Source organism: Hoplias malabaricus, chromosome 2, assembly GCF_029633855.1.
Source record: "Hoplias malabaricus isolate fHopMal1 chromosome 2, fHopMal1.hap1, whole genome shotgun sequence".
Classification (NCBI taxonomy): Eukaryota; Metazoa; Chordata; class Actinopteri; order Characiformes; family Erythrinidae; genus Hoplias; species Hoplias malabaricus.
The window spans coordinates 81,910,550-82,054,728 of NC_089801.1; the positions used below are offsets into that span (position 1 = coordinate 81,910,550).

Consider the following 144,179-nt stretch of genomic DNA (forward strand, 5'->3'; position numbering starts at 1 on the left):
AGCGTTCCTCCAGGACCAAGGTGCTACATAAAACAATACACAACCTTAAAGTGCAACTAGTGCAAAGCTAGTGCAAGCATAAAACAAAGCACACACATTAAAGTGCAAAAGATATGGCTAAGAAAATACAAAACAATGTCCATAGAGTACAATACAATACAATGCAATACAAGACAATACAAAACCGTAGTCCCGGGGGGGGAGGCTGTGAGGGAAAGAGACACTGCAATTTAAAGTGTATTTGTGCTGTGAACGGTAACTGGATGTAACCATGATGTAAACAGGATATGTGTAAACAGTACACTCATTTACAGTCCAACAGACCAGTGTTTGCGTGAAGAAGTGTGTGTATGCGTGTGTGTGTGTGTGTGTGTGCACGCGCTTCTTCAGTGCAGTCTCAGTCTCTAGGTGTTCAGGAGATAGCATGTGGGAAGAAGCTGTTACGGAGTCTGTATGTGAGAGCTCTGAAGTCTACAACCATCTCTTTGGTTTTGAAAGAATTCTTAGGCACCGGGATGATGGTGGTGTTCTTGAAGCATGTTGGAACAACGGTGCTGCTCAGAGAGATGTTGAAGATATCAGTGAAGACATCAGCAAGCTGGTCTGCACATTCTCTGAGCACTCTGCCAGGAATATTGTCTGGTCCAGCAGCTTTCCGCGGGTCGACTCTGCATAGAGTTTTCCTCACGTCGGCTGCAGTAAAAGACAGCACCTGGTCGCTGGGAGAAGGGGTGGACTTTCTTGCCGATACGTTGTTCTGTGCCTCAAACCGTGCATAGAAATGGTTCAGCACGTCTGGTAGGGAAGCATCTCCGTCACAAGCAAGTGGTGTAGTCTTGCAGCTGGTGATGCACTGGATGCCCTGCCACATGCTCCGAGTGTCTCTAGTGTCCATCCGGGTGTGTGTTTTGGAAATCGCTTATGGCTTCGTATAATTCCCACAGCGCTTGATCTGTGTTTGCATCGGGAGGAATATAGACTGCGATTATGTAAACAGTGATGAATTCTCGAGGTAAATAAAAAGGTCTACATCTCACAGCCACAAACTCCACTAACGATGAACAATAAGCAGAGACCAGCACAGAGTTCTTACACCATTCAGTGTTGATATAGAAACATAACCCATAGCGCTGGGTCTCTGTCGGCTAGCCCATCTAGCTGAATGGCGGCGTCGGGAATACTGTCGATGAGCCATGTCTCCGTAAAAACAAAAACACAGCAGTCTCTGTATTCTCGCCGTGTAGTTCGCTGAAGTTTGATATAGTCCAGTTTATTATCCAGCGAGCAGACATTGGAGAGAAAGAGAGAAGGGACAGCCTGCCGGCTCGGGTTAGCTCTTAGCCTAGCATGGATCCCCCCTCACTTGCCGTCCACTTGCCGTGCTTCTGTCTCCTCTAACACCGCTTGCGTTGTCTCCTTGCCCGGCCGCCAGCCTCAGGAAACGTCGATGCTTCAGGGCCTGGCCTCCGAAGCAAGCGGAGGTTTCGCAGCGTCTCCTGGAGGTCATCGCTGATACTGTATATTTCATGTTTGCGATATTGAAGCAGTGTCTGGCAGTGATATATACGTACTGCAGGTGTTCCTGCATCCATATATTATAAATAAATGAAAAAAAATGTTTTTTAAACAAACAAAAGCAGCTTGGTTCTGGAGCGGCCGCTGCACGTGTGTTGACATGCGACGCGTGCACCGCCAGCTCCCATCTTTGCATGTAACTGAGATAATATAATGTACCTTATTTTCAAATTCATTCATTATCTGTAACTGCTTATCTAATTCAGGGTCGCGGTGGGTCCAGAGCCTACCTGGAATCATTGGGTGCAAGGTGGGAATACACCCTGGAGGTGGCGCCAGTCCTTCACAGGGCAACACAGACACACACACACACAGTCACACCTATGGACACTTTTGAGTCGCCAATCCACCTACCAACGTGTGTTTTTGGACTGTGGGAGGAAACCGGAGCACCCGGAGGAAACCCACTCGGACACGTAGAGAACACACCAACTCCTCACAGACAGTCACCCAGAGCGGGAATCGAACTCACAACCTCAAGGTCCCTGGAGCTGTGTGACTGCGACACTACCTGCTGCGCCACAGCGTAACCTTACAACTTATACTATGTCCAAAGCTTTGTAGACACCCCTTTCAATAACTGGGTTTAGCTGCATTATTGTTGCACAGTTCAGTTGTTCCCATTCACTCTGTATAGGCCAAACCTCCTCAGAAAAGCAAGAAATGTAGCGGGATGTTCTGGAGCAGCTGCACATGAGCCTGTGCTCACCACACTTAAAGCCAAGCATCAGCAAGTGGAGTACAAAGGCTCGATGCACTGGGGTGTACAGCAGTGAATCTGGATTATGGGAATTTCAAAGTAGTGAATGTTACTCCTATGTTGCCTTCAAATATTAGACAAATGTATTAAACACAGTCCGCATCTTTAGGATGTTTCAGACTCAGCCTTAGACTCTGTAGAGAAGAGCTTTCTTTGTCACGGTGCCAGCAGCACTGAGGAAAACAATGCAAAAACAGTGTGGGGCTGTTAACAACTCTAGACACTTCACAGTTAAACTAGGACTTTACAACCATTGACTGTTGCACAAAATGATAGACGGGTGCTTCCTGTTTGATTGACTGATAATATAATGTTTGAAAGTTGGTGTCTGATAAACCATTGGCTGACGCTAGAAGTGATTGTCAGTGTCTCCACCTCCTCATCACTCACACTTATTGTCTGGGCTGTAGTTACATTAATGTAGGGAACATAACGGATACAGGAAGAGTGAGTCAGGGGCAGCGGGTAAGAACAGAAAGTAAAAATATCTTTGACCGCAGGAGCATTTACGGAAGGAGAGAGAGAAGTTGTTTAACGCGGTAAGATAAACTGTATTTATTAACTGTGTACACAGTTCATGTCGTGTATTAAAAGCTGAAACTCTCAAACCTGTGTGTGTTATCAGTGTTAAAATAGTCGTGTTCGGTACTTAGCTCCTCTCTCGCAGTGACGGAGACGTCCTGCCGTATCGCACACCACTGTCAGAAAATGTTCCCAGTATTTAAACTACAGACAGACAAATACGACACTTTAAATCCGTGTCCGAAAATGACCCCAGCATTAAAAAATAATCTGTTAGACATTTTGAAAGGATAAATCCCTCTATCAGGCAGGAAAACCTATAGAACACTGGAAAAGTAAAACTGGATTGGGTTTATATTTTATACTTTATCAATGGCTCAATCAACATAATGTACTGGAAAACAACAGAGGAACTCTGTACTGCTGAAATAATGAACCTGGGACTCAAACCAGAAGTAATAGAAGTTTACTGTTTCTAGATCATTGTTTTAGTACATTAACCCACAGTAAGCCTTTTAGACTCTCCCACATTAAATCTTTCAAAAAGTTGAATATCTTTAGGCCAGGGAAGTTGTTGTCAGAATCATCGCCGGTATTAAGCGCAGATTGATGCTGTTGGAGTGGACTACAGAATGGTGCTAAGAGTGAGCTCAGGATGAAGGAGTAAAACCAATTCTGTACCCCACTCCGTGTTTGTGTACGTTTGGCTTGGATCTACGTCAGCTGCGCGGGAATCATAAACGCTGTACTCATGGCCACTGCTTTTTCTCTAAATTTTTGAGTATTTCTAAGTGCTTTTTATCTGTGTGCTTTTGAGTCATGTTTGTGACATTGAGATTACTCTTGCACTTTTTTGTTCTTTGGCTGATCATCTTCTGTATCACCTTCTATAATATTGTTTAAAGAAAAAAATAAATATTATTCATTTTTTAAAATTATATGGATTTAGAGTGTGAAATGAAAAATCAAATAAGCACCCATGTTCATTTTTTAATATGTTTTTAAAATGAAAAACGAATAGCCAGATTACATAGAGCGTGGCTCTTTTTTGTTTTGATTTTCTATTTGTCAGTGAAAACACCTACAACCTGAAAATGGAATGTTAAATGAACAGATAGTGTGTTTAATGGAGTTAATGGCTCCAATGTAGGGTGCAGTGAAGTATGTAAAGTGAAGTTGAGGTGAGGGGATTTCGGGTGGCAGGCACATGTAAGACCGGTGGAGATAGGTGTCAGGGGATGTATAGCCAAGTCTGCCATATCCCTTGTGCAGTTTAACATCAGGGGCTGGGGACTACGGGCAGCTGTAAAGGAGTTATCAGTGGTTGTGGATAAGGAGAGCACAGCCTTGTTTGGGATATACACTGTAGGTTTTTATCTGGACAGTGACAATACTCTGCACCATCACTAACTAACACTCAGGTAATACACTCTCTGTGATGAGCAGGACATGAGAAACAGGCGTGTTTAGCATTCAGGTGAATGAGTGCTGATGTGTTCTCTGATTGTTTGAACTAGTTGTGTGATTTTGCAGAGGATTTTGGGAATTGGAGTTGCCAAGTGAAGCACACAGGTAGATAGAGATGGCTGATTCCCTTCAGAGGAATGTGTGACATATGTATTACAATTATGTTTTATTTAGTGGCAAACAGATTTGATGTATAAATGATAGTTTTCCCCAGTACCTTGATAAATCGCCATAGAAAAACTTTAAAATAAATTGATATTCTTGACCAGCCACACGTTTCTTAGTTTCTTATGAACTTATGAAAGACTTTTATTAAGTTCCCTGTATTAATTAAGTTCCCTGTATTGTCTTTTTTATCTCTAGTGTTGCAAAATGACAAACATCTCAGTAGTGCTCCTGAATACTCTTCAGGATCTGCCTGAACGAAGACCTGGAATTATTTCAGTTTCATTTGACCAACGGTGTGGATAATTTCCCCCGTATCCCACGGGCTGAGCTGGAGAAGGCAGACAGACCCAAGACTGTAGAAAAAATGATAAGTGCATATGGAATGAATAGTGCTGTAGAGATCACACTGACTGTTCTGAAAAAAATAAACCAGAACCAACTCGCAGAGGAGCTGAAGACCAAAGTGAAACCTGGTAATGAATCTGAAGTTATATCCGCTGTTTAAACACACACTTTATTCATATTAATATAAATTCTCCATTCTCTTGCTCAGACGATTAATGAATAAATGAACGAATAGCAAAAATATGAGAATTAATATTAATAAACATGGTGTATTTGCTCAAGGGCATGTTGTGTTTGGCTTCATAGTTGCCAATGACTAGTTTGAAAGTACATTCTAATCAAAGTTGCTTAGAGATGTGGTGGACAATGCAAAACCCTTTCATGTCCTGGGAGAGGACTGCACTTGTGTATTGAATCCTGAACTGGATCAAGATCTTCCAGAGTAAAATTATCTGATTATTCCAAAGTTTATATTCTGATTTTACCCTCCATGATGCATGAGAGTAGCATCACCTTAAAATAGAGACTTTACCTTCCGTTGTGCTCCACATAAGTTTTATAAGAATGAATCATTGTCTTACATTCAGACCCATATTTACTGGAATGGGTTGGGATGGGATGCTGGAAAGGTTTTTCTAAGGGGGTCAATGATCTCCTGTGCCACCACCAAAATGTGACCATGCAATCACAGATTTCAAGAGAGAGTATCATTAGAAGACATTTTTTTTTTATTATCGTTACACTTATATAGCGCCTTTCTAGACACCCAAGGACGCTTTACAATCTACACTGCTCAATTTAAGTGTATGCTGAATGAAACATTTTATAAGGAAACTGTAGCAACCTGGCCACAGTTTCCCAATAAACATCTTAGTTTTAAGATTATATTAACAGAGAGAGAGTGTTCAGTGTGATGCTCACTCTACCACTTAAAATTTTTTTTCTAAGATGATTTTGGGAAACCCAGCCCAGATCTGCCTTAGGTCAAATACAGACACAATGCAGAACTTGCTACTTTCTGTGCCAGATTAAGATTATTAACATCTGGAAAGCACCCAGGTCAGTGTTTACCACACATAGTTAGGAATAGCACATATTTATATTTTATGAAAGCACTTAAGTGTTTGAGAGAGAAACTGCATACATTTTTACAAGTGAAAATATTAACAACTCATGAAAAAACATATGAAGCACTGTGCAAAATATTTGTTAAAATACCTGCAAAAATTCTAGATTATACTTCTTACACTATAGGGAAGTCCTATGCAGGCTGATTTCTAAACAAGAGGTTCTGGAAGATAGTGTTATGTTTAAAGGCTCCTGAAATTGGGTTTATTTCCTTCTTAGTTTTAAAATAATGTTAAACAGAAAACATTCCATTGCTGTGATGACCAGGATATTCAGTCCATTCAGATACTCAATGGACTTTATTACACACACATGCTGATCATAATACTGCCACAAAAGGGAACATGTTAAAATCACTACTCACAATGTTTCAGGAGGCAGCACAGCCTTTGAGGCAGAAGGAATGTAACTGGGTACCAGCCAACAGGCAGAGATCAATGAGATTTTCAAATACCACCATTAACCAATAAAGCTCCACCTGGACCCTCTTGTTTGCCTGCTCTGACTGACAGATATTTTATAATTTCTTGGAAGTGCTGCACATTAGCGCTCCACACGCTAATAACACAGACATTTATTAAAGCGGACTATAATCAAACAGAAACAGACAGTCTTGCTACAATGACAGTGGAAAGGAAACGGTGACAATAGTCAAAACGACAGACTAGACTTGGAAAACATCAGAGATAACCAACGAGACTGACGAGGATGAGGGCGGAGACACAAACAAAATCAAACAGAGCCACGTGCTCTCTTAGCACATGGCAGGGAAAAGAAACACAGGACGTGACAGATGCCCCCTTCAAAACGCGCAACTCCCGGGGTGCGTAAACCTAGTACCCTCAGGAGCTGACGCATGAGAGGAGTAAAGAAGCAGTTAGCAGTTAGGAAACAGAAGCAGTTACAGGAACAGAAGCGGCCAAAGCCACAGTCACAGGAACAGAAGCAGTTACAGGGACAGAAGCGGTGTGGTTTGCCGCCTTCGTTGGAACTGAAGCGGCCTGGTTGACCGCTAGCACTGGAACAGAGATGAACAGGGAAATGGCACTGTCACAGGAACAGAAGCTACGGCGGACACCGCCTTCTCTGGAGCTGAAGTGGCGGGGGAAGCCGCCATCTTGGGGACAGGAGCGGCCGTGGAAGCCGCCTTCTAGGGGACAGGAGTGGCCATGGAAGCCGCCTTCTCGGGGACAGGAGAAGCAGTGGAAGCCGCCTTCTCGGGGACAGGAGCAGCGGAGGAAGCCGCCTTCTCGGGGAAAGGAGAGGCCGTGGAGTCCGCCTTCTCGGGGACAGGTGAGGCTGTGGAAGCCGCCTTCTCTGGGACAGGAGAGGCCGTAGAAGCCGCCTTCTCGGGGACAGGAGTGGCCTTGGAAGCCGCCTTTTCGGGGACAGGAGTGGCGGAGGAAGCCGCCTTCTTGGGGACAGGAGCGGCGGAGGAAGCTGCCTTCTCGGGGACAGGATCGGCTGGGTTCGCCGCCTTCACAGGGACAGACGCGGCTGGGTTTGCCGCCTTCACAGGGACAGGAGCGGCTGGAGGCGCTGCGCACACTGGAGTTGCAGCGGTAAGCAGTCCTGCAATGACGTCCTCAGGGACAGGGGATCCTGCAGCGATGTCCACGGAGGCAGGGGGCCCTGCGATGACGTCCACAGAGGCAGGGGCTTGTGCTGCTCGCAGGGCACGTGCTGGAGCCATTGAGGGTTTAGGGGGTCTGATGGGCGCACTCTTGAGGGATTTCTTCAACCATGGATCCCCCAGAGGTGTGCCCCTGTTAGCCTCACCTCCCTTATCCTGAGGTTGGAGGCTAACAGCCCCTACCCTTAACCCCGCCCTAAAAATTTTCCCGGACCTGAGGGGGTAATCCTCCAGCGAGGGGCAGACTCCAGCACGCTTCTTTCGCCGGCTCCTTCGACTCGCGCTGGAGTAATCACTCGGTTCATGAGTCGACTCCTCCTGAAGGCGCTGAGCAACAGCGGCGTGCACGTGCTGAAGCCGGCTACTCCATTCTGCAGCCGCCTCTAAAACATACCCCACCGTATCTCTGGGACGGGTACGAAATGGCGTCCGGTGAATAACGCACCTAGCAAACGGATTGTCTGCGTAAGCTGCATCCCTTAAATGATCGGTCATTCTGTCATGATTCATGGATGTCTGACGCACAGGCTAATAACACAGACATTTATTAAAGCGAACTATTATCAAACAGAAACAGGCAGACTTGCTACAATGACAGTGGAAAGGAAATGGTGACAATAGTAGGAACGACAGGCTAGACTTGGAAAACATGACACGGGAAAACAAACGAGAAACAGCAGAGACAGATTAAGAGCTAAACAATACAATACTAATGACGGATAACCAGGAAATGATATAAGGGAACTTAAATACATGATACAGACGAGACACACCTGGAACAGATAACGAGGGGGACGGATAACCAATGAGACTGACGAGGATGAGCGCGGAGACACAAACAAAAACAATTAGCCATGTGTTAAGAGAGCACATGGTGGGGAAAACAAACACAAGACGTGACAGTTTTATGCTCCTAGCAAGCTGAAGCCTTGTTTAACCTTTGACCTCTAACAATTTTCAAAAGAATGCACAGCTGTTTAGATATAGTCCTCTACGTTTCCTTCACAGCTTTGTGTACGAACAGCCTGAGGGTTTTTCTGGTCAGTGTGAGCTAAAGATTCCGGGGTCCGGAAGAATACATTTTTAAAATGTACTTTAAGGTTTTTTTTTTCTGCTTTTCACTCGTTCAGATGAAGAGAGACATGAAGAAGTTTATGATCAAAGTAGCGCACCCTCGTCCGCTGCAGCTCCAACTGGAGACTCAGGTACAGATCTGATTGCAGGTGAATATATCATCACTGTAAATCATATGCTACTAAAACATAGAGTTTGAATTTGAATCAAAATAAAAAATCACAGTTTAATTTTTGTTGTTTCTGTTTGCTAATTTCTTTAATGAAAACAATACAATATTTTTGTGTTGAATATGAGTCACGTGAAAATGTCTTTTTATCATATTTTTCTTTCTCGTGTCATGAAACATATAACCATGTTTTGTTCTTACCTTCCATAGATACACCACAATGTACTGTTAAAGAAAAAATGAAAATAAAGTTTAGGGAAAAGTTTGCTAAACTGTATGAGGGGACTTCAGAGGAAGGAAGTAATGTGCCACTAAGGGACATTTACACTGAACTCTTTGTGATTAAAGGCTGCACTGGAGGAGTGAACACTGAACATGAAGTCTGATATTATGTGTTGTGTGTCGTGTGTCTGATTGTGTCTGAAATTATGTGTTGTGTGTGTCTGACTGTGGGTTGTGTGTATCTGTGGGTTGTGTATCTAATTTTGTATTGTGTGTCTGTGTGTTGTGTGTCTGATTGTATGTTGTGTGTCATGTGTTGTGTATCTGATTGTGTTGTGTATCTTGTGTGTTGTGTGTCTGATTGTGTTTGGTGTGTCTGATTGTGTGTTGTGTGTCTGATTGTGTGTTGTGTGTATGATTGTGTGCTGTCTGATTGTGCGTTGTGTCTGATTGTGCGTTGTGTCTGATTGTGCGTTGTGTTTGATTGTGTGTCGTGTGTTTTGTGTCTGATTGTGTGTCGTGTGACTGATTGTGTGTCGTGTATCTGATTGTGTGTTGTGTGTCTGATTGTGTGTTGTGTCTGATTGTGTGTTGTGTATCAGATTGTGTGTTGTCTGATTGTGAGTTGTGTCTTATTGTGCGTTGTGTGTCTGATTGTGTGTTTTGTGTCTGATTGTGTGTTGTGTGTCTGATTGTGTGTTGTGTAGCTGATTGTGTGTCGTGAGTCTGATTGTGTGTGGTGTTTATCTGATTGTGTGTCTTGTGTCTGATTGTGTGTCTTGTGTCTGATTTTGTATCATCTCTCTGATTGTGTGTCTTGTGTCTGACTGTGTGTCGTGTATCTGATTGTGTCTGAAATTATGTGTTGTGTGTCTGACTGTGGGTTGTGTGTCTCTGTGTTGTGTGAATCTGTGGGTTGTGTATCTAATTTTGTATTGTGTGTCTGTGTGTTGTGTGTCTGATTGTATGTTGTGTGTCTGATTGTATGTTGTGTGTCATGTGTCTGATTGTGTTGTGTATCTTGTGTGTCTGATTGTGTGTTGTGTCTGATTGTGCGTTGTGTGTCGTGTATCTGATTGTGTGTCGTGTATCTGATTGTGTGTTGTGTTTCTGATTGTGTGTTGTGTCTGATTGTGTGTTGTGTCTGATTGTGAGTTGTGTCTTATTGTGCGTTGTGTGTCTGATTGTGTCGTGTGTTTTGTGTCTGATTGTGTGTCGTGTGTCTGATTGTGTGTTGTGTGTCTTGTTGTGTGTCGTGTGTCTGATTGTGTGTTGTGTGTCTGATTGTGTGTCGTGTGTCTGATTGTGTGTTGTGTATCTTGTTGTGTGCAGATGCCTCTGAGCTCACACTGGACCCAAACACAGTGAACACACTCCTCTCTCTGTCTGAGGGGAACAGGAAGGTTAAGTGGGTGATGGAGACGGTCGTATCCTGATCATCCAGAGAGATTCAGTTACTGGAGGCAGGTTCTGTGCAGAGAGAGTCTGACTGGACGCTGTTACTGGGAAACTGAGTGGAGTGGGGAGTGGGTTTATATTTCAGTGGCGTATAAATCAATCAGGAGAAAAGGAGTCAGTGATGACTGTGTGTTTGGAGCGAATGAAAAGTCCTGGAGTCTGATCTGCTCTAATCACAGTTACTCTGTCCTTCACAATAAGAACATCACTGCTCTCCATCCTCCTCCCTCCAGCTCTAACAGAGTAGGAGTGTATGTGGACTGTCCGGCCGGCACTCTGTCCTTCTACAGCGTCTCCACTGACACACACACACTCACACACTTACACACACTCCACACCACATTCACTGAACCCCTCTGTGCTGGGTTTAGGCTTTATCCAGAATCTTCAGTGCATTTTTGTCAAATTAAATAAACCCAGAAGAGCGCAACACTACAGTTTAGACCAGGGGTGTCAAACTCAATTGCACAGGGGGCCAAAACTCAAAACTCGCGGGCCAAACAGTATAACCATTTATTTAACAGACTAAATATTTATGTTTTTTAACCATTAATATGAACCAAAATACAGGATATCATTCCAAAATAAATACATTTCAACTTAAAATATTTTGCTCTTCATAAAAAAATATCCTGTCAATACAATACATTCAAAATCTGTACATGCTGGAATATTAAAAAATCTGAAAATATAAATAAAAAATTTAATTTAAAGCAAAAGTATAATCATAACAAGTCATAACATTCCATTTTCTTGTCCTATTTAGTCAGAGCCTGATACTTGGAGTCTTTTCTTTGCAACAAGTTCGTTTATGTTTGGGATTAGGTTCTGTGTTGTGAAGATTCTCAGGATCGATTGCAAGTGTTCAACAGTGAGGCGAGTCCTGTGTGACGTTTTGTTAATTTTCAGAGAACAGCTGCTCGCACAGATATGTGCTGCCAAACATGGACAGGATTCGAGCCGCATGTTGGCGGAGCTGCGGCATCGCTTCAGGAATGAAGCGAGTGAACTGTGCTGGCCCTGCAGTGTCGTACTTTGCCTTCAGTGTCCCATTACATTGCAGTTCTATCAGCTCCATCTGCATTTCTACAGGTGCAGTTTCCACATCGACTGCAAATGGGTTGCGAAGCAGCTCGAAGTTACTTTTCTGTGCCTCAAAGTCACTGAAGCACCGTGCGAACTCAGTGCACAGCGCGCTGAGTTTTTCAGCAAAGGTGGCATTTGGGAAAACTGTGGCACTTTCTTGGTTCCGTATTACTTGGCAACAGGGAAAGTGAGACAAGTTGCATTGGTGCATTTGTGTCTCCCATAAGCGCAGCTTCACTTGAAATGCCTTCACTGCATCATGCATATCGGTTATTATGTGTTCCCGTCCCTGGAGTTGAAGGTTTAAAGCGCTAAGATGCGACGTTATGTCAGCCAGGAACGCCAACTCACATTTCCACTTTTCATCCCGCAGAACTGTGCAGTCTTTCCCCTTACTGTCCATGAACTGGCAGATTTCCTCTCGCAGATCAAAGTGTCTTTTGAGAACTTTTCCCTGACTTAGCCACCGGACCGCCGTATGATATGGCATATCGCCAAACTCGCTATCTATTTCCTGCAGAAAAGACTGGAATTGGCGGTGATTTAAACCGTGGGCTCTGATAAAGTTGACGGTTTGTGTTACAGTGTTCATCACATGATCCAATAGGACTTTAGCACTCAGCGATTCCTGGTGTATGATGCAGTGATACACTGTCAACTCACCGGCACAGTTCTCCTCCCGCATCTTTGAGCGCATCCTTCCCACCAGTCCATTTTTTTCACCACACATAGCAGGTGCGCCATCTGTTGTAAGTCCAACGAGTTTTTCCCACGGCAGTTTCATGTCGGTTACACTTTGAAATACATTTCCAAAGATGTCTTCTCCTTTCGTTGTCCCGTGCATCGATTTAATGTCCAGTATTTCCTCTGTTACGCACAAATTGGAATCCACACCATGGATAAATATCACCAGCTGTGCAGTGTCAGTCGCGTCAGTAGTTTCATCCACGGCAAGGGAGTATGCAACAAAATCTTTTGCTCTTTCAATCAACTGTGTTTTCAAATCAGTCGCCATCTCACAAACCCGATTAGCAACAGTGTTTCTGCTGAGGCTTACATTTGCAAACGCTCGCGTTTTATCTGGACAAAGGACGTCGCACACTTTCATCATACAATTCTTTACGAATTCCCCCTCGGTAAACGGCTGTCCTGATTTGGCGATCTCTTCCGCCACAATGAAACTTGCTTTCACAGCAGCTTCACTTTGTGATTTTGCTTTGGTGAAAAACGTCTGCTGGGATGTCAAATTCTTCTTAAACTCCTCTACCTTTTGTAGCTTCTGTCCTGCGCTCAGGTTTTTGAATTTGTTTACTACAACAGCACCTTCATGGTACAAGGATCTGTCAACAATCCTGAAAAAGTCCAACAAAACTACACCAAATGAATCAAAAACAGAGGCAGATGTTCAGCCACTGGACCTATCTTCATCCCCAAACACTAGGCCCAGGTTTGCCAGCACCACTCATCTACACTACAGCTCAGAGATTCCCTGACTGTCTCAGCAGATAGAATCACTGAAGCAGGGTCGTACACTGTTGGAGAGTTTGTTAAACTCATAGAAGTCAAGCTGATAATGATGAAACCTCTAGACTGATTCGACAACAAGGGGAACAGATAAAATAACTGCAGTCTGCAGGAAGGACAGACGTAGCCAGAGGACCTCATCACAATGAAGGCTTCCAGGAAACTACCAACAGTCACACTTTCCACACTCCTGCCCAGGAAGGATGTACCTCAGCAGATCATCAATGCCATCAACACAGAGGTGGAACAGTGCTGTAAGTCCTTGCCTAATGTGCTCCTAGCTCACCACCTGGACATCCATCCCAGACAACTTTATGATCAACTACACTTGACAAAGTGTGGGGTGAAAATCAAAACAAAGTGTGGACCACCTTCAATTTCACCCCATACCACATTGTCCCTCCCTCAGCCTGTCCTTCACTCTTTTCCAGCACCACTCACCCACCATGTTCCCTCCTCCAGCAGGAGAGTGCCCAGCCTGATCCACCAGACAGGAGTGTAGCTGGAGAGTTACACTCAAAAAGTGACTTCAAAAACAACAGCTGGGAGAACACTCACAGCCAGATCAGAGCCCTGCTGTCACTCATCTGCTCAAAGCTCATGAACTGACTTAAACTGGTCAGAGTTGTTCCAACATGTAGATTCTCAGCACATAGCTATGTGATGGTATGTCTGTGTGTGTGTGTGTGTTAATTTCTAAGTGTGTACGTACATGAGTGACATATCCGAATGCACACAAACGTGAACAAAAGCATGACTACCGCGTACCACACAGTGTCCCCCGTCCAGAGACAGAGCTCAGACCTCAACAGTGTCCTCAACATTAACAGAAGAGAATTATTGAAACTGTGCAAAAGTCTTGGCCTCTACATAGTGAATGGAACAACAAGAGGTGATTTTAAAACCAGAAACAGGAGCCCCACAGACCTAGAACTACATCTGAAATATTATCTGAAATAACTTGGAACATTACAGAAAACTACTCAGAGTAAAAAAGAGCAAACGTATGTCCCCTGAATGAAACTAAATTGAGAAGGCACTTCATGAAAATACATTTTGTAAAACTTGGAAATCATTAAATAAAAAGACAAAGAAAATCCCCCATCACCATCACCATCACTGAGCTCAAAGACCAAAGTAAAAAGATAAAGTTAACCAAAGCATCTGGACACTACCTGATACGACCAGAAATGCTTAAATACAGCAGCATGTTTCAGATGGCTGCACTGAAACTGTTCAACCATGTTTTAAACGCTGGTGAATCTGAAATGATCTGGAATAAAGGGATCATCACCCCCACCTTCATAAATGGAGGTAAATCTGATCCAGCAACTGACAGATAAATCTGTGTGTACAGCATCTTAGGAAAAGTCTTCTGTAGCATAAACAATCACAGCATTCAGAATGTTCTAAATAAACACAAGATAATCAATAAAATGTGTGTGTATATATATTTATATATTGTCAAATAAGAGATTTCATAAATATTCGTTTACTTTATGTCAGTGTTTAGTAGAGGCACCTTTGGCCACTGTCACAGTTAATGTTAATGGTGTTAGCTGTACTTTATCTCACTGCTCTCTCTGTGGTATTGGGAGTTTTACTTCAGGCCAAGACTGTTTTTACTGAAACCTGCACCAACTGGTTTCTGTTTCTGAAGAAGATCAAGTCACAACAGGTTTATTATTCAGTCTTAACCTCAGTGGAGAGGCTGGGTGTGTGTAGAGCTGTTTAATGTAAAACACGTGTATGGGCCAATTACTAAAAATGATCAAAACCTTTAATTTATGTTTATTTTGCAGTAATTTAATTTTTTGGACTATTGGTTTAAGATATTTAGATTCCATGAGATAGTTTACAGTTTCTGTAATATTTAGTTTTAAACTAGATAATTTAATGTTTCTTATGTGTTAGTTCACAGTGGTACTGCAGTGTCAGTATAAAGGGGTACTGTCTCTTTAAGAAAGGCGCTGTGGGGCGGGAAAGCGGTGGATTAGCGAGTTAGGAGGAAAAAGGGTTGTGGAAGCTCACGGTTTTCTTACCGTAGCCATCGTTTTTTTTGATAACTGTAAAGTGGAAACGTGTTAATAAAGTTTGTTTTTTCTTGTAAAACATTCTTCAAGAGTGGAAAATGGCTAAATATCAAAATGAACGACGTGGCACGAGTAAACCAATGCTTCTTTGCTAACTCCTTTGCTAAGGGGTTTGCCTCTACAACACAGGACTTTGGAGAGGAGTTAAAGTATTGAAAATATCATGAAATGATTTATATTTTCTTTTGTAGGGCTTGATTCTTGATAAGAGATAGTTTCCTGATTAAGACAGAGCTGAACTTTTCTACTGAAGACCCCTCTGAAAGACTCTGAAGATCCACCTCAGAATCAGGTAAATCTGTTTTATCACTGCGTGTTTGTCGTGGATTTCAGTGTGAAACAGGGTTTGTTTTCAGTGAACTGTGTCCTGTGATCCTTTAGTGAAATATATATATATATAAAATAATAATAATGTTTGCTGGACCGCCTACCGGGCCGACCTAGAAGAGGCATTTTTCAGATTCAGAAAAGATTTATTCATCCCAGAGGGAAATTGTTGCATTCGTTTATATAAAGAATAAACTCTAATAATAATTACAAAGAGAGAAATTTAAAAACAAGAGAAATTTGCAATATGTACATATTTACATTCTTAAAAATATAGTAAAGTGGCATTGTCTGTGATAATAAATATAAAATATATTGTATAGATTATTGCACACATTAAGAAAAATGAATCACATTATTATTGGGAATGACCTCCTGTGGCGCTCTGTAGTGCATTTTAGTGGAATGAGTCTTGCACTGAATGTGCTCCTGTGTTTCATCACTGTGTTGTAGTGTGGGTGGAAGCCATTGTCCATAATGACCTGTAGCTTCTCCTCTCTGACACTGCCACCAGCGAGTCCAGCTCCACACCCACAACATTACGGAAGCCTTACAGATCAGTTTGTTAAGTCTTGCTGTCCCAGCATGCAACAGCATGGATAGCACTCACCACCACAGACTCATAGAAGATCATGAGCATAGTCCGGCAGATGTTGAAGGATCTCAGGTGCCTCAGAAAATAAAAACGACTTTAGAGAGCATCAGTGTTCTGTTTATTGTCAGTGTACAGATATAATTTACACTTTCTGATGTGTAAATTACATCTGCACGGCTTTATGTGTAATTTTACATGAAAACTGTAACACACAACTGTGGTACACATACCACATGAAGCAGCAAGTGGTGGTACGTCAGGTGACCTTGAAAAAATGACTACTTAATTAAAATATTTATTAAAAACTGGAAATCTGAAACTGAAAAATCTGTAGTTGATGAGTTGGCAGTGAGAATGTGAAAGTGGCAATCACTAATGAAGTTGATGGTGAATCAGTGGTCACTAACATGTGGCAGTTGTGTATTGGGAAAATTGGTTCAGCTCATCACTCGTTGCGGAGATCCAATCCGTGTTAGAAAACAAGGTGTTGTAGAGGTACATTATTGTCACTAAAGTTACACACAGTGTAAATGTACTATTAAATGTGCTGCAGTGGTTATAAAGTCAAGTTGTGTTCCCTTAAGGTCCACTTAGACGGAGATATGAATATCTGTAAGCTTTCGTTGTAGTACGTGCAAAATAAAACAATAAATTATATGTCCTGGAAATTAAATGTGGTGTTTACGTCCACACAACTTCAAAACCTACAATTAATATGGAATATGGTACAGTTGACAAATCTAGTTGTTGCAGTCTTGTAATTAGTGACACTGCAAGATTTTCAGTCTTCGCAAAAACTGACTTTGTCTTTAGTATGAGAGGGTATCACACGTTAGTCTTTTAAAAGTTTTTTCAAAGTCATCTAGTGTATGATTAGCATAAACAAGAGTAAAACAACAACAACATGGGCTAGTTACAGGCTTCAAGAAACAGAGGTTAAATGGAGCATCAAACAGGTGTGTTTTTAGATTGTGTTTGAACAGTGATAGAGATGTTGACTGCTGAATTTCTGGAGGGAGTTCCAAAGGCGTGGGGCATGTCTGGATAAGGCTCGGTCTCCAAGAAGGGGAATGGTGAGTAAACCAGCTGCAGAAGATCTCTGGTATGTAGAGTTGAAGTAGGTCTGATAAGTAAGAGGGAGCTAGGTTATATAGAGCTTTGTAGGTGAAAACGAGGATTTTGAACTAGTTAACTGAATGTTTAAACTGGTTTTAAGCAGTCATTTATACATAGAGATGGCTGATTCCCTTGGGTGGGACGTGTGACAAATTTATTCAGTCATTGTTTGTAACACTCGTCCAGTTCAGGGTGTCGGTGGGTCTGGAGCCAAACCGGAATCACTGGGCACAAGGTGGGAACACACACTGGAGGGGGCACCAGTCCTTCACAGAGCGACACACACTCACACATTCACTCACACACACACACCTACAAACACTTTTGATTCACCAATCCAACATGTGTTTTTGGACCATGGGAGGAAACCAGAGCACCCGGAGGAAACCCAAGCAGACACGGGGAGAACACACCAAACTCCCCACTCCTGGAATGGGACTCAAACCCACAGCCTCCAGGTCCCTGAAGCTGTGTGACTGTGACACTACCTGCTTCACCACCGCGCCTGTGTGACAGATGCAATACACAAATATTTATTGTCAAACAGATTTTAGTTTGGTGTATGAATGATAGTTTTTCGCAGTACCTTGAGGAATCTCCTTGACTACACACTAAACACTTCCATTTAATTCTCTGTATTGTCCTTTTTTTATCTCTAGTGCTGCAATATGGTAAATGTCCCAGAAGTGCTCCTGAATACTCTTCAGAACCTGCTGAACGAAGACCTGGAATTATTTCAGTTTCATTTGACCAATGGTGTGGATAATTTCACCCACATCCCACGGGCTGAGCTGGAGAAGGCAAGCAGACCTAAAACTGTGGATAAAATGATGAATGCATATGGGAAGAATAGAGCTGTAGAGATCACAATGATTGTCCTGACAAAAATGAACCAGAATCAACTCGCCAAGGAACTGAAGACCAAATTGAAACCTGGTAATGAATCTGAAATGATATTCACTGTTTGAACACACACTTCTTTTTCATGTTTATATCATTTCTCCATTCTCTTGCTCCAGCTTTCCAGACCAAACCCCATCATTCTGTTGGTGTCCCATTTAAATGTAATCTATGTAATATATCAAAAAATATGAGAATTTATATTCAGCTTTAAGAACCCTAAACATGGAGTATTTGCTCAATAGTAGTGTTGCACAGTATACCGATACTAGAAAAGTATCTCAATACTTTGCCATTAAAAACAGTACAATACACCATATGAAGGGTAGTGTTATTGAGATAAGATTTAAGAATACTTTGTCAGAAATGGTACAATACACCATATGATGAGTACCGGTACTTTAAGAATGAGTGTTTTAAAATAAGAGCGGTATTTCCAACGAGTGCCACAGGGGGGGCAGTGTTTGCCTGCAGCTCTTTTCCTCCTCTCCCTCCCTTAATGATTGTGCCGCTAGTTTTAATGACTTCTCAGACCTCCTAGCGAGTTATTTTAAAAAACAAAAACAAAAAGAAAAAACATACTAGCACCAGCAACTTTCTGTACAAACCTTAGTTAATTCATTTAGAAGAGAATTGCCGATAACACAACCCGTTTGAACACCGGGACTGACCATGAGCTGGAGAGACAGGTCTCTCTCCACGACTGCTCTGCTCCCAGAGAGAGAGCTCCGGGAGACACTGCTCCCTCGACGCGGCTCGTCTGCTCTAGAAACGGAGCAGCACAGTCGGTCAGTACGGCAGCTCACACAGATCAGAATGAGCTGTGAATATGCAAAAATAAAATAAATGCTGCCAAAGACAGGTTTGCTTTCTTTTATATTGAGTTTATTACTTTTTCTGAACTCCTGAATTTAGGTCCCATAATTGATTGAAAGATCCGGCTTTATTCAAATAGTGAACACATAATGAATGTATGACACGGGGCCAAAGGCACAAAAATGGTGAAATGTAACGTGTGGTGTCACACTTAAAGGCTAAACACAAGCTATATGAAAGTGTCAAACAAATAAATACAGTGGAATTTGAGTTCCTAACTTTAAGGCAGCTGAAGTTTATTGTATAACATTCTGTAGCTTCCTCTGAGGCAGAGAGTTACATTTTCCTCAATTGAAGTAAAACTGAATATTGAAATTTGTGCAGCACTTATAACAATTTATGAAACAGAACTAAGTGTATTATATGTTGCAGAGTTATTTATTCCAGAGACATTTGTGACAGTCAGAGCAGGCAAACCACCAGGGTCTAGGTGGAGCTTTACTGGTTTATGACGGTTTTTAAAAATATCTGCTAAATCTGTTTTAACAGATCACATTCATCCCCACAGTAATGGCTGGTAACCAGTTATGTTCTTTCTGCCTCAAAGGCACTGCGGCCTCCAGAACAGAAACAGAAAATCTAAAATGTAGCTATTTTTAATAGTCTGCCTCAAATTGTACAGTGGGCATGATGATGATAGGTGCATGAAGTGAGACATGATGAGTGTATCACTTAACACTTCTCTTCTTACTCTGATTCACTCATTGCTCTAGAAACAGGGTCAATCAAAAGACCACACAGCTATTTAGATTTAGTCTAAGTATCGTTCAAAAGTTTGTGTTTTTCTGGTCAGTGTGAGATGGTCCCATTGAATAGATGTTTAAAATATGCTTTAAGTATTTAATGTTTCTGCTTTTTATTTGTTCAGTTGAAGAGAGACATGAAGAAGTTTATGATCAAAGTGCAGCATCCTTGTCCACTGCAGCTCTGACTGGAGACTCAGGTACAGCTCTGATTGCAGGTGAATATATCATCACTGTAAATTATATAATACAAAAACATACAGTTTGAATTTGAATCAAAACAAAAAATCACTTGTACTTACCCCACATTTCATTTCCTCTGTTATTTTCAGCAGATAAAAAACATGATTTAAAAGACAAAGTGAAAAGACATTATATGGCAGAGTTTGGTCAGTTGTATGAGGGGACTTTAGAGGAAGGAAGTAATGTGCCACTAAGGGACATTTACACTGAACTCTATGTGATTAAAGGCTGCACTGGAGGAGTGAACACTGAACATGAAGTTAGACAGATAGAGACTTTTTATCCCAAACCCAATGAAACACCCGTTACATTCACTGAACTTTTCAAAGTGAAGTCTGGTGTGCGTGGTACAAGAGTACTCACACTGGGAATCGCTGGAGTGGGAAAAACAGCCTCTGTACACAAGTTCATTCTTGACTGGGCCGAGGACAAAACCAACCAGGACTTAGATTTTGTTTTGTTCCTTCCATTTCGGGAGCTGAACTTGATCAAAGATGAAGAGCACAGCCTCTGTGAACTTCTGCTTTACTTCCATCCTGAGTTCTGTGACACAGATGCAGTGGAGATCTTGAATAACAAGTGTAAGATGTTTTTTATATTGGATGGACTGGATGAAAGTCAACTTAGTCTAAAGTTTAAGGAGAAGAAAGTATCTAATGTAACAGAGAAGACCACTCTCAGTCAACTAATAACAAACCTCATAAAACAACAGCTGTTTCCCTCTGCCCTCATCTGGATCACCTCTCGACCAGCAGCAGCCAATCAGATCCCACGTGAGTATTTTGATCATGTGACAGAAGTATGTGGATTCAATGACCAACAGAAGGAGGAATACTTTAGGAAGAGAATCAGAGATCAGGATCAAGCCAGTATGATAATCTCACACATTAAACAAGCTAGAAGTCTTCACATCTTGTGTCACATACCAGTCTTCTGTAGGATCTCAGCCTCTGTGCTTCAGGAAATGTTGAAGGATGAGGAAGACATGAAGAATGCTCCCACAACTCTGACAGAAATGTACATGCGTTTCCTGCTGTTTCACACGAGACAAAAGAGTGAGAAATACAGCACAGTACAGAACAAGGACAGCACAGTTCCACCATCTGAGAGAGGTAAACTAGGAGCAGAGGGCGTAGTGAAGCTTGGAAAGTTAGCTTTTCTTCAGTTGCAGAAGGGACAGATCCTATTCTATAAGAAGGGTCTGAAAGAATGTGACATTGATGCTGAGGAGGCTTTAGTGTACTCTGGAGTGTGTACACAAATCTTTAAGAAGGACGAGAAGGTCTACAGCTTTGTGCATCTGAGTTTCCAGGAATTTCTTGCTGCTGTATTTGTGTTCCTCACTTTCAGTCAGACATCCAACCCACTTCTTCTGACCACAGCAGAAAGAATAAAATGGAAGTTTAAACATTCCTTCATTGATCTCTTAAAAAGTGCAGTGAACAATGCCATGAAGAGTGAGAATGGGCACCTGGATCTTTTCCTCCGCTTTCTTTTTGGCCTCTCACTGGAATCCAATCAGGAACTTCTCATGAGTTTAGAGCCAGAGCTTCAAATCAAGGAAAAGCACTTGAAGGACACTGTAGACTACATTAAGAGAAAAATCAAAAAGGAAACATCCTTAGAGAAGACCATGAATCTCTTCCACTGCCTGAACGAACTGAAAGACAGATCTCTGACAAGTGAGATCCAGAACTACCTGAACTCAGGAGATCTGTCAACACAGGAACTCTCCCCCACACAGTGGTCAGCTCTGGTGTTTATGTTACTGATGTCAGAGGAGACACAAGAGAAGTTTGAGCTGAAGAAATACATTCCATCAGATGAAGGATTGAGGAGACTATTGCCAGTGGTTAAAAACACTCAGCGAGCTCTGTACGTGTCATTTTCATTAATCTGTAATTCATACTTTTCAAAGTCACACATACCAGGGTCATATAAAGTGGAGCCACTTTCTGGTGAGCTCATTAATTTTTACTTATATTATTCAGATTCAGAAATACTTTATTGATCCCAGAGGGAAACTGCTGTTGTTACAGTTGCAACAGTTTATGTAAAGAATAAACACTCTAATAATAATTTTAAATTTAAAAGAAAAGAAAAATTGCAATATGTACACATTTACATTCTTAAAAATAGTCAAATGTCAAGTGGCATTGGTTGTGATTATAAATATAAAATATATTGTATAAATTATTGCACACATTAAGAAAAATTAATTACATTATTTTTGTTATTGTACATATGAAGAGTGAAATGTGGTATTGAGTATTGCACGGATGTACCATGGTGTCACACACTGAGGGAGGAGTTGAAGAGTTTGATGGCCACAGGTAGGAATGACCTCCAATGGCACTCTGTAGTGCATTTTAGTGGAATGAGTCTTGCACTGAATTTGCTTCTGTGTTTCATAACCGAAACGTAGAGTGGGTGGAAGCCATTGTCCATAATGACCTGTAGCTTCTCCTCTCCGACACTGCCACTAACAAGTCCAGCTACACACCCACAACATCACCGGCCTTACGGATCAGTTTGTTAAGTCTGTTGCCCTCAGCCTGCTGCCCCAGAATGCAACAGCATATAGGATAGCACTCACCACCACAGACTCATAGAAGATCAAGACCATAGTCCGGCAGATGTTGAAGGACCTCAGGCGCCTCTGTAAATAAAGACGACTTTGGCCCTTCCTGCAGAGGGCATCAGTATTCATCAATATCTAGTCCGGTTTATTGCCAATGTATTTAACTCCCAAGTATTTGTAGTCCTCCACAATGTCCAGGTCTCTATGTACTAGTGGAAATCCATGTGTTTCCTGTGGGGCTCCAATATTATTAACCAAAAAATATTATGTTTTCATATAATTATTCCTTTTCAGACTGGCTACTTGTGATATTCAGGAGAAATCTTGTGAATATCTGGGATCAATTTTACAACAGTCCAACTCCCTCCTAAAAGAACTGGACCTCAGTAACAATGACCTGCAGGATTCAGGTGTGAAGAAGCTCTGTGAAGGACTGAAGAGTCCACACTGTAAACTGGAGACACTCAGGTAAACTCTTAGTAACATTATTATTGATGTGTAAACAGGGCTGTCTCTTGAGGGGGGTGCAGGGGTGAGCATTGCCCCTCATCCGCACAAAATGTCCTCTCTGCCCCCCCCTCCAAACACAAAAGTGCCCAGGCATGGTACAGAGTGTCTAATGTAGGAACACACAGAGAGAAAAGAAGCAATATGATAAATCACATGTAATATAACCTACATTACATGAAGTTTTAAGGTGAAAGGGGTTCATTTTGGTTTTAAGACTTTAAATATCTGCACCTATGCTATGTTCATCAGCTGACTTTTCTCCTGAGTGTGTTTTACTGAAATTCATTTACACTCAAAACTGACACAAATTCAGAACTCACATAGGTTACATATTAACTTTAAATATTAAACAAAAAAGTAGCAAGTAAGTAAAGATTTGTGAGTTAGTGTTTTGGCTGTTATTTACCTGTTTACTACAGAATAATACTAATGGTCTATCTCTTGGATCTTATTTTTCTATTCCATTTGTCTTCACTATAATTAATTGTCACCAGTTTCACCCAATATTTAGATACGATTCTCTAAATCCCAGTCGATGACACAAACCTGGGAGGGTAAATGCAAGCATAAATTCCCTGAGACATGTGAATTGACCCATGGCCTGTTCATTAACTGCCACTAATGCACCTAGACTCAGAAGCTTGACAATTCCATGATTATATTATGTTTGTTTATTCTTTTTTGCAATGAGGGACATTTTGATATCTTCTTAAAATTCTGAAAAATGTTGGTTATATAAAAATGCTCAGCTGCTCAAAAAGTGTTTACATCATTCAGGTTTATTTTTATATGAAATTATTTAATTGGTTGTATGGTTGGATTTGGCCCTGTTTCATATCAGTGTTTATAAATAATGTAGAGTATTTGGTGCTTGCTGTTTTTGCACTAAACACAAACTTGCTTTGCCTCTGTAAATACCACAGCTTTCTATTTTCCCTGGCTCTCTTCAGATTGTCTGGTTGTATGGTTACACAGAAATCTTGTACTTCTCTGGCTTCAGCTCTGAGCTCAAACCCCTCACACCTGAAAGAACTGGATCTGAGCTACAATCACCCAGGAGACACAGGAGAAAAGCTGCTCTCCAATAAAAAGGAGGATCCACACTGCAGACTGGACACACTCAGGTATGTAAATTGTGTAAAACTCTGTGTGTGTGTGTGTGTGTGTGTGTGTGTGTGTGTGTGTGTGCAGCTTGTTTACCTGCAGTCTTGCAGTAGTGAACAATGTATTAAATTTGTACTTGAGTTGGGAATCCATTGTTAAGAACGTAATTAAAAGTCCTTTCTTTAAATTACTGACTATATCTTATAGTATCAGCACATCTATATCAAATTAACAAGTGTGTTAAATTATGCTATTTATTTCCCACTAAATTAGTAGATTTGGGGAACTTTAGCAGTTATTAGGCTACAGGACTCTGAGTGAAGTATTAATATAATGAACAGCCTGGAAATACCTCCTCATAATGACATTTTATGATTTATTCCATTGAGAATTTTTTAGAAAAATTTTAGAGTGAAGAACGAGAAATTAATATTTATTTTCTAATAGAATCTAAGATAAAGTTCCACAACAGTAAAGAACAGAATTTTTTCTTTAGAGATTTACCAATTGTGGTAATAAGTGCATGGTAAAATATGGTTTTGTGATCAAACCATTGTGATTTAAAGTCCTTCTGGGTGTGATATATTAATGCACCATATTTATATTTCTATATGAAGGCCCCACCTTCTGTTCAATCTGATATAATAATTCATACATTAGTCTTTAAGAATTGGTCCATATAAGATTACTGAAACCACCATGATATGTTAGAAAGCTAATCTTAACTGATTTATGAACATCTCTTCACCTCCTTCTAAGTTATCAGAAACCATTGGGGATGTTTCATACTGACCACCGTACAAGTTTAAAAAGCAGTAATTATAAATAATTTTTTTTAACAAAATCCACAACATGAATATGTTTGTAACTGAGATATGAGTCTAAAATGTATATACGAGGCAACTAACACCTGATTTTCACATTAATCCAGAAATAGTGGCAAATGTATTTTTTATTCTAAGCACACACATATATATATATATATATATATATATATATATATATATATATATATATATATATATATATATATATATATATATATAACTACGTACACAGCTCAATGTGCTCTAGAATTATTGTAAATCAATACATTGATTGAAGACTAATGACCAAAACTGCACGGACATGTTGGCCGACTAGAGCTTCCTGGAACTATTTAGAGACTTCATGAGTCACGTGACCACTAAGCATTTTGAACTTCCATTGACGCAACTCTCCCTTTATATGGCTCTGTGATGAACCAAAGCAAGGGCATAGAATCAGCATGGACATAAGTGACGTGTCCCCACCGATATCCAGCCATTATTGAGTTGTCCCCACCAATAACTTGATTCCCTCCAAAAAAAAAAAAAAAAAAAGTGAGTCATGTGGAGCTATTTGGTCCCCACCAATGACACGAGCAAATCTATGCCTTTGAACCAAAGTGTTGCTTCATCAAATAAAAACAAAAATTATTTTAATTATATAACAATTAATGTAATTATAATTTCATATATTAAACATCTTTAAAATCTTCCTCATTGTGACATATTGTTTTTGTATTATTTTAAATTAAATATAGAGTTTAAATCATTTTGTGTAATTTTGTTTTATTTTATATTTATTTTTTTATATTTATATTATTTTATTTTATATTTATATTTCCCAACTTGTTTGTAAACAGGGTTGTACACTGAATGGGTATTTGAACATTCTTAATGGAAAACTAAATAACTGTTCTTCTTAAAAATCATGGGGAAAAATACATTAGAAAGATTAATATTAAGAAACAAGTTGGATGAGTGTGTTTCTTCTTTCAGGATGGACCATGCCGGGGAGAACAGGATCAAACCAGGAATGAAGAAATGTAAGTTCACTGTGTTCAGTGTAATGTTCACAACATGAATGTGTCATCTCAGAGACCGAGAGAGAGTGAGTGTGTGTGTGTGTGAGAGAGACAGAGAGAGTGTGTGTGTCGTGTGTCTGATTGTGTGTCGTGTATCTGATTGTGTGTTTTGTGTCTGATTGTGTGTTGTGTATCTTGTTGTGTGCAGATGCCTGTGAGTTCACACTGGACCCAAACACAGTGAACACACGCCTCTCTCTGTCTGAGGGGAACAGGAAGGTGGAGTGGGTGTGGGAGAGACAGTCGTATCCTGATCATCCAGAGAGATTCAGTTACTGGCTGCAGGTTCTGTGCAGAGAGAGTCTGACTGGACGCTGTTACTGGGAAACTGAGTGGAGTGGGAGGGTTTATATTTCAGTGGTGTATAAATCAATCAGGAGAAAAGGAGACAGTGATGACTGTAGGTTTGGAGCGAATGAAAAGTCCTGGAGTCTGTTCTGCTCTAATATCAGTTACTCTGTCCTTCACAATGAGAACAGAACTGATCTCCCTCCTCCTCCCTCCAGATCTAACAGAGTTCGAGTGTATGTGGACTGTCCGGCCGGATTTCTGTCCTTCTACAGCATCTCCACTGACACACACACACTCACACACTTACACACATTCACTACCACATTCACTGAACCCCTCTGTGCTGGGTTTTGGCTTTATCCAGAATCTTCAGTGCATTTGTGTCAGATTGAATGAACCCAGACTCTGCAGCTGGACACAGCTGTGTGAAGAGAGCAACACTAGTGTTTAGTCCAAATGCATCAGGAAGTAGATGTTTCAGAATAAAAGACTCAGACATTTAATACATTAACATTAGTAAACATTCATATGAATCATTTACTTCATTAAATGCTGTAAACACCTATTTCTTTTCTTTCATTTTCTCTTTTTCACATTCTCTCCCTTCTCCTCTCTTCTCTCATCACTCTTATCCCTGCTTCTCTTTTCCTCTCCCTCTTTTCTATCTCTAAAGGTTTTGGGGGGTTAAGGGAGGAGTGATGGTTTGTTTTGTAACAGTTTGATGTAATACATTTATGTAAAAGTCAAAGTCTCATTCAATTGAAAGTAGAGTGAACATTAATGAGTTTAGTGTAAAAGCATCAGCGTTATTCAGATTAGTATCAACACGACTAGCGTTAACAATTAGACCAGAGTTACTGCTATAGGACTAGAGTAGTTACTGAGATTAGCATTAGTGCTACTAGAGAGAGAGAGAGAGGGTGTGTGTGTGTGAGAGAGTTATTCAGATTAGCATCAACACGACTAGCGTTAACAATTAGACCAGAGTTACTGCTATAGGACTAGTGTAGTTACTGAGATTAGCATTAGTGCTACTAGAGAGAGGGGGAGAGAGAGAGAGAAAGAGAGAGAAATATTTTTGATGGTTTTTGATAATATTTTACTTTTCAGTTTGAAATAAAGTTCAGTGAATTAATGTAGAATCTGATAATTCAATACAATTGTCAATAATACATATTTCTTCATATCAACATTTACTCCTTTTATTCTCATTAATAATACATTTAATAACAAATTTATAATACAAACATTTCACCCTTACCTCACTGTTGTTTTCTCCATAAAAAACACCTATTGTTCTAACTATACTTACCTTCTAAACCAACAAACTAAAACTGATGAAATCTCTCTCTATGAGCTCCTGGAACATCCAGGGTCTTTATTCTTCTCACATTGGAAGCAAAACTTCCAATGCAGAGTTTCTTAAGGCAATCAACATCCAGGACATAATTATCCTTCTGGAAACCTGGTGTCGAACAGATGCAGATACTCACTGTCCTTCAGGCTACAGGGAGATCCTTCTACCTTCCTTTAAACACTCGCATGTAAAACATGGCCGAGACTCAGGGGGCGTCATTGTCTGGTTTAAGGAGAGCCTAGTATTCCATCTATCTATAATCAAAAAACAACTCACACATATTTGGCTAAAGTTAAAGAAAGAAATTATTAACACTGAAAGGGACCTTTACATATGTGCAGCTTACACACCTGCAGAATCCCCCTACTACAACAGCGAGTTCTTCAACACCCTCCACACAGAGAGCAGCCATTTCCAGGCTCAGGGCAATGTGCTGCTGTGTGGAGACATTAATGCCAGGACTGGATCAGAACTCGATATTATAGATAGCACATATACCACATATTCAAGGCCTCCCCATACCTGAGCCCCACAGCAACAACACATACCAACCCTGACCCTGTGGTTAACAAGAACGGAAAGGAGTTAGTGCAGCTGTGTCGAGGCCTGGGCCTGTACGTGCTTAACGGTCGGATACGAGGCGACTCTTTAGGTCGGTTCACTTACTGCTCAGCTCTTGGGGCTAGTGTAGTCGACTACGCCATTACTGACATGGACCCCTCCTCCATCAGTGCCTTCACTGTCAGACCACAGCTTCCACTATCAGACCACTGCCAAATTAATGTGTTCCTAAAAAGAGTTCACCACTCAGAGAAATCTAAGGAGTCCAGCAAACTAATCCACATTAATCCTGTTTACAAATGGACTCCCAACAGTGCGTCTGAATTCTCCACTGCAACTAGTTCTGCAGAAATAACTAACCTTATTAACTCATACCTAACAACAGAGTTCCAGACCAAAGGGATATTAATCTGGCAGTAAATCAAATAGAAAACATTTATAACAAATGTGCAATCAAGGCAAACCTGACTAAAACAGCCCCTCGCAGGAAAAAAAACCCCGGAAAGAAAACTGGTTTGATGAAGAATGTGAAATTATAAGAAAAGAACTTAGACACCAATCCAATCAAAAACACAGAGAACCACAAAAACCTGAACTAAGACAAACACATCAGGAAACACTCAAAAAATATAATAAAAGTATAAATCTGAAAAAACAACAACATACTAAATTATATTTAAATTATGTATATATACTACAATTATAATAAAATCGTGACAGAAATTGAAGATTCTCTTAATCAAAGCCAGTTCTGGGAGAAAAGGAACTCAATAAACAAACAGAAAAAAAACATACATATTCAGATTAGAGACATGTGGAAAATATACTTTGAACGTCTATTTAAAGACACTCAGTCAAAAAATCTCACCCCCCACCAACAAAAACTCCATGATATATTAAAACATTTAGAATTGGCAATCAAAAATAACCAAAACCCACTTGATTACCAAATTACCCCAAAAGAATTGGCAGAGGCTCTCAAAATCTAAAATCCAAGAAAGCCTGTGGCCCTGACAGCATCAGGACTGAGATGCTGAAGAACAGCTCCCCTGATCTGCGCAGGGCCTTACTAAAACTCTTTAACCTGGTTCTTCAAGCTGTTTCCTTGAGTCCTGGAACAGGGGGCTTATTTCCCCGATCTACAAGAGTGGAGACATATATGACCCCAACAACTACCGGGGCGTGTGTGTGAGCAGCAACCTGGGGAAGGTGTTCTGCTGTATCATTAACGCCCGGATACAGGCCTTCCTCCCCGAGCACGGCGTCCTGAGTAAGAATCAGATTGGCTTTCTACCAAATCATCGCACGACTGACATTTACACCCTATACACCCTCATTGAGCAGCACAGCACCCCCCCCCCCCCCAAAAAAAAAAAACAGGACAATATTTGCATGTTTCGTTGACTTTAAAAAAGCATTTGATTGTATTTGGCAGAGCGGACTGTTCTATCAGATTCTGAAATGTGGTGTAGGGGGTAAAGTGTATGACATCATTAAATCCATTTACCTAAACAAATTTACAAGTGTGTAGTAAAATTGGGCGACAAAAGAACAGAATACTTCACTCAGGGGCGTGGGGTGAGACAGGGCTGCAGCTTGAGTCCAACTCTGTTCATTATCTACATCAACGAGTTAGCGGTGTTACTGAGACAATCTGCAGCCCCTGGACTCACCCTGAACAACACGGAGGTTAAATTCCTGCTCTACACAGATGACCTGGTGCTGCTATCCCCCACTGAGCGTGGGCTACAGCAGCAGCTGGACCTGCTGGAGCAGTTCTGTCAGAACTGGACCCTGACAGTCAATTTGGACAAAACTAAAATTGTAATCTTCCAGAAGAAAGCCAGGTCTCAGAGAAACAGACACCTGTTCACTCCAGGAAACACCGCCCTAGAGCACTCTCTACACTACACCTACCTGGGCCTGACCCTCAAGGAGCTTTGATCTGGGAGTGAACGCACTAAAGGTAAAGGCACGAAGGGCCTTCTACGCGATCAGAAATAAATTTCTCAAAATGGACCTCCCAGTCAGAATCTGGTGCAAAATTTGCAATAGTGTGATTGCGCTGTTTGGAAGTGAGGTCTGGGGTCCACTCAGTAAACTCGACTACACTTGATGGGACAAGCATCCCACAGAAGCCCTGCACAAGGAATTCTGCAGAAATATGTTAAAAGTTCAGAGAAAAACACCTACAAACACGTGCAGGGCTGAATTAGGCCGATTTCCATTGATCATCCCACTTCGCAAATTCCCCCAAATCCCCCCAAATTCTGGCTCCATCTAAAATCTAGTAACTCACACACACTGCAGCACGAAGCACTGAGAACCCAAGAGCTCAGCCCTAAACCCAGTCCCCTCTGTCAGCTGCTTCTTAGACTGACTAGCCCTCTAAAACCTAACACACCAGAGTCTCAGTCCAGCACTGCTGACCACAGTCCAATCAGACTGACCCCTAACACACCACAGCCTCAGTCCAGCACCGCTGACCACAGTCCAATCACACTGACCCCTAACACACCACAGCCTCAGTCCAGCACGACTGACCACAGTCCAATCAGACTGACCCCTAACACACCACAGTCTCAGTCCAGCAGTGTGTGTGTGAGAGAAAGTGAGAGTGTGTGTGTGTGTGTGTGAGGGAGAGGGAAAGTGAGAGTGTGTGTGTGAGAGAGAGAGAGAGAGTGAGAGATTGTGTGTGTGAGATAGAGAGAGTGTAATGATTAGTTCTACTGGAAGTTTCCTCTCAAGGAGAGCTCTTTTTGCGATTAAGAAATCAGTTCAGTTTGAGATTCCCATTACAATTTGTCTTAAACTCTTTAAATCAGCGATGAACCCATTGCTCTGTACGACAGTGAGGTGTGGACCCCTCACTCAGAATGATTTTTCAAACTGGGACAAGCGTCCAATTGAGACACTGCACACAGAGTTCTGCAGAAACGTCCTCAGGGTCCAGAGAAAGACCCCCACATGGCCTTCAGGGCTGAACTAGGGCCATATCCACTAATCAGCAACATTCAGAAAAGAGCCCTCAACTTCTGGAAACATCAAATCCAGTGACCCCCACTCACTCCACTATAAAGCACTGACCTGCCAAGAGCTGACCACAGACCGGAGTCCCCTAACCCAACTGGTCCTGAGTCTCAGTGACCTTCAGGAAACTGACATCACACACACCCCACATCCTCAACACACACTCGCCCAAAGAATCAGACTCAAACACATTATAGACAAACAACAGCAGAAGTACATCACACACTGGACTGAGATCAGCAGCCTCCAGCACACACTGCAGTGTTACACAGCTCTCAGTCGAGAGGACGCTCCGGCTCCGTACCTCAACCCCGTCAAAGACCGGACACTGAGGACAGTGCTGAGCATGTACAGACTCAGTGAGCACAGCCTGGCCGTGGAGACCGAAACTGATTACATGTACTTATCTCACAACCAGTCCATAATCACCTGAGAGAGGCTGTCCTTAGCTTCCACCAGTGCAAGTTTAGAAAATAATTCACTGTAGACATTTTTTAAGATGCATCCAGTTTTACCTTTTGGACCTGATGTCTCATCAGGTGCTGTGAAGCCTCTGGGAGTAATCCAGTTTGAAAAAAACACCTAAAGAACAAAGCCCTCCTTCAAAGTGCACATTATTCTGCTATTATAACTGATTCTTCTGCTCAAACACATGAATTGTGTTTACTTTCAGTTTCATTTTGAGTCACGTCAACCCACACTGTCTCCAGGCAGAAGAACATTCATCAAAAACATGCAGTTCTCTTTATGTTTACTCCTATTATTTATTTATAGTGTTTCAAAGTTTTTGTAGGAGGTTTCACATCAAATAACACTGGATTAGATCACCAAATAGAAACTAAAAAGCTTAAATAATTCTTCATTGTGTGTATTCTAAATAAAAAAGTATTATTTCATAATATTTTTAAAAGATTATTATAATAATAATAATTGTTATTATTAAAAGCAGCTGAGAAAACTGCCAAAGTACCAAAATATTTATTTGTTGGGATATTGTCCATATTTGCCCTGAACTAAATGCTGAAAGTCTGGGCCTGCTGTGACTGTCAGAGCTTTATCAGTCAAACATCCTACAGCTTAGAATACCAAGAAAAATAATGCTAATAATTTTATTGTCACAGTAATATGCCATGAAATAAATTAGCATTAAAAATGCTTATGTCTTGAAGTAACAGACACCTCACACTAACAATTTGTGCAGAGTTATCGCAGGTGGGAATATGTTTTGAAGGCCCCTGGTAAACAGGTGCTTGGTAAAAGTTTGGTCAAAACATGTCCAGTTTCAAGAAAATATAAAATATCAGTTAGCATTCAAACCTCAAGTGATTACATATTTGAGTAGCCAAGGGTCTTTAGGGGGAAAAAAAACTATTGAATATGGCTATGTCACATTATGACTGTTTAAATGCAACTGAAAAAGGCACTGAATAAAAAGGAATAGCAGAATCCTGTGAAATGACTAAATTCACATTCTCAGTTCTTGGCTTCTTCTTTCCCTTTCTATCTGTGTGTTACAAATAATTATTAATCACTTTTAAGCTGTTTACAACCTAATTAATAGCCATGTAATGAACAGATTTTTAGAACATTTGTAAACCATTATAAGTGCAGACCTACTTTAAAATGGTACCCATTTTTTCTCCAGAAGGAGATATTTGTATCTGAGAGAGGCTGTCCTTAGCTTCCACCAGTGCAAGTTTAGAAAAAAATACACTGTATCCTTTTTTTAAAATGCATCCAATTTTACCCTTTGGACCCGACATCTCATCGGGTGCTGTGAAGCCTCTGGGAGTAATCCAGTTAAAAAAAAAAAAACACCTAACAAACAAGGCCCTCCTTCAAAGTGCACATTATTCTGCTATTATAACTGAGCTAAAGAACTTCATTCTTCTTCAGCAGCTCTCTGCGCTGGTATCAGGAGGTCAAGGAGGCGCAGTGCTATAGTGTTAAAGCGTTTTAGGACTCCAGTGATGTTTTTTGTGTAGTGGAATGATTATGCGCCACGTTGCGGTGGCATTAATACTACATAGCGGTGTCAATGATAATTAATTATTGTTCGATTAATTTATTTAATTCATTTTGATAAACTCCATGTTTGGGAGCTAAAAGTGATATATGAACTAAAAGTAATAATTCCCCCTGAGTTATGAATGAAATCAAACCATGTGACCTTACGTATCCATGGAGATGGACTGGAGATAGCTGGGAGTATGTCACTAACGCGCTGTGCTTTCCACCAATGGGTTTTTAACCAGAATTTAGAAAACCTGCCTTGAATACCTGATTGGTCCTCAGGGATTGAGGATCGGAGCATCTCTTGCTCCTGATTGGCTGTTTCCTGTACCTTGGTAATGACATCACATAAAATTTATGACACTTGACAAGACAAGACTTGAAGACGATTCCTGTTGAATGAATATCGCAGAATTCTGAATCATTCTTTTGCATTATAAAAGATTATATGTTATCACAAAGTAAAATCATTCAGACAAACCATGTTTTACATAATTCTTAACTAAATGACACACGGAGTATGTGGCTACCTTGGTTCTACATAAGTTCATGTAAAAAGTGACTTTAAACATATGTGAATTAATTCCACCCATGTTGATTGTCTAAATGGAATTAATTTCACACAGTTGTACACATGTTACTTTAAAATCGTTATAAACAAATGGGAATTAAGGTTTAATCCTATAGTTTGAGAAGTTCTTAATTAAGCAGTTTTACACAGAGAATAAACTGATCCTTGGGAGTGTCTCCAAAAGTTTCCTCTCTTGATCCTGGGACCTTGGGTCATAAACTGTCCTGGAGTTAGTTTTATGACTCTTCTCTGGGTGTTATCTCAAATTCCGATCTGGCTTGGTGTGGCTTGGGGATGTCTCTGAGCGAAGAGAGGTCTTTCAGCATAATAAAATAACTTTTGAAATATTAAGTCATCAAAAGTATAATTTCTTTTAATAAAAATTAATAATCTGTTCATCTCCACTAAATTTGCTTCAGCTGATTTTTGAGATCATCTGGTGTACCATCACTCGCTGATTATCATTTTAGTGACAGTATTAAGATAATATCCACGTACCACAGTTTGAGAACCACTGCTTTTAACAGATCATTTTGTTGTTGGACAAACAATGCTGATATCCAGCCTAAAAGACTGAACTTTAATTTTGGAAAATATTTTATCAGTTTTCAGTGGATAACCAATCCCCATGTAGACTATGAGAAGAGTAGGTCATGTTCACAGGAGGGTCTGGATACTCATGGGAATGTATGTTATGTTCTTTGTGAATGTCATATTCTGTATCTCATGTTCCTGTCTTCTTCAGCTTTAGCAGACCTTGAGTCACAGTGATCACACTCCAGAGTGTGTAACGGGTTCTACACAAAACTACACACTGTTTTTCAAGGTTTCTTTAATTATGACAATGGTTCTGTATAGAACCCTGAACACTTGAAGGACGTTCTGCTTGATTAAATGGTGTGAATGAATTCTTCAGACTGATGGAGGATGTGCTATAGGTGATTCTACATGGCACCTTTTAGAAAAGGGTTCTATATGGCACCAAAAACCACATTTTTCTGGCCAAACAGCTATTAAGTAAAGTTAATTTATTTTGGTGAAATTTCATTTAAATGTTTTTATTGCATATTTAAGCTTAATGTGAAAATTCAATGTGGGCAAAACAACTTTCATTAAAAGAGATGTCTATAAATGTTTGGACATAGTGTAAGATCTTTGCATGTAACTTAGATAATATAATGCACCTTATTTTCAAATTGACTTGTTTTATTTTCTTCTCTTTTGTGACCACTAACTATGTCACTTACAACTTATACTATGTCCAAAGTTTTGTAGACACCCCTTTCAATGACTGGGTTTAGCTGCGTTATTGCTGCACAGTTCAGTTGTTCCCATTCACTCTGTATAGGTCAAACCTCCACAGAAAAGCAAGAATTTTGAAATGAATGTTCTAGAGCAGCTGCACATGAGCCTGTGCTCACCACACTTAAAGCAAAGCATCAGCAAGTGGAGTACAAAGGCTCGATGCACTGGAGTGTACAGCAGTGGATCTGAATTATGGGAATTTCAAAGTAGTGAAGGATACACCTATGTTGCCTTCAAATATTAGACATTTGTATTAAACACAGTCAGCAGCTTTAGGATGTTCCAGGCTCACAGCCTTAGATTCTGTAGAGAAGAGCTTTCTTTGTCACGGTGCCAGCAGCACTGAGGAAAACAATGCAAAAACAGTGTGGGGCTGTTAACAACTCTAGACACTTCACAGTTAAACTAGGGCTTTACAACCATTAACTGTTGCACAAAAAGATAGACGGGTGCTTCCTGTTTGACTGGCTGATAATATTTCTGTTTGAAAGTTGGTGTGTGATTGGCTGACGCTAGAAGTGATTGTCAGTGTCTCCTCCTCCTCATCACACCCACTTATTGTCTGGGCTTGAGTTACATTAATGTAAGGAACATAACGGATACAGGAAGAGGGAGTGAGGGGCAGCGGGTAAAAACAGAATGTAAAAATATCTTTGACCGCAGGAGCATTTACGGAAGGAGAGAGAGAGGCTGTTTAACGCGGTAAGATAAACAGTCTTTATTAACTGTGTAGACAGTTCATGTCGTGTATTAAAAGCTGAAACTCTCAAACCTGTGCGTGTTATCAGCGTTAAAATAGTCGTGTTCAGTGCTTAGCTCCTCTCTCGCAGTGACGGAGACGTCCTGCCGTATCACACACCACTGTCAGAAAATGTTCCCAGTATTTAAACTACAGACAGACAATTACGACACATTAAATCCGTGTCCGAAAATGTTCCCAGCATTAATAAATAATCTGTAAGACATTTCATTCATTCATTCATTATCTGTAACCGCCCATCCAATCCAGGGTCGCGGGGGGGTCCAGAGCCCACCTGGAATCATTGGGCGCAAGGCGGGGGATACACCCTGGAGGGGGCGCCAGTCCTTCACAGAGCAACACAGACACACACACACTCACACTCACACTCACGGACACTTTTGAGTCGCCAATCCACCTGCAACGTGTGTTTTTTTGGACTGTGGGAGGAAACCGGAGCACCCGGAGGAAACCCACGCGGACACGGGGAGAACACACCAACTCCTCACAGACAGTCACCCGGAGCGGGAATCGAACCCACAACCTCCAGGTCCCTGGAGCTGTGTGACTGCGACACTACCTGCTGCGCCACCGTGCCGCCCTGTAAGACATTTTGAAAGGCTAAATCCCTCTATCGGGCAGGAAAACCTAAAGAACACTGGAAAAGTAAAATTGAATCAAATCAAATCATTTTATATTCAATCAACATTGATCAAGGGCACGAATCAATCAACAGCTTAACATGAAAAAAGCTTAATGGGGCTTTATGTACTGAAACAACAACAGAGGAACTCTGTTGAAACCGCTGAAACAATGAACCCGTGATTCAAACCAGAAGTAATAGAAGTTTGCTGTTACTAGATCATTGTTTTAGTACATTAACCCACATTAAGCGTTTTAGACTCTCTCACATTAAAATCTTACAAAAAGCTGAATATTTTTAAGGCCACGGATGCAGGTTGTTGTCAGAATCATCGCCGGTATTAAGCGAAGACTTGATGCTGTTGGAATGGACTACAGAATGGTGCTCAGAGTGAGCTCAGGTTGAAGGAGCAAAACCAATTCCGTACCCCACTCCGTGTTTTGTGTACGTTTGGCTTGGATGTACGTCAGCTGCGCGGTAATCATAAACGCTGTAGTGATGGCCACTGCTTTTTCTCTAAATATTTGAGTATTTCTAAGTGCATTTTATCTGAGTGCTTTTGAGTCATGTTTGTGACACTGAGATTACTCTTGCACTTTTTTATTCTTTGGCTGATTATCTTCTGTATCATCTTCTGTAATATTGTGTAAATAAGCTCACTGCATATGTATATTTTAAATCTAGATTGTAAACTTAGGCCTTTGGTTAATCACTCACTTTCCGGTTACTCTCAGTTTCTTGCAGGGCAACCTTGCCCCTGCTTTACCGTGAACCTACTAACCCCCTTATCTTAACCCTTGTCTGTTTTTCTTTTTCCTGTCTCTCTCATGCTTTGAGATGTCCTGTTCCTGCTGCCTCGCCAAGCCGTGGGCACTTGGGTTCTGCTTCACCCAGCGAGGCACTGGGGGTCTGCTTCACCCAGAAAGCAACTTTAAGTGTTTCAGAATATCCCTATTGCAATACTCTGCACTCTCTCTCTCTCTTGCAATGGATGCCCTCTGTGATTCTCTCAGAGAAGGGACAACACAAAGCAGAGATTGCTCTCTGGGTGAAGCAGACCCCCGTGGCTCACTGGGGCAGACCCCCCGTGGCTTGACGAGGCAGACTTTTGCGGCTCCCTGCTGTGAGGAAAACTCTGCTATCACAGAGGCTTTGCCCAGCAACGGGGGTCACAGGAGAAGCAGGGAGGTTAGCCCACCACTAATCAGCATGTATCTGCACGTTGTGGAAAATGAAAAAGGAATCAGCAGTAGTTGGTGGGTCAGTGTACATTTTGGTCATTCTTTTTCACTTTAAGAAAATGTAAAAAAAATAAAACTCTAAACGGATGGTTATTAGATATTCATTTTATACTCCAAATCCATAGTGTCACACTGTGGCCCTGTCTTTCTCTGTGGCTGTTTTGCATTGTTGTTATATATATTTATGTAACTTGTTATTATATATATTACCAGCATTATTATTTTTTTATTAACACTTAATTGGCTTTGACTGGTGAGACTGATGTACATGTAGAAATACAGGTGGAATTTTACTGTACCAAATATAAATAAATTGATATCAAATTTGATGCTAAAATCATTCCACTGTCATTAAACAGAGGGACCCCATGGCTATCAACTGTATCATTTTGCCAAAAATGGTAAAATATACTTAAATATATAAAATAAACAATGTGTGTATTGTCTCATTAAAAAATGAAAAAATATTAATAATGACTTGTTCATTTTAGTCCAATATATTGTTGCATGTATTTAGTGATTTAGTAACAGAGACATCTGTGCTCAGACACGGGTTTCTGATTATCTGTCTGTTCTGAAGCAGATGTTGTGTTCTCCATAATAAAAAAATTTAATGTGTATACATGCATTTGGATTTGAAGAGTGGATGGATTGAGCGTCTATTTCCAAAGCACGGATATCCAGACCCCGGTGAGTCACTTCGAGCAAAACTCTCTTCTCCATAACAATGCAAAATAGCCACAGAGATGAATGTAGAAGATGGTTTCCTTCTTACCATGTGTACAATTACTTCAGAGTGTTGTTCTAACCGTTCTTACAAGAGCAAGCAATAAAAAAAAAAAGCAAAGTGAACTCTTTGTGTATATGACCTTTTGTCTGTCTTGATGACGTTGTTAATGTTCAATTTGAGAAAAATAAAAAGGCGGACAGTTTTTCTGTTATTATTTGCAAATTTAAGTTTGGTTAAAAAGAAAAAAAAAGAAATATTGTGTATTTTAATCATATGGATTTAGAGTATTAAATAAAATTCTAATTAGCATCCATTTTTTGTATCTGTTTTTAAAATTAAAAGAGAACAATACACAGTGTGGTGCTTTTTTGTTTAGATTTTCTATTTGTCAGTGAAAACACATACAACTTGAAAATGGAATGTTAAACAGTCACTTTGACTTTTATTTACACATTTTACATTTTCAAATTAGTTTTGCAGTGAAATGACAAAAAGCTTTTAAATTGTAATTTAAATTTTGTCAGTGCTGACACTTGCTTGAGTGAAAAATGAAATTGCAAATGAAGTTATTTATTTTAATTTTTAATTTTGTCACATTTGTTTACACGTCTGTTACTTGCATTTTCATTTTAATGTTTTCATTTCAGTTTTAATTTTGGCAGAGTTTACCCCCCATATTAGCATTTGTTGGAGAGCAAAAAGAGGTTAATGCATTGACGAGTGGTTGTAGTAATAAAGTGGTTAGGTTCGTGCATGAAGGGGGAAGTATCTGAGCACGTAGGTAGGATATAAATATTTGTAGATGGTGTGAAGTATGAGATTGAAAATTACTGGTTCACGTAGGTAGAAAACTGCAGGTCCCAGTGTGCACTGTGTTAACTACACTGAGGCCAAACATGGTGCTGTACCCTGAAAGTGAACAGATAGTTTGTTTAATGGAGTTAATGGTTCCATTTTAGGATGCAGTAGATGAAGCATTCGAAAGGAAGAAGCTGAAGTATGCGGCTGAGGTGAGGGAACGCAGGTGGCAGGCACATGTAAGACCGGTGGAAATAGGTGCCAGGGGATGTATAGCCAAGTCTGCCATATCCCTTCTTGTGCAGTTTAGCATCAGGGGCTGGGAACTACTGGCAGCTGTAAAGGAGTTATCAGTGGTTGTGGATAAGGAGAGCACAGCCTCATTTGGGATACACACTGTAGATTTTTATCTGGACAGTGACAATACTCGACACCATCACTAACTAATACTCAGGTGATACGCTCTCTGTTATGAGCAGGACATGAGAAACAGGTGTGTTTAGTACTCAGGTGAATGAGTGCTGATGTGTTCTCTGATTGTTTGAACTAGTCGTGTGGTTTTGCAGAGGATTTTGGGAATTGGAGTTGCCAAGTATTACATTCATTCATTCATTACCCGCTTATCCAGTTCAGGGTCGCGGTGGGTCCAGAGCCTACCTGGAATCATTGGGCGCAAGGCAGGAATACACCCTGGAGGGGGCGCCAGTCCTTCACAGGGCAACACAGACACACACACTCCTACGGACACTTTTTTTTTTTGAGTCGCCAATCCACCTACCAATGTGTATACCGATTTGATGTATAAATGACAGTTTTCCCCAGTACATTGAGGAAACTGGAGCACCCGGAGGAAACCCACATGGACACGGGGAACTCCTTGTGAACTCCTCACAGACAGTCACTCGGAGCGGGAATCGAACCCACAACCTCCAGGTCCCTGGAGCTGTGTGACTGCGACACTACCTGCTGCGCCACTGTGCTGCCCATATGTATTACAATGATATTTTATTTAGTGTCAAACTGATTTGATGTATAAATGATAGTTTTCCCCAGTACATTGAGAAATCACCATACAAAAACAACATTAAAATAAGTTGATATTCTTGACCAGCCACACGTTTCTTAGTTTCTTATGAACTTATGAAAAACTTTCATTAAGTTCCCTGTATTTATTAAGTTCCTTGTACTGTCTTTTTTATCTCTAGTGTTGGAAAATGGCAGACATCTCCGTAGTGCTCCTCAACAACCTTCTGGACCTGGAGGACAAAGACCTGGAATTATTTCAGTTTCATTTGAAAAATGGTGTGGATAATTTCCCCCGTATCCCACGGGCTGAGCTGGAGAAGGCAGACAGGCCCAAGACTGTGGAAAAAATGATAAATGCATATGGAATGAATAGCGCTGTACAGATCACACTGAATGTTCTGAAAAAAATAAACCAGAACCAACTCGCCGAGGAGTTGAAGACCAAAGTGAAACCTGGTACTGAATCTGAAATTATATCCACTGTTTAAACACACACTTTATTCATATTTATATAATTTCTCCATTCTCTTGCTCAGACGATGAATGAATAAATAGCAAAAATATGAGAATTAATATTAATAAACATGGTGTATTTGCTCAATAGCATGTTGTGTTTGGCTTCATAGTTGCCAATGACTAGTATGAAAGTACATTCTAATCAAAGTTGCTTAGAGATGTGGTGGGCAATGCAAAACCCTTTCATGTTCTGGGAGAGGACTGCACTTGTGTATTGAATCCTGAACTGGATCAAGATCTTCCAGAGTTAACAACTCTAAGTAATTATCTGATTTTCCTAAGTTTATATTCTGATTTTACCCTCCATGATGCATGAGAGAAGCATCACCTTATAATAGCATCACCTTTACCTTCCATTGTGCTCCACATAAGTTTTATAAGAATTAACCATTGTCTTACATTCAGACCCATATTTACTGGAATGGTTTGTGACCATGCAACCACAGGTTTCAAGAGAGAGTATCATTAGAAGACAATTAAGTGCATGCCCAATGAAACCTTTTATAAGGAAACTGTAGCACAGTTTCCCAAAAACATCTTAGTTTTAAGATCATATTAACAGGGAGAGAGTGTTCAGTGTGATGCTCACTCTACCACTTAAAATATATATTTTCTTCTAAGATGATTTTGGAAAGGAACCAGGTCAATGTTTACCACACATGGTTAGGAATAGCACATATTTATATTTTGTCAAAGCACTTAAGTGTTTGAGAGATAAACTGCATAAATTGTTACAAGTGAAAATATTAATAACTCATAAAATACATATGAAGCACTGTGCAAAATCTTTGTTAAAATACCTGCAAACTTTTCTAGAGGGGATTATACTTCTTACACTATAGGGAAGTCTTATGCAGGCTGATTTGTAAACAAGAGGTTCTTGAAGATAGTGTTATGTTTAAAGGCTCCTGAAATTGGATTTATTTCCTTCTTAGTTTTAAAATAATGTTAAACAGAAAACATTTCATTGCTGTGATGACCAGGATATTCAGTCCATTCAGATACTCAGTGGACTTTATTTTATTGCCAAATAACATTGTACACACACACACACACACCTGCCGATCATAACACTGCCACAAAACGGAACATGTTAAAATCACTACTCACAATGTTTCAGGAGGCAGCACAGCCTTTCAGACAGAAGGAATGTAAATCAGGCAACAGGCAGGGATCAATGAGATTGGATGAAACGCATTGGGCAGAGATTTTCAAATACCACCATTAACCAGTAATGGTGGCCGCGTCATTGGGACTGTGACTCCATTGGCTGCCGCAGTAAATGATAGACAGCTAACTCTGGCTGCTGATTGGCTAAATAAAATTGCTGACCAATGAGAAGCACATATACTGTTTGGGAGCCGTGTGGTATCTGCCCCTCCCTCCCTTCTTAACAGTTCAATCTCAAAAATACGAAACATCGCGTCCCGAAACAGTCCAATACGCAACACGGCTTTTAGTATCCAAATACAGGATGATTTTAACGTATTTTAATTGACAACCCTAGTCTACAGCGAAATTAGGTAAGTTCGGCTGGATTTTAATGTCGTTAACTTTAGGTCACCTTTAAAGGTGTTCCCCCACTCCTAGCTGTATGTGATATGAATCTGAATTCAGCGGCTTAGGCTGCATTTTGTTCAAACTTCCACATTAAATGTTGCGCAAATGCTCCATTTAAATTGGTCGTCACTTCCTAAAACAACAGTGCCATCTAGCGGTAGGTGGCTCGCCTGCTGGCCACATTTGTGGATCAGGCTGCATTTGTATTTGGAGCGGGTGAAATGCGACAGGAAAGTCTCAAAATCCAAAAACCCACGAGAGGAAATAAACAAATGCACCTCACGGAAAACACGAGAGTGATTAGATTTTACAAATACATTTTAAATTCGAGCATACGACTTTTCAAATATTTCAATGTAAATTAAACCAATGAATTTATTTTTGCATAAAAGTATGATATATCTATGAAAACCAAAAACATGTATTTATGAATGTAACTGTATTTGTACAAACTGAAGACTGTGAGACAGAGTGTGAACAGTGAAACATATTTAGGGGTCCAAGCACTTGCAAGTGCTGGAGCCCTATTGTTTTTGCTCGGTTTCCTCTTCTTCTCCTCCTTCTTCTTCTTCTTCTTCTTCTTTTTCTCTGATGAAATGCGACGGGCAGACCAAACCGTAGGTCCTACAGACTTGCTGTTTGGTCAACTTGTAGTAAACCCTCCCGCTACTCAGGCAAAAAGAATCATCCCGATCAGCCTGATGGTTATGGAGTCAAAAAAGGGTCAAAAATATTTTGAGTTTGTAAAAAAATACTCACAAATATAACTGACTTTTTAACTGCATTTGAGCAACTACATACACATAAAACACAATTTGTAACTGCGTTTGAGCAAGTACATACACGTAAAACTAAAAACCACAAATGTATTGGAATGATCAAATTTAAAACACCAACTACAATAATGATAATTTAAATTCACAAATGTGTAAAATATATTTGCATTTGTAAATCAAATCTCGTGAATGTGTGAATCAGTACCTTCTCAAACGACTTAAAATGTGCAAGAGCAAACCTTTTTAAGGCTCCAAATGTGACAGTGGCAGTGTTTGAATGAAGTGGAAAAAATCCACACATTCACATTCTCTGCTGCATGTGTGAATCTCTTTTTGCAGTTGTGTATTTAAGACCCTGTTTTGACGGCCAATTGATGGACCTCACCCGTCTGCAGACCAGATATTCACCCACTCATCCACTAACACTCCCTCTTACAATCCAGCTTCGCTGAGACACCAGAACACCAAGGATCACATTTAAAAGCACTACAACATCTATCCTATAGTGTGGCTCTTGTATCAAGAAATGTCAAATGCTAAGCTCTTGCTCTGCAAAGACTGCCTGCCTTCACCCTGGTCTTCAATGGTCAGGACACCCATACAGCAGTTATGACTCAGGTGTTGGAGTTTTAAATCCCTCAGCATCACTGCTGGAGTGAGAATAGTCCACAATCAAACACATCCAGCAAAAAGTGTCCATATGTGCTGTTTGGGGGCCCTGAACATTAGGGTGAGAAACCAGGGTGCAACTCCTTCTGTGACTTCTGTGCTCTAGAAGTGACTTCTGTGCTCTATGTGGTGTCTGTCATCCGCGACTCCTCCATCTCATGCAACATCTCCACAGAAATGCCAGAACAGCAATGACCACCTTACAAACACTACACAAACTTCCCCAAAGATCCCCTTCTATCTCAGGAAAGCTTATATGCTAGCACATTGTTCATCTACCAGCGAATACCAGCTTGGACCCCGGAAATTGCCGCTTGTTGTTATATTTGTGACTTGTGTTTAATTTGTGGATTAACATTTACGCATTTGTAAAGTATTTTGAGACTAATCTCTCTCTATACACTGCCAATAGAGCACAGTGGTCACAAATGATAAGTGTATGAAGTATGACTTGACAAGTATGACTTGAAGAGTGTATCAATTCATGCACTTTTCTTTTTACTCCGATGTACGCACTGCTCTAGAAACAAGGTCAGTCTGGACTCATCAAACTGCATGACCTTTGTCCAGTGCTCTAGGGTCCAATTTTAGGCTCCTAACAACTGAAGCCTTGTTTAACCTTTGACCTCTAACACTCACCTGATGTTTTCAAAAGAACACAGTCATTTTGATATAATCCTTGTAAGTTTTCTTCACAGCTTTGTGTATGCACAGCCTGAGGGTTTCTCTTGTCAGTTAAGATAGGGGTCTGGAAGAGAACATTTTAAAAATGTGCTTTAAGGTTTTCTTTTCTACTTTTCACTCATTCAGATGGAAAGAGACATGAAGAAGTTCATGATCAAAGTGGCACACCCTCGTCTGCTGCAGCTCCGACTGGAGACTCAGGTACAGCTCTGATTGCAGATGTATATATCATCACAGTAAATCATATACTCCAAAACATAGAGTTTGAATTTGAATCAAAACAAACATTTCAATTTCTGTTGTGTCTGTTTGCTCATTTATTTAACAGCAAAGAGTTAATGAAAACAATACAATATTTTTCTGTTGAATATGAGTCACGTTAAAATGTCTTTTTATCATATTTTGTTCTTTCTCATGTCATGAAACATATAACCATGTTTTGTTCTTACTTTCCATAGATATATCACAACGTACTGTCAAAGAAATAATGAAAATAAAGTTTAGGGAAACATTTGCTAAATTGTATGAGGGGACTTCAGAGGAAGGAAGTAATGTGCCACTAAGGGACATTTACACTGAACTCTATGTGATTGAAGGCTGCACTGGAGGAGTGAACACTGAACATGAAGTTAGACAGATAGAGACTTTTTATCCCAAACCCAATGAAACACCCATTACATTCAGTGAACTTTTCAAAGTGAAGTCTGATGTGTGTGGTACAAGAGTACTCACACTGGGAATCGCTGGAGTGGAAAAAACAGCCTCTGTACACAAGTTCAGAGATCTTGAATCACAAGTGTAAGATGGTTTTTATATTGGATGGACTGGATGAAAATCAACTTCATCTAGATTTTAAGGAGAAGAAAGAATCTAATGTAGCAGAGAAAACCACTCTCAATAAACTAATAACAAACCTCATCAAAACAGAGCTATTTCCATCTGCTCTCATCTGGATCACCTCTCGACCAGCAGCAGCCAATCAGATCCCACGTCAGTATTTTGATCACGTGACAGAAATACGTGGATTCAATGACCAACAGAAGGAGGAATACTTCAGGAAGAGAATCAGAGATCAAGATCAAGCCAGTAGGATAATCACACACATTAAACAAGCTAGAAGTCTTCACATCTTGTGTCACATACCAGTCTTCTGTAGGATCTCAGCCTCTGTGCTTCAGGACATGTTGAAGAATGAGGAAGACATACAGAATGCTCCCACAACTCTGACAGACATGTACATGCGTTTCCTGCTGTTTCACACAAAAGTGAGAAATACAGCACAGTGCAGAACAAGGACAGCACAGTTCCATCATCTGAGAGAGGTAAACTAGGAGCAGAGAGTGTACTGAAGCTTGGAAATTTAGCTTTTCTTCAGTTGCAGAAGGGACAGATCCTATTCTATGAGAAGGATCTGAAAGAATGTGACATTAATTATAACGAGGCTTTAGTGTACTCTGGAGTGTGTACACAAATCTTTAAGAAGGACAAGAAGGTCTTCAGCTTTGTGCATTTGAGTTTCCAAGAATTTCTTGCTGCTGTTTTTGTGTTCCTTACTTTCAGTCAAACATCCAACCCACTCCTTCAGACCACAGCAGAAAGAATAAAGAAATTGCAGTGAAAAAAGCCAGGAACTGTGAAAATGGATGTCACGCCTTCGTCTCGTCATGTCTGTTGTCCCCGGTTATCTGTCCAGGTCTAGTCGGTCGTGTTTCCTTGTCTGTCCGTCTGTCTCCACAGCCTCTCCCCGTCTCTTTTCCTTTGTCGTTGTTTTCGCTTTTTGTCCGTCTGTCACGCTTACCCTGTCTAGTTACCCGTGTTTAATTTAAACTTCTTTGCTCCGTTTGTTTTCGTTCTGTTTAAGTCTCGTTGTGTTGGTATAATCCTTTATTAAATATACTGTGTTTTAGCGAGTGCGTCCGCCTCCCTCAATCCGCCCCTTGTTCCTGACAGAATGTACGACCCTTACATGGACGCAGCTAGCACAGAAAATCCGTTTAACAGGGCTGTGGAATGGAGTAGCCGGCTCCGACAGATACATGCCACAGTGGCTCAGCGCCTTCGGGAGGAGTCGATTCATGAGTCGAGTGATTACTCCAGCGCGAGTCGACGGAGCCGACGGAAAAAGCGGGCTGGAGTCTCCCCCTCGCTGGAGGATTACCCCCTCAGGTCCGGGGAAATTTTTGGGGGGGCGTTAAGGGTAGGGGCTGTTAGCCTCACCTCCGTAGCTCTGAGGTCTGAGGCTAACAGGGGCGCACCTCGAGGGGATCTAATGGGTCGCACGTTCTCCTGTGTCCGTGACGGCGGCACCCGCCGCTCCTGTGTCCGTGACGGCGGCACCCGCCGCTCCTGTGTCCGTGACGGCGGCACCCGCCGCTCCTGTGTCCGTGACTGTGGCTACGGCCGCTCCTGTCCCCGTGACTGTGGCTACGGCCGCTCCTGTCCATGTCCGTAGGTCGGCCCGAAGGACTTCAGGGCCGATCCCCAGAACTGTGCCCAGGCTGGTTCCTCAGACTGCCCCACAGACATTAGCCAGTCCTGGGCACCCCCCTGTTATATTGGTTCCCTTGTCTGTCCCTGTCTTGGTTCCTGTCTCTGTCCTTGTCCCAGTACCCGTGTCAGCTTTTGTCTCTGTCCCAGTCCCTGTCACTGTGTTCGTGTCTGTCCCCCTGAATGTCTTGGTCCCTGTTTCCCTACCTAGTCCAGTCCAGTCTTCTGTGAGTCCTGTCCAGTCCCCTGTCTGCCCTGTCCAGTCTCTGTTTCAGACCCCTGTCCAGTCTCTGTTTCAGACCCCTGTCCAGTCTCATGTCCAGTCCCCTGTTAGTCCTGTCCAAGTCCCATTTCAACCCTCTGTCTTGTCTCATGTCCAGTCCCCTGTTAGTCCTGTCCAGTCCCCGTTCCAACCCTCTGTCCGGTTTCATGTTCAGTCCCCTGTTAGTCATGTCCAGTCTCCGTATCCGTCTAGTGTCATGTCACCTGTCCTGTCTTCTGTCCAGTCACATACCCCTGTCCAGTCTAATGTTCCTATCCTGTCCAGTGTCTCGTCACCAGTCTCTACTCCCGTCCATTCCCAGCACCCAGTCCTGTCATCAGTCCCGTCTCCATTCCAATCCCCTGTTCTGTCACCTGTCCATGTCCAGTCTTCTGTCCCCAAACGTGTCCAGTCTCCATATCCGTCCCACGTTCAGTCCCCTGTCTTGTCTCCAGTCCAGTCTCCCGTCAATTCCCATGTGTCCACTCCTGTCCTGTCCAGTCCGTTCTCGTCTCTTGTTGCCCCCCTTTGTCGGTCTCCTGTCATGTCCCATGTCCCGTCTCGTATATTCGGTCCTGTCGTGTCCCCAGCTCCTGTGTCTGTTCCCGTCCTGTCCTGAGTCCTGTCTCCCTTGGTTCCTTGTCTTGTCTTAGTCTGTCTTGTTTTCCGTGCCCTCTCCTGTGCCAACTCCTGGGGGGTTTAGGTGTACGCGCCCCGGGAGTTGCGCGTTCTTGGGGGGGGCATCTGTCACGCCTTCGTCTCGTCATGTCTGTTGTCCCCGGTCATGTGCTCTTTTTAGCACATGGCTATGTTTTGTTTATGTTCGAGTCTCCGCCTTTGTTCCGCCTCCTCGTCCGTGTCATGTGTTAACCCGTCCTCGTTATCTGTCCAGGTGTTTCTCATTTGTGTCTGTATTTAAGCCCTCTTGTGTCACGTCCTGTTTGTCGTACATTTCACCTTGGTTCAGTCGTGTTGGTCGTACATTTCACATTTATTCCTATGTCTAGTCGGTCGTGTTTCCTTGTCTGTCCGTCTGTCTCCACAGCCTCTCCCCGTCTCTTTTCCTTTGTCGTTGTTTTCGCTTTTTGTCCGTCTGTCACGCTTACCCTGTCTAGTTACCCGTGTTTAATTTAAACTTCTTTGCTCCGTTTGTTTTCGTTCTGTTTAAGTCTCGTTGTGTTGGTATAATCCTTTATTAAATATACTGTGTTTTAGCGAGTGCGTCCGCCTCCCTCAATCCGCCCCTCGTTCCTGACAATGGACACCTGGACCTTTTCCTCCGCTTTCTTTTTGGCCTCTCACCGGAATCCAACAAGGAACTTCTGATGAGTTTACAGCCAGAGCTGCAAATCAAGGAAGAGCATCTGAAAGACACTGTAGACTACATTAAGAGAAAAATAAAAAAAGGAAACATTCTCAGAGAAGACCATGAATCTCTTCCATTGTCTGAATGAACTGAAAGACAGATCTCTGACAAGTGAGATCCAGAAATACCTGAACTCAGGAAAACTCTCAACACAGAAACTCTCCTCCACACAGTGGTCAGCTCTGGTGTTTGTGATACTGATGTCAGAGGACACACAAGAGAAGTTTGAGCTGAAGAAATACATTCCATCAGATGAAGGATTGAGGAGACTACTGCCAGTGGTGAAGTACACTCAGCGAGCTTTGTATGTATCATTTTCATTAATGTGTAATTCATATTTTTCCAAGTCACACATACCAGGGTTATATATAAACTGTGGCCACTTTCTGGTGAGCTCGTTAATTTTTACAAATATTATACAATTAAGATATTTATAAAATTCTCAAAGCCTAAGTGAGCTGTGAGGTTTTTCTCTTTTTATTTTAACACATTTATGAGATTCAGGAATGGCAACAGATGTCACTGGTGAATGAACGGTAACATAATGTTAACTTATTTATAACCATGTTATAATGTTTTATCAAACTGGAAACAGTGAATATGCAAAGACAAGTTTGAGTGAGATTCCAGAGTGAAACTGAAGTTGATTACTGACTTTTAATGCATAATAATGTTACTTTAGGGCACTCATAATAAGTACTGTTACAGCTTGTTTTATTGGTCAGTTGTATGTCATTGTTTGCTTATTTGTAGTAAGTGAAGTCACCATTTACCTCTCCACTCTCACTTCATCCCATTGTCAAATAACTTGGATAACTAGACAGGCGTCTAACATAAAGAAAGACCTAGACAGAGAGACTTGGAAAGAATGACATGAGAGAGTGAAACAGACTAAAGACATAGAGATAAACAGACATAGAGATAAACAGACAAACCTTGACAGAGAGAGTAAACAGAAGCCTAGACATGGATAGTCAGGTACAGAGGAAACTTAACTAAGTAAAGACAAAAGCAGACATGAGACGAGAGATACAAAGACTGACTTCAAGGGAATGAGTAACAGACAAGACAGACAGACTGGAGATAGCAAAACGAAGATGGAATGTCTAACAAACAGGAAGTCACACAAAGGAACTTAAATATACAACAAAGACAAGGGACACCAGGAACAGATAATGAGGAGGCAGGATTACAAATGAGACACATATAGGGACACTGACAAGGAGGAGGAACAAAGGCGGGACTAGGGCGAAGACAGGAACCAATATAAACAGAACCATGTGCAAGAGCACATGGCTGGCAAAACAGACAAATGACAGGACCAGGGCGTGACAAGCTGTTCAGTTAAATGACAATCTATCACTGTTCACACCGATCATAATGTACCTCAGTGAGAGGAATGTAAGCAGAACCTCCCATTTTATTTATAACTACTTGGATTTCTTTTGTTCTCTGTGCTTAGTTTTGCTGATTTGTGTTTGTTTGTGTTTTTGTTACACTGACTGTCTTTGGGATGTTTACTATCTTCTGAATCCTAATGTCTCCCGTCCCAATGTTAGAAGCAATGAAACATAAAAACATTCCACAAAAAATTAAGTTTTCATGTAATTATTCTTTTTCAGACTGGCCACTTGTAAACTTAGTGAGAAATCTTGTGAATATCTGGGATCAGTTTTACAACAGTCCAACTCCCTCCTAAAAGAACTGGACCTCAGTAACAATGACCTGCAGGATTCAGGAGTGGAGAAGCTCTGTGAAGGACTGAAGAGTTCACACTGTAAACTGGAGACACTCAGGTAAACTCTTAGTGACGTTATGTGTCAGTGTTAATATTTAAAAGAACACAATGTAATATTTTACCTAAAGTTGTGATTTTCAACTGAACTGTGATAGGGAATATAAACATAGCAGAAAGTTGTGTTTGTGGATTATTTCTTTGCTGTAACAATGCTTGTTGGCAATAAATCTTACACCATTGGAAGCTGTTAATTTCCCTTTTAAATGGTGCCAAATTTGTAAGGAACATGCATTTATGAGCTGAGCAGTAGAGCTGAGTATGTGAAAAACTTGCCATTGACTCTTTTTATCAGGACTTGGGGGTGGACTAGGCAGTGGATTGTCTGACAAACAGTGGATTGCCTGACAAACATACACAGAGACAAAGGGACTTATATTCACAACACAGACAAAGAATACCTGGGACAGATGACGAGAGGGCAGGATTACAAAGGAGACACTGACGAGTAGGTGGAACTAAGGCGGGACAAGGGGGGAGACAGGAACAATAACAAACAGAGCTATGTGCAAGAGCACATGGCCGGGAAAACAGACATGACAGGACCAGGGCGTGACACCTTTGGTGTGTGGTGGACTGGATGACTGAAGTTTGAAGAAAGAAGACAGACTGGCAATTTAACAATATATTCATTTCACAAATAGGAGCCTCAGTGGCATTTGGAAGAATCACACAGAGCCACAACAGCCTCCACCTCCTACTAATGCTAGTTACCAGCCTGGTCACACACTGCTGTGGGATGGCATCCCATTCTTCAACCACCATTTGTCACAAGTCAGCCAACATGGTTGTGTTGGTCACTGTAACACGAACAGCATGCCAAAGCTGATCCCTCAACTGTTCAATGGGGTTGAGGTCAGGAGCTGACAGGCCATTCCATCCTCTCAACTCCCAAATTCTGGAGGTAGTCTCTGATAAACCCTGCTCTGTGGGGGCGAGCATTGTCATCTTGGAGGATAGAGTTTGGTCCCGGACTGTGGAGGTATAGGACTGCCACTGGTTGCAGAATTTCATCTCAATATCTCTCTGCATTGAGATCGCCTCCTATGATGACAAACCTTGTTTTTCCAGTGAGGGAGATGCTGCCCCACACCATCACACAAAATAAGCTGTTTGGCATTGGATTTGGCAACTTTTTCATGGCCACAACCCACATACTTAGCTCTACTGCTCATCACACAAATGCATGTTCCTTACAAATGTGACACCATTTAAAAGGAAAATTAACAGGTTTCCAATGGTGTTTTTATTGCCAAGATGCATTGTATCAACAAAGAAATAATCTACAAACACACATTTCCCTACTTTTTGTGCTATATTTAGATCCTCTGTCATTGCTAATTCAGGTTCAGCACTGCAGAAATGGCACTATGTCACTTTTGGTGAAAAATAGGAAACCACCCCTTTCCTCCCAGCCCCCCTGTGTGCAATAAAAATATTACACTAGGGGGAGCCCCAGGTGCAAAAAGAAAAGTGTCTTACCTAGTGCTTCTTTAACCACAGTGGCAGTGTAGACTGATTATTTTGTCAATTTTACATGTTTTTGTAATATTAGTAGAGCAAAACATATTTTAATGTAATTATTCATTTTTAGACTGGCTACTTGTAAACTTGGAGAGAAATCTTGTGAATATCTGGGGTCGTTTTTACAACAGTCCAATTATTTTCTAAAAGAACTGGACCTCAGTAACAATGACCTGCAGGATTCAGGAGTGGAGAAGCTCTGTGAAGGACTGAAGAGTTCACACTGTAAACTGGAGACACTCAGGTAAACTCTTAGTAACAGTATTATTGATGTGTAAACAGGGCTGCCTCTTGAGAGGGGTTCAGGGGTGAGCATTGCCCCTCATCCCCACAAAATGTGCTTTTGTAGAAATGTTCGATACATGTACACGAGAAAGTTAAAAAGGGGGACAATTCTGTTAATAAAACCACATTCATCTGGAACACTCTGCATGCTGGTCTTACATTTGTGTCTAAGCTCTCCTCACTGACCATAGTGTAGTACTTATACTGGGCTAAACAAACCTTCCAAAGAAGTATTTTTAATATTACAGCTGAGCTATTCTGCTTAAATGTAACATATTCTGGATAAATTTCTCAGCCACATATGGAGGACTCTTTGAAAAGGGACAGCACACTCACAGTGGTGTGATGTAATGAATGTGTAAATGGGTCTTTTAATGTATGCAGCCCTTGAATTTAACTGTCATCCCTGTTCAAATCAAACCCAGAATATAGTTTTCTAAATATGTCTAAAGACTTGCCCACTCATTATGTTTTACTGCCCCCCAGGGCAAAGCAGTCTAGAACCAGGCCTCTGTGTAAATATTTAACCATAAGGGCAGTATACACTGTATAATCATTGGATTAGGAAAACCTACCTTGTTTCTACAACATTTATCCATTGTATCAGCTCCACTGGCCATACAGGAACACTTTGTAGTTCTACAATAACAAACAGTAGTCCATCTGTTGCTCTGTATACTTTGTTCGCCCCCTTTCATGCTACACTTCAATAGTCAGGACCCCCATAGAGCAGATATGGTGTGGTGGATCATTCTCAGTGCTGCAGTGACACTGATGTGGTGGTGTGTTAGTATGTGTTGTGCTGGTATGAGGGAATCAGACACAGCAGTGCTGCTGGAGTTTTTAAACCCCTCAGTGTCACTGCTGGACTGAGAATAGTCCACCGACCCTAAACATCCAGCCGACAGCGTCCTGTGTCACTCATGAAGGACTAGAGGATGACCGACACACACTGTGCAGCGACAGATGAGCTACTGTCTCTGACTTTACATCTACACGGTGGACCAACAAGAGAGGAGTGTCTCACAGAGTGGACAGTGAGTGGACACAGGGTATAAAAAACACCAACAGCACTGCTGTGTCTGATCCACTCATGAGCAGAGGAGATAAAATGGACAGTGAGTGTAGACACAAGGTATCTTTGTTCTTAATCGACTGATCGTTCAGTGTAGAATGATTGTGTTTTCAATTTTATGTGCTTTCTTCATTTTTGTAATTTGCCTTCAATTTAGTAGTAAAACATACAGAATCCTACCTCGTTTCAGAAAAGGTATGAATGAAAGGGAGAATGGGGGACACTTGTTGGACATATAGAGATGAGAGGGCAAACCAATTTCATATTTTTTGAGACTGTCCAGCCATCCACCAGTATTGGCCTCAAATTCATGATTATATACAGAATGTCTTTTCATCTGTTTTTCCTGTAACCTTTGAAAACATGATTTTTGGTAATGTATCAGGGGGTAAACTAAATCTGAATAATAAAAAAACTGTTGTACATCTTACTGCAGCAAGTAAAAAAGCTCTTACGAGAAGATGGCTCAAACCTGAATCACCAACAACTGTGGACTGGATAAATGTTGTGCAAGAGATCTACAAAATAGAAAAACTGTCTTTCTCTCTAAAAGTACAGAGAGATATCTTCTGTAAAATATGGTCCAAATGGACGGAATATGTCAAGCCAGTTAGATCAGATTTTAAATAAAGCTGGCTGCTCTTTGAATAGTGCACCAATTTGTACAGTCACGTTAATGATGTGTTTAAAATTAGATCTCCCCACCTCCCAAGTTTCACCCCCCCCAGTTAAAAGTTAAAAATGTAAAAGCAAAAGCAAGTAAGCTCACATGTTATTGGTTATTGTAATATCATGTGTTTTCTCAATAAAAAGAGTTAATTACAAAAAAAAAACAAAAAAAAAAAACAAACAAGCCATAAATGTTTTAATGTAATTGTCCTTTTCAGACTGTCTGCTTGTTATCTTGGGGAGAAAACTTGTGAATATTTGAGATCAGTTTTACAACAGTCCAACCCCCTCCTAAAAGAACTGGACCTGAGTAACAATGACCTGCAGGATTCAGGTGTGGAAAAGCTCTGTGAAGGACTGAAGAGTTCACTCTGTAAACTGGAGACACTCAGGTCAGATGCCCTATGATTTACTTCTGAATGCAAAAACTAAGATGTGAATTCAGAGTGAAGTTATTTATATGTTTCTCGTGAACTGCATTAAAGTCTAGGCTGAGAGTGTGGGATAGTGAGGAATAATTCAGTAGTCTTTGTTGGCAATGTATAAATAAAACTGCATAGTAAATGTGAATAAGAAATCTGAAATCCCTTCTGAATGGAGATGTATTTTTTTAATTAAACAATGTATAAATCATCAAATCAAATCAAATGTATTTATATAGCACCTTTTACAACTGACGTTGTCACAAAGCAGCTTCACAGTTTCAGAACAGAACATTTAAATCAAAGCCCAATGCGAGCAAGCCGAAGGTGACAGTGGCAAGGAAAAGCTCGCTTGAGGCTGGAGGAAGAAACCTTGGGAGGAACCAAGACTCACAAAGGGGACCCATCCTCCTCTGGTCAAACTATAGATTGAATTTTAAATAATCACCAATGGAGTGTCATTATGCTACATAATAATAATAATAATAATAATAATAATAATAATAATAATAGTGACATTAATCTTGGGGCATAATAATAGTGCATCAGATTGGAAGAATGTTGCAGTCAGTTTTGCTAATCTGAGTCCATTTCTACTTCAGTGTAGTCGATCATGGTGAGTGGTCAGAGGCTGGCAGCAGTAGATGGAGGTGAGCAGCTGGTCTATTCTGGGCTGCAGGAGAATACAGCAAACAATCTTCCATCAGTGGGCCACTATTTTCTCAGAAAACAGTAAAGGGAAGCAGTTAGTTTAGTTGCGTGCAGCAGAGAAAAAGAGCATGTGAATATTTTCATTAGTGTAGTGACGGATCTGACTGTAGCAGACTGGGAGGAGGGAAACCAGAAGAAGCTCAGCAAAGACATCCTTCCGCTCCAAGCAAGAGAAATTGTGAGCACATCATCCACATTTACCCTGACTCCCCATGTCCATAAGTTCCTGAAACGACAACCTTAAACTAGAAAGAGGTTAGTTGCCAAAGGCTAAACTGAACAAGTGTGTTTTGAGCCTAGACTTAAACATAGGGACTGTGTCTGCTTCCTGAACACTAGCTGGAAGATTGTTCCAGAGCTGAGAGGCTTTGTAGGAGAAAGCTTTCCCCCCCGCTGAAGTCTTATGAATTCTGGGTACTAATAAGAGGCCGGAACACCCAGAACATTTTTTGCTGATGAGCTAGGGAGAACAGGGAAGTCAAAATTATGTATTAAGTCTGATACCTTATTTATAGCAGGTTTTGGACCTAGAAGGAGAACCTCGGTTTTGTCGCGGTTTAGCAGAAGGAAATTGTATGACATCCAATGCTTCACTTCTTTAACACAGTCCTCCATTTTCTTTAGTGTTGGTTTGTCGTCTGGTTTGGCTGATATGTATAACTGTGTGTCATCTGCGTAACTGTGGAAGGTAATGCCATGCCTGCTAATAACTCTGCCCAGTGGCAGCATGTATAATATAAATAATAAAGGGCCTAAAATGGAGCCTTGGGGAATTCCAAATCTCATTTTTGTATGAATAGAAGAAACATTATTTACTTTTACAAACTGGTAGAGATCTGTGAGGTAAGACTTAAACCATGATGTTCCTGATATTCCAACCATGTTTTTTAATCTTTCTTGCAGAATAGTATAATCAATTGTATCAAAAGCTGCACTGAGGTCGAGTAGAACTATCATGGATACGCAGCCTCAATCAGAGGCAAGAAGAAGGTTTTTTGTTTTCTTAACTAAAGCAGTTTCGGTGCTGTGGTGTGGCCTAAAACCAGATTGAAATTTTTCATATATGCTATTTTTATGCAAGTATGACCTAAGGTGTTGGGATACAAATTTTTCTAAGATCTTAGATATGAAGCGAAGGTTAGAGATAGGTCTGTAATTGGATAGTACACTAGGATCAAGATTCGGTTTCTTGATCAGGGGTTTAATAACTGCTAGTTTAAATGCTTTGGGTATGTGACCCAGTCTAAGGGACAAATTTATAATTGTTAAAAGGGGATTGATTATGACTGGTAATACTTCTTTACCAGTATACCTCTTATTAGTATAAGAGAGGGTCCCTGAATTAGCTGATCATTATTTCTCTGATGATAGGTGAGGGTGATGTAATGGGAATCAGAGAAAATGGTATTAATGGTTAATAATATTTTTTTCTCCATCCACTGATTCACTGAGATATAATAAAAAATCTGATAAAATTTTAGAGAAGTCACTAGTTTGTTTAAAGAATACTCACACTTCCAGAGTACAACTGTCCACCTCCCGTCTCCCCCACAGGCCTATGGTTTTGATGCAGTGATTTAATTTAAAAATGCCATCTAAATGTGGCATTTATTTTGCACATCGTCAATGATTATCGGAGAATTGACATTACATTCACGTTCCATGCTTGGGCACAGCTAGCCACACTGATGCATACTCAACTGAACTGGACATGTTTCAGTGTACCCTCACCAGGCAGGTACCGGATTACTCACACTAGTCAAAGGAATTGGACTTTGAGGGTCAAAAGTGCCCAAGCATGGTACAGTGTTTAATGTAGGAACATCCTGAGAAGAAAAGATGAGGTATGATTAATTACATGTAATATAACCTACATTACATAAACTTACAAGGTGAAAGGGGTTCATTTTTATTTTTAGACTTTAAATATCTGCACCTATGCTCTCTTCATCAGCTGACTTTTCTTCTGAGTGTGTTTTACTGAAATTCATTTACACTCAAAACTGACATGTATTCAGAACTCAGATAGGTTACATATTAACTTTAAATATTAAACAAAAAAAGTAGCAAGTAAGTAAAGATTTGTGAGTTAGTGTTTTGGCTGTTATTTACTTGTTTACCATAGAATAATAATAATTAATATTGCTGGTCCATCTCTGGGATCTTATTTTTCCTGTTCCAATTATCTGCACCAAAATTAGTTGTCACCAGTTTCACCCAATATTTTGATACAATTCTCAAAATCCCACTCAATGCCACCAACCTGTGAGGGTAAATGCAAGCATAAATCCCCTGAGACATGTTCACATGGCCTGTTCTTTAATTGCCATTAATACACCTAGACTCAGTGGCTTTACACATCCATGATTATATTAGGTTTGTTTATTCTTTTTTGCTATGAGGGACATTTTGATATTATCTTAAATTTATGAAAAATTTTATATGGTTATATAAAATACTCAGCTCCTCAAAAAGTGTTTACATTATTCAGGTTTTTTTATATCAAATTGTTGAATTGGTTGTATGGTTGGATTTGGCTCTGTTTTATATCAAAGTGTTTATGTGTAATGTAGAGTATTTCTTGCTTGCTCTTTTTGCACTAAACACCAATTTGCTTTGCCTCTGTAAATACCACAGCTTTCTTTTTTCCCTGGCTCTCTCCAGATTGTCTGGTTGTATGGTTACACAGAAAGCTTGTACTTCTCTGGCTTCAGCTCTGAGCTTGAACCCTTCACACCTGAAAGAACTGGATCTGTCCTACAATCACCCAGGAGACACAGGAGAGAATCTGCTCTCTGATAAAAAGGAGGATCCACACTGCAGACTGGACACCCTCAGGTAAGTAAAACTGTGTGTGTGTGTGTGTACAGCTTGTTTACCTGCAGTCTTGCAGTAGTGAACAATGTACAAAATTTGTACTAAATTTGAGTTGGGAATCCATTGTTAAGAACTGAATTAAAAGTCCTTTCTTTAAATTACTGACTGACTCCGTGTAAAAAAGACATGCACTTATTGTGCTAAAGCCAACAGATTTTTTTCTCTGTAAAAATGTGAAATTTTTTTGGATGCTGCATGATGAACCAGAGCCATAAAGATAGAGAGAGTTGTGCCCACTCTGTTGACTCCAATATATCATTTTTTTACAGTGATGGTGGGTCATGGAGACTCTCAGTAGTTCCTGGAAATTAGCAGTAGACACCAGCAGCACCGTAATTATGGCAGAACAGGCGCGAGTGTCATGTGTTTAAGTTTTAAAGTATCAGAACATCTATATCCAATTAACAAGTGTGTTAAATCATGCTATTTATTTCCCACTAAATTAGTAGATTTGGGGAACTTCAGCAGTTATTAGGCTACAGGACTCTGAGTAAACATAATGAACAGCCTGGAAATAATTTTATGATTTATTCCATTAAAAATCATTCTTGGGTTATGTTTGTCTCAAATAGTATTTGTTAAATGTAACTGGACAAGTGATTATAGAGTTGTGAGTGGAGAAGGTGAAATGAGGATTTATTTTCTAATAGAATCTAAGCTAAAGTTACACAACAGTAAAGAATGATGTGTTAGAAAATGAATCTTAACTGATTTATGAACATCTCTTCACCTCACTCTAACTTATCAGAAACCATAAGGTATGTTTCCCAATGACCACTGTACAAGTTTAAAAAGCAATAATTATAATTAAAACATTTTTAAAACAATCAACAACATGAATATGTCTGTAACTGAGATATCAGTCTAAAATGTACATATGAGGCAACTAACGCCTGATTTTCACATTAATCCAGAAATAGCGGCAAATGTATTTATATTTTAATTTAAACATGACTCATTTAAATTGGCCGTCTAGATCTTCCTGGAACTATTTGGAGCCTTCATGAGTCATGTGACCACCAAGCATTTTGAACTTCCATTGACGCAACTCTCCCTTTATACTGCTCTGTGATGAACCAAAGCAAGGGTGTAGAATCAGCATGGACAGAAGTGACATGTCCCCACCAATATCCAGCCTTTATTGAATTGTCTTCACCAATAACTTGATTCCCTCCAAAAAATAAAAAAAATAAAACAAATGTAGAACACAAATCACAGATCAAAAGTTTGAACTGAGAGAAGGTGTCAGTTTAAGGGAAAAATATGTTGTTTCAAAATGTCATGGCGTAAACAAACCCAAAAAAGTTGGGACAAGGCCATTTTTTACCACTGTGTGGCATTCCCCCTTCTTCTTACTACACTCAACAGACATCTGGAGACAGAGGAGACCAGTTTCTCAAGTTTAGAAATAGGAATGCTCTCCCATTCATGTCTAATACAGGCCTCTAACTGTTCTCAGTAGTTCCTGGAAATTAGCAGTAGACACCAGCAGCACCGTAATTACGGCAGATATATCCAATTAACAAGTATGTTAAATCATGCTATTTATTCTGAGTGTCCACAGAGTTCAATAGCGAAGCAGCGAAGTGCAGTGAAACAAGACGAGTCATTGGATAAATGCTGAGCTTTGTCCCGCCCATCGGATGCTCAGCATCTCTGGGGGTCTATGGGGCAGTGGGCTGGCCTCGGCTGGCCCAGACGCTCAGCTTCTGCATGATGATTGGATGATCTGTCTGAGGCTGAATCCCTTTTTGATTGACAGTGAAATGAGCGAATCAGCGATCCTTTGGTGTAAAGATCCGTGGGAGCACAGGCGGACACACTTCACATGGGCCAAGGCCGTTTAAGCAGCCTAGCTCTGCTGGCCATTGAGAGGACACTAGTCAAGTCCCTGGAAAAGACGCCTTGTTGGTACGACAGGGTCACAGATCATTTTCTTAAAAAGGAACGGAGGGTAGAATTTACGTATAAATAAACCAACACATTTTATGATGTAGGCTGAAATTGAGCTTCCCCTCCTTGAAAGACCAGCATCCGCCACTGGCAGTGACGTTTAAGGGCCCGGAGATCATTGAGCATCCAGTAGAGTTTTACGGCCTTGACCCTTATGCACAGCAATTGTTCCAGAATCTCGGAATCTTTTGATGATGTTATGAACGGTTGATGATGATAACTTAAAAGTCTTTGCTATTTTACTCTGGGTAAAACCATTCTGGTATTCCTGCACTATCTTTCTGCACAACAATGTTGGAATTGGTGATCCTCTTACCATCTTGGCTTCAGAGAGACACTGACACTCTGAGAGGCTCTTTTTATACCCAATCATGTTGTCAATTGACCTTATTAGTGTTATTTGGTCTTTCAGCTGTTCGTTATATGCTATAATTTCCTTTTTCCAGCCACTTATTGCTAGTTGTCCCAACTTTTTTGGGATTTGTGGACACTGTAAATTTTTGAATCAACATATTTTTCCTTTAAAATGTTACATTCACTCAGATTAAGATTTTTGATTTGTCATCTGTGTTCTATTACGAATAAAATATTGACATTTGCCATCTCCACATCATTGCATTCAGTTTTTATTCACAATTTGTTTACTGTCCCAAATTTTTTGGAATATCCAGTTTGTGTATATATATATATATATATATATATATATATATATATATATATATATATATATATATATATATATATATATATATTATGTACATATATATATGATCTGTCAATGTCTCATTAACATAGAGGTGCAGAAAGGGTTAAATCACATCCAGAAAGGGTTAAGTCCTACCTCCTTGTAATACATTGGTCTAGTCTGATTGGCTGTGCTTTTCCCTGCTGTCATGTGAGACTCTGTATCTAGAAGGAGGACATTAGGAGCTATTTTTCAAAGAAATGTGTAAAGTCAAGTTCACCTGTGAAATGAGTCACAATAATGTTAATGGCAAAGGTAGGCTTCAGTGCACAGCATACAGCAGGGTGAAGTCATCTGTAGCTATGAATAACATGGTTTAGAAATCAAATGCACAACAAACTGCCAACTGTCAGTTCTCTTACAGACTTCTCAGTCAGTCAGTGTGTAGACAGACACAATGACAGAACGTAAACAGAATCATGTGTGGAGCTATTTGATCCCCACCAAATTTCATTTAATCAAAATCTTTAAAATCTTCCTCATTGTGACATATTGTCTTATTATTGTATTATTTTAAATTAAATATAGGGTTTAAATCATTTTATGTAATTCTGTTTTATTTAAAAAAAAAATTATTTATAGTATTTTATTTTATATTTCACAGTGTCCCAACTTGTTTGTAAACAGGGTTGTACACTAAAAGGTTATTTGAATATTCTTAATGGAAAACTAAATAACAGTTCGTCTTAAAAATCATGGGAAAAAATACATTAGAAAGATTAATATTAAGAAACAAGTTGGATGAGTGTGTTTCTTCTTTCAGGATGGACCATGCCGGGGAGAACTGGATCAAACCAGGAATGAAGAAATGTAAGTTCACTGTGTTCAGTGTAATTTTCACAACATGAATATGTCATCTCAGCATTAGCCTTCACCTCCTTGTTCTCTGTGGTCACTGAGCAGAGATGTTCACAAGTAATTTTTGCAAGTTCAAGTCAAGTCTCAAGTCTCTTATGGTTGAAAAGAATGAATGCCATCCGGACAACGTATTGTATTGTCACCTTTTAGCACACACTACAGTATCAGAACTGATTGGTTTTATGATCACTTTTAAAACTATATTTCAATGAAAAGTAGAAACCACCCCCCACAACAAATACTTATTTTAAATTTACCACAGTATCTTGAGCTTTTTATCTGTAATAAAGGATCCATAGAGTGTTTATCATCAGTTTCCTAGTACGGACCACGCCCGTAGAGGCGGAAACTGGGAGGTGAACTCAGAAGTCTTTGGGGAGGAGTTCAGGGTGGCTTATGAATGCGTATGAAGCCAGACCCCCAAAAATGTACAGGAATGGTGGTCATTAAGTGCTACAGAATGGACAGGTTCAGGTACTCTGGTCAAGGGCTTGATTGGTGTCCTGGATTGTGTAGGTAAATGAAAGGGGTTAGTGAGTCTTTGAAAGATCTACTTTTAATAAACTGGTGCATGACTGAGTATCATGTGAGACGGTAGAGAAATAGCATTAGGTTGAGTAAGTTGAATGTCCTTTATTGATTATGATGACAGAAATTCTAGCATGATTGGTAATTTTAGTATTCAAATGCCACAGCAATAAAGGGGAAATGATTGTGAAATTCGATAGAGTCAGAGTTGGTCTTAAGATGGCCAAGATCATTGTGTCGGCAGAAATCAAATTGATCAACTACTAATAGAATGTTAAAGTATTACCAGTTAAATGTCTATAATAGATAGACTAATGATAATAGTGACATTAATCTGGGGCCAGCATCAAGTGTATCAGACTGGATGCATTGGACAGAGTGTTGCTAAGTCCAGTGTAATTGATGGTGGTTGGGTAATGGTGAAGGGTCTGAGGCTGGCAACAATAGGTGGAAAGTGGATTGGTAGCAGCCTTGAAGTCAAGTACTATAAAGGGTCAGAATTAATAAAGTGAGATGTCCTTCGTTGGCAGGTGTGCCCTCGTGATGCCTTTCCAATGGCATAGAGGGAATTGAGAACAGAAGAGTGATCTAGAGGGATTATTGATGAGGCCAGATAAGAAGCCCAAAATGGGTTAGTACCGCAGGAATGGCAAGATACAGAGAAGGCAGTTTGTCACGCGGACGAAAACTCTGAAAGAGACAAAATCCAAAGGTGCTGAGGAGCTCAAGCAAGGGGGCAAGGTAGAAAGTTGACTCAAAGATAGCAAAAATGCCTAGATTGTGATTAAAAACAGGTGCCAGAGAAGAGACAGCATGTAAGAAGGTGAATTGAATTTGAGGTGGTGTCAAGTGCCTGAGTGCTGGTCCAAGGTAACACCTGAGAAGAGAGCATAACTGGAACTTAGGGGCTAGGTTGTGAAGATAAGAGGACAGGTTGAAGGCCCACAGCACCTGGAGGAATCAATGCGAGCAGTACCATAGGAGGCAGGGTGAGGTGCAGTTGCTAGCAGAGAGATGAATGATAAAGGTCCTCTGTGGCACGAGCTGGAAAGTTAGAAGCTAAGAGCGACAATGTTGCATGTGAGAGGGTGAATTGAATTTGAGGTGGTGTCAAGTGCCTTAGTGCTGGGTAGAGGGGCTGGTCCAAGGCGACCATAAGAGGCAGGGTGAGGTGCAGTCATTAGGAGAAGCTTAGCTACAAGCAGAGAGGCAGAAAGTAAGATTCAGCAGGAGAGAGTACAAGCCACACAGTGGGCGCAGGGCGCTGTTTGTCTGTAAGGGGAAGGCATAGGGATGAGCATCCGCAGCAGTTTCTGAGGAGAGAGTGCAAGCTGTGAAGTTGGAGGCGGGCGGTGCAGTCGCAAAGCTATGTGGTTGGCACGAAGGTCCGTGGCATGAGAGAGGAGGGCTGTAAAGGAAGAGGCAGGATGCAGCAAAACCGCAAGAGTAAGGGGATTAGGATGAAGGTCCACATTAGGATAGAGGGTGTGCTGTAAAGGAAGAGGCGGGGTGTGGGACAGCCGAAAAGGAGAGAGGATTAGGACATGGCCTATAACAGCACCCGAGAAGACGATGAGCTGGAAATTCAGAGACCGGGAGTAGTGCAGCAGCAATAAGTGGGGGGTGAAGGTCCACCAAAGCACCTGAAAATGGAGCAGAAGCTAGAAGCTGTAGAGTGTGAGCAGCAAGGCAGCACAGAGGAGGGTCCAGTACGATAGTCCACAGTAGCATCTGAAAAGAGTACAAACTGGAAGCTGGAGGGTGGGAGGAGCACAGCAGCAGAGGATTCAGGATGAGGGTCCACAGTGGCACCTGAATAGAAAAGTGAGAATTGTAAAGCTAGAGGCGAGGTATGGCACGGCCACAAATTGATAGGGTTGGGATGTGCATCCACGAAGTACACAAGCTACTGGTGTAGAGGCTAGGAGAATGAGATGATAGCATGAGAGTGGATCTAGGATGAGGAAGCTGATGCAGCAAGGAGACTGCATAGAGTGCCCAGAGGGCTGGGCAGGAGGCAGGCCCGCAATAGCAACCTGTAGAGGGGGTCCGAGCTGAAAAGTATGATGCATAGAGCAGCAGCAGCTGCTATGGGGTGGAGGGTGGGATGAGAGTGCCCTGGTGATGTGCATGAATGTTGCAGATTCCAAGCCATTATCCAATGCGTTATCGCATTGCAACGCAGGGGCTATGTACACTGGCAGACAGGTTTCTCTCTTTAGCTGAGTAAGCAAAGGGAATGCCATTGTTTCAGAGCACGTTACTGGAACGCTGGGGCTGTTCTGTCGGAGAGGAGGAAATGGGAGTCTTAAGGCACTGTAGAGCTCGTAGCTGTGGAGCAGCAGCCATACAGACGGTAGATTCATGTTCCCCAAACACGAGGCAGTCCCGTAGCAGCATAGCCAGAGATGAAGGTAAGGGGAGGCTCAAAGCCGTGTGTCTGAGGCAGATGCAGAGGGATTGCTCAGGAGGCCGGTTGCAGTGGGAGGAGAAGCAGGAGAGCAGAGCACCGATTGGGAGCGGGTAAGACAGCAGAGCATAGAACAACCGAAGCGGTTGCAGGTGCGACAATGGCCGTACGTAACTTCAGATACCGGGCAGTCCCATAGCAAGTTTTAAAACAGGAGGCTCTGTGGGTTTCATAATGGCTGAACACGGCTCCGAATATGGGGATCAGCAGGAATGACCCAGTGTGGAGGAGTCGTAGGAGTAGTGAAGCAGTCGAATCGAGATTCGTCACCTGAACTAAATGAAGCAAGTTTGTCTGACACGGAAATTACATGAATTTGCGGGTTATATATAGGGCTGAGAGGAGGGGTTTGGGCGTGGTCCTACTCCCAAAATTATGTTATTACATAACTTCAATTATGACTGATTGTTAGCTGGCTCTTTAGCCCAGGCACCTCATGCATAATATTTTTCAGTGTTTGAAGAAAATAAAATCTATTGTAAGAGGTCTGTTTTACACAACTGGCCATGCTCATTAATAGAGGAGATCACTGCACACGGCGTAGCACCTCACATAGCGGTTTTGTCATGTGGAGAAAAATCATTTGCCTGAGGAGGACTTGGATCAGTTTGGGCTATGCCACAGCGAATGGATTGTTTTTAATAAACCCCAAGCAGATAAAAATATAGTACCTTTATTTCAATAGGTGTGTTTATGTGTTCATCAGCAGCTAAAAGGCTACATACTCTCAACAGAAAAATGCAACATACATGGCCTTTGGTCGCAAATGTTTAAATAAAAAAAAAAAAAATTAATAAACAGTGTGTGTGTGTGGTATAGAAGTTTTCTTAATAATTGCCATCTAATATCATTCAGACACAATTAAACAAATCTCAGGAACTGAGAGCACCCCTAGAGTCAGTTCACCCATTAGAAATAAGTCAAATACCCCCTCTCAGTTTTAAAGAGGTGTAAATTAAACTTGTATTTTACTCTGTGTAGTTTGTGTAGTTTAACATTCAGGGAGTTTACACAGAGTTTAAGTTACATGCCCATTTTTCAACTTTAAAAGCATGGTGGAAGTTAATGTCTTCTTGAGTTTTCCCGGTCCACCTTAAATGGTGCTCATATATAAAGTTGTACTCTCAACAGAAAAATCCATACATGGCCTTTGGTCCCAAATGGGTAAAAATAAATTAAACAGCCTTGTCCAGACATTGTTTTCTTTTTTCTCTACTCACTATTACTCACTGCTTATCAGTTGTTTCAATGTAGCCTTTTAGCTGCTGATGTTGCAGAAATAGCTGTTTTACACAGTATTGAAGGTTTTGAACATTAGGTTTCCAATTCTGTAGCGCTGTATGCAAGCAATTTTAAATTAAGGTTAAGACAAAGACAGATCCATAAATGTAGTATTGGGAAAGTTTGTATGTACACATTTATTTTGGCATTTTGGAAACATGTAAATTGACTGTATATTTTGTGAAAATAACATGAATTGTGTTAATGGTTTAGTTCACAACTAATGGATGCTAAATGTATTTAGGGTTTTGAAAATACAGATTGGACAAAGTGATGTTAGCGATTGTAAAAACCTGTAGGGTGGAACTTTTAAAAAGTTGTATAATAATAATAATAATAATAATAATGTGCCTGATTGTGTGCTGTGTCTGATTGTGTGATGTGTGTCTGATTGTGTTGTGTGTCTGAATCTGATTGTGTGTTGTGTGTCTAATTGTGTGTCCGATTGTGTGTTGTGTGTCTAATTGTGTGTTGTGTATCTGATTGTATGATGTGTGTCTGATTGTGTGTTGTCTATCTGATTTATGATGTGTGTCTGATTGTGTGTTGTGTATCTGATTGTGTGTTGTGTATCTTGTTGTGTGCAGATGCCTGTGAGCTCACACTGGACCCAAACACAGTGAACACACACCTCTCTCTGTCTGAAGGGAACAAGAAGGTGAAGTGGGTGGAGGAGGAACAGTCGTATACTGATCATCCAGAGAGATTCAGTGACTGTGAACAGGTTCTGTGCAGAGAGAGTCTGACTGGACGTTGTTACTGGGAAACTGAGTGGAGTGGGGGAGGGGTTTATATTTCAGTGGCGTATAAATCCATCCAGAGAAAAGGACTCAGTGATGACTGTGAGTTTGGAGCGAATGTAAAGTCCTGGAGTCTGAGGTGCTTTAATAACAGTTACTTTGTCCGTCACAATAAGAACAGCACTGATCTCCCTCCTCCTGCCTCCAGCTCTAACAGAGTAGGAGTGTATGTGGACTGTCCGGCCGGCACTCTGTCCTTCTACAGTGTCTCCACTCACACACACACACTCACACACTTACACACACTCACCACCACATTCACTGAACCCCTCTATGCTGGGTTTAGGGTTGGTTATGGCTCCTCAGTGCGTTTGTGTCAGATTGAATAAACCTAGATTCTGCAGCTGGACACAGGTGTGTGAAGACAGCAACATTAGAGTTTAGTCCAACTGCATCAGGAAGTGGATGTTTCAGAATAAAAGACTCAGACATTTAATGCATTAACATTAGTGAACATTCATATGAATCATTTACTTCATTACTTCAACACCTCTTTCTTTTGTTTTATTTTCTCTCTTTCACACTCTCTCCCTTCTCCTCTCTTCTCTCATCACACTCTTATCTCTGTTTCTCTTTTCCTCTCCCTCTCTTCTCTCTCTAAAGGTTTTGGAGGGTTAAGGGAGGAGTGATGGTTTGTTTTGTAACAGTTTGATGTAATAAATTTATGTAAAAATCAAAGTCTCATTCAATTGAAAGTAGAGTGAACATTAATAAGTTTAGTGTAAAAACAGAGTTATTCAGATTAGTATCAACATGACTAGCACTAACAGTTAGACTACTGCTATAGGACTAGTGTAGTTACTGAGATTAGCATTAGTGCTACTAGGGAGAGAGAGAGAGAGAGAGTGTGTGTGTGTGTGTGTGTGTGTGTGTGAGAGAGAGAGAGAGAGAGAGAGAGAGAGAGAGAGAGTTATTCAGATTAGTATCAACACGACTAGCGTTAACAGTTAGACCAGAGTTACTGCTACAGGACTAGTGTAGTCACTGAGATTAGCTCCAGCTAGCAAGGTAGGTCTGGGCCGATTCTGGCTCAGGCTCGGCATTGTCGGCTGGCTGTCGTCTCCGCGTGAATGCGGCACACTGCATCTGGCCCAATTTCGGCTGCACGTTGGCACTGTTGGCTGGCGAGGCAATTGCCATTGCAGTTAGCACACTTCACTGATCAGAGCATTTTATTAAACACTGCGTATTAATCGTATCTGGCCCACATCTAAAAATGAAAGAAAATACTGGTAACTGTCTGGAAAAGGATGTAATAAATGTTAAATAAATAGAATCATTATTTTAACTTGTTAAATGCCATACAGTTATAGGTAAGCTCTGTATTGTAATATTTTAGAATATTGATGTAATGACGAATGATAGAAATTATAATGATAAATAGGGTTAATAAGGAGACAGTGCCGTGCTGAAGGGAGGAAATTGTTATTTATGTTTCTGAAGACAATTGGGCTGGAATGACAGCTTTAAAATGAATGAACTCTGAATGAGAAAACGGAAGATGGCAGAAGCGAACCGCTGTAAAAACACAGAAGAAGAAGACGATGAAGATTTGGGCTCTTTTCTGTGTCTGCGGCACGTGAGCAGCTCTCACCTGCCTCAGGGAATAGCTTCATCCCGTAAGTATCTCAATTTAACCTTATACTTTTGGATACATAAATATTTTATTATTGTCCAAATGTAGTTAACATCGTTAATTTTTGTACGTTATTCTATCAACTGCTATATGTTACATACACAACCGTGGCAAACGTTAGCTAACCTTTTTAACTCTAGCTAGCTCTTTTTTACTTATTTTCTTAATGTAATTATGTAAAGATGGACTACAGTAAGAAAACTAGTGGGGCAGTGAAAAATGTAGGTGGGCAGGGAGAAAAGCAGATAGGAGGTTAATTTATATAGATGAGATCTTTAGCACCGGTTGTAGCATAATCGTTTGTATAACCGTTTGTACTATAACCTGATAATCTTTTACACTTGAAGTTCTGTAGTTAATGAGCATGCATAAGCAGTTTACAGTTTTTCATTAAATATTTTTAAAGAAAATATATTGAAGAGAACAGAACGTGTACATAATCTCTATATGTTTAATTATAGAGCTGGAATTCAACAAGGAGTACAACTGAGGTGACTACACTTGAGCGTTCTTTAACTACACTGCACATCCTGAAGATCCCTGTTGTCCAGGCTGCCAGAGATGAGGATACGGCTGATATTTCCATCATTGTTGAGGGCAGTGAGGTATTGACAAAGTGTGACAACACAGCAGAGGCTTGCAAACTGTTGATGGAACTGATGTGTGTCAAATGTGTACTTCCACACATTTGAGGAAACTCAAACTGTTGTAAAGTAAATTGCCTTTTTAAATTATTTTTACTTTTCCAAATCTACTGGTGAACTTTAAGCGATTTGTTATATGGCCTTAGCATAGTATATTTTTAAAGAAAAGTCTGAATTTAAATGGCAGTTCTTAGGGTGTAAAACTATTTTTTTTTTAAAAAAACAGTATTTGAATGTTAATTGGATTTAGGAAATCATGACACTGCCAATTTCAAATTTCAATGCCAGTTACAAATGTATTTTCTATTTATTGATTTTATGTACTGTTTGTATACATTGTGATTGCTGTATGTTTACATTGTTTCAAGGTTGTATTAAAAGCACACTTACTAATATTACATTGTCAGATATGTTGTCATTGTGGTGGTACCCTCAATTGTACATATTTGTACATTTAATTAGGGAACATAATTATATTATAATTGTAGATTTTAAAATGTTTTTTTAATGAAATATTACAAACATGTATCTCACCCTCTGGAGAAGAGAAAGCAATGTACCTTTAAGGAACAAAACTGGACTTTTAAACACTGGTAACTTTAGTGACCAATAATGTACCTTTTTTCTGAGAGTGCAAGTTATTTAATAAAGCAGTAATTTCACCAGGAACCTGATTGTACCCTTTTCTGAGGGAGGGGAGGGTGATGGGTGTGGGTTGTGTGTGTGTGTGTTGGGTCGGTGTATAGAAATAAACTATTACAACCAGTAATGAGCCAGATCTGGGCTGAGTCTGGCATTAATGGCGTGCTTCTGGCTCAAACCGGTTATCACGGTTTAGTTATGGCTTGCCGAACTAGGGCCAAGTCATTTGAACTGCATCTCATCCACAACACTGGGCCAAGAGTTTCCCAGACTCAGGCCAGAACTATCGGCCCAATCTACGGCCATATATCATGGCCGAGACAATGCCGACTCCGCGTGCCGTTATTGGGCCGAGTGTTTTTGTTCCGGCGGGTGTGATTCGGCCCGAGTGTGGCCTGATACAGTTTTGCTAGCTGGGGTGTGTGTGTGTGTGTGTGAGAGAGAGTTAGTCAGATTAGTATCAGCACGACTAGCGTTAACAGTTAGACCAGAGTTACTGCTATAGGACTAGTGTAGTTACTGAGATTAGCATTAGTGCTACTAGAGAGAGAGAGAGTGTGGGTGTGTGAGAGAGAGAGAGAGAGGGTGTGTGTGTGTGTGTGTGCGTGTGAGAGAGAGAGAGAGAGAGAGAGAGTGAGTGTGAGAGAGAGAGAGTGTTCTGCAGCGCCCGGTCTCACTCTGCACAACTCCTGATTAAATTCCTGCTCTACGCAGACGACATGGTTCTGCTGTCCCCCACAGAGCAGGGTCTGCAGCAGAACCTGGACCTGCTGGAGCAGTACTGTCAGAACTGGGCCCTGACAGTCAACCTGAAAAAGACCAAAACCATCATCTTCCAAAAGAGACCCAGATGTCAGGGACACTCCCCCTGCTTCACACTAGGGACACACAGGTTAGACTCCAGTAGAGAGTATAACTATTTAGGGCTGAAGATCACCTCAACAGGAAGCTTCAGTCCAGCGCTCAATGAACTGAGAGAGAAACATGCAGGGCGTTCTACGCCATCAAACGCCAAATTCCCATTCAAATTCCAATTTGGATCTGGCTCAAGTTATTCCAATCAATTCTAGAACCCATTCTCCTGTACGGCAGTGAGGTGTGGGGGGCGCTCCAAAACCACACATTTGACCAATGGGACAAACACCCAACGGGAATGATGCAATTTTGTAAAAGCATCCTGAAAGTGCACAGGACGACACCAAACAACGGCTGCAGAGCGGAATTAGGCCAATACCCTCTGTTACTGAGAATACAAAAACGAATGATTAAATATTGGCTACATCTAAAACACAGTGACCCCCTCCTATCACTACAAAGACCTACAAAGCCAAGAGCTGAGCAAAGAGAAGAGTTCCCTCACACAGCTTGTCCTGACCCTGACCTCACTAACACACACTAACCCCCATCAGGACCAGTCTGAAACACCCCCAACTACATTATAACACTCCACACGCACAACTACATCACTCACTGAAACACACACACACACAGGCACAAAGCAGAATGCAGTGCCATCTGGCCCTAAATCGACAGTACACTCTAGCAGAGTACCTCAGCACAGTGACACACTGACCAGGTACAGACTCAGCGCCCACAGCCTGGCCGTACAGACCGGCCTCTACAGACAGACCTGGCTCCCCAAAGACACTGACCACACACACAGAGCCACACTGACCAAGTACAGACTCAGCGCCCACACACACACACTCTCTCTCTCCCTCTCTCTCTCTGTCACACACACACGCACACACACAAACTCTCTCTCTCTCTCACACACACACCCACACACACACACACACTCTCTCTCTCACACACACAAACACACACACACACACACCCACTCTCTCTCACACGCACACCCACACACACAAACACACACACACACACACTCTCTCTCTCTCTTTCACACACACACACACTTTCTCTCTCTCTCACACACAAACACACCCACTCTCTCTCTCACACACACACACACACACACACACACAAACACTACACACACCCACTCTCTCTCACACACACACTCTCTCTCTCGGCTCTCAGATGCCAACAAGACAAGAGCTACTCTGAGATAAACATTCCTGTGAACACTCTTTAGGGGAAATCAACTTTAAACTCTTTCAGCCATCTTCAAAATAAAGTTTTGCCACATGCCTCAGTGGCTGCACAAACATCTGACACTTCTTTAATATGATGGTATGGTAAGAATCTGGGTAGGGGCATGTTTAAAGGGTCCATTTGAAAAAAATCACTCTTTCAAAAATGATGAAGAAAGACATCTGAGCAAAAATGGCTAAACATCAGAGATCTATTCCTGGCTGGTCAACTGCAGCTGGGTTTCTTACATCATTTATTTACTTAAATAATGGGGAGAATTGTGCTGTGTTGTTTGATCCTTGTGGTATTTTGACCAATCTATGTCACAGATGTTTCATAATGATTCCAAGGCACCCATAGACTTGAATACCCTGGTTTCTAACAAATACATCCAGTTTAATGCATATTGTTTTGTTGTTTATTTCTCCTTTTTAGTTTTTAAACCACCAGGTGACCACTTGTCCATTCATTCATCTATTCATTCAACCCACCCAACACCTCCTGGAAGGACACCCGCACATCAGAGGGCAGTAATAATACTGTACTTCATTATCTTCTCCTGCTCTCTACAGATTGACTGCTTGTATGGGTACAGAGGAAGGCTGTTTATCTCTGGCTACAGCTCTGAGAGTATACCCTTCACATTTGAAAGAACTGGATTTGTCCTATAATCACCCAGGAAACAGGATTGAAGGAGCTCTTGGATTCAGGCTGCAGATTGGAAACACTCAGGTATGTAAAATTGTGTACAATAATAGAGATGCAAAATTTGCATAGATGACTGAAAAGTGCAGAGAATGCATCATCACTGAATTTTCAGAGAATAAAAAAGACCCTGAGTATCATTTTAGAAATTGAAGTGCATTCTTTCTTTCAGAGTGGACCATGAAGGGACAGTCCAAATCAACTCAAGTCCAAAGAAATGTAAGTTCACTGTGTTCAGTATAACGTTGACACTGGAATAATTAGCATTTAAATTGGCAGCCATAAAACTTTAAACATTTTTTGGGTTCAACCAAAGGTCGTTATGGTGACTTGTATGATTTAAGCCAAAACTATGTAATTCTTTTTCTTTCATATTTATTGATTTTTGAAACACTGTAGAAATGTCTAAGTTGAAGTTTGAAGCATGTAACCTAAAAGCTGATGTACATAAGTAATATCTCTTGTTCTAGTGAATCGTAGTGTTTTTAATGTGATTATGGACTAATATCACATTTTCCGTATGACGTGCAAATATTTGTAGAAAATTGTACATTTTTTGTGCACAGTTTATATGATGTCTGTATAGAAAAATGGCACAAAACGGGATGTAGTAGCACCTGAGCATAAGGTCACCATACCCAATGGCAAGCCTGGGCTAGAGTTTGTGTCTGTGTAGTACTTGGGTTCTCTTCAGTAATTGATCCTTTGGGTAATCCAACATCAGTACCTGACCTCACTCATGTATAATGGCTAAATGGCATTAAATCCTCACAGAAAGGAGGAAGCCCCACTTAGTAAATCTTAGGAAACCTCTAGTAAATGGTGTTTTATAGTAATTGAGTTATATTTAGCAAACAATGGTTTAGTTTCTCAGTTTGTTACTGCCTTAATTTTATGTAATGATCGGATGCATTTTCACTCGTATAAAAATTGAAATGAGAATTTTGTTAATTATCTTATAATCTACTGAACATTTGGGACACTGTCCTCCATATAATTGTCTGTTTACTATATTCACAGCTATGTTTACATTTACACTATTAATTACTCCAGATTTTCAATTAATACCCAAACAAATAATGTATAGTGTACACAAAAATAGGCATTAAAAACCAATTTAGTTTCATTTTCATTCAGTGAAAATTGAATATAAATTCAATGGCATCTAACAAAACACAACCCTCACAGTCAGCAAGATCTCGACTGCTCTTAATCATGAGTACAGCATAGTAGAGTTAGAGGTGGGGATTAATATACTTTAATAAATAAATAATGGTGAAAGTGTAGAGAGAGGTGTGAGAATAATGAGGCAGCTGATTATTTGGAGGTTAATGAGAGTGGCCACAAAAGCTTGAGGACTTTGTTTTCTATAATACTGCAAAGTTAAGGAAAAACAGCATTTATTTCTTCAATCTTGTTCAATAATAAATCAGTTGATTAAAATCAAACAGAAATGTTATATATAACTAATTAATTCTTTTGTTATCCTTCACATTAAATGTGAATCCCAGTTCTTATTTGTACCCCTACAAAAAAAAAAACACCCTACCCCTATTAATTTGGTGCAAAAGGTGGGGAAAAGTAACAGGTCTTTTCAGCTGTCCTGGTATGACAAAGTGAGCTGGCTGACTGGAAGTGCTGTAACAAATAAAATGTACTGTTGGCCATGCCTCTTAATGAAACCATCTCAGGGATGTGTTGTCTGGTCAAAAGTGGGTTTTGGGGATCTGTCCAAGTTTGACAGGGCATACAAAAAGCATGAAAAAAGCAATGAACATGTGAGTGCATGTGCAAGGTTAAGTTGCCTGGGCAGAGTCAGGGTTGAGCATGCAATCAATGAAGGCGCTCGCATTCAAGTGGCAAAATATAATGAAGCAGTTAAACAAAACAGAGCTTTCCTAAACCGCCTTATTGATGTGACTTCCTTGCTTGGCCGTCAGGAGCTGTCATTTAGGGGGCATGATGAGAGTGTTGAATCATCCAACAAGGGGAATTACAGGAAGTTTAACGAAACATTAGCTAAATATGACTCTGTCCTGGCCACACAATTCCAGTCATCAGCCGTGTTTTCTGGTATGTCCCATGCAATCCAAAATGACTTGATCTCTGCTATTTCAGCCACTGTTTCTGATGAGATCAAGGATGAAATCCAGGCTGCTCCCTTTTTTACTTGGCAGGTGGATGAAACAAGTGATATAGCTTGCCATGCTCAACTCTCTGTCATTGTTTGCTATGTGGATAGGACAGGTAAAAGTCAGGAGCGCTTTGTTGGATTTTTTGGGGAAAGAGATGCTCAGTCTGTTTTTGAAGTCTTGAATGAGAACATGCAGGGCTACAATTTCAGGGAGAAACTTGTGGTGCAAACCTATGATGGGGCTGCTGTGATGGCTTCAGCTCTCAATGGTTTGCAGGCCAAAGTTAAGGCAATAGCCCCCAGTGCAATGTTTGTGCATTGCTATGCACACAGACTGAATCTGGTTCTGTCTCAGGGGGCTAAATGCTTATCTGAGTGTAGAATATTTTTTGCATCACTCTCTGGGTTTGCCACATTTTTCTCAAAATCCACAAAGAGGATGTCTTTTCTTGAGTATGCAGGCTGCTCAAGGTTGCCCAGAAATGCTCCTACTCGATGGAATTTCACATCATGGATAGTGAGCACTGTGGCAAACAATTTTGATGCCCTCCTGCAAACCTTTGAGATAATCATTGCAGATAAGTCCATGGATGATGACACATTAGACTGTGCCAAAGGCCTTCTGATGAAACTGGAGGATTTTGAGTTTGTGTTCATGTTGTACACATATGAACAAATCTTCTCTGAGACTGATGTAGTGTTTGACATTGTCCAGCAGAGAGCTATGGATGTTCTGTACTGCAAGAAAAGAATCGAGTCTCTTCTTGCATTTGTCAAAGAGAAGAGGTCAGAGGGGGCTTTCCAAGCTGTTTATGCCAAAGCAGCAGATCTCACATCAGACCCACAAACTGAGCCCATGAGGAAATGCCGTCTGTCACAACTACAGGATCCCAAGGAGCGCTACAGAAATCTGTACATGGCCATCCTAGACAATCTCACAGAGCAGCTACCTCGGTGTTTTGCAAATTTGGAAAGTCTGTGCTTCTTGGAATTGGTCAATCCAGGGAAATACGATGAGATGAGACAAGTGTTTCCAGAGGAGGCATTTCAGAGTGTCCTGAAAAGTTTTGGCCAGTTCTTTGATTCAGGGGGACTGAGGTCTGAACTTCAAGTCCTATACTCAAACCAGGACTTGCAGGGCAACAGTAGGACACTAGTCAAGTCCCAGGAAAAAACGCCTTGTTGGTACGACAGGATCACAGATCATTTTCTTAAAAAGGAACGGAGGGTAGAATTTACATATAAATAAACTGACACATTTTATGATGTAGGCCGAAATTGAGCTTCCCCTCCTTGAATGACCAACATCCGCCACTGAATTGTACATATATTTCATCTAGACACACACACAATATGTACTTTAAAGTTTACAACATATGTGTTCTCCTTTTCCTGAGAAATGAAGGAAACTCCTGAACTATCCTTCAGCAGATAAGGCCACTCAGTGTACCACAAGGATTCCAGAATATCACAGTGTCAGCAGCAGAGAAGCGAAAAGATAGTGACGAGTAAAGGAACAGGAATTTGGACATATTGGAATTTGTTCAGTTTTCAACAAAATTAAGTAATGAAATCTGGTTTTAACATATCCAATGTCATTACACAATTGACCCCGGAGTTTGGAGGGAAATTTGTACTTTTAGTGACCAACTTTGTACCTCTACAGTCCCTTTTTTCTGTGATGTACCAACATTTCTGACAGCATAGTTTATAAACTGTGTTGATTATTACACCTGAGGGAGTAAATATTTGCTTTCTTATTTAATATTAATATTTGAATAAAGTACATTTTATCCAAATTATAATGGATATTTACTGCTAATATTGTTCAGTTATTGTGACATAAATAAACAATATAAAATGGCTGTAAGTTTGTAATTTTAGATTTTCATATTATAAAATGAGGTTTTGAATTACTGTAGAAATGTGCAAATATTGGTCAGTTTATATTGTCACAAAAAAATGTGTCTTATCTGTACTTCCTGGTTTCTCTTAGTTTCCTTTTGTGTAATTGTCTGTTTAGTTCCTCAAGACCTTTGATTTGTGTCCTTCTCTGTTGTTACTTTAGTTGTCTTGTTTTCCATTGTCTTTATATAGTATTATTCATTAATTCATTCATTCATTATCTGTAACCGCTTATCCAGAATCATTGGGCATGTCATGGAAATTATCAACTAATAAGATATTAGACTGAAAGTGGTCTTTGAGTAACCTTTATTAAGAGCAGCTAAAATCATGCACTAACCCTCTACTCTGCTCTGAGACAGAGAACAAAAAATATTCTTTCTTATCTGAGCCATCCTTGATACCTTGGATGCAGGAGTGTAACTCTTTCAAACTGCAATCCCATGGACTCCCATCAAATTCCTATCGTACTAAAGACTCAGTTGGTGAAAAAAAAATGCAACCTACATTTCATAAAACAGCTCAGCTTTATATAAAACAAAGAAATTTACTAATCATCAGTGATCACTACCAATTACTATTAAATACTAATGATTCAATGAGCACATGTTTGTAAAAGAAACACAAATTTAAAATTTGCCTTCACAGGCGCAAGACAGGAATACACCCTGGAGGGGGCGCCAATCCTTCACAGGGCAACACACACACACACACACATTCACTCACACACTCACACCTATGGACACTTTTGAGTCTCCAGTCCACCTTATCTGTTTATTTCTACATTTCTACATTTTTAGCTGTTTACTTCTCTATTATTACTTCTCTTCTTCATTATTAAGCTACCTTTTCAAAAGTTCAAAACATAAAATCCCATGGTATGGAATTAAAATATCTGTCTTAACTGATGAAACCCCAAGAACAGCCAAAAAGAGAGAGTTGGATATTAATGGATTGCAAGTTTTATTTCCTTCAGCTAAATGCATATTAAACAATGAAAGACACATCACACTTTTATTCTCTGCTGTCTTGGTTTCCCTCTTTAACCAAGGGATTATGGGTGCAAAAATTATACAGACTGATTCATAATATTCCCTTTATATATATAAATATATATATATATATTAAGCTTCTAGATGGACATATTGGATTGTCACTGGTTGTAGATTCTCTCTCTGAATTGAGAAGCCTCCAATGATGACAAGCCTCATTTTTCCAGTGAGGGAGATGCCACACCATCACACAGAATAAGCTGTTTGGCATTGACAGAGAGGATTTGGCAAATTTTTCATGGGCGCAACCCACATACTCAGCTCTACTTCTCATCCCACAAATGCATGTTCCTTACAAATGTGCCACCATTTAAAAGGGAAACTAACAGGCTTTAGTATAAGATTTATTGACAAGAAGCTTTGTAACAACAAAGAAATAATCTAACAAACACACATTTCCATACTTTTTGTGCTGTTTATTAGATTATGATATTAATGTGTAAGTATAATTAGGTAAGTATCCAAAGGGATCTTTCATTTGATCCAGACAAAATTTGGGAAAATAAATCAGTAATTTATTTACAGTTACAGAAGCAAAATTGCCTGCATCAGCCTTGACTTTTAAAACTAAAGGTAGGTCAGACTTACCAGTCAAAGGGTTAAGACACAGGGGAAAGAAAGAACAGACACATCATTACACTCTTTATCATTTCAAATATAATATCACAAAGAAAGTTGAAATAAGAGATGAATCAAAATAATGGATAACATAATTCCTCTTTTGAGAATGCAATAACAAAAATTTAATTTCAAAAGGAATGAGATGAAGACATAAAGAGTGAGTCAATGAGAGACAAATGAAATAGAAATAACATAATTAAAATGAAAAAGAAGTGTGTGTGTGTGTGTGTGAAAGAATGTGCATTCACACACACTAAATAATATCTGAATATCATAACTATTCCATCTGACACAAACGCACTGAGGAGACCTTACCAACCCAGAATCCAGCACAGAGAGTTTCAGTGAATGTGGTGGTGAATGTGTGCAAGTGTCTGAGTGTGTGTGTGTCAGTGGAGACTCTGTAGAAAGATATAGTGCCAGCCAGACTGTCCACATACACTCCTACTCTGTTAGATCTGGAGGAAGGAAGACGATTAACAGTGTTCTTCTTATTGTGAAGAACAGAGTAACAGTTATTAGAGCACTTCAGACTCCAGGACTTTTCATTCTCCCCAAACCTAGAGTCATCACTGCCTGCTTTTCTCTTGATTGATTTATATGCCACTGAAATATAAACCTTCCCACTCCACTCAGTTTCCCAGTAACAGCGTCCAGTCAGACTCTCTCTGCAAAGAACCTGCTTCCACTGATTAAATCTCTCTGGATGATCAGGATACGACTGAACCTTCACCACACGCTTTGCTTTCGTGTTCCCCTTAGACAGAGAGAGGAGAGGGTGTGCTGTGTTTGGGTCCAGTGTGAGCTCACAGGCATCTGCACACAACAAGATACACAAAGCACAGTAAGAAGCAAAAGATACACAGCACATAATAAGAAACAGAAACACCACAATAGAGACAATAAAAACAAGACACAACACACAAATAAAACACACAGAGATTATTATTATAGAATACAATTTTATTCACAGCACATAATAAACAAAAGAAGAAACCATAAAAACAACAAAGAACAAAACACAATAATAAAACACAAGACACACAACACAGTAATATATACAAAACATTCCAGAATTACAAAACACACAAGTAGAAATCAATACACAAAACAGCAACATATTCGACACAACACAAGATATAATACACACAACAGAATAACAGAGACAAGAAAACAACACAAAAGAAGAGATACAACACACAAGAATAATATGGGGATCAAACCAGGGATCTTCTCTAACAATTAGCCCATTGTCCTCAGTGTTGTAGTGAAGAGTGCTCAGGCTTTATTGACCACTCTCTTTCACCTCCACATAATCAGCCACCTCATTATTCTCACACCCCTCAACACTTTCAAAATTCATTTTTTATTAAAGTATTAATCTTCATCACTAACTCTACTACACCCTCACGATTAAGGACAGTTGGTTATTTTAGTTCAGTGCCACTGGATTTCTATTAATGTCAGGGGTAAATAATGGTGTAAATGTACAAACAGCTGTGAGAACAGTTAAGAACTGATTATGTGGAGAATGGAGTTATATACAAAACTACACAGTGGAGGAAATTAAACATCAGGAGATTAATGAACTGATAACACAGTTTAATTAAATGTCAAATAATAATAAAGAATAAAGCAAATTATAAGCTACTTAAATGAACTAAGAATTAATGCACACAAAAAGCGTCTGTAGGTGTGAGTGAATGTGTGTGTGTGTCTGTGTTGCCCTGTGAAGGACTGGCGCCCACTCCAGGGTGTATTCCCGCCTTGCGCCCAATGATTCCAGGTAGGCTCTGGACCCACCGCAACCCTGAACTGGATAAGCGGTTACAGATAATGAATGAATGAATAATGACTTATTAATGTCTTACTTTCTAAGAAACATATTTGGCAACTCTCAATGTGAAGTATCAAGCTTTAAAATATTTTAAAATATCTACCTTGTCGAAATGGATATTAGTACATTTCTATGTGAACATTACACTGAAAACAGTGAACTTACATTTTTTTGGACTTGGATCAATTCTGATCTTCCCTGCATGTTCAACACTGAAAGAAGAAACACATATTTAACTTTTTGTGTAAATTTAAAAAACCCTGTCAACTTTTCTCCCTGCACATTCACATGTGATGATTTGTCATTTTGCTTTTCAGGTATATGTGTTGTATTTAGTGTTTAGTATTTCTGTTTTTTTATGTTCTGCTCCTATTAGTGTTCTGCACTTAATTCTGATGTTAAAGATAAATGTATTGTCTTTAAATTATCTGAATAAATATGATGCCCTTTCCAAAAAGAAAAACAATCACTAAAACAAATTTATTTTAACCACCATTGCTAAGTTTAGTTAATAGTTATGTAGCTCAATACAATTATATTAAAAATGCCCTCCTCCAATTCAACGCAAAATGCCCTAACAGATGAAATCACAAATGTTTTGGCACTAAGGGCTTCCTCAGCTTGGTACACCGGCCAAGACTGCTACACAATTCACCAATCTCAGAAATGGCATTAAAATGTATAAAAATAGACAATAAATAAACATTATATGGAGTTGTTATACATTTTCATGATTTTCTTCAAACTGTGATTGTTTTTCATCATTTTGAATACTTGTTATATAGCTGGTTTTACACAACAAACACAGTTTTCCACAATTTTACCTACCAGAGTGTTTTGAGACTGCAGCCTGAATCCTTCTTTTTCTCAGAGAGGAATTTCACTCCTGTGGCTCCTGGGTGATTATAGGAGAGATCCAGTTCTTTCAGGTAAGAGAGGTTTGAACTTAGAGCTGTGTACAGAGAAGAACAGCCTTCCTCTGTGATCATACAACCAGATAATCTGCAGACAGGTAAAAACAAATACAGAAAGTTGCTTATTGGCAAGTTGCTAAAAAGAACAGATCTGTTCTTATGAAATTGGCAAATGTGAAATTGCTTGGGCAGGTAAAATGGTAAAAATGGTTGTAGGTTGAAGCGACACTATTTTGAAGGCTCAAATAACTACATTTCCTCGGTTACAGCACCTTCTAAATATGCTGCTCTCATTGGTGGTGTGGATATAAGGATATAAGTGTAGAATATTTCTGTATTTCATTTTTTAAATGATGTTTTCACAAATTTTATGTAGACAAATCAGTGTACACAGACAAGTAAATTATTTCTTAATGTGATGTAACTCTTCTATAAAACCATGTGACAATCTTAGAGACTTTGGTTAAATTTAGTCTTTGGTTAGCCAATTAATCTTTAATATTTAATTTGCTATAAACATCTGTTTTGCATGTTTTAAAGAAAAACTGACATGGAAGCTCATGCATTTTCCCTGTCACTGAAGTGATTCACAGCAAGCTGACCTGAGTATTTCCAGTTTACACTGTGCACTCCCCAGTCCATCACAGAGTTTCTCCACTCCTGAATCCTGCAGGTCATTGTTACTGAGGTCCACTTTCTTCAAAGAGGTATTCTTCAGGTGTAAAACTGACTTTAGGTTTTTACAAGTCACTTCTTCGAGATTACAACCAGCTAGTCTGTATATGGATAATAACCGAATGAGAATACAAAATAAAATTTTAATTGTGGAGTAAATTAAAATATCTATAAATTCTAAAAGTGAATATACAGATCATCAGTGATACTGACATAAGAGTCTCCAATTTACAGTGTGGACTCTTCAGTCCAGCACAGAGCAGTTTCACTCCTTTATCTCTCAGGTCATTGTTACTGAGATCCAGGGTTTTCAGGCAGGAATTTTCTGATTGAAGAACTAGCCACACAGTTTCACAAGATTCTTCACTCAGTTTACACATCGTAACTCTGTGAAAGCACAGCAAATACAACTGATCTTATACACAAAGTTCAGAATAATTCAGTTATATTACATTTTCAAAAATTTAAAAATATAGTTTTTACATTGACCTGAGTATCTCTAATTTCTTCAGTCCATCAGAGAGCAATTCCACTCTTGAACCTTGAAGGTCACTGTAACTAAGGTCCAGTTCTTTCATAGAGGAAGTGGACTGTAGGGCGTCATTCAAAATTTTAATTAACTTATCAGAAAGATTACGTCCAGCTAATCTATGAAAGTGGAAGAAAAGAGAGTTCATTTGACTTGATCTATTGATAAATTCAGAAAACAAGGTACTGTACAGGTACATTATTGTCACTAAAGTTACAAACTGTGTAAATGCACCTTAAAAAGGTACAACAGTGGAATTAAAGTCCAGTTGTGTTCCTTAAACATACATGTAAGAGGTGAGGTGAATGTGTAATCTTTTATCATTAGAACTGTTTAATATAAATGAATATAATATAAATAATATCCTGAAGATGAAATGGGGTGTAATAAACCAACAAAGTAATCTACAATGAATATAGAATATGGTAAAATAAATTATCCCTAACAAAGTAGTAACACAGTTCTTCAGAGAGTTTAGATACTTTAGACTAATGCGTTTGAGATTAATTTATATTAGTTTCCTATAATATGCTGTGCAGCACTTTTCTTAAACCCGCTCTTACATAAACACCATCAGAATTTGATAGTCCTTCTGAGATTGTCAAGTAAGAACATTTTTAAATAATACCTTTTTCAGTTTGAGAAAATATATGGAGTTGAAGTGGAATAGAGGAAAACAAATTTACAGTGTAAATTAATTAATTCACTTTTACTGTCTAGTGCGGTGCTTGTTCACTTCCAACTATACTTTTATCAAAGAATTTGGATTTGATGGTGTCACACATTTCTCCTGTGATTTGCATTATTTTCACTTAACTGCATACATTATCTTCAGTGATAGGATCAGTCAGCAAAGGAACCATGTGTTAGTGTCAAACATAGCTATGTTGTCTTCAGACACATGTGCATCTGCATTAGCAGATGAGCTATAAGATAAAGATCAAATTCCTTAAACCATATCAGTGTCACTTCTGATTATGCACTCAAATATCTGGTCTAAACCAGCCCTGTGGTCAGAAACTAATGATGAATTCAGGTGTGGGTGGATTACAACAAATTATAATTACATGAAATGTTGATACTTACTTGAATATCTCCACTTCACACAGCTGACTCTTCAGTCCAGCAAAGACCTTCTCCAGTCCTGCATCCTGCATGTCATTGTAGCTGAGGTGAAGCTCTTTCAGGCTGTTTTCTGATTGCAGAACTGACCATAAAGCACCACAAAACTCTTCACTGAGTTTACACATAGTCAGTCTATAAAAGACCAATAATTATAATAGATTTTATATATAAGACTTGACAAGAAATGTGTTAATTTAGTTGTATAAAACTCTAAAATGTCATAAAGTAGTTTATCAGTAACAGTGACCTGAGTATCTCCAGTTTCATCAGTCCAGCAGAGAATTTCTCCATTTTTAAACCAGGCAGATCACTGTAAATTATATCCAGTTCTTTCAGAGAGGAATTTTCTGCCTGTAGAGCTGCAGCCAATGTGTCTTTTAAATGTTTAGTGAACTTGAAACCGGCTAATCTAGAAATGTTGAAAGAAGAGTGCATAAGAAATATGAGGATTTTATTTGTGTTTGAACTGACCTGTTGTACTTGTTAGATTTTAGTGATTTATATTTTGAGAGATATAGAGGTGAACTTGCTAAGTCCCTGTAATATGTAGCCCAATATTTTTTCTGGTCCAATCTGCATTCACATAAACCATTACAAGTTCACAGTTTTTAATTGGCAAGAATCTCAGAAATTAAGAACATTTTAAAAATGAAATTGTAGCTTTTGAAGCTGCAGAGTGACAGATTTACAACATAATACAACATAAACTTTAAATATCTTTTGAAGGCAGAAACATGATGATGACACACTGAAGATGAAGCTTTAACATTTTACCACTCAATGAAATAAGATCACAAATCTCACTCCATTTAACAATGTGGACTTTGGCCATTGCTACTGATGTTCAGTTATTTCAGAATGGATTTGATTTGATTGTATGATGGTCTATTCTCCTTATTTTTCCTACCATGTTAGTTGAGCATGTGTATCTGAAGTAGGAAACTTTATGTTGAACATTCCTGGACTAAATCATCAACAAATGGAGCATCAAAGTTGCCCTATTTACTCTAAGAGTACACCAGCACATATGAACTAATAGAGAAAGATTCTGTTTCTGAAACCAGTGTCACTGCTTATAAAACACTCAAATAAAATATGGCCTAAACCAGCCCTGTGATCAGAAATGGATGTTGAATTTAGGTGAGGTGGACAAAAGCAACTTACCGTCTGTAGTTATGCACCAAGTGGATTGATAATGTAGGTGGACATTAGTTAAAATGGGCAGAAGTATCTCAATAATTTTTGAATGTCATGAAATAAATTATTAATAACACTGACCTGAGAATCTTCAATCTCTTCAGTCCATCAGAGAGCTTCTCCAGCCCTGAACCCTGCAGGTCACTATAACTAAGATCCAGTTCTTTCAGACAGGAGTTTTCTGACAGAAGTGCTTCAAACAATGCTTCAATTATCTGTTCAGTTAGAATATTGCCAGCTAATCTACAAAAACGGATGAGAAGAATGTGTCCATATTTGACTCAATCTGTTCTTGTTAAACACATTAGCCATCAAATGCACTAAGATTGTTTCAAGATTAATTTGCCTAGTTACTGTAACATGTGGTCTGACACTTTATTTTCTCCAACCTTACTTACCTGGCAGTGGCGACACAATGGTCACAAAGGTGGTACACCCAAGGTGAGGCTCAGCCATTGCACTCCGGCTGTGCTGACCCTTGCGAATTCCCCAAATGTGGGAATCTCGACTGCATATATATAGTGTTCTATATATATATATATATATATATATATATATATATATATATATATATATATAAATATATATATATTAGTCCATTTCTGTTAGTGACTGTTGTAAGTGATGTCTGTAAGCTACTGAGACCTTGAATTTCCCCTGGGGATCAATAAAGTATCTATCTATCTATCTATCTATCTATCTATCTATCTATCTATCTATCTATCTACCCGCATTTGCACATAAACCACTGCATATTCACAATCATCCTGTGAACTTCAGAAAGATTTTTATTACCATAACCCCAATTCCAAAAAAATCAGGGACACTGAATAAGAGTAAATAAATGTAAAAAAAAATCCCATACAGAACATTATTCACAATAGAAACTTTAACACATATCAGATGTGGAAAGTGACACATGTTACTATTTCATAAAATAATAATTAAAATTGTCATTATTATTACATGTCTGTATAACATCTGTATAACATTTGTCATTGTGTAGCATCCCCTTTTCTTTAACAACAGTCTATCGAATCAAATTTCGCATCAAATTTAAATCATTAATGATGGCCTTCAGAGTATTCACTGGCTCTGCTCCCATCTACCTCAATAAATTCTTAAAACCATATGTTAGCGCCCGCTCTGGATAAGTCACTGGATAAAAGTGTCTGCCAAATGCATAAATGTAAATGTATCGACATCAGGGAAGTGAAGAGACTAATTGCTGCAGTTGTGGGAGAGGAATGTTGTCCCATTCTTGTCTGATGTAGAATTCTAGCTGCTCAAAATCCTGATTTTTTGTTGGTTTTGTTTTGTTTTGTTTTTTTGCCAGATTTTTCGTTTCATGGTGCACTGAATGTTTTCTACTGGTGAAAGGTATGGACTGCAGGTGGCCAGTTCTGGATTCTTCTTCTGCAAAGCCATGCTGTTGTGATGGATGCAGTATGTGGTTTAGCATTTTCTTGCTTAAATATGCAAGACCTTCTCTGAAAATGATGTGGTCTGAATGGGCGCACCCCATACCATCAGATTTTTTTTAACTGTGCTCATAACGAGTTGGATGGTCCCTCTCCTCTTGAGTCCACGGGACATGGCTTCCATGGTTTCCAAAAAGAATTATGGTTCATCTAACCACAGAACAGTTTTACTTTTGCCTCAGTCCATTTTAAATGAGCTTTGACCAAGAGAAGATGGCAGCATTTATGGATTGTGCGTTGATTGCACGATGAACTGTGTTCACAGACAGTGATCCCTGGAAGTGTTCCTGAGCCGAAGGAGTATTTTCTAATACAGAATAAGTCTGTTTTATGCAGTGCCATCTGAGGGCCTGAAGATCATAAAATCATTGTATTCTGTTTTTAATTACATTGCATACATTGTCCAGGCATTTTTGGAATTGGGGTTGTAAATGAAACTTTGTGGTTTGAGCTGAAGATGTATACAGATAAACAGATTTACTGTGTACTATGTGGCCCATTAGTGTATTAATACTGATGAATGAATGGTCAGACACTCACCGAGCCTTCCTGCAATTTGTGGTAGCTGCAATGAGTCTCCTATAACCCTCTTCAGTTGTGTTGTATTTCATTAGATTCCACTCATTTTTCACATTCATGTGGCGGACTTTGTAGGCTATGGCTGAGTATATTACAGGAGAAAGTGACCCTAGAGAGAACACAATGCAAACACATTTTTTACACAACATGTAACATATATAATTTAAAAATATGGTAAATACAAAAATAGTCTTATATTCAAGTAATATGCACTACATTTAGCAGAAAATATATTGAAAACTGTTTTCTGAGGATCTTTGCTTTGAACATTATTAAAATATGCAGTTTGAACAAATATTTAACAACACCTTGAAAATAAAGGTGAAAATGCATTTTTTGTCATTTTGGAAAAAATGCCCAAATTTACCTTTTAAAATATAAGTAACAAACAGAGTTAATCCAAGTGAAATGTAGTTCAGTGCGTTATTCCAAGCACTAAATTCTTCTGAAAAAAACAGGTTTTACAGTTAATACTCATATTATCACAGCATTTTTTTATTATTTTTTTTTTAAGTTAATTGAAGTTCCACATTGAGAGCCACATGATGATCACTATATTTTGGGTAATATACTTGGATCTATGAACCAGTGATCTTTGAAGCTTACCTCGGATTTTAAGACGAACAGTTACGTCATCGTACCCAGATCTTGACTTAATTAAACAAATGTAAACTCCCTCATCAGAAGGTTGGACTGCTGAGAGTTTCAACGAGGTGTTGCCAGTCTTCAGCCCTTCCTTAGATAAGCTCGTCCTCCCCCTGAAAATCTCAGCCTGCTCATCAAGTCTGTCTTTAAAATCTTTGTAGAGATGCACTGTAAGGGTGGTCATTTCTAGTTTACGCCATTCTACACTCATATCCACAGCACTGACTTTAGGTTGGAGAGAACAGGGTAGAACCACATCTTCACCGTGGTCAACAATAAGAGGAGCAGCTGGACCAACAACTTTAAATCTCTCTGTAACTTAATATAAAACAAACTTTTAGTTCATTGTTTAAATATTCATCATCTTTAACATGTAAACAAAATGATAAGTTGGACAGTCTCCTAAAATATGCAATGTTTTTATTATTTGTGTGTTTTGTGTTGATGTTTTCAGTGTCATCCAGCATTCTGTGTCACCTTTAGAAACAGAGTAGCTTGCTAAGTGATCAAATACCTGCTGTGGACTTCACAAAGCCAGTGAGAGCCAGCAGGGTCACACAGAGAAACATCCTCCCTGAAAGAGAGTTTTACACATTTTATTTTTGGTTCTTCAGCAGAAATTTCATCTGTCCATCAGAGCTACACCAACTCAGTTTACACCCCCTTCCTAAAATGAGTAAATACACTCGTCATCAAAAAAACTTGCACCCAGTAGGAAGTGTCAGATTGCAATATTTGATATTTGGAAAGATGGTCAAATTTATCAGGAATACTAAATGGATAAAAAAATTAATTGATATGGGCAGCATTTATTGAGCTACACATACCAGAGTGTGCATTCAGAAAAGGTAAGGCCACCCAGATGCTTCATGCCAGTGCATCCCTCCTCCTATACACTGCCATGAACAGTGTGTTAGGGTAATAGTCGCATGATCACTATGGCGATAAGACCATCCCACTCCTCAGAGCCGTACAATGTGATTCCTCTCTAACACTTCCAATTGCTCAGATTGCTTTCAAACTCCTCTCTGAGGCATACTTCACTTGCAAAGGATGCTGCCAAAACAAAATCATGAGTCAGAATGAAAAGCACATGCAACAGGGCGACCTTATATAATCAATCAAATACAGAAATAAGACCTGTTCTTGCTTATGTCACATGAGGCCGAGCATGAAACTTAAATTATTTACTTATCTCTCAATGTCAAAACTGCCCACCAAGATTAATTTCTGTTTTCATTCATTCATTCATTCATTCATTATCTGTAACCGCTTATCCAATTCAGGGTCGCGGTGGGTCCAGAGCCTACCTGGAATCATTGGGCGCAAGACAGGAATACACCCTGGAGGGGTCGCCAGTCTTTCACAGGGCAACACAGACACAAACACACACATTCACGGACACTTTTGAGTCGCCAATCCACCTACCAACGTGTGTTTTTGGACTGTGGGAGGAAAGCAGAACACCCGGAGGAAACCCATGCAGACACGGGGAGAACACACCAACTCCTCACAGACAGTCACCCGGAGCGGGAATCGAACCCACAACCTCCAGGCCCCTGGAGCTGTGTGACTGCGACACTACCTGCAGCGCCACCGTTTTCATATTTCATAATTTCTGTTTGTTGATACCTTTTGGGTACAACTAGTTCTTTGATGATGAGTGTACAATGTTCTTTGATGATGAGTGTACAATGGGTATCCACTGTAATAGAAATGTGCTCCATTCTAATCAAACTGCATCAGTCTGGAAGTATTTTCGAAGAGGTTATTCAAATTCTAAAGTGAGTGGCACAGAGTGTAAAGCTACACTGAAGTACAATAAAAATAGATCTATAATAATTCTGCTGAAAATAAAGCAGCAAATCCAGTTCTAACTGCTAACAAACTGGAATAGCAAGATGGTCCACACTTTAAGTATGTTTGTTAACATTTACCTAAATGTGAACAATTTTTTTTCATATTTCTTTTCATAAAATTGAGATCAAAATGGGAACCGGAAAACAAAACTTGTTCCTACAGATATTTAAAAAAGATCACGACTCAAAGGATCATTGAACACTCACTCAAAGACTGGATAAACACATAAAGGAGTAATAACACCCATCAGAAATCTGAAAGCAGAGTTACCTGATTCTGAGTTGGTCATTCAGGGTCTTTTTTAATGGTCTTCAGTAGAAAAATGCAGTTATCTTGTTATCAGGAAATTCAGTCCCACAACAGAGAACAGAAATAATCTCAGTATCTCTGTTTTAATACAGTACATTTTCATAGAAGACTACATTTTTATAATACACACACAGCTACTCTACTAGGTGTAAATGGTCCTTGGGGTGATGGCTGGCGAATATTTCAAGTGAAAACCCAACAAGTGTCCAAAAAACAAAAACAACACATTATAACAACAGCAAATTTTACCACCACCATTGTTGTGGTTTTCAAAGCCAACGAATCCTGTCAGAGACAGAGTTTTGCAATGTCACTGGCTCCATTTCACAGGCTTTAAGTGACAAGCTTTAAGTGAGCGGAGCCATGCCGAGCCAGACACATGCACTGGAAATGCACCATTAGAGCCAGATCATTCATGAATGTTATATCACGAGTATAAAAAGTTCCTCAGAAGAAGGTGGGAGCTACAGTGCTTTTGGTTGAAAGCAAATTGACTGAAAACTCAGCAGTGTAAAATCAGTACTGAACAGCAGCATAACAAAGCAACAGTCAATGACATTAAATTACAATAATTAACTTATGTACAGTACACCAACAGCCCAGTGATCATACACATAATTTTTTAGGATGTGGTAGCTAAATATTATCTAATCACTGAACCCATTAAAAACTTCCTCCAGTGTAAATAAACTTTGTAACTTGTGCGTGTGTGATGTTTTTACACTAGAAGTCGTGAAATACACAGTCAGCGGTGTGTACATCTGCTGTGAACCTACAGTGAACCAGATAACTAGAGCGCTGCTGTGAATTAAGGTTTAAAGTGTTTATCTGCAGCTACAGCCAACGTATTAGCAAAAATATAGCTGTTAAACATTAGGGAGATATTCATCATTTTCACACCTCCATCAGTGAGAAGATAAACCTCAAGCAAGACTATTTTAGCGCTGGTAACACAGAGGTGTCAATGGTTAATACACAGCATGCAAAGGCAGCGCAGCTGATATCACATATTAAAGATGGTTAGTGGCTTTACTGTGTTAAATAGGATATTACTATTTCTCTCGACCAGTCAGATTTGGTTTTTATGATTAGAAACATTATGCTAATTATATTTCAGAAGCCAATTTCTGGAACTTTGTACACCTGATACACATCTCTACCTAACCTCCATATAAACACGCACAGAGAAACCACTGGTGTAGATGGCGTGAGCGTGGTGCCATCACTGTGAGGCATGGTCTTTGTATTTAAACACAGTTGATATTACACATTAAAGAATCTTAATGAACTTACCGCAGTCTGAAAAGCTGAAGTGTGAACCTGACTTCCTCTCCCTCAGTAACAGCACCCTTGAGGTTTATATTCACTTTCAGATCCCACCTGCTACCCCCAAACCACTCCCCCCTCCCACACACTCACAGCCTACCCTTCTTAAATGGAGAGTTCCAGGAAGGCAGAGGTTTGCACACTCCTGTTTTCTAAGTGAAAATGACAAGAACAAATAAGAAACCATAAGTTAAGAAATACATTATTTATACAAGTTTTACCTTAGTATTTATATTAACCAATTAATTACATGTAACTTTATGTAGATCACCATCAAAGTTACAGAGTGGAATCACTTGAAGCTGAGGCACACTGCTGCTGGAGCCATGAAAACAGATAATGTGGAGTGACAAATCACACTACTCTGTCTGGCGTGCTGATGGACCACCATTGTTTTGTGAATTCCAGGAGAAGGTTACCTGCCGGACTGCATTGTTTCAAGTTTAAAGTTTGGTGAAAGAGGGATCATGCTGTAGGGTTTTCTAAGGGGTTGGACTAGGCCCTTTAGATTCAGTGAAGGGAAATTTTAATGCTTAAAATTTCAAAGCAAGATATATAGGACAATTGCATGTTTCCAACTTTGTGGGAACAGTTTGAAGAAGGCCCTAACCTGTTCTAGAATGATTGACAAAGCCCTGACTTCAACCCCAACAAACAACTTTGGGATGAGCTAGAACGGAGATTGCATGCCAGACCCGCTCATCCAAATCCAGTGTCTGACCTCACAAATAATCTTCTGGATGAATAGGCAAAAATTCTCAGACATACTACAAAATCATGTAGAAATCATTTCCAGATGAGTGGAAAGTCTTATAACTGCAAAGGGGGATCAGCTCCATATTAACGCCTATGGGTTTAGAATAGGATTCGGAAAATCTCATGTCAGTGTAACGTGTAGATGTCTCAGCACTTTTGTCCAAGATGTATTTCAATAAATGACCAAACGATTCACATCACTTAGCTCTCAATCAATCTTCAGAGCCATTTAGAGGGGAATTCAGTAGAAAAGTGCAACTCCATCTGGAAATCCAGTCCTGAATTATTCTTCTTCTTTTCTCCTGCACCCATCAGGGGTCGCCACAGCGGACCAACCCCGAGCCACACCATCGATCTGGCATAGTTTTTACGCTATCTGCACTTCCTGATGCAATCCTCCCTATTTATATCCAGTCCTAAATTAAATTATCACAGAATCTCTATTTTTATAATAAACCTCTCACAGAAGACCACAGTGTTGAATGTCAGGCCTCTACAAACACCCAGCTTCTATCCTGAGGTTAAGGCTGCGGTTTTGGAAAATTATTTATTTTTAAGTACTATAAATAAAACATTTGATATACACATGGAATAGTGTTTGAAATTAATTAGTGTAAAACATCAAATAATGTTATTTTGTAAATTCTAAGCATTAGTATACATACATGGATGATTTTAAACCATAAATGTGTATCATTTCCAAACATGGTTCAAAGAATTTTAAAATTGAAATTAATTATAAAAGACTACACCATATTTCAGTTGGATGAATCATATAAAGCACATAAGGTCATGGTAACTGCAGACGATGCACACAGACAAATTCACAATCTCTTTTCCTGTAACTCCTTAACAAGTCCTCGACATACAGTAACTCCTTCACTTGGTTTAAGTTCTCATCCCCTACACGAAGGGAAGATTTAATCCTGCAGAAGTTTATTCTCCATGGCCTCTCCAAACTTTTCTCTTCTGCTCTGGATCTTCTCCAAGAGCCAAGGCCAGTACACTGAATCGGGTGTTCCCAGGGCCAGCCAAGATTGAAAAAAGCCTCCTTCTTCCTCTTGACATCTTCCCTCACCTTTGGCATTCATCAGTGAGTTCTTGGGTTGCTGCTGTAACTGGCATCAACAAGTTTTTTGACCACAACTATATGCAGATGTTTTCACAATAGAGGTCCTGAACAGGGTCCATTCAGACTCCATGTCCCTTACTTTCAATGGAACCTGTGAAACTTACTGTTGGAGGTGAGAGCTGAAGTCAGTTTGGACAGAGTCCTCTGACAGCCTGTCCCAGCAAACCCACATTTGTCTAGCAGTTCCCCCATGCCATCACAAGATGGTGATCAGTTGACAGCTGTGTCCATCTCATCCTTGAGTAACCACAACATACAGCCTCAGGTAAGAAGACAGCACCATGAGGAAAATGACTGAAATTTGTCTGAAGACCCTCTGATACCAAGTTCACTTATGAGCAATTTGTGTTTAAACATGATGGTCATTATGGTCAGACCATGAGTAGCAGAGAAGTCCAATGACATCTTTATATGAGACAGACCAGTCCTCCCAGTCACTCCCCTACAGGGTCCCTAGACATTCCCAATACCAGGATTGACTTCTCAAACAAAATCAACAGAGACCATGCACAGAATCCATCTAATATCAAGATGACTGCATCAGCAATTACAGACTATAGTCCTCCTACATCCTGTATGAGCCCATTTTACAGTATTTTTCAGTGCTCAGGACCTCCAAAGGACCACTACAGAGCAGGCATGATTTGGCTTGTGCATTATTTTCCGGGTTGTAGTGGTTCTTTAATGGTGGTGGCAGGACAGTGTATGTTGCACTGGTAGGGGTGGATCAGACACAGCTGCTTTGCTGTGAATTCAGGTATAAAACATACATCTGCAGCTAGAGCAGCCTATACCTATAAACACAGCAGTGTAAAATCAAGGAGATATCAATCACTTTCACATCTTCACCACCTTGAAGAGGAGCAAAACCTCGAACATGACTATATTAGAGCTGGTAAAACCCAGAGGTTTCAGTGGTTTTAAGCTATTAATATTCAGCAGGAAAAGTCTACACTGCGGCGCAGCTGATAGTGTCTCTGTCAAAGTTTCAGGGACCTGGAGGTTGTGGGTTCTAGTCCCGCTCCGGGTGACTGTCTGTGAAGAGTTTGGTGTGTTCTCTCAGTGTCTGAGTGGGTTTCTTCCGGGTGCTCCGGTGTCCTCCCATGCTCCAAAAACATGCTGGTAGGTGGATTGGTGACTCAGAAGATTGTCCATAGGTGTGAGTGTGTGTACCTAGCCCGGATAAATAGGGAGGGTTGCATCAGGAAGGGTATCTGGTGTAAAATCCGTGCCAGATCTGTGTTGATCTACTGTGGTGACCACAGACAGGAGCAGCCAAAAGAAGAACAAGAAGAAAAAGATTGATCTTGCCGTGTTCATTTTAGAATGCTCAGTGTTTTCCATTACCATGCCCCCTTCCCCCACACCCCTTTAGAAAGTATTGTTTTTCTAAGAGGAATTAATAGTTTGCTATAATTATTATAGCATCATAGTTTACAAGGCCATGTGTTTTCACAGAGACACACTAGTGAGCACACACACACACACACACACTTGGAGCGGTGGGTAGCCACCCCAAATGCTGGGGAGTGGGGTCTGTATTCCTTGTGTCTGTGCGGGTTTCCTGTGTGTGCTCTGTTGTCATCCAAAGTCCAAACACAAAGTGTGTGAAATTACGAGTGTGAGTTACTAGGGGAATATGTGGTGCTGTGTTCTTGCTTTATGCCCAGTGATTCTGGTTGGTCTCCAGACAGACACTAATCCTAAGGAAGCACTTACAGAAGATGAGTGAATCAAATGAATGCCCAGTGCACCTCTCACATGAAGCACATTTCTCCTCAGACAGAAACACCCAGCTCTTTTTGGAAGGAGAAGTTCCTATTGTTTGGCCTCTACACCACAGAGAAGCAATGGAAATTCCAGCTTGTTGCAAATATTTGATGAAAATAAATTCAGGTTTAAAGTGATCATCTGCAGCTACAGCGTCTTATTCCTGCAAACACAGCAGGCTTAACATCAGGGAGATGTTCAGCACTTTCACACCCTCATAGGTGTGAGTCTTTCCTAGAACAGGAGCTAAACCTCAAACAGGTCTATTCTAGCACTGGTAACACAGAGAGGTTTCAGTGGTTTTAAGCTATTTATAAAAACACATCACATCTGATATCACAAATTGGAGATAGTTAATAAATTTATGGCTTTAAATCCAAAAAACTCAAATTTGGATCCCCCTCCATACCACATACACCCTCCAGCATAAAACCTCAGATTCAGAAGTATGCAATGGACACTTCTGACCAAGCACTTTTGACTGTTTTTCTGAGTGAAACTAATAGTGATTAATAAAAAGCACAACTTAATATTTAGCTTTTATTGTTTTTAACACATTGGGAAAAAGTAAAACATAAAACGTGCACAAAAGACATAAAACAAAAAACAATCCTAGTGTTTTATTTTTGTTTCATTGCAACAGAAACGATCTAAACACGTCCTGAGTAAAACAAACCTGATCTGCCGTTACACACTCACCAGTGTGGACACAAGGAGAAGCGTTTGTTTGTGGACTGGTTGTGTGATATGAGTGTGGGATACTGGGCAAGTGTTGTACGACAGAGAGGGTCCTATTGGCCTCCACACATTAGAAGAAATAGAAATCCCTTGTTTCAAATATTTCATTGAAATACAGCAGCTCCCCTCTAAACTGAGGTCTCAGATGTTCATTTGGAGCCAAAGCAGCTTGTCCACAACAACACAGGGTTAACTTCAGGGAGATCATCATCACTTGTGAGTTTTGTCCTGGAAGAGAAGTCTATTTTAAGTGTATTTTAAGTCTATTTTAGTGCTGATAACACACAGAGGTGTTGTTCCCTCAGGACAGAGGACTCAGGTCAGCTGGAACACATTTTGCAGTCAGCATTTCGGTTTGTGTTAGGACGTTCTCAGTGAACAGCCAACTGAGGGACAGTGTAATAGCGCAGACTGAAGCCGGACAACCTGTTAGGTCACCCCCAGCCACCAGAGGGAGACACAGACCTGCTCTTCTAGTGAGAATATACACAGAGAACCAGAGTCAGTAGATTGCATCTTAAAATAGTGGAACTCAGTGAAACAGGCGTCTACAAATTTTTGGACACCTACTTTTGTTTTATTAATGTTACATTATCATCTTTTCTCTGCTTCCTGCATGTTGTTGTGTTTTGTTTTTACCCTCTGGGCCACCATAGCTCTGCTATTTTGCAACAGTTACATAGACTGATATTTACTGTTTGATGTAACACTGATGCCCTTAAAAAACTGCATAGTGGGGTCTGTGATATAAATTACTAATAAGTGGGAGTTAGAAACTGGACAGAAACAGATAAGAACACAGAGCATCACAGCTCAGACACATTTGAAATACCCCCCACTGACAGGTGTAGTAATGAGCTCATCAGTGTTATTCTCATCACCTGTAAGTGGTTTTAATCTTGTGGCTGATTAGTGCATTAATTAGTGTTCAGTAGTGCATAAAAAGTGTTCAGTATTTCTCCCAGCTCTGGAGCCTTTTTAACTTCTTAAGGGAAAGTTGAAATATCTTTGGCTCCTGAAGATAAAAATGTTTCTTTGGACCGTTCTCAAAGTATTTAAAATTTACCAACTAATGAGAAAATAACAAAAAGGTCCAAAATACACTCTCCCTCTTCGGGGGAGGCATGTCCGTTACGAGAGAGTCGCAGACACCAGTCGAGTGAAGTTCAAAGCAAATCAAAGTATTTATTTACCAAAATACTGGATCCAGGAGAATTTACACATTGAGAACAGTGTGATACCCCTCCCAAGTGAAACTCTGACCTCCCATCATCTGACTCAAAAAGTTATACCCATGATGACGTATAGCCTGGTGGTGAGGCGTTTCTGGCTGATTAGCGTATATTAATATGCATGATTTCACGTGTTAGTACTCAGCTCTTCACGTGCAATATTCAGGTGCCTGTTGTGACCCTGAAGACATTCATTATCTGGTCAGGCTTACAATGGGCCTCTCTTCTCAGCACTTTTTTTCCCTAGAGACTAAAATTTAGGGAGTTAGAAATACACTTCAAGGCCACAAGAAGAAGCTACAGATCAGCGCCTCCATGCCCAACACTATGATGTCAGTGTGTTACAATTCTGGAGTGCACATCTGTTCAAGGTTAGACGTTAAGAATTAAAACTGTGTGTAAATATCAAGTTATCATGCCATATAGTGAAGTTAGCTTATAATATGTCTTTAGGAGTAATTATCATATGAGTTAGTAGTGCAGAATCAAGTAAAAATGTTTAACTACATGTGTAAGTAATTCATAATGTAAATGCTGGTTAGTCATTCATATAAATGCATATAGGGTACAGGATTTCACACAATGAGTATGCTAATTTAACTAATCATCATTTAAGGATATTTGTCAACAAACACAAAGTAATAAAATTGTTTTCTACAACAATTCCCCCTTTTGACCTGTCCAACTGACAGGTCAATACATTTAGATAAATGGTAAACAATTAATGTTAAATTGGTCTGCCTAGGTCACCCCCGGTTTGGCGAGTGACTTAGGTAGAGCGTGATGGCAGATTGTGGTGGTAGCGGGCAATTACACCACTCCTGTTGGGAGTGGACACCTCTGTCCTACCACTCACTCTCTGGACTAAGAGATTACAATGAGCCCTATATGTGTATGTGTTAAAGTGTATTCTTCATCCGTTGGTAGGGATCTGCGCTGGGGGCAAGGATAGACTTTCCTTGTCGTGCCCCTGCCTCAGGGGATTATTCTGCCCCTATGTTGGTTGAGGCTGCTTGATCAGCCTCTTCTGAGGTGTTGTTTTTCCTTCAGTGAATGTTTGATGTTAGGTGTCGGTGTGGCTCTGCACTGTGTGAGATGGTACCACTATAAGCCTTTACCCTTCAGCCGGACTGCACAACTGGTTCTCTCTGTCCCCTGGTAGGGTCCTGTCCAGCGAGGTTCATACCACTTCCGCTTGATAACCTTCAGGAGGACCCAGGGTGAGACTGTCACTTCTGGATCCTTCTCCTCCGTTTCTTCTCCTTCTCCCCTTTCCTGCACCTGTATAGAGAAATCTTTACAAACAGCTTTTAGTTCTTCATATAGCTGTCGGTACTCTGCTTGAGGTAGTTTCTGGGGGGACGCAAGCGCGCTGGAGGGGCCTTGAAAAGGTATGCCCCTCCCTAATTCAAAAGGAGTGAACCCTGTATTTCTGTTCACTTAACTACAGACACTAATTAAAACAATTGGAAGGGCATCAAGCCAATTCATGCCCGTGGCCAGTTCGATCTTTGCTAATTTGGATTTCAAATTTTGATTCATCCTCTCCACCTGACCTTGTGAGGCAGGATGATACACACAACCATAGCTATGGCGCAGCCCCAACGACTGCTCCACCCACTGCAGTGTTTTACTCGTGAAATGACTCCCGTTATCTGAGAAAAAGAAAAAAAAGAAAAAAAAAATAATAATAATTTTCCTAGGAAACCCATGGTTCGGAATCCAACAATTAATCAGAAACTTACAGACTGATTTTGCATCTTCCCTCAGAGTGGGGAGTGCCTCTACCCACCCCGAGAATCTATCTACCATGACCAGGAGATATCTATATCTCCTAATGGGGTCAATCATATCTGTGTAATCCATTTGAATCTCATGTCCATGAGAATCTGGCAATGGAAACCTTCCTGGAGCTAGTTTAAATGGTTTTGCTACATTCTGAGTGTTACAAATCTGACATTTAGTGATGCGATCAACCACTAATGCTGACATGTATGGGTGCCACCATTGTTTTTAATTTTCCAGTGTTTTGTTGTTTTCCTATATGTGCAGCTCTACCTTCTGCGCCGATGGGTTTTGTTTCACTTCGTCTGCTATAACTGTCTGAAACTCATGTGTTTCCCCCTTCGCTTCCTGAACTACTGCGTATCCTGCTCTGACTTCACCTGTATCTGCCCTATACCCACACCCATCCGTCCATAAATTCCATGACCCTGGAATGGGTGTGGCTTGTAAGTCTGGTCTTACTTTTCCTTGCCTTTCCACCTGTTCCTCGCATTCATGTGGTGGACCTTCCAACATCCCATCTGCCATATTAACTCCTTCGTGTGTGTAGGTGATGTTGGGTGCAGTCAATGCTTTGTGAATGCGTCTCTGTCTCAATGTAGTGAGTGTGAACATCTGTGAGTTTATGTACGCTACTACTCCGTGTGTGGTTAGAATGCGCAATGGATATCCTGCTACCAAATGTGCTGTTTTCTAAACTAATTTAGTCAGTCCTGCTACATGTCTTGTGCACTGTGATTGTCTCCTCTCTATAAGGTCCAATGGGACACTTAAATACATTAGTACTGCTCTACCTTCCCCCTTTTTCTGAAACAGTACACCATTTATCACAGTGTCTGTTTCAGAAACATCCATGTAAAAAGTAATTAATAGTCAGGTCTGGCCAAGTCAACTGCAACGCATAAGGCTTGTTTAACGTCTATAAACGCCTGTACCGACTCCACCGTCCAATTCAGCTTACCAGACAAATTTCTCATCCCTAGAGATTTCACCATGTCCCTAAGAGGTTGTGTACGTTCGACAAAGTCAAGAATCTATTATCTGCTGTAGCCAGTCAGTCCTAAAAATGCTAACATGTCTTACACAGTCTCATGTTTTTTGTTTATATTGGGGAATCCAAATTGGTTGTGTAATATTCATACAAAAAGAGACAGGTGACTGATTAGTGTATCCTACATCATCTGGTCCTGTGGACCACAATGTGTCAGGTAGTGATACTAATAATACCTCCGTCTGTAGATAATCAGAGTCCTCACAACCATGGTGTCTAGGCAGCAATTGATGATGCAATGTGACTAGGATGGGTGAGTTATCAGTGATGTGATATGTCTGTGTGGACTTTGAAAACAGTTTGTACCAATTTAGTTGTTGTGGTGTTAGTGAGACAGGAGATGCCACCCCTTCAGGACCCACATAAATCCCTGTGGTGTCAACCGACCACTGTGTGCCCTCTAATTCAGTTTGAAAAGCTTCATAGTAAGTTAAATCTCCCCCTACATCATAGAACAAAGTGACATGGAATGGGTCGGCGGAGGGACATAGGGTGCCATGGCTGTAATCTAAGGCGACCGCTGGTGGAACAAGTCAATTAGTTATGGTGACGGGACTGTCTGTCCAGTCACTAAACCCCAGTAAATGTCTACAGACTCATCCTGTTGAGGTCTCATCAGGTGTGCGGGTAATACTGTGTTGATGGCTGACCATGTGGCTCCCGTGTCTACCAGAAAAGTTATTTTGGAGGCCCCCACGGTTAATGACAGCATGGATTCTGCCCTGGCCCTGCTGTCCTGGTGCTCCTCTGGGCCCCGTCAATGTCCACCCCACGGCTCCATTCTGTATTGGCCAGCAGGAAGATGTGATAGCTCCGGTGGGTGCCGCATGTGGGTGTAGTGCCTGGTGTGGATAGCTGTTGTCAGTAAAGAGTGGTGCCCTCCATTGTGCTGCCCAGTGATCCAAAGCTCCACATCTTAGGCACGCCCCGGTCTGGTGGTGGACCCTGCCCCTCCACCTACCATTACCCCACCCCCTGCCCCATGAGTAGGGCTGATATGGCAAATATGGAATTAGTCCATAATTATACGGTGGGTTTTGTGGTGGCCCTGTTTGGGTTGGCATATATGTTTGTGTTCATGTATGTTTGTGGTGGTTGAATGTTTGGTTGTGGTACTGCAGTCATAGGCATCATGGTGTCAGACTTTGTTTGCTTTTTATTGTCATTAATAAATTTCCTGGCTTCTGCTAGTTGAGCAGTTAGTAGGTCCCTTTGTAACTTAACTGTCTCCTTGTCTTTATTATCTAATTTTTAATGGTACATATTTATATGTTCCTGTACTAGTGGCCACTAATGGAAGCATAGTGCCGACGTTAGTGTCAGTCCTATACCTGTCAGGCGGGTGTCGGTGTCTAGTGCTTCTTCTCAAAATGTCCGTTTTGTCAGAGGTGTGCATGTGCGTTCTAAAGTCTGTTGTTTTAATTCCAATTGTCTCTGTTCTTCTAATATGAGTTTTTCCATGGCACGCAATGTTTTGTTCAAATCATAAATCCGTCTACCACCACGACGTTCATTCGCACTGTCCTCATCATCTGCTATAAGTCCCTCATCTTGGTCAGAGTCATCCGTTGTGACATGGCCCTCTAAATCTGCTTTAATCCTAATGTTTTGTTTAGTTTTTTGTGGCATCTGGTTATTAAATGTGTTTTCAGTGTTTGTTTATGGTGAAGGCGCGGTTTATCCTGTTCTATATAATTTCCCGTGGTATCTATAATGTCAGAACAGTCGGTGTTAATATTTGTGTGCAATTAAAATTGACTCTCGTGGCCTCCGGAATTTAAATGGATCTTCTGTGTGTGCGTTTGTTTCTGTCTCTGTGTGTTGCCTGCTCACAGAGCCCAGCCCCTCCCTTCTGTGTCTGCGTTTGTGTGTGTGACTCTGTAAACTCACTGTGCCCGAGTCTACACTGAAGACAGGCAGGATGATGTCAGCTGGTGGGACGTGGCCTATGTTGTATGGCGGAGGCGGGGCAGTAGCCCCCTCCCCCTTGTGTTTTGTATATGGACCTGGTGTCCTGTGTGTATTTTTAGCCCACGTTTCAAATTCTTTTTATTTTAATCATTTCGCGGGGACAACTTCCGCTGCTTTTTTTTTTTAATTAATTAATACGCGGGGACAACTTCCGCTGCTTTTTTTTTTTTTTTTTTTTTTTTTTTTTTTTAATTAATTAATACGCGGGGACAACTTCCGCTCGCGGGTACAACATCCGCGAATATGAATATACTTCTGAGGAGACGAACTCTCACGGCCTACCCTTAGACCAGGCAATTAACACGAAACCTCGTCAGGTTCCGAGCTGAGGACGCCACCACTCTGTCTCAGATGGGTACAACGTCCATCTATTCCATTATAAATTCAATTTAAAATACCATGATGGGCACAACATCCATCTATTCCATAACCAAGCAACCCCAAATGTATAAACCAATAAAAAATTATAAAAACATATTCAAAATAAATTGATTTGCTCAATACCCCACTCCGGACCACCTTCGGGGCTCCACACCACTCCAATTTAAAATGTCCAATATGCAGAATTTGAATAAAACAGGGTCTGCACACCCACCTTATTATATTGCGGCCGCGAGTGGAAAGGAGTCCGAAGTTGTCCGCCGTCTGGACCTCCCGCACGTCGGGGTCACCAATTTGAAGATAAAAATGTTTCTTTGGACCGTTCTCAAAGTATTTAAAATTTACCAACTAATGAGAAAATAACAAAAAGGTCCAAAATACATTCTCCCTCTTCGGGGGAGGCATGTCCGTTACGAGAGAGTCGCAGACACCAGTCGAGTGAAGTTCAAAGCAAATCAAAGTATTTATTTACCAAAATACTGGATCCAGGAGAATTTACACATTGAGAACAGTGTGATACCCCTCCCAAGTGAAACTCTGACCTCCCATCATCTGACTCAAAAAGTTATACCCATGATGATGTATAGCCTGGTGGTGAGGCGTTTCTGGCTGATTAGCGTATATTAATATGCATGATTTCACGTGTTAGTACTCAGCTCTTCACGTGCAATATTCAGGTGCCTGTTGTGACCCTGAAGACATTCATTATCTGGTCAGGCTTACAATGGGCCTCTCTTCTCAGCACTTTTTTTCCCTAGAGACTAAAATTTAGGGAGTTAGAAATACACTTCAAGGCCACAAGAAGAAGCTACAGATCAGCGCCTCCATGCCCAACACTATGATGTCAGTGTGTTACAATCCTGGAGTGCACATCTGTTCAAGGTTAGACGTTAAGAATTAAAACTGTGTGTAAATATCAAGTTATCATGCCATATAGTGAAGTTAGCTTATAATATGTTTTGAGGAGTAATTATCATATGAGTTAGTAGTGCAGAATCAAGCAAAAATGTTTAACTACATGTGTAAGTAATTCATAATGTAAATGCTGGTTAGTCATTCATATAAATGTATATAGGGTACAGGATTTCACACAATGAGTATGCTAATTTAACTAATCATCATTTAAGGATATTTGTCAACAAACACAAAGTAATAAAATTGTTTTCTACAACACTCCACAGTGAAGTTCAGCTCTGAACGCCCTGAGACAGTGATTTACACAGAGCTCCTGCAGATAGTTCAGACTTCACTGAAGTTCCATCACTGCAGAGCAGCTCCTCCAGTCTGTGTTTAACGTTAGATCTGTGATGTCAAAGATCTGAAAATTTTCATCCAAATAAATAAAGTTACAACATTTTCAGAAATGTTCCCTTCAGAAGGAGAGGAACAGGTGCTGCTGATTTCTCCTAATTAAGGAGTGTCTCCCTCTGGTGGATGGAGGTGGCCTAGTGGGCAACCGGGCCCCAGTCTGAACCCTTACAGTTCTAGGTCTGTGTTTATTATTTTCATGAACTCACTCCATTCAGAACTGTTTACTAAATGTCTTTCCTATACATCTCAAATGAATCTACAGGCTTTTCACTGTCCTCTCAGATCAGAGTCAGTAACGATTCCATCCTCGTTCATCAAGAAACTGACCTGGACTTTTAATATGTTTCAGACGTTTGAGAGAACTGAGTGATGTCTGTTATTGTCAGCCTCCACTGAAACTGTATATCTCTAAACAAAACAGAGTGAGACTGAGATGGGTGTGTGTCACACACAGACAGAGAGGCTTTATTCTCACAATCAGGTCAACAGATAAAACCTAAAATCCCATGGTGTGAAGTTAAACTAATCATCTTCTGAGACACAAAGAACATGTGGAAACAGAGAGGGTTGGAGATAAATGAGAAACAAGCTTTATTTCCTTCAGCTGAATCAATATAAAGCAAAGATAAAGATATAAACAAATCAGATTTCAGACCAGACTCCCCCTCTCCATCGCCTCGGCAACCCTCTTTAACCACAGCCCCCGGGGTGGTCCGAGGGGTCGACTAAGGCTTTTTGTAATTATTTATTTATTTATTTATATTTTATTATTTACTGAAATTATGGTATTAATTTAAACTCATTATTAAGAAAAACTCCCAGAAATATCCCATGGTTTAAATCAAAATATAATTTTGGAAAAAGACAAGATATTTTTGTTATAGTTGCAGAACATTACGCACATCAGCCTTTACTTTTAAAAGAGTGAAAATGGCCACAATGAAGGTCAGAGGAGGTAAGACTGAGGAGAAAGAGGGTCCAGACACAACATTACACTCATTATCAGTTCAAATATGATATCACAACAGAGTAAAAAAAGTAAAATAACAGAATATTCAAACTAATTATTAACATATTGATCACACTTTATCTAAGAGCCTTTAGGAATTAAAATGATTAATGATGAAAATAATGATTAAAAATATACGACTGTAAGTTTAACTCAGTTAAGATTAACAAGTTCATCCCAATCAGGGTCCATTACATTAACACAGAAATGTTCAGCAGTTAAAACAAATCCTTACATTTCACCAGGAGATCACCTATTACTCATCAAATAATCATTCATAATCATCCTGTTTTATCACTGCTTAAAGATTAAACTAACATTAAAATATGAATCCTCTATAAAACTTGTTCAAAATGCTTTGAAAGAGCGAGGCAAATAAGAGTAAATAACAGCGGCTAGTGGCCTTTCTCCTTTACTCCGTCTGGGACTGGACACCAGAAGAGGTCACAGAGCGGGTCCACTTTTACACACAACACACATCATAAGAAATTTAAAGCTTTTTTTTTTTGATTGGCTGAATTAGGTAACTTCTGAAATTAACAGATAAATATATTCATTATAAAGGAAGCAGTCATTCTGAACCTCACTGTAACTGGTCAGTAAAAGAATCCAGCACTAATGTCACACAGCACAGTTTTCAGCACTCAAGGCTCATGGATGTGAGGGGAATGAAGGTAAGCTTTTTAGTATGATTTCACTGTAGCAACCATTGCTGAAGTCATTCTGCTCTGGTAGAAAAGGGTCAGAACACATAGTGCATCACAGATATGAGCCCATGCTGACCCCTTCATTCCCCTCACACATCGATGGGCTTTCAGTGCCTATGACAATAAGCTTGCCCACTTTTCCTTCTTCCAACAACACCTGCAAGAACTGAATGTTCAAGTTATGCTGCAGAGATCAGATTTTTGTGGCTTACATTTCTATCACTCTATCTATCTCCAATAGAGTAATACCAAAGCTGAACTATTTGCTGTTGTGGTGTAACAGATTTTTTTAAATGATCAGATGATCATTTAATGATCAGTTTTTGTATTGATCATTAGATTGGCTTTTTAATTGACTATTAATCACCGGTTTCAGAACAGAAGACACAGCTCTGGAGCTTTTTAACCCCTAAAGGAAACATTTTAATATCTTTGTCGTATTTTAAACAAGCTCCACAATAAAGTTAAATGAACGCCCTGAAACAGTGATTTACACAGAGATCCTTCAGATTCACTGAAACTTCTCTTTCTCACTCTCTCTAAATCTCACTCTCTCTCACACACACACACACACACACACACACACACACACACACACACACACATACACACAGTCTCTCTGTCTCAATGAACTGTACAGTCTCCAGGGGAAGAAGGGATCAGGGAGTAAGTGAGACAGACAGTTTTGAGAAGAGGAAAAATCAGAGATGGAAGATGGTGGAAAGAGAGGTCAAAATAAAAAAGATCAGAGAGGTGTGTAAAAAGAGGCAGATATAAGCAAATAAACAGAACAAGAGTGTGGTGGAACAGACAAAGAGAGAGAAAGAAGACAAAGTGGTGAGATAATTAAAAAGCATCAAATAACACACACAAAAACACACAAACCTATTTTACTTGACACAAAGTCACTGAGGAACTTAAATCCCAAATATTGTATCCAGCACAAAGGGGTTCCATGAATGTGGTGCTGAATGTGTAAAAAAGTATGGGTTGGTTTGTTTCAGTGGAGACACTGTAGAAGGACAGAATGCCAGCCTCACAGTCTACATACACACCTATCCTTTTACATTTGAATTGAGGTGGACCGAGATAAGTGCACCTATTATTGTGAAAAACAGAGTAATTCTTTTTATGCCAGCACAGACTCCATGACTTTTCATTCTTTCCAAACGTACAGTGTTCACCATCTCTGTTTTCTCTTACTGATTTATACACCACAGAAATATAAACACTCTGCCCACTCCACTCAGTTTCCCAGTAACAACGTCCAGTCAGACTTTCTCTGCAAAGAACCTCTTGCCATACATCAATTCTCACTGCATGTTCAGGATCCTCATACAATGGCTCCATTCTGCTGGAGAAACTCGGAGAGGGGCATCTGCGTTTTATGTCTGGGTCCTGTGAGAGCTCACAGGCATCTGCACATGACAAGATACACAAATGGGGAAAAAAAAACCTCAATGAACACATCATACAATAAGATATACAACACACATGAAGACACACAAAAAAACTATAAAAACCCAACCAGAAAAACTAAAGGAAACAACATAAACAAAAACATACATGCAAGAATTAAAACTGCACAAGAAAATATATCACACAAGCAAAAACACAACATGAAGGCCATATTCGTGAATGCTGAGCAAACACCAGCTTTTTAGTATAGAATGTGTGTATGTTAGTGAATACCAAATGTTTGCAAATTCGGAGGGCATGCATGTTCTTTGCAATTGACATTCCATCACCATAATCTCCACCCAAAAATTTCAAATAACTACCATATAAGGAGGAGCTCAAATCAAGGAATCTCCGCAAAAAGCCTTAAAAATCTATGGTTCTGAGCAGAAATTTTATTGAAGTGCTCTCAAATCGACACACTTTCATTCCATGTGTCATTGTTGCTTACTTAAAGGAATGTATAGTAAGGCTATAGATGGATTATATGATACCAAGGCTGAGTTAACAAGTACTGTGCTAAAGTGGCAAAAGCATGAGACTGTATCATTTGTAGTGCGTCAAGTATAACATAGTCTAAAATTGCTGGGATGATGCTTGGATGATTGAGGGGCTTAAACATTCCTGTCTTATACATCCCCATGTCCAAGGAGTCAAGCCCGGACAACATCTGAACAGGTTTGGAAACAGCACAGGATCTGGTGACTCCCTTCTCAAAGCTGGTTAAAAAATGTTGCACAAATACAAAAGAATAGATATCGATAGTCAACTAACCAACGAGTCATTACTCAGCTAAACCATAAACCTGTAGAGCTCTGTCTGTCAAATATTTACGATCGATTTACAAGCAAATCCATTCTGGTCACATTTCATGAATGAGGCCCATTGTGAGGTTAGAGAAATGTTTGTAGATGTTATTTTAAAATAAAGTAATTTAAGCATCTTTTAAAATGCTGTTGCCCATTAAGTTAAAAACTGACCATTCTTTAAATATTATATATATATCACATGTTGACATCACCTATATGAAATCACATAATTATTTCATTTTTTTGTTTGTTTGGTTTAACCTCAACACTAAACTGAAGGCCTAAAATGTAGGAATGAATGTATGTTAAGAATAAAAAATGTTGAGCAAACACAACATAAATTATCTTGTGTTCCTGCTGTCTGAAATAAAATGAAATAACAATCAAAGTAAACATACAAAATTTAAGAAACACAGAGGGTTTTTTTTCACAACTTAGTGTCACATAGTCAATAGTGTCACAACGTTTAATGATTTGGGGTTATATTGAACCTTGGAGTGTGGAGGACTAATTATAATGTAATTACATTATATAATTATTATAATCATACACAAGATAAGATGTAAAATATCCTATGCCAACCCATTAAAGCTTCATATAGGGCCCACCACACTCTTCCAGCAACCAGCTCTCCTTAACATCTATGGTTACTCTCTGTATCACTAGCTTTTCACAGGGGTCATCAGGTAGGCACCACCCTTCATCAGTGTTTCACTGAATTAAGCCCATAACACCTCCAAAAGGCCCAACAATGAAGTCTATTGTCCCAGACCCACCCCCCTCCAAGTCAGCTTTACAGCCCTACCTTACCCTTAAGCATCAACAACCATAAATCCCCACTGGCCTTCTTGGTGACTAGGGCTGTACCTAGCTCCACTGGCACCATTAAAGCATGCTCAGTGCCACCAGTTCCATGTGAACAATACAATAATATACTGATGCTAAGTAATAATTTCTCTATCATAACCACCACTCCAACACATCACAAACATACTGGACCTCAATTTTCTTTTACACTGGCCCACGGCCCATTGATGGTGGAATTAAAACACACCCAGCCATACCTTGTCATTGAACATGATAATCTTAGGCTCAGGGGCTGCTATCCCAGAACATCCCATTTTAATGGCCCACAGTGGGTGCACTAAGCAGCTACATTCTCTAATTATAAGTTGAGTCTACAAATAATTGGATGTATCATGAATGAATGAATGAATGTGTTATTAGTCATACTAGTCCATAAACACATAAACATAGAACTTAATAGAACACGAGATCCTATTAAAACACATGGACACAATCCAAACTTCAGATTAGAGACACTGAAAATACAATGGTTTAGCCAATACTGTCATATATACAGTCATGTGAAAATGTTAGGACACCCCATGAAAGCCTTTGTCTTATTGAACATATTTAAACATATGGACATATGAGCTTCATAAACAGTACTGAGAGATGGAGCTTATAAAACTAAACAAATAAAACTGAACAAAGAAATTACTTATAAATATAAGTAAAAATGTACATTTCTTCTGAGGAAAAAGTTCAGATACCCCCACATTTATTACTGTTTAAAATGTCTATATTTAGAATCAGGTGCACTACATCAGCTTCAAATGATAAAACCATCGTTAAGGGGACATTGGAGGAGGCCCTTATTTAAACCTCATTAGTTTATTTAGACATTAGTTTGATTTGCCCTTGATTGTTGAAGTGAGTGGTATCATCATGCCGAGATCTCAAGAGCTCACTGGGGCATTCAGAAAGAAGGTTATAGATGTATATGAGCCTGGGAAGGGATGTAAAAAGATCTCAAAAAATTAGGAATCAGCCATTCCACTGTCCAGGAAATAATTTACAAGTGGAGAACATTTAAACCAACTGTAAATAAGGCCAGGTCAGGCGATCCTAACAAGTTCAATCCAAGAGCAGTCCACAAGGTGCGTAAAGAAGTCTCCAACAATCCTAAAATGTCAGAACGGTACTTAGCACTTACCATAGTTAATGTCAAGGTACATATATCTACCATCAGGAAAAGACTGCACAAGTTTGATTTTTATAGGAGGTGTGCAAGGAGGAAACCCATGCTGTCAAAAAGACATCAGAGCAAGATTAAAGTTTAACAGAAAGCACCTCGACAAAGAGCAGGACTTCTGGAACAATGTACTTTAGAAAGATGAATCCAAAGATGAATTATTTGGGCGCAGTAACAGAATACAGGGTTGGTGCAAAACAACACAGCATTTGAGCACAAGAACCCCATATCAGCTGTGACACATGGAGGTGGAAATGTCATGATTTGGGGCTGATAGCTGCACCGGGGCCTGGCAAGCTCTCAATCATAGAATCTACTATGAATTCTTCACTGTATCAGAGGGTGCTTGAGGAGAGTGTGAGACTATCTCTCTTTACAAAAACTGAAGCTGAAGTGGACATGGACCATGCAACATTCCAGTATATTCACAAGGAATGGCTCAAAAGTAAGAAATGGAGAGTTCTGGAACGGCCAAATCAGAGCCCGGGTCTTAATCCTACTGAGATGCTGTGGGGTGATCTATGCATTCAAGAAACCCCTCAAATATCACACAGCTGATAGAATTCTGCCTGGAGGAATGGGAAAAACCACCTCCCAGTTGATTTCAGAGACTGGTAGATGGTAACAGGAAACATCTAACTGAGGTCATTTCAGCCTAACAATAGTGTCCTAACTATCTCCTCACAAGAAATGTAGTTATATTTATTTGCTGTTCAAATGAAGCTTGAATGTCCATATATTTAAATATGTTCAAAAAGACAAAAAGATTTTCATGAGGTGTCCTAACTCCTAACTCTTTCACATGATATATCAGAATGATAGTATTGGCTAAACCATTGTGTTTTCAATTAGCTGAATTTAAAGGAACAAATTCTGAATGCATGAAATTTTGAAGGGTTCTATTAATGAAAGCTACCCATTTAAATGTTGGTTACTGGTAATTCCTGTTTGGTCATTACACCAAATACTGTGAACTTACATTTCTTAACACCTGGTTTGATTCGGATCTTCCCTGCATGGTCCAACCTGAAACAACAAAACACATTTAAAACTTTAAAACTGTGTGTGTGTGTATATATATATATATATATATATATATATATATATATATATATATATATATATATATTATATATATATATATATATATACACTCTAAAGGTTTTGTGCTCATGGAATTATTATATTTTTTAATTTCTCTGCAACCCCTAGATCTCAACCACTGTCCAGCATAATTATGGTCACCATTTCTGTTGTTTTCTCAGGCTGTCAGTGGATTGGTGTGTTACTGAAGGTAAGATATATATATATATATTTATATACCACATATGGGTACCAACATTTTTTTATTTAAAAAGCTGAAATCCATTTTGGGCTTTTGAGAAAATAAAAATAATAAATATTTGTTTTTCGTTTTGTTGTCCATCCATCCATCCATTATCCACCGCTTATCCGGGTCCGGTCGCGGGGGAAGCAGTCGGAGCAAAGAAACCCAGACCTCCCTCTCCCCAGCCACTGCCTCCAGCTCCTCCGGGGGTATACCGAGGTGTTCCCAGGCCAGTAGAGACATGTAGTCTCTCCAGCGTGTTCTTGGTCTGCCCCGGGGCCTCCTCCCCGTTGGACATGCCCGGAACACTTCACCTCCTGGAAGGCATCCAGGAGGCATCCGAACCAGATGCTCCACCCCGAGTCTCTCCCAGATGTCAGAGCTCCTAACCCTGTCTCTAAGGGAGAGTCCAGGCACCCTGCGGAGAAAACTCATTTCAGCCGCTTGTACCCGCGATCTCGTTCTTTCGGTCACTACCCAAAGCTTGTGACCATAGGTGAGGGTTGGGACGTAGATTGAACGGTAAATCGAGAGCTTTGCTTTACCTGTTGTTTCGTTTTATAAAATAGAAATGAAAAACTACTGAACAGAAAATAAACAGGCCTTACTTATTTACACCAATCAACCATAATTGTTGAACAACAAAATTATACTGTGCGGTCAATAGAGCTGAGAGGATGGACCAAGAGTGTAGAAACAAGGAGATGGTCATGATGTTATGGTTGATCTGTGTATATTCATGATACATATTATTGAGAAAAGGTACTGAAAGAAGTGGCAAGCTGTGAGTGATTGAGCCTAGCCCTAGAAGCGCCAGCCCTATTTGACCAGCTTCCTCTCAGAAGCACTGGGTCTTTCAACCACTCTGTGTACTTACTTTGCACTCAGTTGCAGTCAGAGTGAGTATGCATTCCTCACACATAGATAGAAAGATAGATCACTTCAGTCATCTCAGAGGGAAACTGAGGATAACTGCACTAGCTCGAGGACAGATGATATGGTTCTGTTTTTTCATTTCATCGTATGAATTAGAAACCAAAAAATAGTGAGCAGATGATATACAGGCCTTACTTATATGTATTATTGATAATGCATATTATTGAGGAAAGGACAGAAAAGAAACTGAACTGTGACTGTTTGAGCTTAACTCGTAATAAATTAAATGTACAGTTGATATATCTTTTTGCAAAAGTAGCTAATTTGTGCATTAGTAAAGCCAGGGGCAGGGGCTGTTTAGAGATCAGAGGACTCGTTAGGCACATTCATTCATTCATTCATTATCTGTAACCGCTTATCCAATTCAGGGTCGCGGTGGGTCCAGAGCCTACCTGGAATCATTGGGCGCAAGGCGGGAATACACCCTGGAGGGGGCTCGTTAGGCACATGTTGAATGCTATTGGCTGAGGTCTCCTGTTTCTGAGTGCCTCCTATGAAAAGCCTTCTCCAGACAACAAACTTGAAGGACAGCGTGTCCAGGTAGAAAATCAAATGGAAAATGGGAAAATACTCTTTATCAGATTTCTGATGAAGAATGTGGCATAGAGATAAAACCGGGAGTATCTGTTACTGTATAGAATGATTATGGGGAAGAAATTGTGTTTTCCTTCAGGAGTTTGAGGATATTTTGTTTTGAAATGCTTTTTTAAAATCTTAATAATAACTCTGTCTTCCTCACATTCCTGCGACATGTGGCAGATATGTGAAACATGCAATATTCAGAGTGTGGGTCCAAAACCGTCTCACCAAATGACGTCTAAACGTATTTCCTGATGAGGAGTCATCCTTGATTGGGAGTACTCCCAATGAATCTATTCGGAGCATCAGGCAGTCGGGATAAATCGGATCAACCAAAGACAGTAACTGTGATCAACTCTTGGCCAATGATTCAGAAAAATGAAACACACGAGTCGACCCGGTCTCTGCTTGTGAGCACATTCTCCTGTGTAATTTGAATATAAAAACAGACCAAACTGCACACTCTTATGTATCAAATATGTATCATACAGTGCCCTCCATAATTATTTGCACTTCTAGTTAAAAAGGGTTAAAAGCCTTAAAATGAATTATTTTTTAAATGCAGAAGCATAATCTCACTCTGAAAAAATGTAGAAACCTTCAACTCAAGTGAAAAAATAATAATAAAGAAAAAATCCTGACTAAGAAATAATTATTTCCCATAAAATGACCTGTTCCACAATTATTGGCACCCTTAACAATTTCTTGGAAATAAATGTAATCGAACCATTTATGTCATTTCTACTGTAGTGTATAAAGTGGATCAAAGTATCTAGAAACATTTAATTAGTAATTCATCACTTCCTGTTTCCCTGGTGTATAAATATGGTGTTACACAGAGGCCTATTTCTCTTACTCGCTCTTAAACACGGGAAAGACAAGAGAACACATTATTCAAGTAAGACAGATGTGTGTCGACCTTCATAAATCAGGCAATGGCTACAAGAAAATAGCCACTCACCTGCAGATGCCCTTATCTACAGTCAGAGCAATCATCAAACAGTTCAAAACACCTGGAACTGTGACAAACTGTGACAAAGCCTGGAAGAGGATGCAAGTGTATCTTTTCCCCATGCACAGTGAGAAGGATGGTAAGAGAAGTAAAAAAAATTCTCCAAAGCTCACTGTAATATAATTAAATCAAATGGTTGGGGTCACAAGGTCTCCCAAACAACCATCAGGCACTATCTACATGACAATAAGCTGTTCGGGAGGCATGCACAGAGAAAGCCTTTTCTGAGTTATACTCATAAGCGTAAACCAGTGAAGTTTGCCAAGCGGTACTGGGATTTTAACCGTGTGCTTTGATCAGATATGACCATGATAGAGCTTAAAGTGGGTCTGGCGTAACACCAAGGATGAGTACGCAGAAAAACACCTCATGCCCACTGTTAAGTTTCGGGGAGGAACAGTGATGCTGTGGGCCTGCTTCTCCTCCAAACGACCTGGGAACCTTGTAAGGACATGATCTCTTTGAAATATCAGGACATTTTGAATCAGAATCTGGTGGCCTCTGCCCAAAAGCTGAAGATGAGTCATCAATGGGTCTTTCAGCAAGATAATGACCCTAAACATGTGGCCAAATCTACTAAAAAATGGTTCACAAGGCACAAGCTCCTCTCATGGCCATCTCAGTCACCAGGCCTCAACCCAATAGAAAACCTGTGGGGTGAGCTGAAGAGGAGAGGGCATAGGAGAAGACCCAGGACTCTGGACGATTTAGAGAGGTTGTGCAAAGAGGAATGGTCTAAGATCCCTCTTTCTGCATTCTCCCATCTTGTGAAGAGTTATAAGAGAAGATTAAGTGCTGTCTTGTTGGCAAAAGGAGGTTGTACAAAGTACTAACACCAGGGGTGCCAATAATTGTGGCACACATGATTTCATTCAAAAGATTTATTTCTTATTCATTCATTTTCATTCATTATCTGTAACCACTTATCCAGTTCAGGGTCGCGGTGGGTCCAGAGCCCACCTGGAATCATTGGGCGCAAGGCGGGAATATACCCTGGAGGGGGCGCCAGACCCTCACAGGGCAACACAGACACACACACACACATTCATTCACACACTCACACCTACGGACACTTTTGAGTCACCAATCCACCTACCAACGTGTGTTTTTGGACTGTGGGAGGAAACCGGAGCACCCGGAAGAAACCCATGTGGACACAGGGAGAACGCACCAACTCTTCACAGACAGTCACCTGGGACGGGAATCGAACTCACAACCTCCAGGCCCCTGGAGTTGTATGACTGCGACACTACCTGCTTAATGTGTGATATTTTTCCCACCAAATAAAGGCACTTGAATTAAAGCTTATATTTTTCTCTTTCTTTGCATTATTGTCCTATATTATTTTTTTAGAAAAAGAATTTATTAGAAGCCAAAGAACACTTCTTAACCAGGGGCGCCGATAATTATGGAGGGTGCTATATGTACAGTGCAACTGTGTAGCAACAAGTAATGACAAACAAAACCTCTAAGGACAGGGCCTAAGTAAATAGAGACAAAAAACCACACCAGTGAGCTCTGTCATATTACTGCCTAATAGTTCACAGCTGCGGTGCATTGCTAAGGAAGACAAGCTTGTAAATGGAGCATGTGACTGAGATAAAACTAAAAAATGGGGTGCTTTAATAACAGGGTGGCATCCTGAAAAAAAAAACTCTGTGAAGCATGCCTCAACCCAGGCATAAAAACACAAGATCCACAAAGGCAGGTGTTATGCTAGAAAATAAATAAATCCACATCACAAGCTAATAGGCAAAATTATCTGACACAAGACACATAATGTGAGTCAAGACAGACACAAAATGCAAAAGTCCAGGGATCAATACCTAAAAATATGATTTAAAAATGTTATGTATACTCTGTGCATGTTTGGAACAGAACGTACCGCAGCTTAGGTTTTCAAGAGTGGATGAGAAGTAGTGTGGGGTGATAGAACAAGTGGAATACCTGTGCAGGATGACGGCTCAGCCCATTTGGGTACGCGGGGTGTAGGTACAGTTTGTGCAGGCTTTCAGAATCAGAATCAGAATCAGAATCTCTTTATTTCGCCAGGTATGTTAAACATACTAGGAATTTGTCTTGGTGACAGCAACACATGTATGACATGTAACACGTACACAGACTGTTAACAAACATAACTCTAAAAGAGGTACAATAAACAATAAATAGACTAAAGAATACAGTTAAAGTACTAGAAAAAAAGAGCGTTAAGACATAAATTAGACAACATAAAATATAAAATCTATACTGTACAGATATGAGTATGAATATAAATGTTTCCAAATATTCCTAAGGTAGGTTATATTATATATTGTTGTAGAAGTTACAGAAATAGAACTTCTGTACAGCTGTGCAAAATAGCATAGTGCAAGTGAGTAAAGTGTCCTGTTCAGTGCAGTTAAGTCCAGTCGGTTTAGTTCAGTGGTTTGGAGACTCAGAGGTGTTCACTGTGGTTGAGGAGAGCTACAGCTCTGGGAAAGAAGTTGTTAGCATGTCGTGTTGTGCTGGTTTTGATGGTCCTTAGTCTTCTACCAGAAGGGAGAGTCTGGAAGAGGTGATGTCCAGGATGTGAGGGGTCAAGCGTAATTTTGCGAGCGCGTTTCGTCACCCTGCAGGTGTGGATCTCCTGAAGCGTTGGCAGGTTACATCCAATGATCTTCTCTGCTGATCTGATGATGCGCTGGAGCCTGGCTCTTTCTTGTGAGGTAGAGGAACCAAACCAGGTAGTTATGGATGAGGTGATGATGGACTCGATGATCGCTGTGTAGAATTGGATCATCAGGGTCTGTGGCAGGTCAAGTTTCTTTCATTCTCTGCTAAGCTTTCTTGGTGATGGAGACGGTGTTCCTCTCCCACTTCAGGTCCCTGGATATGGTGGTGCCCAGGAACTTGAGTGACTCTACAGTGGAAACTGCAGTGCCATTGATGTAGAGGGGGGATACAGGGGGTGGGTTGCGTCGGAAATCCACCACCATCTCTACAGTCTTGTCTGTGCTCAGCAGCAAGTGGTTGTCACTGCACCAAGACACCAGCTGACCAACCTCCTTTCTGTAAGCAGACTCATCACCATTGGCTATGAGGCCCACCAGAGTGGAATCATCTGCAAACTTCAGGAGCTTTACAGCTGGTTCCTTGGAGACACAGTCGTTGGTGTAAAGGCTGAAGAGAAGGGGTGAAAGAACACACCCTTGTGGGACTCCAGTGCTGAGTGTTCGATGGTCTGAGGTGTGTTTCCCAAGCCGCACATACTGTCTTCTGTCTGTGAGGAAGTTTGCAATCCACTGACACATGGAGTCCGGCACTGACAGCTGGGACAGTTTGCTTTGAAGTAGCTGCGGCACAAAGGTGTTGAAAGCCGAGCTAAAGTCAACAAACAGAACCCGAGCATAGGTTCCAGGGCTGTCCAGATGCTGAAGGATGAAGTGGAGAGTTAGGTTGACCACATCATCAACAGATCTGTTTGCTCTGTATGCAAACTGCAGGGGGTCCAGCAGGGGGTCTGTAATGGTCTTTAGGTGGGCTAAGACCAGGCGTTCAAAGATCCTTCATGACCACAGATGTCAGGGCGACAGGTCTGTAATCATTAAATCCAGTGATGGTGGATTTCTTGGGGACTGGAATGATGGTGGAGGTCTTGAAGCAGGCTGGAACACAACGGAGCTCCAGTGATCTGTTGAAGATGCTGGTGAAGACTGGTGCTAGTTGGTCACAGCAGTGTTTTAGGATGGATGGAGAGACTGAATCAGGTCCCGGGGCTTTCTTCACCTTCTGTCTGCTGAAGAGTCTGTGGATGTCCTGCAGGCTGATGGTGAGACTGAGGGTGGAGGTGTGAGAACCAGTGTGGGGGAGGAGGGGGGTTGATAATGGGGTGAGAGAGTCTGCTGATTGTCTATTGTTTGAAATCTGCAGAAAAACTCATTCAGGTCGTTGGTGAGCTGTCGGTCGTTCAGGTGGAGGGGGGTATTTCTCACCTTGTAGCCAGTGAGAAGCTGAAGACTGTTCCAGGCTGACGATGGGTCGTTAGCTGTGATGTGGTTATCCAGCTGCTCTGAGAACTTTCTTTTCGCTGCTATAACCCCTTTCTCCAATCTGTACTTGGCTTTTTTGTAGACAGCTCTGTCTCCACTCCTGAATGCGGCCTCCTTCTCTCGCCTAAGCTGTTTCAGTTCTATAGAAAACCAGGGTTTGCTGTTACTGTGTTTAACACGTGTTCTAGTTGAAATACAGCTGTCTTCACAGAAGCTTATATATGACGTCACAGCGTCTGTGTATTCGTCCAGTCCGTCTGTCGCCTCCTCAAACACAGCCCAGTTTGTGGATTCGAAGCAGCCCTGCAGCTTCTCTATGTCTCCACTGGTCCACCTCTTCACTGTTGTAATGGCCGGCTTGTTGGTTTTGAGTTTTTGAGCCGGTACGTGGGAATGAGGTGAACGAGGCTGTGATCGGAGAGCCCGAGAGCAGCGCGCGCAACAGCGCGATAGGCATTCTTGATGCTTGTGTAGCATTTGTCTAGTGTGTTGCCTTCACGTGTAGCGCACGCGATATGTTGCCTGTATTTGGGCATCTCCTTCGTGAGGTTAGCGCTGTTAAAGTCCCCCAGAATGATCAGCAGCGAGTCTGGATGATCTCTCTCTAGTTCCATTATCTGTTCGGCCAGTTGTCTCTGCGCGTCGCTGGTGCACGCGCTCGGCCTAATGTACACGCCGGCCAGAATGAAGAGAGACTCCAGATGAGGAGAGCATGATGTTAACAATACTGTAGTGTCTCTACACCAGCGCTCGTTGATGTAGAAGCAGATTCCTCCTCCCCTACTCTTCCCGCTACGTTCCACGTCTCTGTCCGCTCTCAGTAGCTGGAAGCCCGGTACGTCCAGCGCACTGTCCGGGATCAGCTCGTTCAGCCAGGTCTCCATGAAGCAGAGGGCAGAAGCAGAGGAGAAGTCCTTGTTGGTCCGGTGGAGCAGGAGTAGTTCCTCAGTTTTGTTGCTGAGAGATCGAAGGTTGGAGAGGAATAATGATGGTAGAGGTGTGCGAGGCCCACGCCGCCTGAGACGCACGAGCGCGCCCGCGCGTCTGCCCCTTCGTCTGCGCCTCCAGCGTCTCCTTGCGAGGCCGAGCAGCATCAGCGCGGCCGTTGTAAAGATTTCCACACACTCTGAAGGTTCTTGAATAAATTCCGGCATAAAATCAGGAGAAATGTTGTCCCTGGCGGTTAGTAACTGTTCTCTGTTCCAGCTGACCAAGTTTGAGGTACAATAGACAACATTAATTAACAAAAGCAAACATAACACGGAGGAGCTCGTCACCGTGGCTGCCATCCTCGGCGCCATGCTGTGGGGTTTGACTCCGTCCATGTGAGCAGAGGTCCTGCAGCAGCGTGTTGTGTGTTCATACCAGAAATTCCCCTGACATTTTACCGCCATCCCCCTAGTACAACATCTGGGTAATATCTAGGTGAGTGCATGTGTGAATAGATCTGGTAATGTTTCCTGCATGCACCACACAGGCACTGCCCCATGCTTAACCCATGCAGAACATTTCCAGCTGTGAGAATGCTTTTAACACATTTTAACTAGGGTTGCCAATAATTATGGAGGGCACTGTATTTCTAAGTTTCTCCACAGTATTGTATGCTTAGATATTCTATATGTATAAATAAATCTCATCAACCTCAGCACATTCTTTCCTCATTTCATCTCCACCACACACCCACAATTTCAAAATAAATATATACTTTTATTTACTTCACAAATTTGTGTAGCATGTTAGAGAAATATGTATCATCTTTAAAATTTCTAAAGTAATATGTTGCTGTTTCAGACAAGAAGAAAACAAATCGCAATAATTTACTACCACAAATACATATAATTTAATCACAGCTTTACATCTGTATCTAGGAATGTTGCATCTGACAACCCAATTAAACATACTATATGCTGATGTGTGTGGTGTATTTTAAAATCAAAAACCCAATGCCCCCATAATTAGAGAACTGATATTACCCTTTTCTAAATTGCAGACAAAAGGAGAAATGTAAGTTGTTGATTAAATTTTTTGTCATTTGAGTCAGTCAGAAATATATTGTATACAAAAGTTTTGCATACCAGAGTGTCTCAAGCCTGCATTTTGAATCCTTCTTTTTATCAAACAGTTGTTTCTCTCCTGTGGCTTTTGGGTGATTGTAGGACAGAACCAGTTCTTTCAGGTGTGAGGGGTTGGAACTCAGGGCTGAAGCCAAAGAAGTACATCCTTTCTTTGTGATCATACAACCAGATAATCTGCAGAGAGCCAGGAAAAACAAAGTGCAAAATTATTATTTGTGCTTTAGTAACTAAAAAGAAAAAAACATGAAATACAGTCTGTATTTAACCAGATGTAATTAATACATTATGACATTAAAACATTAAAACCCTATGTAGGCAGTGCACAGTCAGGCAGCTCATTAGGAGCTGAGACACACTCAGATACAAAGTACAACGTTTTGTGAGATTTGTAACATTTCATGGTAAAAAAAATATTTCACAGCTTGGATAGAGCAATATGACAAAGCGAACATATTTAGTGCTGCTTTGTAAGAGGGCTTCTTTGAAAAAAGAACAGATCAGTGTTTATAAAATTAGTACAAGTGAAATCTCATAAGCAGTAAAATATAAAACAAAGATTGTATTTGTGAGTTGAGGAATCACTGAATCAAGAGCACAAATCAGTGTCAATTTGTCACTAATTTCTTCCATTACACAGTACCCTGAATATAATGTTCACACTGGTGTTGAGGATATGAGGAAATAAAGATACTGAGCATGTAACATTTTTCTGTATTTGATTTTAATTTTAAATGATATTGTATAGAAATCTTGTGTAAACATCAGTTTGTGTACACAGATTGGTAAACTGGTCTCAAATCTTTTTGATTGTGTTTGGTCATCTGTAAAAAGACAGCACAGATTTCTTGCTGAATTTGTCAGTTAAGTCAATAATAAATTGCTCCATTTTAGACACTTGTGTGTTTTCTGTGTAGAACATTATATTGTGTAATGAGAAATGAAAGAGCCTTAACGTGTCTTAGGTTTATTACAAAATTACTTAAAGTGGACTTGACCAAATGTTCCAGGGACTGAAATTAAACTTGCATAGATGCACAGACATACTAAGAGTTCTACCAATCTAAACAACGCAAGTTGAGCTCACACATGTTTGTGGTCATTCAAACAGTGAATAAAAGATAATTAAGGAGAACAATGTCCTGCAAGCAGGGTGCAACCATAATTACCGGGCAAGTTTAACTTCAGCCATAAACAAGCAAAAGGAATTTTCTTATTCAAACCAAATATTCCATGTTAAAATATAAAAAAAAAAAAAATAGAATCAGGCTACAGGCTTTGCGCATTCATGGTGTTGAGGATGGAGCTCCTGAAGGAAGGGTAAGTTTGCTTTGTTTTTTTCTTTAGATGGCACCTTTAGAACCATGTGTGAAATTAGGGAGTGATAATTTATGGACAAAGAAAAGGATAATCTTAGCCAATTTAATATTTAATTTCACCTTAGATGCCTTTTAAGTCAGTAATCTATGCTCCTGAAAAACTGAAGATGAAGCTTTAACACTTCATCACTTATTGAACTAATTTAAAGCAGTCTCACCTCAGTATCTCCAGTTTACAGAGTGGACTCTTCAGTCCTTCACAGAGTTTCTTCACTCCTGAATCCTGCAGGTCATTGTTACTGAGGTCCAGTTCTTTTAGTGAGGACTTTGTTAGCTTTTTACAAGGTTTCTTAAGACTACACTCAGCTAATCTGTAGAGAGAGAACAAACAATTTAATAAGTATACAACATTTATTTTTGAGTGGAATAATACAAAAAAACGATATATTACACTATATTTTAAAATGTAAGAAAATAAACATTCTATAAATTATACTGGCCTGAGTGTCTCCAGTTTACAGTGTTCACTCAGTCTTTCACAGAGCTTCTCCACTCCTTGATCATACAGGTTATTGTTACTGAGGTCCAATACTTTCAGAGAAGTATTTGGTTTTAAAACTGAACTTAGTTGTTCACAAGTCCCATTCCCAAGATTACAAATACCCAGTCTGTATAGACAGATTAAACAAATTCAGTATGTAAACAATATTGAATGATAAGAAATGTATTAATGTATGTAAAAATCTTCTTATTGTGAGAAAATAAACAGATTATCCATAAAACTGGCCTAAGTATCTCCAGTTTCCAGTGCTCACTTTCCAGTCCAGCAAAGAGCCTTGCCACTCCTGAATCGCACAGAGCATTGTTACTGAGGTCCAGTTCTTTCAGAGAGGAATTTGGTCTTAAAAATGCATTTAACTTTTCACAAGCCTTTTCCCCAAGATTACACATAGTTAATCTGTAGAGAGACAGTAAACACATTAATAAGTATACAAAATAGATATTTAAGTGGAATAATAAAATGTGTTTAATTTACTTATTTTATTATGTCTCCAAAAAACCTAAAAGTTAAGAAAATAAAGAGATTGAATGCTACTTGCTTAAGCTTCTCCAATTTACAGTGTTCAATTCTCAGTCCTTCACAGAGCTTCTCCACCCCTGAATCCCACAGAGCATTGTTACTGAGGTCCAGTTCTTTCAGAGAGGAATTTGGTCTTAAAACTGCATTTAACTTTTCACAAGCCTTTTCCTCAAGTTTACACATTGTTAATCTGTAGATAGGAAGTAAACACATTAATGTAATAACATAAAAATGCTAAATACCTACTGTGCAAAGGTTTTAGGCCCCAGAGATTATGAGATTTAAAAAGGTATTTATCTGAGCAATGTTTATTTGCTAAAAACAAACAAACAAACAACAAATAGCGCCCAACATTAGAATAAAACCAATAACATTATTCCAGTGAGTGTGATACTCTGTGAGTGAATGTGTTGGTTTAACTAACCAAATCTCTCCTCATGGAGTCCATATTATTTGAGGTTATCATCCAGTACCTAGTTTTAGCGGTTAATAAATAATGATTTTAAATAATGTATGCTGTTGATTTAACAAATTCATGCAAATCAAGGATAATCCGAACAAAACATTGTTTTTCAAACTCACTCTCACCTACTACTTTATATAATTTTTTTTTTCATATTTACTGTGATTATATATGACTTCATATAATATATATATATATATTATTATCTAATGAGCCTAAGGTCTCTGCACAGTACTATACATATTTGTAGAATAGTTTATTTATTTATTTATCTATTTATCTATATTGAACAATTTCTAAACAGGTAAAATAAACAGATCATCAGTAATACTGGCCTAAGTGTCTCAAGTTTACAGTGTGGGCTCATTAGTCCTTCATAGAGCATATTCACTTCTGCATCCTGCAGGTCAATATAGCTGAGATCCAGGGTTTTCAGGCAGTTTTCTGATTGTTGAACTGACTGCACAGTGTCATAGGCCTCTTCAATGAGTTTACATTTTCTAAGTCTATAAAAGCAAAAGTAAACACAACAGGCCTCATACACTAAGTATAATTAAAATAAGACATTTTAACTGAAAAATATAAAATTCTAAATTATCATATAAACCTGAGTGTCTCCAAAGTTTTTAGCCCATCCCTCAAGTTTGAAACCTTCAGATCACTGTAACTGAGATCCAGTTCTTGCAGTGAAGAGTCTTCTGACTGTAGTGTTTCATTAAAATTTTTTATTAACTCTTCAGTCAGATTATAGCCAGCTAACCTACAAAACAGAAAGAATAGTAAGTGAGTTCATGTATTTGATTTGATCTGTTGTTTTTGTTATTCATCTCAGACTTATACAGCACTGATATATATCTGAGATGAATTTGCTTAGTTCCTTAAATATGTTCTTGCAGCTAATGTTCTTCACGTATCACATACAGTTCAAGATCCTTCTTGTATCTTAGAAAAAGAAAAATAAAAAAATTATATATTTTATATAAAATTATAAACTCATGCTCCGTAGGTGTGAGTGTGTGAGTGAATGTGTGAGTGTGTCACCCTGTGAAGGACTGGCGCCGCCTCCAGGGTGTGTTCCCGACTTGCGCCCAGTGATACCGGGTAGGCTCCGGACCCACCGCGACCCTAAATTTGAAGAGCAGATAATGAATGAATTAATATTATATATATTGTCGCACATATAGTGCCGCATGTGGGGTGGGGCCCATGTCTACGTGGGTTTCCTCCGGGTGATCTGGTTTCCTCCCACGCTCCAAAAACACACGTTGGTAGGTGGTTTGGCAACTCAAAAGTGTCCCTAGATGTTAGTGAGTGTACGAGTTTGTGTGTGTGTCGCCCTGTGAAGGACTGGCGCCTGCTCCAGGGTGTGGTCTCATCTTGCGCCCTGTGATTCTAGCTAGGCTCTGGACCCACCGCTGCCATGAACTGGATAAGGGCTACAGGCAATGAATGAATGAATATACACAGTGGCTTGCAAAAGTGTTCATATCTCTTAAACTTTCACATTTTTTCATTTTACAACCACAAATTTAACGTATTTTACTGAGATTTTAAGTGACAGACAAACACAAAGTAGCATGTAATTGTGAAGTGGAATGAAAAAAATAAAAAAAATTCAAAATTTTAATCAAATGAAAATCTGAATAGTGTGACGTGCAAAAGTATACATCCCCCTTTACTCTGATTCCCCTAAATAACATCCAGTACAATCAACTGCCTTCACAAGACACTTAATTAGTTAATAGAGTTCAGCTGTGTGTAATTTAGCCTCAGTATAAATACACCTGTTCTGTGATTTGTTGTGATTTCCTCAGTGGTTTGTTAGAGAACGCTAGTGAACAAACAGCATTATGAAGAACAAGGAACTCACCAGACAGGTCAGAGATAAAGTTGTGGAGAAGTTTAAAGCAGGGTTAGGTTATAAAAACATATCCCAAGCTTTGAGCATCCCAAGGAGCACTGTTCAATCCATCATCCAAAAATGGAAAAAGTATTCTACAACTGCAAACCTTCCAAGACATGGCCGTCCACCCAAACTGACAGATCGAGCAAAGAGAGCACTAGAGAAGCAGCCAATAGGCCCATGGTCTTTCTGGAGGAGCTGCAGAAATCCACAGCTCAGGTGGGAGAATCTGTCCACAGGACAACAATACGTTGTGCATTCCACAAATCTGGCCTTTATGGAAGACTGACAAGTAGAAAACCATTGTTGAAAAAAAGATATGTGTCGCTTGCAGTTTGCCACAAGCCGTGTAGGGGACATAGCAAACATGGAAAAAGGTGCTCTGGTCAGATGAGACCAAAGTTTCAATTTTTGGCCTAAATGCAAAGCACTATGTGGTGGCAGAAAAGTAATACTGCTCATCACCCTGAACACACGATCCCCACTGTGAAACATGGGGGTGGCAGCATCATGCTGTGGGGATGCTTTTCTTCAGCAGGGACAAGGAAGCTGATCAGAGTTGATAGAAAGATGGATGGAGCTAAATACAGAGCGATGCTGGAAAAAAAATCTGTTGGAGACTCCAAACGACTTGAGACTGGGAAGGAGATTTACCTTCCAGCAAGACAATGACCCTAAACATACAACCAGAGCTCCATTGGAATGGTTTAGATCAAAGGATATTTATGTGTAGAATGGCCCAGTCAAAGTCCTGACCTAAATCCCATTAAGCATCTGTGGCAAGACATGAACACTGCTGTTCACAAATGCTTTCCAAACAACCTGGCCGAGCTTGAGCTAATTTGCAAAGAAGAATGGGCAAAAATCTCAGTCTCTAGATGTGCAAAGCTGGTAGAGACATACCCCAAAAGACTTGAAGCTGTAATTGCAGCGAAATGTGGCTCTACAAAGTATTGATAGAGGGGCTGAATACTTTTGCACATCACACCTTTCAGATTTGTATTTGATTATAATTTTGAAAATCATGCATCATTTCTGTTCCACTTCACATAAACTACTTTGTGTTGGTCTAGCTCTTAAAATCTCAATAAAATACATTTAAGTTTGTGTAAGGTGACAAAATGTGAAAATGTTCAAGGCGTATGAATACTTTTGCAAGCCACTGTGTGTGTGTGTGTGTATATATATATATATATATATATATATATATATATATATAATCAGTGGCGGATGCTGGTCTTTCAAGGAGGGGAAGCTCAATTTCAGCCTACATCATAAAATGTGTCGGTTTATTTATACGTAAATTCTACCTTCCGTTCCTTTTTAAAAAAATGCTCTTTGACCCTGTCGTACCAACAAGGCGTGTTTTCCAGGGACTTGACTAGTGTCCTCTCAATGGCCAGCAAAGCTAGGCTGCTTAAACGGCCTTGGCCCATGTGAAGTGTGTCCGCCTGTGCTCCCACGGATCTTTACACCAAAGGATCGCTGATTCGCTCATTTCGCTGTCAATCAAAAAGGGATTCAGCCTCAGACAGATCATCCAATCATCATGCAGAAGCTGAGCGTCCGGGCCAGCCGAGGCCAGCCCAATGCCCCATAGACCCCCAGAGACGCTGAGCGTCCGATGGGCGGGACAAAGGCCAGCATTTATCCAATGACTCGTCTCGTTTCGCTGCACTTCGCTGCTTCACTATTGAACTCTGTGGACGCTCAGCGTCCACACTGTATAAAGCAATGTGAAACTGCCGGAAAGCTGCGTCTTTACCAGTGATAAGAAGCTGATTCTGAACAAAAGTTGAGCGCGCTGTAGTGCATATTTATTCAATGACATGTACACACAACAGTATATATTTGATCACTTAATTTTTGACATTTTTGTCACGCCCTCGTCCTGTCATGTATATGTGTTTTAGCAAGTGCGTCCGCCTCCGTCAGTCCGCCTCACTAATCGTGACAGAATGACCGATCTTAAGGACGCAGAGGGTGGCTTCCTCAGCCGCTCGTGCTCCTGAGAAGGCGGCTTCCTCAGCTGCTCGTGTTCCTGAAAGGGCGGTTTCTTCTGCCGCATCTACTCCAGAGAAAGCGGCGTCCCCCGCCGCTCCTGTCCCTGAGAAGGCGGTCACCCAGGCCACTTCCGTCTCAGAGAAGGCGGCTTCCTCAGCCGCTCCTGATCCTGTGAAGGTGGCGTCCCCCGCCGCATCTGTTCCTGCGAAGGAGGCGTCCCCCACTACTTCTGCATCAGTGACTGTGGCTTCGGCCGCTTCTGCACCCGTGACTGTGGCTACGGGCGCTTCTGCACCCGTGACTGTGGCACCGGCCGCTTCTGCGCCCGTGACTGTGAACTGAACCGATTCCTAGAACTGTGCCCAGGCTGGTTCCTCAGACTTCCCCACATACATTTGCCAGTCCTGGGCATTCCCCAGTTGTTTTGATTCCCATGTCTGTTCCTGTCCTGGTTCCTGTCTCTGTCCTCGTCCCTGTACCTGTATCTGCTTTTGTCTCTGTTCCCGTCCATGTCACTGTGTTCGTGTCAGTCCCTGTAAACGTCCTGGTCCCTGTTCCCCTGCCAAGTCCTGTACAGTCTCCTGTTAATCCAGTCCAGTCCCCGTTTCAACCCTCTGTCCTATCTCAAGCCTCAGTCCTGTCTCCATTTCAGTCCCCTGTCCTGTCACCTGCCCATGTCCAGTCTTCTGTCCCTAAATCTGTTCAGGCACCTGCTCCTGTCCCACCTCCAGTTCCTAGTCTCATCCAGTCCTCATTCTCATCCAGTGTCCTGTCCAATGTCAAGCACCCTGTCCAGTCTCCTGTCCAGTTTCCTGCTCCAGTCCAGTCTCATGTGTCCTGTCTAGTCCTTTCCAGTCCCAAGTCCTGTCTCCTTTTCCCTTTTTTCAGTCACCTGTTCAGTCCCCTGTCTGATCTCCAGTTTTGTCTCCAGTCCGTCCCCCTCTTCATTCCAGTGTTTCTTCACCCGTCTCTAGTTCTGTCTTGTCCCCGTTTCTGTCCTCTGTCTTGTCCCAAGTCTCTTCTCCTGTAGCCCCCCTTTGTCAGTCTCCTGTCCTGTCCCGAGTCCAGTCTCCTATATCCGGTCCTGTCATGTCCTCAGCTCCTGTGTCTGTTCCCGTCTTGTCCTGAGTCTTGTTTTCCGTGCCTTGTCCTGTGCCAGCTCCTGGGGGGTTTAGGTGTACGTGCCCCGGAAGTTGCACGTCCAGGGGGGGGGCATCTGTCACGCCCTAATCCTGTCATGCCTGTTTTCCCCGCCATGTGCTCTCTCTGCACATGGCTCTGTCTGTTGTTGTCCTTGTCTCCTCCCATGTCCCGCCTTTGTTCCGCCTCCTTGTCCTTAACCCTCGTTATCTGTTTCAGGTGTGTCTCGTTTGTATGTAGTATTTAAGATCCCGTGTGTCACTTCCTGGTATCAGTCATTCGTTTTGTTTCCTAAGCCATGTTGTGTTGTTTTGCTATGTTCCAAGTCAAAGTCGTGTTGTTTTGTGTATTTCTCTTTCCAAGTCATGTCATGTTTATTCTTTCTGGTTCCTAGTCATGTTGTGTTGTTTCTTTCCTACTCTGAGTCAAGTCTTTGTCTTTCCCAGTCAAGTTGTTTCGTTTTGTTTGTGTCATGTTGTTTCTTCCATCTGTAACCGCTTATCCAATTTAGGGTCACGGGGGGTCCAGAGCCTACCTGGAATCATTGGGCGCAAGGCGGGAATACACCCTGGAGGGGACGCCAGTCCTTCACAGGGCAACACAGACACACACACATTCACTCACACACTCATACCTACGGACACTTTCGAGTCGCCAATCCACCTGCAACGTGTGTTTTTGGACTGTGGGAGGAAACCGGAGCACCCAGAGGAAACCCACGCGGACACAGGGAGAACACACCAACTCCTCACAGGCAGTCACCCGGAGCGGGAATCGAACCCACAACCTCCAGGCCACTGGAGCTGTGTTACTGCGACACTACCTGCTGCGCCACCGTGCCGCCCTGTTGTTTCTTTGTTTTGATTAAAGTATATGTGTTTTAGCAAGTGCGTCCGCCTCCGTCAGTCCACCCTGCTAATCGTGACAATTTTAGGGGAAGCTGAGCTTCCCTTGCACTCTTGGAGCAATCACCACTGATATATATATATATATACTCTGTTTTTTTTTAATTACTGCATGAAAATCTGAGGAGTGAGCTGAAGAGGAATACAAATTTACAATGTAGCATATCATCACTGTCCAACAAAAAAAGTATCTCCAAAATAGCAACTTTATAGGAGAAGGAAAATACATTTTTAAGTTTCAATGGAAATCAATGTAAAATTATTTTCCAAGTACTTTTAGAACATTTCTTTGGATCCATTAATCATGTATTTTTTATACAATGTGAAGGACCACTGTTGTGTTGAAATTATGTAGTAAACAAAATATTGACAAAAATGTAGATACATGTTCTTGATTGGAGAGTGACAGTATGGTTCATTAATCACCCAGTTTTAACAGATTAGACACTCACCGAGCCTTTCTGCTGTTAGTGATAGATATTGTGACTTCTGAACAGTAGGTGGTGTTGTCCATGTGTCTGGTTGGTTCAGTCACACCAGGGAGAATTGAACCAGAATTCCCGGCTTCTGACACTGACATGACAAATCTGTTTTCCCAAAACATGCCATATGTCATTGAAACAGGGCCAAAACACAACGTGGTCTCAAAATTAAGCCTGTATTCACGGATAAAAGTTATTAAATGCCTACAGGAGATCAGGAAAATAGCAGTGTTCAGATAAAAGTCTACTAGGACATCCAGTCTTAATTACAGTGGGGTAATCAACTAGTCAGAAGGAGGAAAAAATTTGTAGCAAAGTCAAAATAAGATGGTAAATCTGTTTTCCCAAAACATGCCATATGTCATTGAAACAGGGCCAAAACACAACGTGGTCTCAAAATTAAGCCTGTATTCATGGATAAAAGTTATTAAATGCCTACAGGAGATCAGGAAAATAGCAGTGTTCACATAAAAGTCTACTAGGACATCCAGTCTTAATTACAGTGGGGTAATCAACTAGTCAGAAGGAGGAAAAAATTTGTAGCAAAGTCAAAATAAGATGGTAAATAAGGCAGGTCCTCTGTGGAACACCATGCTCATCAAAATGTATTAGTCTGGAAATACTTTGTTGACACAATAAAGTAAGAAGACTAAAAACACTGGAAACAAGTTTGTGTTTGCATGTACTTAAAAGAGCAATCTGTAAATGCAACAGCACATGATTGAAATGGCTACCATAGTCTAAATTAAGAACACTGGAGAGAGTCGTCGGCCCCAGAGATAAAGATCACGTGGTTGCCAGGTCGACGAATCCTAACCTACATGAATGAGCATAAAATCAGTTCAAGAACTTTGGACAAGCAACCTATTTACACATAAAAGTGCACAATGTTTCACTATAACATTTAGCTAAATGTGTCACTGCATGAGAATGATATTATCTCCTTGTTGATTTTTCCCTTCCATTTTAAATATCATTTACGAGGCATATGTCTTTTTTTTTTTTGAAAACTTAAAGAAACTTAAACTTTAAGTTTCACCTTAAATTGGTATGTTTATGAAGCTAATGGCATTATTCACAAGCTTATTGAATGAATTTTCTGTAACACTTCAAATAGGTGATTTTTCAAGTTTCAAGATAGCTTTTGAAACACAACTTTTACATATTTAATCCAAACATACATTTCTGCACTTAGTCATAGTTTTTTTCTGAAATACCATGCATTTACCTGTTCAGTAGAATATTTGCCAACTCTGCATTCATCCTGCAGCCTTGCTACTGTCTAAGCTGTCTCCATCTTTCAGATCATCACCAGTATTTCTTCTCATTTTACTTTGTCTCTAGTCTGGTAGAATCTAACATTATGTCTGTTTGGTCACTTGCTTCCATGGCTGCAGCACATTGTCTTTGTGTCTGTTACTGTGTGTCATACCTGGCAACCATGAGCATTAAAGTGATACTGGGGACTGGGCTTTTCCTTAAACCCTGATAAGAATTCCTGGTAATTTTATAATTTAGTACAATAAATATATCACAGCTGTGGAGCAGAAGGTATTGTCTCAGTCACACAGCTCCATAGTCCTGGAGGTTGTGGGTTCAAGTCCCGCTACGGGGGACTGTCTGTGAGGAGTGTGGTGTGTTCACCCTGTGTCTGTGTGGGTTTCCTCCGGGTGACTGTCTATGAGGAGTGTGGTGTGTTCTCCCTGTGTCTGCATGGGTTTCCTCCAGGTGACTGTCTGTGAGGAGTGTGGTGTGTTCTCCCCGTGTCTGCATGGGTTTCCTCCGGGTGACTGTCTGTGAGGAGTGTGGTGTGTTCTCCCTGTGTCTGCATAAGTTTCCTCCGGGTGACTGTCTGTGAGGAGTGTGGTGTGTTCTCCCCATGTCTGCGTGGGTTTCCTCCGGGTGACTGTCTGTGAGGAATGTGGTGTGTTCTCCCTGTGTCTTCATGGGTTTCCTCCAGGTGCTCCAGTTTCCTCCCACACTCCAAAAACACACATTGGTAGGTGGATTGGCAACTCAAAAGTCTGGGTAGGTGTGAGTGTGTGAGTGAATATGTGAGTGTTTTTCGCCCTGTGAAGGACTGGTGCCCCCTCCAGGGTGTGTTCCTTAGTGAGTCTGGGTAGGCTCCGGTCCCACCGCCGCCCTGAATTGAATAAGGGTTACAGATAATGAATGAATGAATGAATGAAATATATCACATGACACATCACAGAACACTCACTTAAGCCTCTTTGATAAAGGAACTTTGGAGAATCTCTAGAGAATCTCTGGAGTATCGCATTCTGGGATGTCCCAGAGTGGTCCTTTCACATATGCAACACATGCTTTAGGAGTGGAGCAGCGCCTGTGTAGACCGTGCAGGAGAAACTGCAGAGCATTTCCCACTCCATTCTCACATGTACTAATTTGGACTTTACCTGGTGTCATTACCAGGGTGCTAGGAGAATAAAGTCCAGATAACATTTGGGATGTATGTTGTGGGTGTTCGTGTTCACACATACAGCTCCAAAACATTTCTGGATTACAGTGCATGTGTGAAAGGAGCATTAATGTATGTTTCTGACTGAAATAAACACATGAAGCACTGATATCACCCATCCGAAATCTGAGAGCAGTCACCTGAGTGTGAGGTGGATCTTCAGAATCTTTCAAAGGGGTCTTTAGTAGAAAAAATCAGCTCAGTGTTTATGAAGAAATCCAGACCTACAACAGAGAACAGAAATAATCTTTACTACCTTAACCTCTCACATAAGACCACAATGTTATATAACACACCTCTACACCCAGCTTCCCTACTGTGGTTAGGGCTGACCGGGGCATGAGGCAGCAGGAAATGGTGGACCTGACTACAAGTACCTGAAGTAAGGTTACTGCTGCAGTATTTAAGGTAAATATCATAAAACAGCTTTGAGAAATTTTAAACAGTTTTGTTACACAGTAAACCCTGATTAAGCACATCTACATCTCAGGTGATGGTCTGCTAACCCCAGGCTTATAACACCACAATTTATGGTAAATCTGATAAGTTGGACAGAAATAAGCAGCTAAACTTCAAGACACCATCTTTTTAAGCTGGGAATGCATTCCTAAATATCCTGAGTTTTGTACAGCACTAAGCATTTGTGTTACTCCTTTAGAGTGGAGAGTGTATTGTTGAAATGTATTGTTAATTAAAAAACAATTTGAATAATACAACAATGTGTAGAAACCATTTTTGAATAATTAAATATAATTTGAATATTGTGAATTTTTTCCATTTTTCCTGAGGTCACTGTGAATTTTGTCCTGCAACAGGAGGTAAACCTTCAGGAATATTATAGTGCTGGTAACATACAGATGTTTCAGTGGTCTTAAGCTGTTAATAAATGACCATGCAAATGCGACACAGCTGATATCATATATTAAAGATGATTTATAACCTTTCTGCATTAAATCTAACAAGTTAAAATGTGAAACCTTTTCCAAACCACACAAACACACACATTCTCACACACACTCTCTCTCCCACACACACCACCCTGTGGCAACTCCTGCCAGATCTCTCAGGTGATGTAATTGTTACAATGATATCTAAGATGACTACTTCAGTGGGTAAAATTACAATCAAAAACTCTGATCTGGCTTGGTGAAAGGAGTGATAAAGAACATTTTGACCTTAAAATGCTTCACTCCATTCTGGAGCTATACCTCCATGTCAGAACAATGCCAGACCATGGGGGTTTGCCTGGAGTGTACAAATGGAAACAAAGGGAGAAATCAAGCAGAGGCTCTAACACTTGGCTAACAGAGGAAGGCTAACTCTCCCAATTATATTTTTTGCCAATGTGAAGTCCGTGGAAAATAAAGTAGATGAACATTTTGGTCAGATATACAGATCAAATCAAATCAAAATTTATTTATATAGCGCTTTTCACAACTAATGTTGTCATAAAGTGGCTTCACAGAATTCCAGTAAGACAAGATTTGACATGAAATGTAAAAACAAAATGTAAAACCCTCAAGTGAGCAAGCCAGGGGCGACAGTGGCAAGGAAAAACTCCCCCAGCTGAGGAAGAAACCTTGGGAGGAACCAAGGCTAACAAGGAGTGACCCATCCTCCTCTGGTCAATCTACTGGTGATAATAGTTAGTAGTCCGTGAGAACTTCAATGTAGGGACAGCTTCAAGGCACTTGGTGGTTGCTGGAGCGTGGGCAGCTGATCTGAAGCGTGGAGGAGGATCTCGACAGTCATCCATCAGTGTCCAGACAGACAGGTGGGCAGTCGTTTTCTCGGAAAGATGTAAAGGGATGGAATTAGTTTTGAACTGTTTTGTGTTTGTAAAGTAGAAAATATGAAAATTTCCAGAGTGTGGCTAATGACTCCGGCAGATCTGACTATGACAGCTTTAACTAAAAGGAGAGAACCAGAAGGACACACAGACACGGGAGCATCCTGAAACACTGGCATCCCTCCGCTCCACCGTCAACAAACCTGAGTGATCGCGAGAAGCGGCGGGACGACAGCACCAGCAGTTTACTATAATTCCCTGTGTCCATGCACCCCCCGGATCTGCCGCCTTTATCTATGGGGGAGCATTAGCTACCAAAAGATAAACTAAACAGATGAGTTTTTAGCCTACATCTGAAGATTGCGACTGTGTCTGAGTCCAGAACATTTTCTGGAAGATCATTCCAGAGTTGGGGGGCTTTATAAGAAAAGGCTCTTCCCCCAGCTGAGGCCTTCTGAATTCTGGGAACAATTAAAAATCCAGTATTCTGTGATCTGAGTAAACGTGGAGGCTCATAATAGGAAATTGTATTTTGAAGGTATTCAGGAGCAAGCCCATGTAGAGCTTTATATGTTAATAACAAAATTTTGTAGTCAATGCGGAATTTAACAGGCAGCCAATGAAGTGATGATAGAACTGGACTGATATGTTCAAATTTTCTAGTTTTAGTGAGGACCCTGGCTGCAGCATTTTGAACTAGTTGAAGTTTTCTTAAATTGCTGCTGGTGCATCCTGACAGTAGTGCGTTACAGTAGTCAAGCCTTGAAGTAATAAAGGCATGTACTAATGTTTCTGCGTCCTGAAGGGATAAGGCATTTCTAATCTTAGCAATATTGCGAAGATGTAAAAAAGCTGTCCTAGTGATATTGCCTATGTGTTGATCAAATGATAACTCTGGGTCAATTATGACACCAAGATTTTTTGCTGCTGAACCAGGTTTAACTGGAAAGTCAGCGAGATTTAAAATTAAATCTGATAATTTATTTCTTGCCGCTTTTGGACCCAAAAGCGGGACCTCTGTTTCGTTGCTGTTTAGAAGGAGGAAGTTACGCAACATCCAGCCTTTCACGTCTTTTACACAGTCCTCTATTTTCTTTAATCTGTGTTTGTCATTGGGCTTGGCTGAAATATACAATTGCGTGTCGTCTGCGTAACAGTGAAAGTTAATGTCATGGTTTCTTATAACTGTGCCTAGCGGTAACATGTATAATGTAAACAATAATGGTCCTAAAATAGAGCCTTGTGGAATTCCAAATCTTACTTTAGAATAATTTGAATTAAGATTGTTTACTTTTACGAATTGGTAACGTTCCGTTAAGTAAGATTTGAACCATAATAGGGCTGTCCCTGTGATTCCAACCATGTTTTCTAACCTTTCTAGGAGAATATTGTGGTCTATTGTATCGAAGGCTGCGCTTAGGTCAAGAAGCACCAACAGGGATACGTGGCCTTGATTAGAGGCAAGAAGAAGATCATTTGTTATCTTGACTAGAGCTGTCTCTGTACTATGATGTTGCCTGAATCCAGATTGGAATTTTTCATATATATGATTCTTATGTAGATATGAACTAAATGGTTGGGCCACGGCTTTTTCTAAGATCTTGGACAGAAATGGCAAATTTGAAATAGGCCTGTAATTAGACAGTGTACTAGCATCAAGATTTGGTTTCTTGATCATAGGTTTAATAACTGCTAGTTTAAAAGCTTTGGGTACATGGCCCAGGCTAAGGGATGAGTTTACTATAGTTAAAAAAGGATCGATAATAGCTGGTAGTACTTCTTTGAGCAATTTTGTGGGAATTGCATCAAGTGTGCAAGTTGTACAGTTTGCGGAAGTGATAATCTTCTCTAGTTCTAATTGTGGGAGTGGGTAAAAGATTTCAAGTCTTTCTTTTACAGTTACATTATATTTTATATCATTCACATCGGGTGGCAGCCAGGACGGATTTAATCCTGTGGCTTGAGTTTGTTGTCTAATATTCTCAATTTTACTATTAAAAAAGTCCATAAAGTCTTTACTGGTGAGAGTTGCTGGAATTAGTTGTTCGGAACCTGCTTGATTTTTTGTAATTCTAGAAAACACACTAAACAGTGCTCTCGGAATATTTTTATTATTGGAGATCAGCGAGGCCAGATATGCTGAGCGAGCTTTAGTGAGGGCATTTCTATACTCTATAAGGCTGTCCTTCCAGGCAGAATGGAACACTTCAAGCTTGGTTGATTGCCATTTCCGCTCTAGTTTTCGTAATGTTTGTTTTAAAGTATGGGTCTTATCATTATACCATGGTGCGAGCTTTTTCTGTCTTATACTTTTATGTTTAAGTGATGCTACTTTTTCTAAAGTAGATCGACAGGTATTTTCTAGGTAATCAGTTAGTACATCTAGGTCCATTGGGTCTGATGGAGTTGGAACTGGGGTATATAGTTCTGGGAGGTTTTCTATAAATTGTAGGGCATTAGATGGTTTTATTATACGCCTTGTAGAATAACGAGGGTTCTTACATATATTATGGCTAAGACGTAGCTCATATGAAATTAGGTAATGGTCGGAGATTGCTGAGGATTGCGGTAAGATATTAATTTTGTCAATGTTAAGACCTAGTGTCAGAACTAAGTCTAAAGTGTGACTGCAGTAGTGTGTAGGCCCTGTTACATTTTGAGTAATACCCATAGAGTCTAAGATTGAGGTAAATGCCTTTTTAGTGGGTCACTTTCCTTCTCAAAATGGATATTGAAATCTCCTACAATTATAATTTTATGATTGCACACCGCTAGGTTTGTAGCAAAATCGCTGAATTCTTTCAGAAATTCTAAGTAAGGCCCTGGTGGTCTGTAAATGTTGCATAATAAAAATGTGTCCTTTTTTGTGACTGGATTTGTAATAATAGTGGAGAGAACCTCAAAAGAAGTGAAGGTGTCACATTGTTTAAGACTAATTTGGATTTAAGACTAATGCCGGCACGGTGGCTTGGTGGTTAGCACGTTTGCCTCCCAGCGCTGGGATCTTGGGTTCAAGTCCCATCTGGGTGGAGTTTCTATGTTCTCCCCGTGTCTGCGTGGGTTTCCTCCCACAGTCCAAAAACATGGAGGGTAGGTGAATTGGCTTCTGTAATAACTGTCCTAGTTTGTGAGTGAATGAGTGTGTATGTGTGAGTGAATGTGTGTGTGCGCCCAGATATGGATTGGCGCTCTGTCCTAGGTGAAACCCTAGTGCCCGATGCAGTCCTCCAGGTGGACGGTCGTTTCTGGTCGAGAGTACGCTGTGCGCGTTTGGCTGCCGCTTTTCGCCAGTGTGTGTGTGTGAATTGAGCGTTCTGAGCAGTGTAGATTGTAAAGCGTCCTTGGGTGTCTAGAAAGGCGCTATATAAGTGTAACGATAATAATAATAATAATAATTTCTAGGGTATTTTGGTAAATTACACATACTCCACCTCCTTTGCCTGATATTCTTGGGCTATGTGCATAATTATAGCTTAGGGGGGTGGCTTCATTTAGTGCTAAATATTCATTTGGTCTAACCCACGTTTCTGTGAGACAGAAAACATTGAATTTATGATTACTTATAATATCATTTACGATGAGTGCTTTTGAGTTTAGCGATCTTATATTGAGTAACCAAACTTTTAGTTATGAGGTGTTGCTGCTAGGTGTTGTGTATGATTTAATATTGATTAGGTTGCTGAAACAGGCTGATTTTGTTTTTCTACTTTTACATTTAGTTCGGGGGAAAGACACAGTCTCAATACAGTTTAACCTGGGTGATGCCTCAAGACAGTTCGCAGACGGTCGGTTTAGCCTGTCTGTCTGCGGCCTGGTCCCGGCTCTGGATTGTCAGCAGCTGTCTACACTACTCTGCTGACTAACTAAAAGACTATGTGCTATGCTGCAAGGCAGCACCCTCCCGCATGGGGTGGATACCATCCCTACCTATAAGACCAGGCTTGCCCTCTAAATGTAACCAATTGTCTATAAAGCCCACTTGATTTAATTTACAGGAATATTCTGTTTTTGTTTCTGTGAAACAAAGCTTGGAGAGAGGAACCCCGATGTGGCCATAACACCAGCAGACTACACACTTTTTAAAGCTTACAGTGACACTGTGAAAAGCAGGAAGATTTGAGGTGGGGGACCAACAACCTTTAAAGGTGCACTATTCGAGATTTTGCCACCAGAGGTCACACTAACATCTCAGAACAAACATAAAGGGTTATTCAGTGACTCCCTTCCCTTCTGCCTCTCATTCTCTCACCTCAGTCCCACTTCCAGTAGTGTTTAACTTCTCATAGAGTCATGTGAAAAAGTTAGGACACCCCATGAAAATCTTTTTGTCTTTTTGAACATATTTAAATCCAAGCTTCATTTGAACAGCACTGAGAGATGGAGCTAATATAACTAAACAAATAGAACTGAAGAAATAACTTGTAAATATAAGTAAATTTCTTGTGAGGAGATAGTAAGGACACTATAGTTAGGCTGAAATGACCTCAGTTAGATGTTTCCTGTTACCATCTACCAGTCTCCGAAATCAACTGGGAGGTGGTTTTTCCCATTCCTCCTGGCAGAATTCTTTTCCTTGCACACCTCCTATGAAAATCACACTTGTGCAGTCTTTTCCTGATGGTAGATATATGTACCTTGACATTAACTATGGTAAGTGCTAAGTACCATTCTGACATTTTAGGATTGTTGGAGACTTCTTTACGTACCTTGTGGACTGCTCTTGGACTGAACTTGTTAGGATGGCCTGACCTGGCCTTATTGGCAGTTGGTTTAAATGTTCTCCACTTGTAAATTATTTCCTGGACAGTGGAATGGCTGATTCCTAATTGTTTGAGATCTTTTTACATCCCTTCCCAGGCTCATATACATCTATAACCTTTTTTCTGAAGGCCTCAGAGAGCTCTTGAGATCTCGGCATGATGATACCACTCACTTCAACAATCAAGGGAAAATCAAACTAATGTCTGAGGTTTAAATAACAGCCTCCTCCAATGTCCCCTTTAACAATGGTCTAATAATTTTGCAGCTGATGTGGTGCACCTGATTCTAAATATAGACATTTTAAACAGTAATAAATGTGGGGGTGTCTGTGTAGTTAGTGTCTCATTCGAAATTCGCAGTCTACCTTAAATGGTGCCAAAGGAAATTGTTTTTTAACACTGATAAAGTTATAATACTGAAAAAAGTAAATAAAGCACTTTCAACGCTGCAAAAAATGTATGTGTATAAAAGAGGGTGAAAATGCCCTGAATGGTAAACGAACAACAAAGGTCAATTGCACAAGTTTATTAGTATTACATTGGAATGGGAAATGGGCAAATAAGAAATGGGCAAATAAGATGCCAACTTCAGGCCTGGGTGTTACACGGTGTGTAACTGCAGCAGTATAATGGGAAAAATCCACTCTCTCACTTGCCAGACACAATAAAAAGCAGGAATTTACCTGATGAAGGGAGTTAGAGAAGAGAACCCAGTGCACCATCACACCTCATCAGTGGGGAGAGGAGTCACTGACCCAGAAGAGAGCTTCTAAGAGAATAACTGCATTAAGAGTCCTGTTGGAGCCATTCATCATAACTTAGTGTTCTTCATATCAGAAAAATCAGTCCAGTGTTGATTTTCGTCTTGTTTCACTTTTGAAGAGGCTGTTTTTGCTGAAGAATGTGTTTTTATTTTTCCTCAGTGAAGGAACCTGTGGATGATTGTGTTGTCCTGAATTTTTGGTAATAGAATCTGTTATCTTGCATAGAGAAAGCTTTGTGGGTGTTGGTATCATTGGGGAGGGCCCAAGTTTCCAAAGGCCGTGACTACAGGCCATTTCAAGGGTGAACACAAGGCCTTGAGAACATCAAAACAAAACAGAGCGTAGCTTTTTTCTCTGCTCAGTACTGCTCATATGAGATATGGTCATTCTTGGCCTCATTAAGGGAAAGGATAATTCATCATATAGGAACATAGTTCACTAATATCTCTTTCGTGAAATTCCAGAGTATCTGGTCTAGAGATGTCCTGGAATGATCATTCACACATGCATCGCACAGTGGGAGATTTTCTGCCTTGTTCTTTCTGCATGTTCTTTCAGAGGGAAATATAACACATGCTTTAGGCGTGGGGGTTAGCCTGTGCAGCACTTGCAGGAGAAACTCATTTCCATTTGTGAAAGGGGCATTAGTCACAGTCTATGGTGAGGACAACGTCATCTCATCCTCAACATAAAAAAAACCAAAGAAGTCATCACTGATTTTAGAAGGAGGGAACTCACTCTGCAGCCTCTTGGTGCATAGGGCAAACAGTGTCTAGGACTCCAAATGTTTTACAATCTCAGCTGGGTTCTAAACACAAAAGCAACAATAAAGAAGGCCCAGCAATGCCTGTATTTTGTCAGGTAATTAAAGAAGACCGGACTTTGTCATCAGCCACTCATCCAGACCTACTGACTCATTCAGAGCATCCTCAGTAGTGGCACCACTGTTTTTGGCTCTCCCCCTCCCCTCCATAGACATGTGGCACTGGACAGTCAGAACCAGGTTTATGTCTATATGAAACCCAAAGAAAGTAAATTAGGCAATGTTCTCAGTAACTTGGTTTGATAAGGCAATGTAATTTTCTCCTATTGGCAACAAGGTGGCGCAGGAGGTAGTGTTGCAATTACACAGCTCTAGGGACCTGGAGGTTTTGGGTTCGAGTTTACATGTGTTTTTGGTGTGGTCTTTTCACAGGATAAAAGCCTGATATTCTTTATCACTTAGTGGAAAGGTGTGAGATGGATCAAGAAGAGCTTGTTAAATATTCAAACTGCTCTGACTGGCATCTGTGCCACTGTGGCCCTTAATTTTTGCTGACAATGATCAAATATTCACTCATTCAACACAAATATAAATACATTGTATGGTCTTATTCACAAATTAAATCCATACACCCCTCCTTCTGGAGAAAGATTTAGGTTATTTGTTGTAGAATGGGAGTGTCGCAGAAGAAATGCATGCCTCTCATTACCTTGAATTTTTTCCATAACAACAAGCCTTAATATTTTTTACATATAAATCACCTACTCTACGGAAGGCGATGACATGCAAATAAAAGTCACCAAACAGCATATTAGTGATATTCACACAAATAGTCACAGGCATATTGTGTTTATTCCCAGCATGCAGTTTTTTTTAAGAATGCAGTGGATTATGGGCAATCTGCTAATGTACACTACTTTTATAGTATATTGTGAGATTGTTTGTGTGCACTGAAAATTGTCCACACTATTACAAAATACCAGTACCCCAAATGGCTCTGTACTATATACTGAATAGGGCTACAACACTTCATTGTGCCTTGCCAGGAATTACAGCAGAACTCAGAAACAGATCTGAAAGAATTGTTATAAGAAATATTAATTTTAGATTTCTCCACATTTATTTTTATTGGAATATATGACACTGACTCTCCTGACTGCATGTCCTTGGAGTAGTGGGCCATTTTAAATATTTAAGAATGCAAATTGGGACAAGCTTTCTTAGGACCTATAACTATTGCATTGCAACATCTACAGTTCAAAAAATACTAAATATGAGAGTCAAAGCAATCTGAGTTATTTTCAACCATAATGAAATCGCCAAATAAAGAGGTAAGATTTAAAGAGGTAAGAAACTTGATGCTGAAATGATTAGTATTCAGTGTTAGGACAAAATCACTCATTTATAAGTCGGTAGCTGAAATTGTATGAATCTAAATAATTATTTGAATCTGAATTTTGTATATTTGAATTACAATTAATTTAATATTTTATTTGAATTATATTTTATGGCATTTGATAAACATAAAATGTTCTGATGGTGAAATATTCAGATTTGGAATTCATACCCATGAATTCAAGTCTTCATTATAATGTTCAGATCACAAAAATGCAACTCTAAGCCAGTAGTCAACCAGCAGGCTTCTCAGAAATACTTCCACAGAGAGATGGATCAGAGTGTTTAACTTAACAAACACTGACTGAACTTCCTTCTGACCTGTTTATCTATACAGCGTCTCTGTTTAATTTTAACTTTTTTTTGTCTCACTAATTTTACACAATGTGACTGACATCCATTATACCCAGCACAGTTTAATAATATTTCCTATAAGGTTGTGCCATATTATATTGTGCACAATAATATCACAAAATGTTATAATTATAAATAACAGAAACTCAGAATTTTATCCATATGTTTTCCTGGTCCTGTTAAACACATTCACTCTGCCAGTCAGGGTTTGTTTTGTGTAAAACTCAGTAAATTATATGAAATTTAAGTTTAGCACAAACGTCTTCCAATAATCAGTATCTTCTCATTTTGTGAGGTTTCCATTCTCCCTCACACACCATCCCCTGGTGTAGAAGTAGTGACACTGGTGACGTCACTGTGAGGTGTGGTCTGCTGATATCACACATTAAAGAAATTTAATGAACTTACCGCGGTCTGAAATGCTGGAGTGTGGAACCTGACTTCCTCTCCCTCAGCAACAACACCCTCGAGGTTTATATTTATATAGCACTTTCAGATCCCACCTGCTGCCCCCAAACCACTCCCACACACACGCACACACACACACACTGGTTCATCACTGCAGAAACTGCATTATGTAATATTTGGAGGAGAGCAGGAGGATAGCTTTTCCTTGGTAGGGGAGGAAGAAGAGAATAAATCATTAAAAAAGGAGCAACAAAAAGGATTATTCTGAAGTTACTAATGTAATTTAACTCTGAAAATGTTCAGTAATGTGCTTGCTTCTTCATGGTATCCACTGCTGAAGAAGTTTCAGAAACTTCCACTAACATTAACACCAGCTTTATTCCAGGAATAAAAGAGCATTATCAGGAACAAAAAGATACGAGAAAATGCAACATGCTACAAATGGATCTACAGACTTTTCACTGCCCTCTCAGATCAGGGTCAGAATCGAGTCCAACCTCATTCACTGAGGAACTACGCTGGACTTTCAGTCTTTTTTCAGCTGTTCAAGAAAAAAGACACTTCTGCTGTTATCAGACATGAGAGAAACTTTACACAGCATTAAAACAGATCAAGAGAGCCTGGCAAAAACAGTGAAAGACCCCTTGGGATAACTATTGGATCCAACACCACTGTCCGTCTTCACAAATACTCTTCTGAATGAATGGGTAAAAATTCCCACAGACTCACTTCAAAATAATTTAGAAATATTTATCAGAAGAGCACACTGTGTTATAGCAGCAAGGGGGCACTTGAAGTGTGTAATTCGTCTTGGCTCAGCACTGTACAAACTTTTGCACTATGTAACTTTTGGAGGAGGGTAGGAACCCCCCCCCCCCCCACTCCCCCTTCTTCTTTTAATGACAGTGCTGTACACTCTGCAACTGTAGAGGGAGCCCAGGAACAAAGTGTTTCTTTAATGGAAAATTCCCTTAACATTAACATTTATGTATGTGCGAGAGAGAGAGAGAGAGAGCATTATACTTTCCCACAGGTTTTTAGTTTATGAAATAATATGAAGCCTTTTGAATTGAAGCTGAATCTTGTAGAGCTTGTATTAATTGTGTTTGGTTACACACTGCCCGTTGAAACCAGAAAGTGGCTGGTAACAATTGGTCAGTGTCTGGTTGATATTGTATTTAACTCAAGCACAACAATTAAGCTCCAACCGTAATTACTTTAACACACTCTGAATGTAACACAAACGTGAGCCACCGCTACACACTCACCATCATGAGCACATGAAGATGGCCTTCTTAGTCAGTGTCAGGGAACTGAGACTAACAGTCAAGCATCAGGAAGCAGTTAACAACTGAGCACGTCCCCATACTCCTGGACACTGAAGGTGTGTGCCTGGTGCTCTGTGTGTGTGCATCTACAGTCGGTTCATGTGTTTTCACAAACATCTGTGATCATTTAAATGATGTGTACACCCCCACTCACCACAGTTTTTTGGAAGAGTTTAGTATTAAAAAAAATTATTTTTTTGTGATTGTTTACCCAGTCGAATCTAATGTGATATTTCACACAGAGTTTTTGTAACTTTAATGATCAAGCTTTCTAAAAGCCCACCATCATGCCATTTATATTATGCCTTATCCAGTTCAGGGTCGCAGTGGGTCTGAAGCCTACCCGGAATCACTGAGCACAAGGCAGGAATAGACCCTGGAGGGGGAGCCAGTCATTTTATGCTAACATATAACATTAAATAACATACATCCTAAAAGTTTAAAGTATTATTCACTATGCTACACATTAAGATTTAGATAAATTCCTGCATGTCGACATTGACCACTACACTGTAAATTAACACTGATTTGTTCCATAGCAGACAGGAAATTTATATTTATATTACTGTCATTTACTTGTTATTTTAAATGGATTAGATTGCCTGAATTCAGCTCTGAACGCCCTGAATCTGTGATTTACACAGAGTTCCTGCAGATAGTTCAGGACTCACTGAAGCTCCATCAGTGCAGAGCAGCTCTTTTGCGATGTTAAAGATCTGAAGTTTTTCATTAAATTCATCTGAAAGAGGAACTGACAAAAAAAAGGAAATAACCAAATCCAGAATAGTTTGGGTTCAGTTTTGCAAACAGGAAAGAAATGCTGACACAGCTCTCAACTCAAGACTCAGATGTTGGAAATAGAAGTTGTGAGCGGCACTGAAACTTAGGTGTTAAAAAAAACAGGATGTTATGGACACTGTTGAGGCACAGCTACTTAACCACAGGAGCAAAAAATGTAAAAATAACGATCATGTTCTCATCCTGCCATAGCTATTTTGGATTTGATTATTTCTATGTTTTTGTCAGTGCCTCTTTCAGTTGCTTTAAACAGAAAGTATGCAAGATGTTTTCTGACTTCGGCTACTCAAACATGTAATCACTTGTCGTTTAAATACTAATTGATATGTGATAGTTTCTTAAAATTTGCCAAATTTGCCAAAGTTTTGACCAAATGTTTACCTTGTCACAACAGGCCCAGCCATTGAACATTTTGTTCAGGGCCAATATGGACAATTTCTCAACTAATACAATGTTTTTGTACACTGGATATTTACTCTGCTGCTTACAATGCTGAAGTTATGTAATAACATATTTTGGGAGTTGGACCATACCTGAACTCCTCCCCTCAGCCCAGTCATTTCCATGTCGGACTAACTCATGCCACATGGATCACAAGATGGACCTCAACTTGACTGCTTTGCAATGTGAGCTCACTCTTCCGCTCAGGGTTCATTTCTGCTGATACTCTGCTTCATATTTTGAGCTGTTTCCCTCACCGTCCCAAGCTCTGTGACCCACCGACACCCACACAGCCTCTGCTTCTCCTGCTTCTCCTCTTCTGCGTGCGGCCTCGAGCCTCCTGTTTAAATATAATAATTATTCAATTGAAAACACTACTGAAATCAATGAAAAATGAAAAAGATTCATCTCTTCTATAAATAATTTCCTTTGATAATTTATAGACTGATACAGCAAACAAAACAAGAAAATCAGTAGCAGATTTTTGAACAATGTTTACAGCTTAAACAAAGTTGTAAAATTGGAAAAAAAGACAATACAATTAAAAAAGGAAACGGAAAATAAAAGCTCTGATGGTGACAATCAAGGATTTACCCAAAATCAATGGATTTACTGTGGCCTAATGTTTAGAGAAGAGGGCTTAGGACTGGAAGATCATGGGTTCGTTTCCCAAGACCAGAAGGAAAATTGCAGAGGGTGGGATTGAAAAGCACTGTCCTCCTCCCTCAATTCATGGCTGAGTTGCCCTTGAGCAAAGCAAACAACCCCAAACTGTTCTCTGGGTACCCAGGATGCCTGTCCGCTTCTCTCTGTGTGTGTGTGTTCATTGCCATAGATTGTTTAAATGCAGAGGACACATTGTG

General features: G+C 40.3%; 5 protein-coding genes, 1 non-coding gene and 1 pseudogene across 13 annotated transcripts; 3 read left to right on the top strand and 4 right to left on the bottom strand.

The window, feature by feature from the left end:
- Positions 1 to 11,419: 11,419 nt before the first annotated feature.
- On the bottom strand, positions 11,420 to 15,182 carry LOC136678611 (general transcription factor II-I repeat domain-containing protein 2A-like). The gene is made up of 3 exons (XM_066656665.1): positions 15,174 to 15,182; positions 13,573 to 13,633; positions 11,420 to 12,978 (listed from the first exon to the last, which is right to left on the bottom strand). The coding sequence occupies exons 1-3, from the start codon at positions 15,180 to 15,182 to the stop codon at positions 11,420 to 11,422; spliced, it is 1,629 nt and encodes a 542-aa protein (XP_066512762.1).
- LOC136687333 (NACHT, LRR and PYD domains-containing protein 12-like) lies at positions 15,126 to 67,304 on the top strand. 7 transcript variants are annotated; one of them, XM_066661714.1, is made up of 12 exons: positions 15,126 to 15,296; positions 15,416 to 17,219; positions 17,922 to 18,198; positions 19,907 to 19,999; positions 20,114 to 21,899; positions 22,900 to 23,073; positions 50,355 to 50,528; positions 52,122 to 52,295; positions 54,299 to 54,472; positions 57,878 to 58,051; positions 61,552 to 61,598; positions 66,513 to 67,304. In XM_066661714.1, the coding sequence occupies exons 2-12, from the start codon at positions 17,217 to 17,219 to the stop codon at positions 67,052 to 67,054; spliced, it is 3,618 nt and encodes a 1,205-aa protein (XP_066517811.1). In that variant the 5' UTR covers positions 15,126 to 15,296; positions 15,416 to 17,216; the 3' UTR covers positions 67,055 to 67,304. The 7 variants fall into 7 exon arrangements, with proteins under 7 accessions (XP_066517811.1, XP_066517815.1, XP_066517812.1 ...); XM_066661718.1 differs by having other exon boundaries at positions 15,416 to 15,516; XM_066661715.1 differs by having other exon boundaries at positions 15,126 to 17,219; positions 20,117 to 21,899.
- Positions 37,605 to 46,235, top strand: LOC136687654 (protein NLRC3-like; annotated as a pseudogene).
- Positions 67,305 to 77,959: 10,655 nt separating the features above from the next.
- Positions 77,960 to 83,366, bottom strand: LOC136678620 (ribonuclease inhibitor-like). The gene is made up of 7 exons (XM_066656677.1): positions 83,203 to 83,366; positions 82,077 to 82,235; positions 81,801 to 81,974; positions 81,515 to 81,688; positions 80,827 to 81,000; positions 80,164 to 80,210; positions 77,960 to 78,977 (listed from the first exon to the last, which is right to left on the bottom strand). The coding sequence occupies exons 1-7, from the start codon at positions 83,364 to 83,366 to the stop codon at positions 78,439 to 78,441; spliced, it is 1,431 nt and encodes a 476-aa protein (XP_066512774.1). The 3' UTR covers positions 77,960 to 78,438.
- Positions 83,367 to 83,451: 85 nt separating this feature from the next.
- Positions 83,452 to 88,290, bottom strand: LOC136678624 (myelin-oligodendrocyte glycoprotein-like). The gene is made up of 6 exons (XM_066656691.1): positions 87,658 to 88,290; positions 87,105 to 87,461; positions 86,866 to 86,943; positions 86,460 to 86,607; positions 84,520 to 84,681; positions 83,452 to 83,650 (listed from the first exon to the last, which is right to left on the bottom strand). The coding sequence occupies exons 1-6, from the start codon at positions 87,710 to 87,712 to the stop codon at positions 83,452 to 83,454; spliced, it is 999 nt and encodes a 332-aa protein (XP_066512788.1). The 5' UTR covers positions 87,713 to 88,290.
- On the top strand, positions 84,829 to 84,991 carry LOC136688023 (U1 spliceosomal RNA). The gene has a single exon (XR_010800737.1). It is a non-coding gene; the product is annotated as a U1 spliceosomal RNA (small nuclear RNA).
- Positions 88,291 to 103,339: 15,049 nt separating the features above from the next.
- Positions 103,340 to 140,868, bottom strand: LOC136687397 (ribonuclease inhibitor-like). Of its 2 annotated transcripts, none has more exons than XM_066661779.1 (12): positions 140,750 to 140,868; positions 130,657 to 130,740; positions 128,008 to 128,142; positions 122,211 to 122,363; positions 121,939 to 122,109; positions 121,160 to 121,330; positions 120,847 to 121,017; positions 120,560 to 120,727; positions 120,278 to 120,430; positions 118,744 to 118,917; positions 109,766 to 109,812; positions 103,340 to 105,899 (listed from the first exon to the last, which is right to left on the bottom strand). In XM_066661779.1, exons 3-12 carry the CDS (start codon positions 128,133 to 128,135, stop codon positions 105,367 to 105,369), a joined length of 1,869 nt encoding a protein of 622 aa, XP_066517876.1. In that variant the 5' UTR covers positions 128,136 to 128,142; positions 130,657 to 130,740; positions 140,750 to 140,868; the 3' UTR covers positions 103,340 to 105,366. The 2 variants fall into 2 exon arrangements, with proteins under 2 accessions (XP_066517876.1, XP_066517877.1); XM_066661780.1 differs by lacking the exon at positions 140,750 to 140,868 and adding an exon at positions 132,033 to 132,811.
- Between the last annotated feature and the right edge of the window lie 3,311 nt (positions 140,869 to 144,179).

Excerpts from the sequence above, each read along its gene's own strand:
- LOC136678611 (XM_066656665.1), bottom strand. Across the intron at positions 12,979-13,572 it reads TGGAGGAGGGAACATGGTGG|TTTTGTTGGACTTTTTCAGG; the intron begins GTGAGTGGTGCT and ends CATTTGGTGTAG.
- LOC136687333 (XM_066661714.1), top strand. Across the intron at positions 20,000-20,113 it reads AGGTACAGCTCTGATTGCAG|CAGATAAAAAACATGATTTA; the intron begins GTGAATATATCA and ends TGTTATTTTCAG. Across the intron at positions 61,599-66,512 it reads CAAACCAGGAATGAAGAAAT|ATGCCTGTGAGCTCACACTG; the intron begins GTAAGTTCACTG and ends TGTTGTGTGCAG.
- LOC136678620 (XM_066656677.1), bottom strand. The coding sequence starts at position 83,366 with ATGTGTAAACTCAGTGAAGAGTTTTGTGGTGCTTTATGGTCAGTTCTG. Across the intron at positions 81,689-81,800 it reads TGTAAATTGGAGACTCTTAT|ACTAGCTGGTTGTAATCTCG; the intron begins GTCAGTATCACT and ends ATCCATATACAG. Across the intron at positions 78,978-80,163 it reads TGATCCAAGTCCAAAAAAAT|ATGCCTGTGAGCTCACACTG; the intron begins GTAAGTTCACTG and ends TGTTGTGTGCAG.
- LOC136678624 (XM_066656691.1), bottom strand. The coding sequence starts at position 87,712 with ATGTTTCTCTGTGTGACCCTGCTGGCTCTCACTGGCTTTGTGAAGTCC. Across the intron at positions 86,608-86,865 it reads TGTTACTTATATTTTAAAAG|GGTCACTTTCTCCTGTAATA; the intron begins GTAAATTTGGGC and ends TGTTCTCTCTAG. Across the intron at positions 84,682-86,459 it reads ACAAATTGCAGGAAGGCTCG|ATTAGCTGGCAATATTCTAA; the intron begins GTGAGTGTCTGA and ends CCGTTTTTGTAG.
- LOC136687397 (XM_066661779.1), bottom strand. The coding sequence starts at position 128,135 with ATGTCAGTGTCAGAAGCCGGGAATTCTGGTTCAATTCTCCCTGGTGTG. Across the intron at positions 122,364-128,007 it reads ACTAACAGCAGAAAGGCTCG|GTTAGCTGGCTATAATCTGA; the intron begins GTGAGTGTCTAA and ends TCTGTTTTGTAG. Across the intron at positions 120,431-120,559 it reads TGTAAACTGGAGACACTCAG|ATTAGCTGAGTGTAGTCTTA; the intron begins GCCAGTATAATT and ends CTCTCTCTACAG.